This window comes from Hyperolius riggenbachi, chromosome 2 (assembly GCF_040937935.1).
Source record: "Hyperolius riggenbachi isolate aHypRig1 chromosome 2, aHypRig1.pri, whole genome shotgun sequence".
Classification (NCBI taxonomy): Eukaryota; Metazoa; Chordata; class Amphibia; order Anura; family Hyperoliidae; genus Hyperolius; species Hyperolius riggenbachi.
Genome location: NC_090647.1, coordinates 520,860,941 through 521,005,119, shown reverse-complemented (window position 1 = coordinate 521,005,119; position 144,179 = coordinate 520,860,941). Strand labels below are relative to the sequence as shown.

Genomic DNA, 144,179 nt, shown 5'->3' with positions numbered 1-144,179 from the left:
CCTCAGCAGGCATCGCAAGGGGCTTGTGCTGCTCAACCTTCCCGTGGTATTGTTCGCGGCTGGGGGGAGGAGGTTGACTTACCTGACGTCACTGAGGAAGAGCAAGAGGAGATGGAGGGTACTGGATCCGACTTTGTGCAGATGTCGTCTTTTATGCTGTCCTGCCTGTTGAGGGACCCCCGTATAAAAAACCTCAAGGGGAATGAGCTGTACTGGGTGGCCACACTACTAGACCCTCGGTACAGGCACAAAGTGGCGGACCTGTTACCAACTCACCGGAAGGTGGAAAGGATGCAGCACATGCAGAACCAGCTGTCAACTATGCTTTACAATGCCTTTAAAGGTGATGTGACGGCACAACGCCAGCAAGGTACCACTGCCACTAATCCTCCTCCCGTGTCCACGCAGTCAAAGACAGGACGCTCCAGCGATCTCATGGTGATGTCGGACATGCGGACGTTCTTTAGTCCAACGCCTCGCCGTAGCCCTTCTGGATCCACCCTCCACCAACGCCTGGAACGGCAGGTAGCCGACTACCTGGCCTTAAGTGTGGATGTAGACACTGCTGTGAACAGCGATGAGGAACCCTTGAACTACTGGGTGCGCAGGCTTGACCTGTGGCCAGAGCTGTCCCAATTTGCCATCCAACTTCTCTCCTGCCCTGCCGCAAGCGTCCTGTCAGAAAGGACCTTCAGCGCAGCTGGAGGCATTGTCACAGAGAAGAGAAGTCGCCTAAGTCACAAAAGTGTTAAGTACCTCACCTTTATCAAAATGAGGCATGGATCCCGGAGGGCTGCTGCCCACCCCAAGACTAAGTCAGTCCCCGCACACACAGCATCTCTGCCTGCACGCCGTGTGACTGGCTGCCTGGCCTGCCCCAAGAAGACTAAGTCGCTCCCAGTCCCTCCACACAGCATGTCTGCCTGCAGGCCGCTTGACTACCTTCTCCGCCACCACCAACAGGGTCCGGGACTCCAGGCGGATTGCTGAATTTTTTAGGCCGCTGCTAGCAGCGGCCGCTGTAATAATTTTTCTGGTGCGTGAACATGACTGCCTAATTTTTCTGGCTGCACTGCGGGCAGCTGCAACAACAAAAGAAAAGGCATGTACATGCGCCCATTCCCCTTCGTGATCATTACCTTGCCGTGGTGAAGGGGCTTGCGTATCACAATGAAGCAATGACCGGCGCCTAGATGAGTGTCTCGGGGGGCACACCCACGATAATAAGGTCGTTGCCTCATTGTGGTCAGACCAAATTTGATCAGCTGGACAGTCACTGTTCTGTCATTCAGCTACATCAGCCAGGCGACCATATGGGCTGTAAAGCCACCAAAACCTGCACTCTCGCCATGGTGCGCACCAGTCCAGCACGGCCGTCACTACACAAACAGCTGTTTGCGGTGCGTTACACGGTGAGTTTGGTGTGTCAGTGTGAAGCAGTACCTTAATTACACTACCTGATTGATGTATACACATGCAAGATGTTTGAAAGCACTTTAGGCCTGTCATTTAGCATTCAATGTGATTTCTGCCCTTAAAACGCTGCTTTGCGTCAAATCCAGATTTTTCCCCGGGACTTTTGGCATGTATCCCACTCCGCCATGCCCCCCTCCAGGTGTTAGACCCCTTGAAACATCTTTTCCATCACTTTTGTGGCCAGCATAATTATTTTTTTTTTCAAAGTTCGCATCCCCATTGAAGTCTATTGCGGTTCGCGAACTTTAACGCGAACCGAACCTTCCGCGGAAGTTCGCGAACCAGGTTCGCGAACCTAAAATCGGAGGTTCGGCCCAACTCTAGTGCACATGATCAAAATAAATAGCCTGCTAATATTTGTAACTATTTTGATTCTATACTGTCCCCTCTACACCTGCCTAATACCAGTTTATGTTACTTTAGCCTTCATGTTTGAAAAGCTGGGGGGGAGGGGGGTTCCAATCCAAAGCTATTTACCGGTATCTAATGTCTTCATTTCTTTTGTACATAGTATCCTCTTATGAATCTCAGTTTGAATAGTTTGTTGACTTATTATATTATGCAGCCATCTTATATTTCGAATTTGAGAGACAACAATCCATCCAATGACTGAAATTGGGGGCTTGTATTCTTGTTATCCCGTCATCATACTGGATGCTGTTGAACAAATGCACTATTTGCTTTCTTTATTCTGGCTTCTGTCTTTTTCAGCTCCTGTCTTGGTTACCACACACAGGTAATGAAGTCCACACTCTCTAGCTCCTTTCCCACCACTTCCATATTAGTATCTAATTTTACATTTATTTTAATCTTTTGTTTGTCTTTTTGTCATTCATTTTTAATCCCACAAGACAACCTTAATTCTCTAATTTTAACAATTTAATTTTATATATAACAGGATCAAATAGCAGCAGAATAATGTTGGTAAGAAAAAAACAGTATCAAACCCCTGAGTTTACAGTGAATGGATTATTTAGCTTTCCCTTATGACACTTTGAAAGCCTTCACACATAATTTATCATCTTTATTGGAATCATATTCCTTAGAATTCTCTTTGTTCTTATTCACTTGGCAATCCTTACTGTCTGTTTTATATACAGTGGGATGCAAAAGTTTTAGCATTAATCGTCATGATTTCCCTGTATAAATCGTTGGTTGTTACGATAAAAAATGTCAGTTAAATATATCATATAGGAGACACACAGTGATATTTGAAAAGTGAAATGTATTGGATTTACAGAAAGTGTGCAATAATTGTTTAAATAAAATTAGGCTGGTGCATAAATTTGGCACTGTTGTCATTTTATTGATTCCAAAACCTTTAGAATAAATTTTTGGAATTCAGTTGCTTGGTAAACTCAGTGACCCCTCAGTGACCCCTGACCTACATACACAGGTGAATCCAATTATCAGGAAGAGTATTTAAGGGGATCAATTGTAAGTTTCCCTCCGCTTTTAATTTTTCTCTGAAGAGTAGCTACATGGGGATCTCAAAACAACTCTCAAATGACCTGATGACAAAGGATGTTCACCATCACGGTTTAGGGAAAGGATACAGAAAGCTGTCTCAGATTTCAGCTGTCTGTTTCCACAGTAAGGAACATATTGAGGAAATGGAAGACCACAGGCTCAGTTCAAGTTAAGACTCAAAGTGGCCGACAAAGAAAAATCTTGGATAAACAGAAGATACGATGTTGAGAACAGTCAGTCAACCCACGGACCAGCACCAAAGACTTACATCATCTTGCTGCAGATGGAGTCACTGTGCATCGTTCAACCATTCATGCAACTTTACACAAGGAGATGCTGTATGCAAGAGTGATGCAGAGGAAGCATTTCCTCCGCCCACAGCACAAACAGAGCCGCTTGAGTTATGCTAAAGCACATTTGGACAAGCCAGCTTCATTTTGGAATAAGGTGCTATGGACTGATGAAACTAAAATTTAGTTATTTGGGCATAACAAGGGGCGTTATGCATGGAGAAAAAGAACACAGCATTCCAAGAAAAACACCTGCTACCTACAGTAAAATATGGTGGTGGTTCCATCATGCTGTGGGGCTGCGTGGCCAGTGCAGGGACTGCGAATCTTATCAAAGTTGAGGGACACATGGATTACACTCAGTATCAGCAGATTCTGGAGACCAATGTCCAGGAATCAGTGATAAAGCTGAAGCTGCGCCGATGCTGGATCTTTCAACAAAACGACCCTAAACACTGCTCAAAATGCACTAAGGCATTCATGCAGAGGAACAAGTACAACGTTCTGGAATGGCCATCTCAGTCCCCAGACCTGAATATAAATGAAAATCTGTGGTGTGAGTTAAAGAGAGCTGTCCATGCTCGGAAGCCATCAAACCTGAATGAACTAGAGATGTTTTGTAAAGAGGAATGGTCCAAAATACCTTCAACCAGAATCCAGACTCTCATTAGAACCTACAGGAAGGGTTTAGAGGCTGTAATTTCTGCAAAAGGAGGATCTACTAATTATTGATTTCATTTCTTTTTTTATGCACCTGCCTAATTTTGTTTAAACCATTATTGCACACTTTCTGTAAATCCAATAAACTTCATTTCACTTCTCAAATATCACTGTGTGTGTCTCCTATCTATATATATAAAATCGGATGTATGTGTGTGTGTGTGTGTGTGTGTATGTGTGTGTGTGTGTGTGTATGTGCCGCGATCACTCGAAAACGGCTTGACCGATTTGAACGAAACTTGGTGCACAGATCCCTTATTACCTGGGATGATATGTTCTGGGGGTCTCGCGGCCCCCCTGCACACGTGGGCGGAGCTACGAACAGCAAATCAGATTTCATCCATTCATGTCAATGGAAAAAATTTAAAAGGCTGCAATTCTCACAGTAATCAAGCCAGAGTCCCCACACTTGGCACAGTTGGTCACTTGGTGACCGAGGTTACAAATCCAGGAAAAGTGGGCGGAGCGTAAAACAGCCAATCAAATTTCAGCCATTCATCTTAAATGGGAAAATGTAAACTGCAGCCATTCTTAGACTGTTAATCGCAGGGCTCTCAAACTTGGCATAGTTGGTCACTGGGTGACTGGGATTAAGATTCAAGAGGGTGGAGCCTACAACAGCCAATCAAAATTCATCTATTGATTTTTCAAGGGGAATATTGAAACTGCTGCCATTCTTACACTGTTAATGGAAGAGGCTTCAAACTTGCTACAGTCGGTCATTGGGTGACTGGGGTTCAAATTCACTAAAGGGGCGGGGCCACGAACAGCCAATCAGATTTCCTTGGTGGATAAACTGCTTCCATTCACACATTTTTGATGCCAGGAACCTGAAAGCTCACAAACTTGGTCATTGAGTGTCTGTGTGTCAAGGTTACAAAAAGTGGGTGGAGCCAAAAACAAATTTCCCTGGGAAAATATAAACTGAAGCCATTCTTACACCGTTAATGGCAGGGTTCTCAAACTTTGCACAGTTGGTCACTGGGTGAAAGAGATTAAGATTTTGGAAGGTGGGTGGAGCCTACAACAGCCAATCAAAATTCACCTTTTGATTTTCAAAGGGAATATTTAAGCTGCTACCATTCTCTAACACTGTTAATAGCAGATGCCTCAAACCTGGTACAATAGGTCACTGGGTGACTGGGGTTCAAATTCAGAAAGGGGGCGGAGCCACAAATAGCCAGATTTGATTATTTTTCAATGGGAAAATACAAAGTATTGATACCAAGGACCCCAAAGCTGATAAACTTGATAATTGAGTGACTGTATGTCAAGGTTAGAAAAAGTGGGCAGTGCCAACAACTAAATTTTTAACATGGCAGGGTTCCCAAACTTTACACAATTGGCCACTGGGTGACTGGGATGAATATTCAGAAATGTGGGTGGAGCCTACAACAGCCTATCAAAATGTACCTATTGATTTTCAAGGGGAATATTCACATTGCTACCATTCTTGCACTGTTAATGGCAGAGGCCTCAAACCTGATACACTCAGTCATTGGGTGACTGGGGTCCGAATTCACTAAAGGGGGTGGAGCCACAAACAGCCAATCAGATTTTTTAGATTGATTTCATCTATCCTGTTATTGGCAGGGTTCTCAAACTGGGTGGGTAGGTGACAACACAGTTGGTCACTGGATTCTGAAGGGAGCGGGCCAAAAACAGCCAATCAGATTTGTTTAATTTCAATGGTAAAATGCAACTTATTGATGCCAAAGACCCCAAAGCTCATAAAATTGGTCATTGAGTGACTATGTCAAGATTACAAATAGTGGGCGGAGCCAAAAACAACTAACTTTTTTCATGGGAAAATGTAAACTACAGCTATTCTTACACTGTTATTGGCAGGGTTCTCAAACTTAGCACAGTTGGTCACTGGGTGACTAGGATTAATATTCGGAAAAGTAGGTGGAGCCTACAAGAGCCAATCAAAATTCAATCAATTGATTTTCAAGGGGAATATTGAAACTGCAGTCATTCTTACACTGTTAATGGCAGAGGGCTCAAACCTGCTACAGTCGGTCGTTAAGTGTCTGGGGTTCAAATTCAGTAAAGGGGTGGAGCCACAAACAGCCAGATTTATTTGCTGGATAAACTGCTTCCAGTCACACAATTTTGATGCCAGGAACCCAAAAGCTCACAGACTTGGTCATTGAGTAACTGTGTGTCAAGGTTACAAAAAGTGGGTGGAGTTAAAAACAGATTTTTCTAGGAAATTGTAAACTGCTGCCTTTCTTCACTGTTAATGGCAGGGTTTTCAAACTTTGCACAGCTGGTTACTGGGTGACTGTGATTAATATTCAGAAAAGTGGGTGGAGCCTAAAAATGCCAATCAAAAATCACATGTCGCTTTTCAAGGAGAATATTAAAATTGCTGCCATTCTTGCACTGTTAATGGCACAAGCCTCAAACCTGGTACAGTTGGTCATTGGGTCACTGAGGTTTAAAATCAGAAAAGGGGACAGAGCCACAAACAGTGAATCAGATTTGTTTCATTTCATGGGAAAATACAAATTATTGATGCCAAGGACCCGAAAGCTCACAAACTTGGTCATTGAGTGACTGTATGTCCAGGTTACAAACAGTGGGTGGAGCCAAAAACACATTTCACTGGGAAAATGTAAACTGCAGCCATTCTTACGCTGTTTATGGCAGGGTTCCCAAACTTTGCCCAGATTAATATTCAGGGAAGTGGGTGGAGCTTATAATAGTCAATCAAAATTCACCTGTTGATTTTTAAGTGGAATATTTAAATTGCTGCCATTTTTACACTGTTAATAGCAGAGGCCTCAAACCTGCTACAGTTGGTCATTGGGTGACTGGGGTTCAAATGCTGGAGAGGGGGTGAAGCCACAAACAGCCAATCTGATTTGTTTAATTTCTATTGGAATATACAAATTATTGATGCCAAGGACCCCAAAGCTCACAAACTTGGTCATTCAGTGTTTGTGTGTTAGGGTTAGAAAGTGGGCGGAGCCAACACCAGTGAAATACATACCCGGGCAACGCTGGGTCATCAGTGGGTGGAGACAAATACAAATTTCACTGGGAAAATGTAAACTGCAGCCATTCTTACACTGTTAATGGCAGGGTTCTTAAACTTTGCACAGTAGCTCACTGGGTGACTGGGATTAATATTCAGAAAAGTGGGTGGAGCCTACAAAAGTGAATCAAGCTTCACCTATTGCTTTTCAAGGGGAATATTTAATTGCTGCCATTCTTGCACTGTTAATGGCACAGGCCTCAAACCTGGTACAGTTGGTTATTGGGTGACTGGGGTTCAAATTCAGAAAAGGGGATGGAGCTAAAAACAGCCAATCAGATTTTTTTCATTTCAATGCAAATTATTGATACCAAAGACCGCAAAGCTCACAAACTTGGTCATTGAGTAATTGTGTGTTAGGGTTAGAAAAAGTATGCGGAGCCAACACCAGCCAAATACATACCCGGGCAACGCCGGGCAATCAGCTAGTATGATATATTAAACTGACATTTTTTTATCGTAACAACCAACGATTTATACAGTAAAATCATGATGATTAACAAGGTTGCACAAACTTTTGCATCCCATTGTAGCTAACTCAGTGAGTAGAGCTATTCAATTAAAGGAAACCTGAAGCGAGTAAAATTATTTAAAATAAACACATGACATAGCTGCAAATGAATATTACATACTAACCTCACCGTCAGTTCCTTTCAGAAGCTCACCATTTTCTTCTTACAACGTAGGTTATATCTCTGTTGCCTGGATTAACCAGTCAGAGACCGCAGGTTGTTAAAACTACTGTACACTTGTGGCTGCCGAATCCTGGTGCAGAGTAGTTTTAACACTGCCCGATCCCAAGCATGGGACACAATAGCGCGTCCCCACTGGCTCAGAGACAGCTGAGCTCCGTAACTCGTTCAGGAGCCATTTTCATTTGATCCTGACCTCCTGGTCACTGTGAGCCAATCACAGTGATCAGAAAGTGTAAAAAGAAAATAAAGCTTCTGGTCCTTAAGGGGACCAGAGGCTCCAAAACGAAAGCAGTTAAATAACAATCCAAACATTTGTATAGCGCTTTTCCCCTGTCGGACTCAAAGCGCTCAAGAGCTGCAGCCACTGGGACACGCTCAAGAGGCCACCCTGCAGTGTTACTGAATAGGTACTTGACCTAGCCAGGATTCGAACCCTGGTCTCCCATGTCAAAGGCAGAGCCCTTAACCAGTACTCTATCCAGCCAGTTAAGTGAATTGAGGTTGTGACAATAGCTATATCGGCCATAGTGGAAGGACCGGTTTGTTCCTGTGCTGGTCTTTTTTGGGATGCACCTACCCTGTGACTCCTAGACACCTGTATCACATTGTCTGTTACCTGATTGATTAAAGGCCTATTTCCACTACACACGGATTCTGGATGCAGAAAACTGGCTCCAATGAATGCCTATGGTAAATCTGCATCAGAAAAATTGCGAATTAGCGGAAACAGGCACATAGGCATTCATTGGAGTCAGTTTTTCTGCATTCAGAATCCACGTGTAGTGGAGACAGGCCCTATTTAACCGATTTCTAAGCTGTTCTCAGTGATCCCAAAGGTGAAGCTAAGGATTGTTATACTAAACGTTTACTTATTTTCTCTGTGCAGTAAATTGTTCATGCAGCAATTTAAAAATGGTCTGTATATCGAAGGCAGCCTTTCTCAACCCCAGGGTTCCTTGAGGACTCTGCAGGGGTTCCCTGGCATTGTCCCCCATTGTGGGAAAAGTATAATAGAGCACATTATAATAGAGGGTAGTTGTAAAAAAATAAATAAACAAAAAAACACTAAATTGGGGGTCAAAATAAAAATGAGCTCATTAATAAAAAAAACTACCAGAATAAGGAGACAGTATAGTGAGACACACTGTAATAGGGGGTAGTAAAATAAACAGTCACACCTAATGTCCATCCATCCCTCCTGCAAAATAAATGCAGAGGTTTCTTGAGATCCCAAAAATATTGGCAGGGGTTCCTTGAGATCTAAAAATTATTTGCAGGGTTACCCCTGGTTAAAAAGGTTGATCTCAGGCAGGGGTCCGGAACCTTTTTGGCTGAGAGAGCCATAAACACCACATACCGGTATTTTAAAATGTAATTCTGTGAGAGCCATACAATATGTTTCAAATTGGCACAGCGCAGCAGAGGGCTCAAGCCCCTGTTGTCATGGTGATGTGTATACAGTTGATCCTCCGGGCAGTGGAAGTGTCAGACACATCTTCAGCTTCCCTTGGTTTTCAGCAACATCAGTGATTTCCCCGATAGCCAGACAGGAGAAATACCGACTACCAGCCTGTACAATTAGCTAGCTGTCTTGGGGGTTGATTCACTTTGTAGGACGAGATCCCCGCACTTTGTCCCAATAGGCTGCTTGTTAAGTGGCAGGCAGCCTATTGGGCCAGTCAATGTGCGGGGATCTCATCCTACAAAGTCACTGGACTTGACAGGATCCAGGGTGGGACAAATGGAGTGGTCGTTAGTTTTGGGGCAGTGCGAGTAAGACAGTAGTGCATGCTACAGCAGTAGTGTGCCTACTTTGAAAATTTTACTTGCGCTGCCACAGTAAGCTGCGCTGCCTGAGCAGTGTAGCTTAGTGAATCAACCCCTACTGATTTGCCAGTGAGCCAGATGTAGCCATTAAAAGAGCCACATCTGGCTCCCGAGCCCAGAGCCGTTTCTAGGGCAGTGCGGGCAGGGCGATCGCCCTGGGTGAGACCGGCAAGTACAAAAGGGGGCCCAAGCAGGACATTACTGCTAAGGAGCTGGTGACGCGTGGTGCAGACAAATGGAAGAAGAAAGAAGATTACCAGCTCGATCACCTTCCTTGACTTCTCCTGGGCTGCCTGTGTCAGATGTCAATTCATCATCACGTCACCACCCCATGATGACACCTTATGTCCTGTAGCGGTACTGCAGGCTGTCAGTGTGCGGCACCCATGGAGGAGTCGGCTTTCCGGGCTCTCTTGGCCTGTGTGTTCTCCTGGTCCTTGCTTCCTCCTGGATGAGCGGCTGGTCATTAGTAAGTAGGCAGATCTACTTGTAACCTGTGGCTGTGTGACTGTCCCTAAAGAGGGGGGGGGGGGGTAGGGGCACAATTTTTACACCCTTGCCCTGGGTGCAGTTTAGCCTAGAAACTGCCCTGCCCGAGCCATAGGTTCTCTACCCCGATCTAAGGAAATGGTCTGCACTCCAAACACTGTACTATTGTCATGGTTACCAAAAAAAGAGGAATTTGAGAACAATAACTGACTGCAAATTGAAGAAGAAAGTTCATTTTCTATAAAAGTATATTACAAGATGGGTTGTGCAACACGAACAAATGTTATATACCCTTTTTTAATGAAAGCAGACTTTCAAGTATTTCCCTGGATATAGCGTTCCACCGTTTGTTTTATAAGAGCATACGAATTTATGACGAATGGATATAAAAGCTGTGTCTTTATCACTATATGTAGATCATACAAGCGTTTGTATAGATCTCTTTCATAGCTTGGACACAGCTCATGACAAGTGCAGGAAGGGCAGGCCACTATGCTATTTCTGGGGAGTGCTGCAGAGACATTTTGGATCACATGCCTGAAATTACATTGCACTTCATTTTTAGTTTTACATTAAAAATAAACATTTGTATTTTTAGATGTCCTAGTCCTCGGAATGCTTTTGGTAACAGTATAATTATGAATAGTGTGATGTGCCCTTTTAAACCATGGTGTTATATTAAAAACTATTCTTACTGTACAGCCTATCCAGTTCAATACCCACCTGTCCTGCACTATGCTTGCCTGTCCTGCACTATGCTTGCCTGTTCTGCACTATGCTTGCCTGTCCTGCACTATGCTTGCCTGTCCTGCACTATGCCTGCCTGTTCGTCCTGCCCAATGCCTGCCTGCCCGCCCTGCACAATGCCTGCCTGCCCGCCCTGCACAATGCCTACCTGCCCAATGCCTGCCTGCCCGCCCTGCACAATGCCTACCTGCCCAATGCCTGCCTGCCCGCCCTGCACAATGCCTGCCTGCCCTGCACAATGCCTACCTGCCCGCCCTGCACAATGCCTGCCCGCCTGTCCTGCACAATGCCTGCCCGCCCTGCACAATGCCTGCCTTGTCACACGCCCCCTAGTGGATGGACCACACAATGGATTCCAATTGGTTTCAGCACACAGACCATGCAATTTGTGGTCGCAATCGATGCGCAGAAACCGCTGGAATCTTGGCAGTAGACAGGCTAGAAGGGAACTTGGGAGTTACAGTAACACAAATTACACACTCCATATCTCAGCTTGCGCTTCCCGCACACACATAACAGTCACAGATTCATATTCCTCAGAATATGACAGTTTATATCAAACTTGACTGCCATATTATGTTTAGTTTCTGAGAGGTTTAATACTTTGTCATGGCTTACCCTGGCCCTGGCCCCCCCAAAACTGGTATCAAAATGTCCATCAAAACACCACGAATCCAATGATGCAACTCCCATAATCGTCCTGGGCACGGTGTTCCTTAAACAAGCTAAAAATCATATACTCCATGTATTTCTAAGGCTGGCTACACGGCTCTGCTGTGTCTAAGCCCTGCTGTGTGGAAGGCTCAGTTCTGCTGGAATCCCCAAATGGTATCCTTCAAATGGCAGGTTCACACTTAACTGTGATCTGCCTGTGAGAAGAAACCCTTTGTTCTTTGCTAATTAAACAAAACTTAGGACAGTCAGAGACAAAAGGGGCTTCATGAAAAAAACTTCCTGTAGCAGCTATGAAAGTCAGAGACCCCAGGCTGACTGCCTGCTGTACCTAACATAAGATTTTGATCTAGGTTGGTAACGACAATTGGTGCAGGAAACCGATTGCAATTGCGTTTTCTTTTCTCATTGGTCTTCTGTGACATGCCTGTCCTGCACAATGCCGGCCTGTCCTGCACAATACTAGCCTATCCAGTACAATACCGGCCTGTCCTCCACAATACCTGCTTCTCCTGCAGGACCTGCCTGTCCTGCACAATACAAGCTGTCTTGCAGAGTAACTGCATCTCCTGCATAATACTAGCCTGTTCTGTGCAATACCTGCCTCTCATGCACAATACCAGCCTGTCCTGCGCAATACTACCCTTTCCTGCACAATACCTGCCTCTCCTGCGCAATACCTGCCTCTCCTGCATAATACTACCCAGTCCTGCACAATATCTGCCTCATACCTCCCAACTTTTTGAGATGAGAAAGAGGGACACTTAAGCAGTGTGCAGTATTTTTACCGCATCCCGCCGCCGTGCAATGAAAGTCTATGGAGACCTTCATACTGGGACGTTAAGACGCGACGCCACAGAAGTAGTGTTTTCAGCGCATCCTCGACGCAGGTTAAGAACTACGTTGGCGCTGCATTGAGTTGCGCCGATCTGCGTCGACCCAGAAGTCATTGCACTCCCTCCCTTGAAAATAAAGCTTGCTCCTACATTTCCCCAATTACCCTGAGCGGCAGAGAAGTCATACAGCATAGATGCGGCTCTGCATCACTCACCCGCTCTCTGGGTTCCAGTGATGGGCTCTCCAGCCACCAGTATCCATGGCTACAGTGGTGCTTCATGTGACCTGTTAGTAGGTGCTGCTGCAGTGGCATAACAGTAGGGGCTGCAGCCCCTGCACCCGCAGGGGGGGGGGGCAACCCTCTAGGGCCCACTCAGTGCCGATTTGGGGGGGCGGAGGGGTCGCAGCATGAGGAGAGAGCATGGGCACACATCGGAGGGGAAGGTGGACATTCCCCCCCCGCCCTTCCCTCACCTCAGACTCTCCCCTCAGCACTCTCCTCCAGTATCTATCATCGGCAGCAGGCGGCGGGCAGGAACACATATCTTCATGCGTTCCACCGCCGGATGTTCCTCTCTCGAAGTGTCTGATGCTACATCCCGTTTAAACAGAAAGTAGCGTGCGGCACTTAGAGATCAGACCTCCGCGGTGGATGGAGGTATGCAGGGCCGGTTCTAGTAACAGTGAGGCCTCAGGGCAAAATTAACCCGGAGGCCCTCCAACAGACACCCCCTGACCAAAAAGTGGCATTAGGGGCCCATTGTAGCAGCCAAATTTTGCTCCTGGGCCCTTTGGCAGTGCAGCATCTCACCTGCCCACCAGCACAGGTGAGACGCTACTCTTCGAAAGACACTGCAGAGGCCCCTGGGAGGAGACACCTTGGGGGTCCCCTACAAGCTCTGGGGCCATAGGCGATTGCCCCCTTTGCCTCTATGGTAGCGCCAGCCCTGGAGGTATGTGTTTCTACCCGCTCTGCAGCTGCTGATAGATGCTGGAGGGGAGCGCTGAGGGAAGAGCCCGAGGTGAAGGGGGGACCCCTCCCCGCTGAATTGTGGCCCAGCTCTCCCCTCATGCTGCGACCCCTCCGGCCCCCCAAAACGAGCCCGAGCAGGGGAGAGGTCCAAATTTTTGCAGGGGGGCCTGGTGATTTCTAGTTACGCCCCTGTACTGCCGGGTCACATGAGGTGCAGCTGTAGTCAGAGAGGAACATGAAACATGATGTGTGGTTGGTGATCCCATCGCTAAACCGGTGAGAGTGGGTGAGTGATGTGGTGCCGCATCTATGCTACTATTGCTTCTCTGCCACCTGGGGGAGGGGGGGTTGGCAAATGGCGAAATGAAGCCGCACATTTTATGTTTAAGGGAGGGAGATCGAGGAGGAGGGGGACATTCGAAGAGTGGATCTGCCGCATGTATGCAATAACACGTCTCTGCCCGGGGAAGGGGGGGGGGCGTGTTCTAGACTTTTTGTTTCAGGCAGCAAAAAGTCTAGAACCTGCCCTGGGTCACAAGGAGAGCAATACTGTCCTATTTCTCTGACTGGAAACAGTTCAATTGTTCTAGAGAAAGAAAAAGATATCCAACTTGGCAGCAGGAAAAAAAATGAACTTTTTGATTAAGATTTGTGAGAATCTCTCGATCAATTGTTCCTCCAACAAACGACAAGTGTACCTGTCCTTCCCTGTGACGCCATGGTAACCGCGAGATGGCACGCTGACTCACTGTCATTTCAGAAGAGCGCCTGGCACAGCAGGGCGCGTGGAAATCAATAAGCCGGATCAGCCAGCAGCGCTACAAAAAAAGCTGTAAAATACAATGGAAAGATTTAAAGGACAGAGCAAAATAACTGGACTGTTCTGAAGATATTTAAAAAGTAAAACGTTCAGCGTGATCTTTCTGGCCTGAGTTCTGGGTGCCAGGAAACCGCAAGAGCCGACAGGAGGAGAGGGGCAGGAGAGAGACTGATTGCCCAGGTGTACAATCACTCCTACCGCCCATCCTTCGGTGTCAAAAACCTGAGCGGTTCTTGCCTTTTTCGTGATTGCTAACTCCGTAAAGGACCAGCCCTTAAAGCGTTGCTATCATATAAATCCGGCATAGCGGGGTCTGAACCCTCCATAACTGTAATTATAAATTGACGGTGTACCTTGAAATGAATCAGAGCACTTAGTATTTGATGTTATATAAAAATTTGTATTTGCTCATCATACAGCATATATACAAAATATGAACAGTTCCAAGTAGTGTTTCCTTCTAACAGTATTCCATCTCATCAAGGCTTTATAGCCAAGCAATCATCAATCTTCTAAGTACATTCAAAAAAGAATATAACAGTTGTGTTATGTAGAATAAGATCAAAAGTAGTCTCATCTGTATCAGTAGCTGTGTATCTAGTAGCTGTGTAAAACTTGTAGTAATCTTCTTAAAGAAATAGCATAAAAAATAGCTTCTAAAAAAACTTCTTGCTAACATCTTAACAGAACATAATGCTGAAAAATGAATAAAGTAAATCACCAGAATATTAAGCATATTACCCCTTCTCTGTCATCTCTTCAGCATCTAGAACCAAGTGTGGGAAGGTAGCTTCTGCCTCGTGTGTCTTCTCAGGAGATTGGTAGGCTTGTGCAAACTATGAGCTTTCAGCTCCTACTTTTATAGTGATTGGATGTAATAGGGCTGCCTAATCTGGACTTTCCCTAATTCCCAGGTTCTGATTGGCTAAAGCTTCCATGCGTCAATGCTTTATCATGTTTTGAATACCTAAATCATAATATTATTATTTATAAATTCTGATTAGGTCATTTCTGACGCAGTTAATTAAAAATGGGCGTCACCAGCCATCTTGTCTGCTGCTAGACTTTTTTTTGCCCCAGACATTGAACTTCCAAACAGTAAACCATGTCATTCATGATGCATTTCTGATAATGTGTCCTTCTGCTAATTTATTTGGAATGTGTCTGTTCTTTCACAGAAATAAGATTGGTCAGGTTGACACTGTAACCAGACCTGTGAGAGTCTTCAGCAATTTAAGGCTTATTGAAACATACAGGGCTTCTAATATACCTATTTCAATTGTTAATTAATATACCTATTTCAATTGTTATATTATATAATTCTTCTTAAAACAATTAATCATATAAGATATAATTGCACATTACAATGTAATAATATAAAATCATGTTCTATATATTTGCCTTTCTCAAGAAGATATAAATATAATATTTTCAACTCCCAGATGTCACCATTTTAACATCTTTAACTAATTGGGAAAACCCCTTCTTTTGTTTTATTTTCTATGAGGCCTGTTCCCAAAACATAGCGTATGTTATCAGCTATCAATGTTCAAACCTATTGCAATGTTTATACTTTTCATATTTTGACTTTCTCTGGCTGAGAAATGTTATATTTTCTTGCTGGCCTTGTAACATGTAAACAATCTTCTAGCTTACAAGTTAAAATAATCTTATAAAAGTTTTACTTTCTGTAACTATCACTGACAGAATGCAGCATTGAATGTATTTCAAAGTATTAAATTCTTTTATATGCAATTATAGGTTTAACAATAATTATTTCTTTCTTTAGAAAGACTGTATTGATTATTAATATTTATATGTAATAACTGAGCAAATATACATATGATTGCTGTAGTAATTTGACTTTTAAAAGTGTTTCTTTCCAGTCTTCACACAGAAGCATCTTTCAAATGTCAAGGTTGTAGATAAGCGTACTAACATAAACCAGAATGTTTTGGCTTCTTGTAACTAGAATAATCGTATAAGCTTCACAGCCTGGAATATGCTGAGATGTCTCGGAGCAATATATTAAAGAAGTACTCTAACTTTACAGTTTACAATGACATTTTGCATAGAACATTAAAACTTAAAACATACACATATGACAGCTTTTCCTGCATAAATAAAACTGCTAGAATTCTGACAGCGGCTTGCTTCATTAGAAGTGGTTAGTGTTTCAATTATATATTTCATGTTTTCAGTTGTATATTTAGCTCATTCCCAAGAAAAGCTCAGAGCTAGGATTTTATGTTATGGACCAGATCAGAAAAGCTTTCTAGTTGCTTGGAGGGAATTTGTCATGTGAGACTTAAAGGACCACTATCGTGAAAAAAGTAGGCAGTTAAAATCTGACAGAACCGACTGGTTTTGGGCCAGTCCATTTACTAATGGGGGATTCTCAGGATTTTAATTGTTTGCAACTGCATTTCCTGAACAGCAGTTGTCTAACTGACAAAATAGTGTGCAAGTGAGTAGGGAAGTTGACTGGTATTTCACTATTTTGGCAGTTAAACTGCTGTTCAGGAAATGCTGTTGAAAACAAAGAAAACACTGAGAATCCCCCATGAGACTGTCGGTTCTGTCAGATTTTAATTGCCTACTTTTTTCGCAATAGTGTTCCTTTAAAGAGAACCCGAGGTGGGTTTGAAGAATATTATCTGCATACAGAAGCTGGATCTGCCTATACAGTCCAGCCTCTGTTGCTATCCCAAACCCCCCTAAGGTCCCCCTGCACTCTGCAATCTCTCATACATCACAGCCACGCTGCTGACAAACAGCTTGTCAGAGCTGGCTGTGTTTATCTCTAGAGTGTCAGTCTGCTGCTCTCCCCGCCTCCTGCAGAACTCCAGTCCCCGCCTGCATCCCTTCCCTCCCTGCTGATTGGAGGGAAGGGACGGGGGCAGGGACCGGAGCTATGCAGGAGGTGGGGGAGCAGCTGAGACTGACACTACAGATGTAATCACAGCCTCACAGCACGGCTGTGATTTATGAGGGATTGCAGAGTGCAGGGGGACCTTAGTGGGGTTTGGGATAGCAACAGAGGCTGGGCTGTATAGGCAGATCCAGCCTCTGTATGCAGATAACATTCTTTAAACACACCTCGGGTTCTCTTTAAAGTGAACCTGAGGTGAGAGGGATATGGAGGCTGCCATATTTATTTCCTTTTAAGCAATACCAGTTGCCTGGCTGCCCTGCTGATCCTCTGCCACTTTTAGTCACAGCCCTTAAACAAGCCTATACAGATCATGTGTTTCTGACATTATTGCCAGATCTGACAAGATTAGCTGCATGCTTGTTTCTAGTCTTATTCGGACTCTAATGTAGCTAAATAGACCAGTAGGGCTGCCAGGAAACTGGTATTGTTTAAAAGGAAATAAATATGGCAGCCTACACCACACTCTAGCCTCTGGTTCACTTTAAAGGACAACTGAAATGAGAAGAATATGGAGGTTGTCATATTTCATTTTAAACAATATCAGTTTCCTGGCAGCCCTGATGATCTATTTGGCTGCAGTGATGTCTGAATCACAGCAGAAACAAGCACACAGCTAATCTTGTCAGATATGACAATAATGTCAGGAACACCTGATCTGCTGCATGCTTGTTTAGGGTCTATGGCTAAAAGTATCAGGAAGAGGATCAGTATGATAGCCAGGCAACTGGTATTAAAAGTAAATAAATATGGCAGCCTCCATTTCCCTCTCGCTTTAGGTGTGCTTTAAAATATCAGCGAACTTATGCTTAAAGGAAACAGCTGTTATTTCCCACAATGCAACAAGGTTCACAGACTGCAAACTTTCAGGACCATGGCCCTGACATCACACTGTGGGAGGGGTTTCATCACACAATATAAGACATACAGACCCCCCTGATAATCTATTCCAGAAAATGTAAAGATTTCTCATGGAAAAGGGGGTATTGGCTGTTGATTAAAATGAAGTTCAATTGTGAGTTATCAGCTGTAATATATTGGGCTTGATTCACAAAAGGGTGCTAAGTGTTAGCACGCCAGTGAAAAGCCGCTTAGCACATGCAAACAAAGTTTTGCGAGCATAAAGTTTTGCGCGCACCGCTTTGCGTGCTAAGTAGCGTGATAGTGAAAGTCACGGCTTATCACGCGAACGGCGCATAACGCCGCTAAAATAGCACGCAAACAGCTACAGCTTTGCCCATGCAAACTACTTAGCACCCTAGTTAGCACGTGCAAAGCCTTAAAGGGGAACTGAAGAGAGAGGTATATGGAGGCTGCCATGTTTATTTCCTTTTAAGCAATACCAGTTTCCTGGCAGCCCTGCTGATCCTCTGCCTCTAATACTATTAGCCATAGCCCCTGAACAAGCATGCAACAGATCAGGTGTTTCAGACTTTAAAGTCAGATCTGACAAGACTAGCTGCATGCTTGTTTCTGGTGTTATTCAGATACTACTGCAGAGAAATAGACCAGCAGGGTTGCCAGGCAACTGATATTGATTAAAAAGAAATAAATATGGCAGCCTCCGTATACCTCTTACTTCCGTTCCCCTTTAACACGTGCTGAGTTAGCACTGGTTAGTGAATCAAGCCCATTGTACTGATGTCTAGTGACAGTCACTATAGTGACTCACTCATGACAGCTGAGTGGCCCGTGTGACATTACCCTTACTGTAAGTTTCTTTTAAAGAGTCCAAAGATTTCTGTGTTATCCCAATGTGTTCTATAACATCCGTATTCTACCTAATAGAGTTTTTTTAACTTGCGCTTATATAGAGTACCAGTTTATGTAGTGCCAGGTCTTCTAACTCCCTACCTGATTTTTTTTCCTCCCTGCAACTTCATTACAGCATAACGATCGCAGCTCTGTGCTTAATCTTTGGCCTCTCTTCCTTCGCAGCCAGCCAGCCGCGCACACGCAGGACACGCAGGACGCGGGGCTGCGTTATGTTTTCTGTGAATTAAAATCTGTCTCCTGACTGATCAGTAAATCAGCGAAAAAAGGTAATAGCAGAGATTGCATCCATTTGCATAATTTGGTGGCCTCTCAGTAGCAGGTTTGTAAGCAGCAGAGTTGCCATGGCAACCTGGACACGTTTTAGAATAAAATACATACTTCTGCCCCGGCTGTTAAACGAAATGCTTCATTTCCTGCTTTATTTATTTATTTTTGTCTTGCTGCATTGGTTGGCTCACAGAGCGCCTCCAAAATATGTTAATAAGAACGCCAGCATGCGTTTCACGCTTGGCCGGTTCAGAAGCTGCGTTCACCTGAATGGAATAACGGGATCACTGCTTGTCATTGTTATTTTAGAAATAGCAGAAAACAGCCCATTGACTTCCATGGGGGCCACTTACTATTGCTGTAGCCTTGTCTCGGATCAGTACATAGGAGGACTAAACAAGTGGCTTTTCAGTTTTGATTTAAATGCCTCCAGGGTTGCAGCTGTCTTGATTGGGTATGGCAAGGCGTTCCAAAGGGTAGGGGCAGCATGACAGAAGTCTCTGGCAAGGTTTTGAGTTGGACTCGAGGTGGTCTTGTTATTCGATTCTGCTGGTCTGAGGTTGTGGGAAGTCTGACACCGTTGCAACAAATCCTTCAGGTGTCTGGGACCTAGGAGGAGGATTCTCCATTGTATGGGAAGCAAGTGGAGTGAGCAATTAGCTGCATGCTTGTTTAAAGCAAATCTGAAGCGAAAATAAATTTATTCGATAATGAATTGCAGGTGTAGTACAGCATAGAAATACAACATTAGTAGCAAAGAAAAAGTCTCATCCTGTTTTCCAATACAGGAAGAGTTAAAAACAAAAAACAAAACTTAAATTGTTTTCTATGCAATCTAGCTTCTCTGAGCTATTCTGGGTCGAATACAGTCTTGTTTTCTAAAGCACCTAAACAGCCAAGAAACAGTGAGGGACAGCTTGTGATAAGATTTCACTGCAGGAAAATTCAGAGGGACATTATTTCTGCTTTGTTTTAAAACCACACTCTGTCTTAAGCTATAAAACTGCAACTGTGATAGTATGATGCAATGTGCAATGTTATAATAAAAACAAAACAAAACAGAACCTATATACCTGAAAATTGTTATTTATATAGCACCAACATCTTACGCAGCACTGTACAGAGTATATTGTCTTGTCACTAACTGTCCCTTTAGAGCGGCTCACAATCTAATCCCTACCATAGTCATATGTCTATATAGTGTGGTGTATGTATCATAGTCTAGGCCAGGCATGGGCAAACTTGGCCCTCCAGCTGTTACGGAACTACAAGTCCCACAATGCATTGCAGGAGTCTGAAAGCCACAGCCATGACTCATAAAGACAAATGCATTGTTGGACTTGTAGTTCCGTAACAGCTGGAGGGCCAAGTTTGCCCATACACGGTCTAGGCCAATTTAGGGGGAAGCCAATTAACTTATCTGTATGTTTTTTTGGATGTGGTAGGAAACCGGAGTGCCCAGAGGAAACCCACACAGACACGAGGAGAGCATACAAACTCCTTGCAGATGTTGACCTGGCTAGGATTCAAATCGGGGACCCAGCGCTGCAAGGCAAGAGCGCTAACCACTACGCCACTGTGCTGAATAAGAATATTCGACTCTTTTTCTTTGCTATTGATGTTCTATTCATTATCCATACTACACATACAATTCATTATATCATAAGTTTTTTTTTTTTCCGCTTCAGGTTTGCTTTTATAGTGAACCTTAACCCTGGGCAAAAAAAAAGTTTCACTTCCCCAAGCCCCCTGCAGCCATCCTGTGCCCTCGCCGATCCTCGAGCATCTTCCAGTCTCTGCCGTAGGTTTGTTTCGTTTTCGGCCGACTAAGAGTCACCCCTGGCAACGCGTACTCTTTTTCACCTTCCCGCCGTCATGCACGCACGCCCTGCGCAGGCGCAAGTGTACTGCGTCTTCACATGAGGCGCTTGATGACGGGAAGGCGAAGAAAAGTACACGGTGCCGGGTGCCGACTCTCAGTTGGCCGAAAATGAAAGTAACCCGTGGCGGGGACTAGAGCACACTCGAGGAGCGACGAGGGCACAGGACGGCTGCAGGGGGCTTGGGGAAGCCCTGGGTAAGTGAAACTTTTTTTTTTGCCCGGGGTTAAAGTACACTTTAAGGTGTGTGATCCAGACACTACAGAAGCTAGAGAAATCGGCAGGTCTGCCAGGCACCTGGTATTGATTAACAGGAAACAAATATGGCAGCCTCCATATCCCTTTCACATCAGGTGTCCTTTAGATGCCAGACTTTCTCACCTTTGAGCAGGGGTGTCAAACTCAAATACAAAGTGGGCTGAAATTGTACACTGGGACCTACTTGCGGGCCAACCTCAGTCTACTGGCCACCTTCCTCCCTTATCAAGTTCCCAGGTGGGCCACCTCCTTCCCTCCCCTTTACAGTTCCCTGGTGTTTAGTGCTTTCCCCCTACCTCCCCATATGGTTCCCTGGTGTTCTAGGTCTTCACCTTCAATATAGCTTCCCTGGTGGTCTAGAGTGGGCCAAACATAATGCAAAGTGGGGAAACCGCTTGAGGGCAAATTTAATGACTCTGAGGGAGAGATTTGGCCGGCGAGTTTGACATGTATAGCTTAGAGAGTTTCGGAGGTATGTGTTATGCCCAAAAAGCAAGATAAATAATCCAGCCAGGACACAGAGCTTCCCCTTTCTTCCTTCTTTCTACCAGTCGGCACCATCTGCCAGTGAAATAAAGGCCCTGATTAAGATTTGGCCACTCAGCAAGTTTCCCTCGTCCTCCTCTATCGGAGGTTACAAGTCTGGCTGGCTTCAGGCACAACTCATTCAGCATATTAAGTGATTAATTAGGACTTGGGAGCTGATTTGCATTTGTTTCTCTTAGAGGACAAATTTGAAAAATTGTCAGGAAATATGGATGAAAGGGAAACTGTTCCACTTTCCTGGGTTAATTTTATATGTATTCGGAACAAGCGAGGCCACCGCCTTCCCCGCCGCCGCCATGGCTGTCATATTAGTGCCAGTTACGCTGCGCAGGCAGTATATTCTCCCTGTACTGTGACATGTGATCACCCGCTAGACCTTGCTGTACTGCTGGAGACACTGAAGCTGTCATTCAGGGAGATCATTAGCTCCTCGTGAGTTCATGGCCAGGAAATATTTCTCTCTGCTCTAAAAGATACGCAACAGCATAATAACCTTTAAAGAGAACCAGAGATGAAGCACCCTCTTGTATTTTACCTTATAAATCAGTGGGAACATGACAGTAAACACCTAATCTGCTCTTTGTTTCATTGTTCTCTGTTTAATCTGACCGTTATCAACTCTGATAAGAATCCCTGACTGAGCATTCAGTCTAGCTTTGCTACAGAAAGATTAGCTGAGTCTGTCTTCTCTGGTGTCTTTTCAAGCCCAAGCCTGCCCTCTTGTGGCTCTGCTATAATAACTCAGCTATAATTATTCCCTGCAAAGCCAGACTGAATGCTCAGTCCGGGATTCTTATCACAGCTGCTAACAGACACTTTTAGCAGTGAGGATGAAACAGAGAGCATGGTAAGTGTTTTCTCTAATGTTCTTACTGATATACATGGTAAAATACACAAGGGTGCTTCGTCTCTGGTTCCCTTTAAGGCTTTGTTCACATCTAAAATCGAAATCACAAACGCCAGCGTGAGTGATTTCCCCCTCCTGGCGCTTACCTGCGCGCTATGATTTTGTGTGCAGCGCTTTTGCAGAGCGATTCTATTTTTTCACTTCCAGACGCAAGCCAGGAAGTGAACTCTTTGACCCGGAAAAGAATAAATACAATGCATTTATTCTTAAACTTTCCACTTTCCATTGTAGCAAAATCTCCCTAAAAATGGTAGAGGCAGCGCTTTGCTGAGCGGAAAGCAGACGAAACGCACTCATATGAACTATCTCATAAGGATTCATTGCACAAGTGATTTTAGGGCGTTTTTTAAAATCAGCGGCACTCAAAAAAAAACGCAAAACGCCCTAGCTGTGAATAAACCGTTAAAGAAAGATTTCTTTTGTTACAGCTGATACAAATCCTGCAATAAATCTGCACTGTTTCTACTTCCTGCTTTCATGGAAGCAGACAAATGAACATTCTGTGCTTTCAAATGAGCCTATCTGCCTTATTTGCCATGGCAGTCCGGTGATACAGGCGAGAGACTAAATTACAACTTGTGATAGTCTAGTCATCTAGTCACAGATGAGGGGGTATTAGACAAGCTAAACACGCTAAATACATACTGGGTGCATTTTTCTATGTTTTCCTTCTGTCCTGTGCAAGAGTTCAGCTCCCCTTTAAGGTCCAAGTTTAAGGTCCCATTTTCTTCCTACGCCATCTATCTTCTCTTACTAACACTCCCAACATTGTTACTTTAAATGCAAACTCTAGAAAAAAAAATTATAATTTTATTGTTGGAGAGTTTGAAACCTTTTTATTTTTGTAAAGCCATCCTCTGTCCCCATTTGTGACACTCTCTTTCACATCCTGCCCTGAAAATAGGAACTATCACCAAGAGAAGCAGAGAAGAAAACACAGCTGCTCACTTAAAGTGTACCTGTAGCAAAATAGTGTTCCAAATGGGTACCTAAGTATAGGTAACCCCGCCCCCTCCACCTCGTCATTCAGCTCGGCACTGAGCCCCTCTGAAGCCTACCGACAAGGGCTTGTCAGCAGAGCTCTGCCACACTAGCTTGGAGCAGAACATGCTTGGCTTTCTCCATCATGCACTAGGAAGGCACTAGGGGAGGGAGCCACCTTTCCATCATCAGGAGCCTGTAGGCTCGTGCCTATTGTGCCTTATGATAAATCGGGCCCTGATTTACTGAGATAAGTATGTGACTTTTGTTTTCTAGAATGTCACAGGTTTGCTTTATAGCTGAATTATCGCAAATAGGTTCTGTTTTAAGACGGTAAGAATTATATTAAAAAAAAGAAACAAAACATTTATTTAGTATTAGACTCTCCATCAAGTATTCAACATTGTCCTTTGTTTGCTGTCCCTAGGACCACCAGTTTTGTGGCATATTGTTTTCACTTTATTGGTAGTCAAATACAAAATGAAAATAGGAATATACGGGCCACTAGTGCTGAACATGTAACATTTGTAATTCAGCACTGGACAGCTCCTTACATTCTCATCTTAAAGGACAACTGAAGTGAGAAGAATATGGAGGCTGCCATATTTATTTCCTTTTAAACAATACTAATTGCCTAAAGCTGGCCATACACTAGGCCGATTCCCCGCCGATCGACAGCAGATTCGATCACTGGGATCGAATCTGCTGTCAAATCGTTAACGTTAAATTTCCCGTCGATCGCTCCGTGCGGGAAATTACCGTCGATCGCCCGCTGGTAGGGAGCGCGTCGCTAGCGCCATACGAGTGCCCAACGACCGACACAATACAGCTGCAATACATTACCTGCTCCGCTGGTGCGACTCCCCAGGTCTCCGCTGTCTTCTTCTCCGCGCTGGTCTCCGGGTCCGGCAGGCTTCACTTCTTCTTGTCCCGGCAGGAAGTTTAAACAGTAGAGGGCGCTCTACTGTTTAAACTTCCCCCAGACAGGAAGAAGTGAAGCCTGCCGGACCCGGAGACCAGACCAGAGCGGAGAAGAAGACAGCGGAGACCTGGGGAGTCGCACCAGCGGAGCAGGTAATGTGAGCTGTTCCAGCCCTTCTCCATATTTTTCTCTTGCCATTATTCTGGTAGAGGTTCTGGGGTGCTGCTAATGTTTTTGGTGGCCCCAAGCAGACTATCATTTGTGGCACCCCCCCATCCAGAGTCCACTTCTCATATACTATTAGCCAGGGTGTTCCCTCCCCCAAAAAATAGCCCTCAAGTATAGGTAGGTAGGTAGCCACAGGCATCCCTCTTTCTTCCTCAGTATAGGTAGCCAAGGTGTCCTACAGTTAAAGTAGCGTCCCCCTCCTGGTATAGATGGCCACACCCAGTTTAGGGCATTAATGACAGTGGGGTATGTAGCTTCCTGCTGCCTCCCTATTCCCAGCACTCACAGACCTGTAAATCAGCGGTGACCTGAAGAAAAGAGAGCAGCGCACAGTAGCAGTAGTGGTGTAATGTACACTGTGGTCACTGCACCACTCCTCCCTCTGTTCACGTTGCCATAGATGTATGTAGCTGTGTGAGTGACAGGGAGGCAGAGGCAGCCATACAAGTCACAGTAGACCGGGCACCATGGGAGGTTCCAGCTGTGGGTGAGGCCTCAAGTGACCGCATGGGTCGTTTGGGCCTAGCTGCATCCCTGTAGAGTTTATTATTGGTTTCATCTGACCAAATAATGTTTTCTCCAGAACTGTGCTGGCTTTCATAGGTGGTCTTTAGCAAAGACCAATCTAGCCTTTCTATCCTTGAGGCTCTTGAGTGGCATGCACTTTGCAGTGCACCATCTGTATTACCTTTCATGTAGTCTTTTCTTTATGGTAGACTTAATATCGATACGCCTCCCCCTGGAGAGTGTTGTTCACTTTGTAGGCTGTTGTGAAGGGGTTTCTTGTCTTCATCATGGAAATCATTCTACAATCCTCCACCGCTGTTGTCTTCTGTGGATGTCTAGGTCTTTTTTACATTGTTGAGTACACTAGTGCTTGCTTTCTCTCTCAAGATCAGATTTATTTCGCCAAATGTGTAGTAGTTGCTCAACCCAGAATTGTTTGTGGTACACACCAGCATTGGACATAGTGCACATTTACATACAGTGAAAAAAGCAAATCGAATCAAAACCTAGAATAAAAAACATACAGATATTGAGGCCTAGATAACAGTAATGGGGTTACTGGTTTACCATGCTAGGAGGTTGTACTGCATGAGGAGCTTGAGCTCAGAAGGAGCACTACTTGGGGGGGGGGGGGGGGGGGGAAGGAGTTCCTTTGCCTGGAGGTTTTGGTGGGAATGGTTCTGTGGCAGTAGCCTGAATGCAGGTGGCTGAAGAAGCGACTGCCAGGGTGGTGGGGATCCTGCGTGATCTTGTCTGCCCTGGTTCTTAGCCTGGATGCACGGAGGAGGTCCAGTGGTGGCAGGGTTGTACCAATTATTCTTTCCGCTGTATTGATTACCATTTGTAGTCTGTACTTGTCGCTTGTGGTGGCACCTGCATACCATACGATGATAGAAGAGCAAAGGATAGACTCGATGGTAGCAGTATAGAAACTTGTTATCAGCTCCTGTGGCATATTGAAGTTCTTCAGTTGCCTCAAGAATAACAACCATTGCTGGGCTTTCTTTTGGCATTTGATCATGTTGTCAGTCACCTCATCTCAGGTTATTGATGATGGTTGTGCCCAGGAAGCGAACACTTGGTACTATGGTGACTTTAGTGCCATCAATGAAGACTGGTTTGATGGGGGAGGTCGCTTTCTGAAATCCAGTGTCCTTGATCCAAGCACAGAGAGATTGATCAATCCCAAGTAGCTCTAAGTTTCCATAGAGGATGTTTGGGCAGATTGTGTTAAAGGCAGAGCTGAAGTCCAGGAAGAGGATCCTGGCATAGGTGTAGATGTTCTATGATGTGCGCCAGACTAATGTTGATGGCATCCTCTATGGACTTGCTGGCTCTGTATGCAAACTGATGTGGATCAAGGAGAGCGTCGGTGTTGCCTTTCAAAAGTGGTGAGGACCAGTTTTACAAAGACCTTCATGACGGTTGGAGTAAGGTCAACAGGTGTACCAAACTGTAGATTTTGCCACTCGTAATATTGTAGTAATTTCTCGGATGGATTTTTTTTTTCTGTTTTCACAGCTTAAAGTGATCCCGAGGTGAAGCTTGGGATCAAAATTACATACTTACTGTAATGGGACAGCCTGATCCGCGCAGCCGCGGGGAGCCGGGCACTTCCGGGTTGCTCTCCACGGCCGCATCTCTAGTAAAGATGGATGGACGCATGTGTTTCAAGGGTCGCATGGGGCGGACGCGTACGGACGTACGTCAGACGCGTACGTACACGCGTACTGTTTATGCGTCCAAGCGGCAGGCGACCCGGAAATGACGCGGACAGAGGGTATATAGGGACTTCCGGTCCGCGGCTGCACGTCGGTTATAGCGTGAGTTTCTGGCAAACAGGCTGTGTCTCGGCCTGCTCTGTATTGTTCCGCAGTAGTTTGTATCTTGAGTGCTCCTGGCTAGTCACTGTGCTGTTATCCATCTGCAGCTCCCTGAGTGCTAGTTAGCCACTGTCTGTACTTGTATCTTAGGTGCTCCTGGCTAGTCACTGTGCTGTTAGCCTTCTGCAGCCTCCAGAGTGCTAGTTAGCCACTGTGATAACCTGAACTTGACCTCCTGTGTATGACCCGGCTTACATTAGACCACCCATCTGCCTAATCCCTTAACCTGAACTTGACCTCCTGTGTATGACCCGGCTTGCATTAGACCACCCATCTGCCTAATCCCTTAACCTGAACTTGACCTCCTGTGTATGACCCGGCTTGCATTAGACTATCCGTCCAAACCTCACGCCCCCTAGGGGGAACTCTGGTCAGCGGTGACCGTTCCGTCACCCGACCGTTACATTATAACCGGCCCAAAATTACTTATCTATAACATGGAGGATATGCAACGGCAGATAGACCAGTTGGCCGAAGCAATCAAGGGCCTTGCCGACATGGTTACCCCGATAGTTCAGGCGCAGGCTGCCGCCCAGGCCCAGGCGCAAGCCCAAGCAGCCGCACAGGCCGCAATACAAGCGCAAGCTGCAGCCACTCCTCTTGATATGGCCATTGACATGGAAGGTACTGCACCTGTCGCCCCGCGGGGCGAGCCGCCTGCTCCCGCACCGGTTGGGCATCCACCAGTGGAGCAAGCCCAGGAGCCCAAGCTTCCTCTTCCCGAAAAGTTCTCTGGGGACCGGGGCTCCTTTAACAATTTCATGAACTCTTGCCGCATGTACTTCTATGTGAGGCCCAGGGCCACAGGGTCAGAGAGGCAAAGGGTGGCTTTAGTGATCTCCCTGCTCCAGGGGGATCCGCAGGCATGGGCCTTCAGTCTCCCACAGGGGCATCCTGCCCTCACCTCGGTAGAGGAGTTCTTCCAGGCCATGAGCATCCTCTATTCTGACCCAGATGTCACTACCACTGCGGCACACAAACTCCGAGGTCTCCGGCAGGGAAAAAACACTGCAGAGGTCTATGCCTCAGAATTTAGGAGATGGTCCGTGGTCTCCCAGTGGAATGACCCCGCTCTGTTAGATCAGTTCATTCATGGGTTGACGGAAACCGTGAAGGACCATCTGATTAATTACCCGCCTCCCGCAACACTGGATGAGGCCATTACCCTCACCATCAGGGTGGACCGGCGGCTACGCCAAAGACGGCTAGAACGCAGCGGAGCTGCTGCGGTTCCTGTACTGGTGGAAACAGCGACTCCGGCTGGAGACGTTGATGAACCCATGCAGATCGGGTCCTCCAAGCTCTCCTCTGCTGAAAGATCCCAGAGACGGACCCAGGGGCTTTGCCTTTACTGCGGAGGAGCAGGTCACATGGTCCGAACCTGTCCAGAGAGGAAGTCGGGAAACTTCAAAGCCTAGGTGGATCTGAGGAAGTTCATCTAGGCGGGCAGGTAATTCCTCCAAAGGAACCACGGTTTCTGCTACCGTTCTCTCTGGGTTGGCAGGGCAAAGAGGTCACGGGGCAAGCATTTGTGGATAGCGGGGCTGCAGGGAATTTCCTGGATGTAGACTTGGCCAGGAGGTTGAATATCCCGTCCTTGCCCTTGACTAGACCCATACAGGTTACCGCCATCGATGACTCCCCCCTGCAACTGGTGACGCCGGTAGCGGTAACCCCAGAGCTGCATTTGAACATAGGGGTTCTGCATGCGGAAAAGATCACCTTCTTCCTATTAAGGATGCCCTCTACCCCACTGGTACTAGGATTACCCTGGCTAAGACAGCACAATCCCACGTTGGATTGGCGATCGGGGCAACTAGTCAGATGGTCTGACTCCTGTCACAAGGACTGTCTAACGGCGCTGCCTCTGCTCAGTACACAACTGAACCTGCAGCAGGTGCCAGAAGCCTATAGACAGTTTGCGGACATGTTCTCTCCGCGGGCTGCAGACGAGTTACCCCCGCATCGGCCGTATGACTGCCCGATCGATCTACTCCCTGGAACTATGCCTCCGCGGGGGCATCTGTATAGCTTGACTGGTCCTGAAAGGGTAGCCATGAGGGAATATATCCAGGAGAATTTGGAAAAGGGGTTCCTCCGGCCATCTACTTCTCCGGCCGGGGCGGGCTTCTTTTTCGTAGAAAAGAAGGACGGGGGTCTCCGACCCTGCATTGATTACAGGGGACTGAACCGGATAACGGTGAAAAACCGGTACCCGCTGCCTCTAATAGACGATCTGTTCGCTCAAGTCTCGGGGGCACGGGTGTTCTCCAAGTTGGATCTGAGGGGGGCCTACAACCTCATCCGTATCCGCCAGGGCGACGAATGGAAGACTGCATTTAATATTCATGATGGGCATTACGAGTATTTGGTGATGCCCTTTGGCCTTTGTAATGCTCTTGCAGTCTTCCAGGAGTTTGTGAACGACGTCTTTCGAGATTTCCTGGGGAGGTTTGTCATAGTTTACCTGGATGACATCCTGGTCTACTCCCCAACCCTCGCGGAACACCGGGATCATGTTCGAGCCGTCCTGCAGAAACTGAGAGAGAACCGGTTGTACGCCAAGCTCGAGAAATGTGCCTTTGAGGTATCTCAAGTACCATTCCTGGGATATATTATCTCCAGCTCGGGCTTAACGATGGACCCGGCAAAGGTCTCAGCGGTCCTCAGTTGGCCACAACCGAGCACCTTGAAGGGCCTGCAGAGATTCCTGGGGTTCACCAACTTTTATAGGAGGTTTATTCGAGGGTTCTCCCTCAAGGTAGCACCCCTAACGGATTTGACCAAGAAAGGGGCCGATCCCTCCCAATGGACTCCTCAGGCCCAACTTGCCTTCAAGACCTTGAAGGAGGCGTTTTGCTCAGCTCCTGTCCTAGTACACCCGGATATTACTCGGGCCTTTATTGTTGAAGTGGACGCTTCCGAGATTGGTGTAGGTGCGGTCCTCTCTCAATTTGCAGGCGCGCCCGAGGAGTTGCATCCCTGTGCTTTCCTCTCGAGGAAATTCTCTTCCGCTGAGCGGAACTACGACATTGGGAATCGAGAGTTGTTAGGAGTAAAATGGGCTCTGGAGGAGTGGAGGCAGTGGTTAGAGGGGTCAGCATTCCCAGTTACGGTGTACACATATCACAAAAATCTGGAGTACATTGAGTCGGCGAAAAGATTGAGTCCAAGGCAGGCCCGGTGGGCGTTATTTTTTTCTAGATTCAGATTTACCATCACTTACAAACCAGGCTCGAAGAACGTGAAGGCGGATGCCTTGTCACGATGCTTCAGCCCGGAAGCCCCTGAGAATCAGGTCCCCGAATCTATAGTACCTGCACATTGTATTTCAGCTGCTGCTACTAACCCCCTGCTTGAGGAAGATCTCATGTGTCTTCTGTCTTCTCTTCAAGGTGATGCTCCTCCGGGGAAGCCTGCGGATTGCCTTTACGTGCCGCCACAGTGGAGATTCAAGGTGCTCCAGCAGTTCCACGACAATAAAACTGTGGGTCATCCAGGAAAAACAAAGACCCATGAACTCCTAACCCGCTGGGTGTGGTGGCCCTCCCTATCACGAGATGTGAAGGCCTATGTTGGTTCTTGTCCCGTTTGTGCCCGCAGTAAAGTGCCCCGCACGGCCCCAAGCGGTTATCTCCAACCCCTCCCAACCCCTTCCCGGCCCTGGACGGACATATCCATGGATTTTGTGGTGGATTTACCTGTCTCCAAAGGGTTCACGGTCATCTGGGTCGTGGTTGACCGCTTTAGTAAGATGTCCCACTTCATTCCCTTGAATAAATTACCCTCTGCTAAAGAACTGGCTGATCTGTTTATTACTAACATTTTTCATCTCCATGGGGCTCCAGAGAGAATTGTTTCAGATCGAGGTGTCCAGTTTGTCTCTCAGTTCTGGCGTTCGTTTTGCGCTCGCTTGGGTATCACACTGTCATTTTCCTCTGGATTCCACCCCGAGACGAATGGCCAGACTGAGAGAATAAACCAGAATTTGGAACAGTACCTACGGTGTTATGTGGCTGGGAATCAAGGGGAATGGGCGTCTTACTTACCATTTGCAGAATTCGCCATAAACAACGCGGTGAGTTCATCTACGGGCATGTCGCCATTCCAGGTGGTCATGGGTATGAATCCAAAATTCTCTCCCTTGTCGGGACCACCTTCCGACTCTCCTATAATAGAGGACTGGGTGACTCACATGGCGGAGGTATGGGACACAGTTCGGGAAAACTTGGGAAGGGCCACCAAGAAGCAGAAACACTTCTCGGACAGGTTTAGGTCTCAGGAACCAATGTTCGGTCCAGGGGATCTGGTGTGGGTGTCAACTAAGAACATCCCATTGAAACAACAGACACCTAAGTTGGGGCCACGGTACATTGGGCCGTTTCCTATTTTAAAGCGGATTAACCACTTCCCGACCGCCCACTACACAGGGGCGGCGGGGAAGTGGAGCCCTGCAGGACGGCCTCACCCACAGAGGCGGCGGTCCATTTAAGGGCATGGGCGGAGCGATCGCGTCATCCGTGACGCGATCCTCCGCCGGCGCCTGTCACCGCTCGCTCGCCGCAACATCCCGCCGGCTATACGGAAGCGCCGGCGGGATGTTAACCCCGCGATCGCCGCATACAAAGTGTATAATACACTTTGTAATGTTTACAAAGTGTATTATACATGCTGCCTCCTGCCCTGGTGGTCCCAGTGTCCGAGGGACCACCAGGGCAGGCTGCAGCCACCCTAGTCTGCACCCAAGCACACTGATTTCTCCCCCCCCTGCCCCAGATCGCCCACAGCACCCATCAGACCCCCCCCCCTGCCCACCCCCCAGACCCCTGTTTGCACCCAATCACCCCCCTAATCACCCATCAATCACTCCCTGTCACTATCTGTCAACGCTATTTTTTTTTTATCCCCCCCCCCCTGCTCCCTGCCCCCTCCTGATCACCCCCCACCCCTCAGATTCTCCCCAGACCCCCCCCCCCAGACCACCCCCCCCTGTTTACTGTATGCATCTATCCCCCTGATCACCTGTCAATCACCTGTCAATCACCTGTCAATCACCCGTCAATCACCCATCAATCACCCGTCAATCACCCCCTGTCACTGCCACCCATCAATCAGCCCCTAACCTGCCCCTTGCGGGCAATCTGATCACCCCCCCACACCAATAGATCGCCCACAGATCCGACATCAGATCACCTCCCAAATCCATTGTTTACATCTATTCTCTCCTCTAAACACCCACTAATTACCCATCAATCACCCATCAATCACCCCCTATCACCACTTGTCACTTTTACCTATCAGATCAGACCCTAATCTGCCCCTTGCGGGCACCCAATCACCCGCCCACACGCTCAGATTGCCCTCTGACCCCCCCTTATCAATTCACCAGTGCATTAATTACATCTGTTCTTCCCTGTAATAACCCACTGATCACCTGTCAATCACCTGCCAATCACCTATCACCCATCAATCACCCCCTGTCACTGCCACCCATCAATCAGCCCCTAACCTGCCCCTTGCGGGCAATCTGATCACCCACCCACACCATTAGATCGCCCGCAAACCCGCCGTCAGATTACCTCCCAAATGTATCGTTTACATCTGTTATCTTCTCTAAACACCCACTAATTACCCATCAATCACCCCCTATCACCACCTGTCACTGTTACCTATCAGATCAGACCCTAATCTGCCCCTTGCGGGCACCCAATCACCCGCCCACACGCTCAGATTGCCCTCTGACCCCCCCTTATCAATTCACCAGTGCATTAATTACATCTGTTCTTCCCTGTAATAACCCACTGATCACCTGTCAATCACCTGCCAATCACCTATCACCCATCAATCACCCCCTGTCACCCCCTGTCACTGCCACCCATCAATCAGCCCCTAACCTGCCCCTTGCGGGCAATCTGATCACCCACCCACACCATTAGATCGCCCGCAAACCCGCCGTCAGATTACCTCCCAAATGTATCGTTTACATCTGTTATCTTCTCTAAACACCCACTAATTACCCATCAATCACCCCCTATCACCACCTGTCACTGTTACCTATCAGATCAGACCCTAATCTGCCCCTTGCGGGCACCCAATCACCCGCCCACACGCTCAGATTGCCCTCAGACCCCCCCCCCCCCCCTTATCAATTCGCCAGTGCATTAATTACATCTGTCCTTCCCTGTAATAACCCACTGATCACCTGTCAATCACCTGCCAATCACCTATCACCCATCAATCACCCCCTGTCACTGCCACCCAACAATCAGCCCCTAACCTGCCCCTTGCGGGCAATCTGATCACCCACCCACACCAATAGATCGCCCGCAGATCCGACATCAGATCACCACCCAAGCGCAGTGTTTCCATCTATTCTCTCCTCTAAACACCCACTAATTACCCATCAATCACCCATCAATCACTCCCTATCACCACCTGTCACTGTTACCTATCAGATCAGACCCTAATCTGCCCCTTGCGGGCACCCAATCGCCCGCCTACACGCTCAGATTGCCCTCAGACCCCCCCTTATCAATTCGCCAGTGCAATATTTACATCTGTTCTCCCCTGTAATAACCCACTGATTACCTGTCAATCACCTATCAATCACCCATCAATCACCCCCTGTCACTGCCACCCATCAATCACCCCCTGTCACTGCCACCCATCAATCACCCCCTGTCACTGCCACCCATCAATCAGCCCCTAACCTGCCCCTTGCGGGCAAACTGATCACCCACCCACACCAATAGATCGCCCGCAGATCCGACATCAGATCACCACCCAAGCGCAGTGTTTCCATCTATTCTCTACCCTAAACACCCACTAATTACCCATCAATCACCCCCTGTCACTGCTACCTATCAGATTAGACCCCTATCTGCCCCTAGGGCACTCAATCACCCGCCCACACCCTCAGAATGCCCTCAGACCCCAGCCCTGATCACCTCGCCAGTGCATTGCTTGCATCCATTCCCCCCTCTAATCACACCTTGAGACACCCATCAATCACCTCCTGTCACCCCCTAGCACACCTACCCATCAGATCAGGCCCCAATTTGCCCCGTGTGGGCTCCTGATCACTCGGCCAAACCCTCAGACCCCCTTCCGATCACCTCCCCAGTGCATGGATTGCATCTATTTTCCCCTCTAACCACCCCCTGAGACACCCATCAATCACCTCCTGTCACCCCCCTAGCACTCCTATCCATCAGATCAGGCCCAATACAACCTGTCATCTAAAAGGCCACCCTGCTTATGACCGGTTCCACAAAATTCGCCCCCTCATAGACCACCTGTCATCAAAATTTGCAGATGCTTATACCCCTGAACAGTCATTTTGAGACATTTGGTTTCCAGACTACTCACGGTTTTGGGCCTGTAAAATGCCAGGGCGGTATAGGAACCCCACAAGTGACCCCATTTTAGAAAAAAAAGACACCCCAAGGTATTATGTTATGTGTATGACGAGTTCATAGAAGATTTAATTTTTTGTCAAAAGTTAGCGGAAATTAATTTTTATTGTTTTTTTTTCACAAAGTGTCATTTTTCACTAACTTGTGACAAAAAATAAAATCTTCTATGAACTCGCCATACACCTAACGGAATACCTTGGGGTGTCTTCTTTCTAAAATGGGGTCACTTGTGGGGTTCCTATACTGCCCTGGCATTTTAGGGGCCCTAAACCGCGAGGAGTAGTCTAGAAAACAAATGCTTCAAAATGACCTGTGAATAGGACGTTGGGCCCCTTAGCGCACCTAGGCTGCAAAAAAGTGTCACACGTGGTACCGCCGTACTCAGGAAAAGTAGTATAATGTGTTTTGGGGTGTATTTTTACACATACCCATGCTGGGTGGGAGAAATTTCTATGTAAATGGACAATTGTGTGTAAAAAAATCAAACAATTGTCATTTACAGAGATATTTCTCCCACTTAGCATGGGTATGTGTAAAAATACACCCCAAAACGCATTATACTACTTCTCCTGAGTACAGCGGTACCACATGTGTGGCACTTTTTTACACCCTAAGTACGCTAAGGGGCCCAAAGTCCAATGAGTACCTTTAGGATTTCACAGGTCATTTTGCGACATTTGGTTTCAAGACTACTCCTCACGGTTTAGGGCCCCTAAAATGCCAGGGCAGTATAGGAACCCCACAAATGACCCCATTCTAGAAAGAAGACACCCAAAGGTATTCCGTACGGAGTATGGTGAGTTCATAGAAGATTTTATTTTTTGTCACAAGTTAGCGGAAAATGACACTTTGTGAAAAAAAACTATTAAAATCAATTTCCGCTAACTTGTGACAAAAAAATAAAAACTTCTATGAACTCACCATACTCCTAACGGAATACCTTGGGGTGTCTTCTTTCTAAAATGGGGTCATTAGTGGGGTTCCTATACTGCCCTGGCATTTTAGGGGCCCTAAACCGTGAGGAGTAGTCTTGAAACAAAAATGACCTGTGAAATCCTAAAGGTACTCATTGGACTTTGGGCCCCTTAGTGCAGTTAGGGTGCAAAAAAGTGCCACACATGTGGTATCGCCGTACTCGGGAGAAGTAGTACAATGTGTTTTGGGGTGTATTTTTACACATACCCATGCTGGGTGGGAGAAATACCTCTGTAAATGACAATCTTTTGATTTTTTTACACACAATTGTCCATTTACAGAGGTATTTCTCCCACCCAGCATGGGTATGTGTAAAAATACACCCCAAAACACATTGTACTACTTCTCCCGAGTATGGCGATACCACATGTGTGGCACTTTTTTGCACCCTAACTGCGCTAAAGGGCCCAAAGTCCAATGAGTACCTTTAGGATTTCACAGGTCATTTTGCGACATTTGGTTTCAAGACTACTCCTCACGGTTTAGGGCCCCTAAAATGCCAGGGCAGTATAGGAACCCCACAAATGACCCCATTTTAGAAAGAAGACACCCCAAGGTATTCCGTTAGGAGTATGGTGAGTTCATAGAAGATTTTATTTTTTGTCAAAAGTTAGCGGAAATTGATTTTAATTGTGTTTTTTCACAAAGTGTCATTTTCCGCTAACTTGTGACAAAAAATAAAATCTTCTATGAACTCGCCATACTACTAACGGAATACCTTGGGGTGTCTTCTTTCTAAAATGGGGTCATTTGTGGGGTTCCTATACTGCCCTGGCATTTTAGGGGCCCTAAACCGTGAGGAGTAGTCTTGAAACGAAATTTCTCAAAATGACCTGTGAAATCCTAAAGGTACTCATTGGACTTTGGGCCCTTTAGCGCAGTTAGGGTGCAAAAAAGTGCCACACATGTGGTATCGCCGTACTCAGGAGAAGTAGTATAATGTGTTTTGTGGTGTATTTTTACACATACCCATGCTGAGTGGGAGAAATATCTCTGTAAATGGACAATTGTGTGTAAAAAAAATTAACAAATTGTCATTTACAGAGATATTTCTCCCACCCAGCATGGGTATGTGTAAAAATACACCCCAAAACACATTATACTACTTCTCCTGAGTACGGCAATACCACATGTGTGGCACTTTTTTGCAGCCTAACTGCGCTAAGGGGTCCAAAGTCCAATGAGCACCTTTAGGCTTTACAGGGGTGCTTACAATTTAGCACCCCCCAAAATGTCAGGACAGTAAACACACCCCACAAATGATCCCATTTTGGAAAGTAGACCCTTCAAGGTATTCAGAGAGGGGCATGGTGAGTCCGTGGCAGATTTCATTTTTTTTTGTCGCAAGTTAGAAGAAATGGAAACTTTTTTTTTTTTTTTTTTCCTCACAAAGTGTCATTTTCCGCTTACTTGTGACAAAAAATAATATCTTCTATGAACTCACTATGCCTCTCAGTGAATACTTTGGGATGTCTTCTTTCCAAAATGGGGTCATTTGGGGGGTATTTATACTATCCTGGAATTCTAGCCCCTCATGAAACATGACAGGGGGTCAGAAAAGTCAGAGATGCTTGAAAATGGGAAAATTCACTTTTGGCACCATAGTTTGTAAACGCTATAACTTTTACCCAAACCAATAAATATACACTGAATGGTTTTTTTTTTATCAAAAACATGTTTGTCCACATTTTTCGCGCTGCATGTATACAGAAATTTTACTTTATTTGAAAACTGTCAGCACAGAAAGTTAAAAAAATCATTTTTTTGCCAAAATTCATGTCTTTTTTGATGAATATAATAAAAAGTAAAAATCGCAGGAGCAATCAAATAGCATCAAAAGAAAGCTTTATTAGTGACAAGAAAAGGAGCCAAAATTCATTTAGGTGGTAGGTTGTATGAGCGAGCAATAAACCGTGAAAGCTGCAGTGGTCTGAATGGAAAAAAAGTGGCCGGTCCTTAAGGGGGGTAAAGCCCTAGGTCCTCAAGTGGTTAACAACGTCGCTTACAGAGTCAAGTTACCTGATTCATTGAAAGTGGGAAATTCGTTCCATGTGTCATTGCTTAAGTCTGCGAAAGATTTCCGAACCTCCGCCACCCCCCCCACCTCCTGTAACTGTACAGGGAGAGACTGAGTTTGAGGTGGAGAGAGTTTTGGATTCAAGAAAGGTTAGGAACTCATTGCAATATTTAATTGAATGGAAGGGATACGGGCCAGAGGAGCGACGGTGGATTCCGGCTCGGCAGGTACATGCTCGGGACTTGGTCCGGGAGTTTCACACCAGGTTCCCCCACAAACCGAAAATTGAGTGCCCAGGGGTCACTCCTCAGGGGGGGGGTAGTGTAGTGGGACAGCCTGATCCGCGCAGCCACGGGGAGCCGGGCACTTCCGGGTTGCGCTCCACGGCCGCATCTCTAGTAAAGATGGATGGACGCATGCGTTCCAAGGGTCGCATGGGGCGGACGCGTACGGACGTACGTCAGACGCGTACGTACACGCGTACTGTTTATGCGTCCAAGCGGCAGGCGACCCGGAAATGACGCGGACAGAGGGTATATAGGGACTTCCGGTCCGCGGCTGCACGCCGGTTATAGCGTGAGTTTCTGGCAAACAGGCTGTGTCTCGGCCTGCTCTGTATTGTTCCGCAGTAGTTTGTATCTTGAGTGCTCCTGGCTAGTCACTGTGCTGTTATCCATCTGCAGCTCCCTGAGTGCTAGTTAGCCACTGTCTGTACTTGTATCTTAGGTGCTCCTGGCTAGTCACTGTGCTGTTAGCCTTCTGCAGCCTCCAGAGTGCTAGTTAGCCACTGTGATAACCTGAACTTGACCTCTTGTGTATGACCCGGCTTGCATTAGACCACCCATCTGCCTAATCCCTTAACCTGAACTTGACCTCCTGTGTATGACCGGGCTTGCATTAGACTATCCGTCCAAACCTCACGCCCCCTAGGGGGAACTCTGGTCAGCGGTGACCGTTCCGTCACCCGACCGTTACACTTACCTTTAGAGAGGGAAGCCTCAGGATCCTGTTGAAGCTTCCCTCGCTACCCCCATGTCCCCCGTCGCTGAGCGCGGCTCCCTTCCAGTTCGGGGCCCTGCTCCTCCTCTGTTACGAGTGCGGCCGTGCATGTGCAGTAGCAGGGAGCCTGCCGCTGAGCGCGGTTCCCTTCCAGTTCGGGGCCCTGCTCCTCCTCTGTTACGAGTGCGGCCGTGCATGTGCAGTAGCAGGGAGCCCGCCGCTGAGCGCGGTTCCCTTCCAGTTCGGGCCCTGCTCCTCCTCTGTTACGAGTGCGGCCGTGCATGTGCAGTAGCAGGGAGCCCGCCGCTGAGCGCGGTTCCCTTCCAGTTCGGGCCCTGCTCCTCCTCTGTTACGAGTGCGGCCGTGCATGTGCAGTAGCAGGGAGCCCGCCGCCGAGTGCGGTTCCCTTCCAGTTCGGGGCCCTGCTCCTCCTCTGTTACGAGTGCGGCCGTGCATGTGCAGTAGCAGGGAGCCCGCCGCTGAGCGCGGTTTCCTTCCAATTCGGGCCCTGCTCCTCCTCTGGTACGAGTGCAGCCGTGCATGTGCAGTAGCAGGGAGCCCGCCGCTGAGCGCGGTTCCCTTCCAATTCGGGCCCTGCTCCTCCTCTGGTACGAGTGCAGCCGTGCATGTGCAGTAGCAGGGAGCCCGCCGCTGAGCGCGGCTCCCTTCCATATCGGGGCCCTGCTCCTCCTCTGGTACGAGTGCAGCCGTGCATGTGCAGTAGCAGGGAGCCCGCCGCTGAGTGCGGTTCCCTTCCAGTTCGGGGCCCTGCTCCTCCTCTGTTACGAGTGCGGCCGTGCATGTGCAGTAGCAGGGAGCCCAGCCGCACTGGCTTACATTTTTGTACCCGAGCTTCGGCTCAGGTACACTTTAAAGGAGTCATCAGCAAACTAGTGCTGCCCCCTTATATACTTATCCGAGGCTTCCTCCAGCTCTTTGCAGCTGACATGTCCAAATGCCAATGCAATGCTGCTCTGTGTGAAGAAAAGTCACTTGTTAGGTAGAACACCATAAAATAGCTATGGGTATCATTCTGCTAAGTCATATACCTTGCCTGGAATTATTCTTTCATTCTCTCCCCTCATGCATAACTCAGCAATGAGCTGACTCCCAGACTCCATTGCACTACATAGAAGGATCTCAATGTACCCAGCAAGTTCAGCCGCTACAGTGTCCTGGGTACGCTGCTGAATTCTAATACAGATCCCTCTCATGCATAGAGCTGTCTCCCCCCCCTCCACCAAAATACATTACTGCCTTATCTCTGTTATAGGGCTTTATGTGCTTCTTGCGTCATTCAGGAGAACAACAGTGCCACCTGGTGGACAAATATGGAACAGCTGTCATATATTGTGTAGTTATCTCTGTACCTCCAAAAGAATGAAAAATAAAAATCATTTATGCATTATTTGTGCTGATCGGTCACACTCTAGCTTATGCTTCCAAATAACCAATGAACAATGGATACTTATCTCTGTGGGCTCACATAATGTGGACAGCTGTAAATTTACAAGCAGTCTATGAAATTGAGCCATTTTCCTACCTTGTCTGAAAATGTTGGACTGTCTGCGAGTTTCAGACAGGTGGTGGAACCTTTGTAGAGTGATGGCGGTCACAGTCTGGGCCTCCTCATAGCTCTACATACCTGTATTACTGCTCGCAATCTGCCAGCGTGCTCATGTCATATGAATACGCAGGGCCGGACATAGGCCAAGGCCACTTAGGCCATGGCCTAGGGCACCACAGGAGCAAGGGCACCAAAGCAGCAGGCTAAACTGGCGAGGGCCTGACCACGGTACTCTGCTGCTAGCCGCCTGTGCCGTGGCCATCTTTCTCTCTGTATACGTTCACATTGTGGCCGGCAGCTATGGACTTGGGCAGCATTGTAGACAGAAAGGAAGAGGAAGCTTCTGCACTGGAGATGAGTGGAGAAATGAGTGACACTGATGGCTGCTGCGGTGTGAAGGCATGCTGGCTGCCTACACTGAAAGGGGTGGGAAAAGGAGGGATTAAGGGAGTCATTTGGCTACCTATACTGGAGGGAAAGGGGGAGGGATCATTTGGCTACCTATACTGGAGGGAAAGGGGGGGGGGGGTCATCAGGCTACCCATACTAGAGGGAAGGGGGGGGTGTCATCTGGCTACCTATACTGGAGGGAAGGGGAGGGGTTGTCTCGCTACCTATACTGAAAGGGGGCGGCTGCTGACAGTGGCCTTGGGTGGTAAAGAGTACAAATCCGGCCCTGTGAATACGCTAGAGACAGTGGTTACAGCACTTGGCACTGATAAAACAGGAGGACAAGTGAGATGACTAACAAATGACTATTGTTCATTGACATGGGGGCACATCTGGCTATTTAATAAGGGAGGGGGCTACTTAAAACTAGGGTCTAATATGGGGAGGGAGACAACCTAATATGGGGAGGGGGGCTACCTCCTACTAGGAGTACATCTGGCTAATATGTGGAGGGGGGCTACCTAATACTAGGGGCACATCTGACTATCTACTATGGGGAGGGGAGCTACATAATACTGGGTGCACATCTGACTATCTGATATGGGGAATATGCTAAGAACTGCTAGTCACATGACAATGCCAGTACCACCCATTTAGCCCTCACTAGCTTGGACTCTAAAAGTACCCATACATCTAGCGATTTTGGTATCTGATCAACCAGGATACAGCTTTCTATCTGATTAAATCTGATCGGAGAGGGTTTATCTGGCCTCCATAACCTGCAGGCCGATTCCCAATCGATTTCAGAAATTAGCCTTGGGGCGCTGCACCTGTCCGCGTCCCCCCAAATGTTGGATGGTAAAACTTAAATTCATTTTACCATCTCGTCACAGGTTCACAATTCCAGCCAGACAATCCTCAGAAAGCGATCATACAAGCCCCAGAGGACAGTGGACACTTACTGTACTGTGTGCATACTTCATTTTGTCACTTTCCACAGCTTTCTGCTCTCTATGTCGGGGGGTCCCGTTGTCTGAAATCCATGCATGATCAATAAGAAATTATTGATTTACTTCACCTATCACTGTCAAATTTAGAGGAAAGGTGACATGGATAAAAGAAAATAATATTTCTGCTGTTTTCTATCTTCACTGTTTCCAAGTGGCATCACTTCTGCCATTTATTTTCTACAACCCAGCTCAGTGTTTTCCCTCTCTACTACCACAGCTTCCTGTCCCTCCCACAGCAAATGTACAAACAGGCTTACATCACTTTCTAAACTCTCTTCAAAGGAACAGAGGATTCAATTACAGTCAAGTCCTAGTGTCCTTGTATTATCCAAAATAGGAAGCTTTCTGTTATTTGCATGCTGAGATAAGCTTGTTGAAAACAAAAAACAAACAAAAAAAAAACTACACAATCTGACAGGCACTGCACAGTTCCTGCAGTTACACACTCACCCAAGCCAGGTAAAAATAATGGGAGACATATATGACCTATTTTTAAGGGGTTTACATATATATTTGGGGCACTATTTGTTGGCAATTTTTTTATTTTTAGATGTTACGATCCCCACAGACCTATCCTCTAGTCTTTCAGACAGGCTGTGCTGCACCTATAGCAGTCATGTGACGGAATCATTTTAATCAGTTTAGGCTGCCAAGCCGCCGTACCGCATGTTTATAATTATACGGTGCTTTAAAACAAGTACGATGAATGATGGGAGACATTTAGCTTTAATTAGGGACTCTGAGCAATCACACACGACTAATGACTTTGAACGATTTCATATATTTGGAAAAATATTACTGCAGCAAATGGAATAATTATAGAAACATTTCACCTGGGGGAAAGCAGCTGTAATGTGTGGGGATCCCAGTCTGAATGTAGGAATGGATGAAATAGTACAGAATCGCATCTAATTGGGGGGAAATGACTGGTTAATGTTTGCAAATGGTTATTAATGCAGAGGGGTAATTATTCCATCATACGTGCATTATAGGAACATGTCACCGCTGCCATCGCCTAATGCTGCGATAATCTATGGATAAGCATTCATAAACATGTCATCTCGCTGCCGATGTGTCCCCGGGACCTGTTTAATTAGGCAGCTCCAGTCTGAAGCAGGTTGATGGGCACAGGATAGGCACCGCGCCGGCAGTGCTGCAGTTACTGAATATAGCAGGGCTGAAATTGTTTCAGCATCGAAAACCGATTATAAAAACGGAACACTCTAAACTTTTTTGACTAAAAGGGGAACTTCAGCCTAAACAAACATGCTGTCATTAAGTTACATTAGTTATGTTAATTAAAATAGATAGGTAAAATAATCTCGTACCCACCCTGTTTTAAAAGAACAGGTAAATGTTAGTGATTTCATGGGGGCAGCCATCTTTGTCATGGGGGCAGCCATCTTTGTCATGGGGGCAGCCATCTTTGTCATGGGGGCAGCCATCTTTTTGGTTGAAAAAAAGATGGCTGCGCGCGCTAGGCTTCAAATCTCAAATAAAAAAAAAAAATTGCACCAAAAGAGTAGAACAAAAACAATATCAGAAATCCCATTATGCTTTGCAGCGCATTAGGGGGAAAATGCCCTGGCAGTTTTCTTCCGTGCAGCTAAAAATGAGGCTTGGGTAGGAAAAATAAAGTGCTGTTGCTGTGAAACTTTTAAAGAAACACCGAGCCTTTTCAGTGCTGCTGAGTAGATTTTTAGTCTGGAGGTTCACTTTAAGGGAGAATATGGAGGCTGCTGCTTCTAAACAATACCAGTTGTCTGGCAGCACTGCTGATCTATTTGGCTGCAGTAGTGTTTGAATAACACCAGAAACATTAAGCATGCAGCTAATCTTGTCAGATCCGACAATGTCAGAAACACCTGATCTGTTTTCCCACATCAGAAAACGGACAGTGAATGGATCCTATTTTATAAATAGGAATTGTTCACATTTGTGAGTGCAACAGATCCATCGCAGTTCAGTGGACTACACTTTTGTGCGGTCTGCAATTTTTTTTTCTCCAGATAGAGTTTCCCTTATAGCAAAGGGCTGAAGAGCATCTGCTGCGACTGCGGGAGGTCCATGCTTATAGGGCTGGAGGAAGCGCCGGGTAAGTAAAAAATCTTTATGTTGGCTCATCTCTGAGTCTTTTTAAGATTAAACAAATATATAAACGGTGTATAATAAGACTGAATCATTATTTTTAGTTAGATTAGAATCACAATTTAAAATATGTGAAAAACATATATACACAAACTGGAATACTAACAAATATTTATGTGTCCAGAGGTTTTTGAGACGATGCTGTTCACTAGAGGGGAACCGTGGCACACGTATCAGAAGGTATATGCTGTAATAACTTTGAGACATTCAGGTGTACAGCATCTGCCTAACAATAGGGCAGCTCCAACTGAGGTTGATGTGCTGCTTCCACCAATCAGAGCTCCCCAGCAAGAAAACTAAAGTGGCATATACTGCCTAGCATCAAATGATGGCGAGGTCACAGATACCCTACACAGGGATTGTGACTGATAGGACAATGCAGGGTTAACACAACTTGACAGCCCTGCTATATTATGTAGTAGCTAAGAATCTCTACTTGTACCAGTCACCCATCGATTCTTTAACGGATACCACAAGTGAAAAAATGAAAGGTGCGATGGCTAGGGAGGGAAAATTAGATACTTACCGCATCTCGTCAGCCGCCGGTCTTCTCCAATAGATGCCGGTGTCCGGGCGACTCTCCTGACCTCTAACCTGGACATACTGCGCCACGAAGTAAGTCCATTCTTCACCGCTTCAGCCGGCGCATAATTTCGGCAGATGCAAGTTCACTCCCCTCGCTCCTCCTTCATAGCGTCTTGGGCTCCACGGAAGGAGGAGCCAGGGGAGTGAACTTGCTTCTGCCGAAATTATGCGCCAGCAGAAGCGGTGAAGAATGGACATATTGCGCATGCGCGGCACAGTATGCCTGGGTTAGAGGTCAGGAGAGTCACCCAACACCGGCATCTATTGGAGAAGACCGGCGGCAAGCAGTATCTAATTTTCCCTCCCTAGCCACCGCAGCTTTTAATTTTTTTCACCTGTGGAGCCAAAGCACATCACTACTAGCCAAGAAGTGCACCCCAGACCTCGAACTACTACTCATAAACTGCAGGCCTACATACTCGCCCAGAGAGTTCACCTCCTATATCCTCGCAGGTGTGTACATCCCCACTGATGCCGACGTTAAAGCTGCCCAACGTGGCCTTGGCGACACCATCACGCAGTGGGAGATGTCCCTCCCTGACTCCCTGTTCATTGTAATGGGCCACTTTAACAAAGCAAACCTACGTCGAGCTGCCACGATACCACCAGCACGTGACCTGCCCCACCAGGAATGCAAGCACTCTTAACCACTGTTACACACCCCTAAACGATGCCTACAAGGCCGTCTCCTGGGCATCATTGGGATCCTCCAATCACTGTCTCATCCACCTGGTTCCCACCTACAGGAGGCGCTTGGAATCTGCTAAACCAGTCCTGAGGTCCTCTAAGGTGTTGTCGAATGAGGCCAAGCTTCAGCTCCAGGCCTGTTTTGACTGCACAGACTGGCAGGCTCTGGAAGCATCCGACTTGGATGAGTGGGCTGATGTTGTCTCATCCTATATCAGCTTCTGTGAGGACTCCTGCTTCCCCACAAAGTCCTTTAAGATCAATCCCAATGACAAACCATGGTTCACCGGCAAGCTCCGTCAACTGCGAAAGCGCAAGGAAGCTGCACACAAGTCTGGCTCCCTGAAGGACTTCAGGATGGCAAGAAACTCCCTCAATCGAGAACTGCGCGCGGCAAAGCAGTCGTACGCTGAAAGGATGCAGCACAACCTCAGCTCAAACGACCCTTGGGCTGTATGGAAGGGTCTTAAGTCTGCCACCAACTATAAGCCTGCCCCCCAACATGCGACGCCAAGCCCTGAGCTAGCAGAGGAACTCAGTGACTTTTACTGCAGGTTTGAGGACCTAGCAGCCCTGGGAGGACACTCAAAATCTTCCGCCCCTGTGAGTGTTGAACTTAGCTCGAGCACATGCCCCCGGCAGTAAGCGAGGCCGAAGTTCTGCGCCTCCTGTCTACACTAAACGCAAGAAAAGCCTCTGGCCCTGATGGCATGTCACAAGCATGTTTGAAGACCTGCTCGCGTCAGCTAGCCCCCGTCCTCACCTCCATCTTCGCCAAGTCCCTTAGTGAAGGGAAGGTCTCCGCATGCTTCAAAAAATCCACCATCATTCTTGTACCAAAAAAGCAAGGGGTCCCTGACCTAAACAACTTAACCTCCTTGGCGGTAATCCCGAGCTGAGCTCGGGGTATGCCGCCGGAGGTCGCCGCTCAGGCCCTGCTGGGCCGATTTGCATTCTGTAAAAAGCAGCACACGCAGCCGGCACTTTGCCAGCCGCGTGTGCTGCCCGATCGCCGCCGCTCCGCGGCGATCCGCCGCGTGCGGCGGCGAAAGAGGGTCCCCCCAGCCGCCCGAGCCCAGCGCAGCCGGAACAAACAGTTCCGGCCGGCGCTAGGGGCTGGATCGGGCGGCTCTGACGTCAGGACGTCGACTGACGTCCATGACGTCACTCCGCTCGTCGCCATGGCGACGAGGAAAGCGAAACAAGATAGGCCGCTCATTGCGGCCTATCTTGTTACTTTCGATTGCCGGAGGCGATCGAAAGTACGCTTCCGGAGCGCCCTCTAGTGGGCTTTCATGCAGCCAACTTTCAGTTGGCTGCATGAAATATTTTTTTTTTAATTTAAAAAAAAACCCATTTCAGCCTCCCTGGCAAAATAAATAAACCGCCAGGGAGGTTAAGGACAGTGGCCCTAACATCTGTGGTAATGAAGACGCTTGAAAAAGTGGTCCTGTCCCACCTCAAGCACACCACACTGGACCAACTGCATCCACTCCAGTTTGCATACAGAGCAAACTGGTCCACTGACGATGCCATTAACATCTGCCTGGAGTTTATCACTGATCACCTGTACGGGCCAGACGCTTACACTAGAATCCTTCTCCTGGACTTCAGTTCGGCCTTTAATACCATCTGTCTGCCCCCGCATTCTACAGAACAATCTCACGGAGCTCAATGTCCACCCAACTCTCAGTCTCTGGATCTCGGACCTTCTCTCGAACAGGTCCCAGGTTGTCAAGCTGGGTGACATCTCCTCCAAACCCAGAGTGACCAACACTGGAGCCCCTAAGGGCTGCATCTTGTCACCATTACTGTTCGCTCTATACACGAACAAATGCACATCTGCAGCAGACTCTGTCAAAATTATCAAATTTGCAGATGATACCACAATTATTGGCCTTGTCAATAAGGGCGACGAGCGGGCATACTTCCAGGAGGTGGACAGAGTCTGCAATTGGTTCAGAGAGAACAAGCTAGTCCTAGACACAACCAAAACCATTGAGATGGTCATTGATTTCAGAAAGAATGCCATTAACCCATCCCCAATGTATATTGATGGCACCAAGGTCGCAAGGGTACCCAGTGTCCACCTCCTGGGAACAACCATCTCGGATGACCTGTCCTGGAGGGCAAACACCAGCTCAACTCAGAAGAAGACTTGTTGGTAAACAGAGGCGCCAGCAGGATAAATTTTTTTTTACTTAAAACGTTTAAAATATGCTGGGAGGCAGCGGTGGACTTACCTCCAACAAGCAGACTAGACAACTGGTATAGATAAATATTGTTATTAGTACCCCATTAGATGCATCTAATGGGGTACTAATAAAATATTTATTTATCTATACCAGACAGTTGTCTAGTCTGCTTGTTGGAGGCAAGTCCACCTCTGCCTCCCAGCATATTTTAAAAGTTTTAAGTAAATGTTTTTATCCTGCTGGCACCTCTGTTTACCTACAAGTCTATAAGCGTCCACCCTTGGTTAAAGGGGGACCCACCCCTATCTTTCTTCCTTTCTACAGAGAGCGACTTTTAACTCTGAGTGAGGACAGGCTCAATCTCCTCAACTGCATTTACAGTGGTTGCCTTAGTGGTGACCCGTGTTTGTGAGTATAATAGTCTCACCTTTTCTTTGTACCAACTTACCCGCCGCATACTACACTATATTGGGCTCTCAGTGTTTCTTTTATATCAACTCAGAAAAAGGCACTGCAAAGACTTCTTCCTTCGCCAAGATGCCAACTAAAGACGTTTGGCATGTCCCAGGAGCTTCTGAAGTCCTTCTACTCCGCCACCATTGAGTCTTGTCTTTGCTCATCCATCCTGGTCTGGTACGCGGGCTCATCCACCAGTGACAGATACAAAATACAGAGGGTCATCAGTTCAGTGGAGAGAATTATTGGAAGATCCCTCCCTCCTCTAGACCTCATCTACAATTCCAGACTGCACTTTAGAACAATGAAAATTGCTGGTGACCGCTCACACCCAGGCCATAGCTTCTTCAGATGGCTCATTTCGGGCCAAAGGTTTCGGGCCATCCCAGCCAGGACAAGGTTAAACATTAATTGAGGAGTGCAAGAAGATATAAAAAGTATCTGATACCCTTGTCAGGGGAGCCGCTTTCCATATACAGGACATAAGGATAGAAAAACAATGGAGAGCGTCTACTAGCAAATATCACAAAAGTTTATTGAATCAAAATGCGGTCACATAAAACTCCCTTATCCCCCCCTAAAATACACGGCCGTGTATAGCTAGATGTCAGCTGACCATACACACTGAACCACACATAGCAGCAAAGCAATCATACTCAAACTTAGTGACAGACTTAGCCATGGCTGAGGGGTGCATAATCTGCTTTTGGAACTGTACCTACACCTTGAACTGTGTTTTACTAAGATTGTCCTATCTGAAAAGCAATAATTTGCAATTGAACTGAGGAGGATGCCTGGTGAGCAGTGCAATCGCACCTACAACTATTATAGACTATAAACAGTCATCAAGCTGAAAGTGTCAGTATACTGAGTCAGCTTTACAGTGTGGCAGATTAAGAATCACAGAGGATGTATATTGCAGCATCTGGGCTGTGGATTTAAAGCATTCACCTAACCAAGTCAGATTTGCATTGTGGAGTATCCACTAAATCTGTCACTAAGTTTGAGTATGATTGCTTTGCTGCTATGTGTGGTTCAGTGTGTATGGTCAGCTGACATCTAGCTATACACGGCCGTGTATTTTAGGGGGGGATAAGGGAGTTTTATGTGACCGCATTTTGATTCAATAAACTTTTGTGATATTTGCTAGTAGACGCTCTCCATTGTTTTTCTATCCTTACATCCCAGCCAGGACCACAAGGCGCTTGAACACTTTTCCCTGCAGCCGTCAGACTCTTGAACTTTGATTCATCCTATTGTTGATCCATTCTCCCCCCCCACTACGGACAAGTCACCCCACCGTAGGCCAGAGCCATCTGCTGTCTGCCACCTGTTTTACACGGGCTGATGCTCGGTTCACTGTTACTGTCTTGCTATCGGTTGTACCACTATCGCTGTCTCATCTCCGCATTACTCTGTTGTTTCTGTATATCGGTGGTTTTTTTTATTTTGTTTCTGTATATCGGTTTAGCTTTATTTTTGTTTCAATGCTTATTACTTTCAGTGTCCAAGCAGTGTGCCGAACCCAATTCCGAGCATGGCCAGCTGTGCTTGGCGAAATAAAACCAATTCTGATTCTTTAAGTCAGTTGCCTGACTCTCCTGCTGATCCTGTGTCTCTAATACTTTTAGCCACAGCCCCTCAACAAGCATGCAGATCAGGTGCTCTGACTGAAGTCAGACTGGATTAGCTGCATGCTTGTTTCAGGTGTGTGATTCAGCCACCACTGCAGCCAAAGGGCTGGTTCACACTTGGCACTTTTTCAGCGCTTCTACTAATGTATCTCTATGGATACATTCACACTGCGGCATTTGCAATTTTGATGCATGCAGCATCCTTGGAGCGATTGCACTGTGATCCTCTTTCTATTGATGGGAATCACAAAGCGCACTGAAATTGTGAGATTTTACCAATAAAATTGCGATCACGGACCAAAACGTGATCGCCGGGAAGCAGTGGGCAAGCAAACCAGCTCAAAGAGATCAGCAGAACTGACAAGCAACTGGTATGGTTTAAAACTCAGGTGTCAAACTCCAGGCCTGGAGGGCCAGATCCACACCAGTGTTTAGGATGGACTGAGAACGAGAGGAATGTGTTCTACCTGATGGACCACGCCTTTCCTGATACAGACCCATCAATTAATTTGAGCTGTACCAAAAATGTGTGAGGACCTCGGCCCTTGAAGGACCGGTTTGACATGCCTGGTTTAAAAGGAAAAATCCATATCTCAGTTAAGGTTCCCTAAGTTTAACCTCCTTAACGGTACCCCTGAGCTGAGCTCGGGGTAAGCCGCCACGGAGGATATCTCAGCCCCTGGTGGGGCGATTTCTGTTCTGTAAATTGCTGTACACGCAGCCAGCACTTTGCTAGCTACGTGTCCAGCTCGATTGCCACCGCTCTGCGGCGATTGTCCGCATGCAGCGGCGGAAGAGAGGCCCCTCGCCAGAGCCCTGCGCAGCCTGGACCAATCAGTCCCGGGCAGCACAAAGGGCTGGATCGGATGGGGCTGACGTCATTCCGATCGTCGCCATGGCGACAGGAGAAGCCAAACAGGAGATCGCGTTCTATACGCGATGTTCTGTTTACTTTTGTGGCCGGCGGCGATCGGACTAGAGGGACACATGCGCCCTCTAGTGGTGTTTTATGTAGCTACCACTCAGGTAGCTACATGAAACAAAAAATTAAAAAAAAAAGTGCAATGCAGCCTCCTTGGCGGAAAAATTTAACCGCCAAGGAGGTTAAAGTGTAACTGTTAAAAATAAAAAATAGAGTTTTGATTTTATGCCTATCTGGTAAACAAGTAATAAGGATGCTAACCAGGCAATCCAAAAGTTAAAATCTCTATTACTTTTCTTGTTGATGAATGATCATTCTCCAGTTTACCTGACTCTTACTTGGTACACACAAAATTTGGTACGCAAAAAGGAAGTTGCAGGGCATGCTGGGCTGTCATCTTTTGCTTCTCTACTAGAGAAGCAAAAAAGGACAAACCAGCATGCCCTGCAACTTCCTTTTTTGCATACCAAATTTGTGTGTACCAAATAAGAGTCAGGTAAACTGGGGAATAATCAAATTTATCAAAAAAAAAAAAAAAAAATAGAGATTTTAACTTTTGGATTGCCTGGTTAGCATCCTTATTACTTGTTTACCAGATAAAAATAATTTTTTTTTGGATTTTATGCCCGACAGTTACACTTTAACCCCCTTGGCGGTAATCCCGAGCTGAGCTCGGGGTATGCCGCCGGAGGTCGCCGCTCAGGCCCTGCTGGGCCAATTTTCAATCTGAAAAAAGCAGCACACGCAGCCGGCACTTTGCCAGCCGCGTGTGCTGCCCGATCGCCGCCGCTCCGCGGCGATCCGCCGCGTGCAGCGGCGAAAGAGGGTCCCCCCAGCCGCCCGAGCCCAGTGCAGCCGGAACAAACAGTTCCGGCCGGCGCTAGGGGCTGGATCGGGCGGCTCTGACGTCAGGACGTCGACTGACGTCCATGACGTCACTCCGCTCGTCGCCATGGCGACGAGGAAAGCGAAACAAGATAGGCCGCTCATTGCGGCCTATCTTGTTACTTTCGATTGCCGGAGGCGATCGAAAGTACGCTTCCGGAGCGCCCTCTAGTGGGCTTTCATGCAGCCAACTTTCAGTTGGCTGCATGAAATAGTTTTTTTTTAATTTAAAAAAAACCCTCCCGCAGCCTCCCTGGCGATTTTAATAGAACGCCAGGGAGGTTAAAGCTCTCAAGGCCCACTGTAAATAGCAGGATAAACATACATATATCCAGGCACATCGCCTCTAGTTAGGACAGTAAATAAATTATTAGGGAAAGGGAGGTGCTGAAGGGGGTGTGGCTACATTTGCATGTGAGTGTGCGAAGGGTTAATTGATTTTTGTAAATAGCAGGAGGGACACATTTGGCCCGCGGGCCTTGAGTTTGACACCTGTGGGCCATAGAATGGTGCCCGTGTAAACAGGCCTTCTAGTGACAAGGACACTGGGGCACAGTACTTACCTGTTATCACCTCTTTCAAAACAAAAACTTTATTGAATCTCTCACATGGAGGAAATTGTGGTCTCACAACACTTTTGCAATATTTAACTTAATGGCAATTTATTGTGTTTGCACCACTCAAACTTTCCAGCAAACGCAAGAGAAAAGCCAGAACATGAACATTATAGGGATAAACTATATCCTTTAATATAAAAGATCACAGTAAGAAGCATAAAGGCCACACTGCCCGATATCTGCAGCATGTCTGCTTCAGAGGGGAAGGATGAAGCCCCTTGTACAAAGGGGATGCCGCTGTGACTAAATGGTGGCATAGCTGAGGCACAAAGTGTCTCCAGCCTCAGAGACAGTCTGACGTCTAGTGAAATAACCAGCCTACAAATACCGGTCATCGCAGTACAGGCAGGGAGGTACTCAAAGTGCACCTGTTACTTAGCAGTGGCATAATGTGCAGGAAGACAGAGGAAAAGACATGTTAAATGAGTCTTAAAGTGTACCTGAAGGGAAAAGAAGTGGCCAATTTAGATACTTGCCTCATGATAATCGAGGGTTCCCCTTTACCTCACCGTTCCGGAATGGTTACCCCCCACCCCTTAAAGGATATCCAAGGTGAAAAACTGATGAGAAAAACAATTGTATCTATCCTCCTCAAATGACTTTTTTTTTTTTTTTTAAATATCAGAGTTTTATATTTAAATCTAGTTTTTACTGTTTCATGGTCTCTACTCATTGACAGAAGTATACTAGAGCTCAAATCTATGAATTATTGACCCCTTTTCATATCGCTTTCCTGCTCACAGAAGCCATTTACTGACAGGAAAGGGTTTTATGGCTGTAATTACTTATCAGTGAGGGTTCTTCAATAGTCTGACCCAATTCAACCCAAACAGAAATTGTCACTTGCAGACCTGATATTTAACTTTCAGGCAGAGAAAGAAAAAAGAAACATGGCCTAGTTATTTGTGTGCTAGACCCTGTACATATACGTGTATCATCATGTTACCTCAGTTGTCCTTTAAAGAGGCACTGAAGCAAAAAAATAAAATAAAAAAAAGAGATATAATGTGTAGGTCTAGTACAGCTAAGAAATAAAACATTAGGAGCAGAGACATAAGTCTAATATTGTTTCCAGTACAGGAAGAGTTAAGAAACTCCAGGTGTTCTCTATGCAAAAGAGCCATTGAGATCCACAACTTTCAAAGTCGCAGACGGCTTTGTCTTCTGAAGCTTGTTATCTCAACTGTCAGTCACTGTATTTTCTTTTTCTCTCCAGAAGACAGTTCAAACGTTCACTGGCTTGCTCTGTAAAATCATTTACATTGCTGAGTAGTGTGTGAAATGCAAATAGAGAATGATGCAATGTTATAACAAAAACTATATAACTGAAAATAAAAATGAGAATATTTTCTTTGCTACTAATCTAGTAATTATCCGTACTACACAACCATTTCATTATATCATTTTTATTAATTTTTTTTGCTTCAGGGTCTCTTTAAAATAAGGTTGTTTTTGGTCTTTTTTTTTTTTACATAGCATGGCCGATCAGTGCAGAGCCGATAAGGTTCAACTTTTTTTTTTTTTTTTTGTTAGCAAGCCCAAGCGCCTCCAAGCTACTGTGCAGGCGCAATAAGTCCTGTGCCTGCGCAGTAACGTCATGCTCGTTCATGCACGGGAGTGCAGCCATAAGCTTCCAGGGGGTCCCAGCAACAAGCAAAGGACTTGGGAAACCTCTGCAAGATCCTTTACTGTGGGGGAAGCATCTTCCCTCCAGTCACCCTTTAGCAGACAAAGTAAAACCTTATGTGGCTGCAGGGCTGGATGTTTCCTACCTCTGGGGAAGTGCGACTTCCCCAGCGTGGCAGGAAATGTAGAGCAGGCAGCAAGAAACTTTTAGGTCTTGTTCACACGAAGGGCGTTTTCATTTTTTGTAAGCGCTGGCGATTTCTGAAATCACCCTAAAAGCGTGTGTGCATAGTTACCAGTCCAGACCGCTGGATTGGCTTCTTCTATCGCCACGACAGCAGCAATGTAATCCCGGTCAGTTCCGACCACATGATATACTGTATGTGACCAGGATCCAGGTGACTATGTCAGTGTTACAGCGCCACCTGTTGGTGGAAGAGGGGTGATAAAAGACTCTGCCACCACTAGGTCGTGATTTAACACCAACACGGTCTTCCTGGATCCTGATCACGTCAGATCATGTGATCAGGACCCAGAAGACCTGCTGGAAGATCAGAACCGCCAGTGGAGGAAAAGAAGCCGTCCGAAACAGGTAAATATAATAATTTAGAATGCATGTGTACACATACATATAAGTACATTTTTTCCCCAGCATAAAATGTACTATAAGTTACTCTTCTCCTATGTTGCTGTTGCTTACAGTAGGCCGATTTGCTTGCACACTATGTCGGCAGCTGGACTGAGCAACTACTATTCAGTAACTGCCTTTGAAAATAAAGATTCTGAGAATCCCTCATAAGGAGTTGGACTAGTCCAATACTTGTCAAGATTTTTACTACCTACTGTAAGAGGCAGCAATATAAGAAAATCTACTGCTCAAAAAAACAAAGGGAACACAAACAAAATAAAGTCAAGTGCCCCCCCCCTTTTTTTTTGAACAGTATACACATTTATAATGCATTTTACTCAAATGTACATTTCCTACATATACACACATTTTTAACAATGTTTTGTGATAGTGGTTCTTTAACCTCCTTTTTTCGCCAAGGAGGCTGCATTACACTTTTTTTGTAATTTTTTTTTTTTGTTTTGTTTCATGTAGCTACCCGAGTGGTAGCTACATGAAACACCACTAGAGGGTGCATGTGTCCCTCTAGCCCGATCGCCGCCGGCAACAACAGCAAACAGGAGATTGTGTATAGAACGTGATCTCCTGTTTGGCTTCTCCTGTCGCCATGGCGACAATCGGAATGACGTCATGGACGTCAGGCACACCCGATCCAGCCCTTTGCGCTGCCCGGGAGTGATTGGTCCGGGCTGCACAGGGCTCTGGCGGGGGCCCTCTTCGCTGCGGCGATCAAACTGTACGCGTGGCTAGCAAACTGCTAGCTGCGCATACAGCACTTTACAGAATGTAAATCACCCCACCAGGGGCTGAGATATCATCCGAGGCGGCTTACCCAGTGTCCAGCACGGGGTTACCGCTAAGGAGGTAAAGGTAGATCTAAATTCCACATCTGGGCCAATGGTGAGGCTGAATTTGTGCCTTAGGCACAGTGCACACCAAAACCGCTAGCAGATAGTCTAAATGCTAGCAGTTTTTGGAACAGAGAGCCGATATTTGGCCGGGTGCACACCGAGCGGATTTTGTATGCGATTCGCCGGCCGCATCAGCCAGTGAAAACGCTTGGCTATTGTATTTCAATGTATGGCGCACACCGGCAGCTTGAGGTTTTTAGCAAAACGTGCAGCAGGAGGCTAAAAGCCTCAAACCGCCGGTGTGCACTAGCCCATTGAAATACATTAGCCAAGCGGATTTGCAGGCGGATGTGGCCGGCGGATCGCATCCAAATCCGCTCAGTGCCCCACGCCTTACTGACAAAGCACTTGCTGAATATTTAGTAAAATAGGAGAGCAGTTAGCCTGAAAGGTCACCGTCTTGCAGCCTTTGCAGGAATTCCCAGGCAGCAGCAGGAGATCAGCAAGGCTGCAGCTAACACAGCACACGCATCACCACTACAGATGAGGCTCAGAAGGGATCCATAATGTTCTATTAAATGCTTCTAAACCTAGTGCATGTACTGAAACTCTCAAGGTTCCAGAAGATCACTGATAATTTCCTCTTCCAGCATTTATCTAATACTACTGTGCCAAGTATATGGAAATTCCTGGACAGGTCAGTGGAGGTGGCAAAGCTCACAAGAGCATTATGTAAACAAACTATGATCAGGTAGGGGAGTCTCCAGTGAACAGTTGAAAATAAGTGCATGTAATGCTGGGATTACACTGTTCGTTTCTGGCGCTCAATTCTCCTCTCAATTGTTTTTGCTGCTCAATTTTGCAGTCGATAATCTTATCTTCCGCTCATTTTTCTTATCTTTTTCCATTCACTTCTATCAGAAATCAAGCGGCAAAAGGGAGACCAGACATGTCAAAAATTTTCTATCAACCATCTCCAAAACAGATAATAGGTAACAGACTGCGCTAAATAAAATATCATTAAAAACTTTAATAGTAAAATTATAAAAACAATTTCAGTGTGAGGTAAATAAGGGATTTGATTACTCCTTATATTAAGAGATGTAAATCTCATATGGCTTAAAAGTGCGTGGTGCATAAAAGGATATTGCACAATATTGTGCAATATCCTTTTATGCACCACGCACTTTTAAGCCATATGAGATTCACATCTCCTCTTAATATAAGGAGTTATCAAATCCCTTATTTACCTCACACTGAAATGGTTTTTATAATTTTACTATTAAAGTTTTTAATGATATTTTATTTAGCGCAGTCTGTTACCCATTATCTGTTTGATGCACATCTGAGGAATTGGGACCCCTTAACAGTACTAGCTGCTTCCGATTAGGCGCAACACTATCTGCTTATTATTACATCTCCAAAACAAACAGTGTATTCTCAGGATTACAGGCTATTGCATTTCAGTCTGAATACACCACTAAAGGTGGCAATATACTGGCCGATTTGGCATCAGATTCAACCAACAGATAGATCTCTCTCTGATCGAAACTGATCAGAGAAGGATCGTATGGCCACCTTTACTGCAAACAGATTGTGAACCGATTTCAGCCTGAAATTGTTCACAATCTGTGGTGGTGGTGGTACTACCACCCCTCCCATACATACCTACCTACCTACATAACCTGTTCCGCCAGCCCAAATCCCCTCTGGCTCTGCTGTCTTCTCCACTCTGGCCTCCGGCATGCTTCACTTCTTCCTGCCCGGCAGGAAGTTTAAACAGTAGAGCGCTCTACTGTTTAAACTTCCTGCCGAGCAGGAAGAAGTGAAGCATGCCGGAGACCAGACCAGAGAAGACAGCAGTGAGCAGGGATTCGCACCGGCCGGAACAGGCAATGTATAGCCGCTACATTGCGTCAGTCGTCAGGCATTTGAATGCTGCTAACGACGCACTCCCGACCGACCAGCGATCAAGAAAAATCTTTTGCACGGATGGGTCGACGGGAACGATGGATTTCGGACGGAAATCAATTGTTCTGTCAGCAGTGTGCGCGGCGATTTTACACTATCACTATGATCGAAACAGCTGTATATCGGCGGAAAAATCGTTAAGTGTATGGGCCCCTTAACATTCATCCAACCTTCACTATCAGAAAGCATCCCACTGCGGGAGAGAGAGGCATCCCGCTATGTGAAAGAGGGTGGAGGGAGATGTATCCCGCTGCTGCAAAGGAGGCTGGAGGAAGAGGCATTCCACTGCAGCAAAGGAATGCAGCCAAAGCATACTGTCTGCCTTAGTCTATTGATATAAATACCATGACACAAATCAGGGGGCAGGGATTCTATCTCAGCCACAGAGAACAGCTATGACATCAGAAGTCCCCTGGCCTACATCACACGGTTTACAAATCAGTGCCAACAGAAAACCACTAATGAATGAAAAAAAAAAAGGTTCCAAGTGGATTGGCATCAGGCTGTGTCCCCACTACACTGGAAAATTGACATTTTTGTCTGTTTTACCGCATCAGAAAACAGACAGTGAATGGATCCTATTTTATAAACAGGAATCATTCACGTTTGTCAATCTGTAACAGATCTGTCCGCAGTACAGTAGACCACACTTTTTTGTGGTCTATGTTTTTTCCCAGAGAGCGTTTCCCTTATAGCATAATATGGCTGAAGAGCATCTGCCCCAGGAACCAGCCAAACACGGCACTGTTTACGCCCGCTGGCCATTCCATCTTCCGCTCAGGTGGAAGAACCTAGCCTAAATTACCTGGCGCCATCAACACCTAGACTACTAGCTGGGAGGTGGGGTAAGGATGAGAACCAACTGTTCAGAATATCCTCAAGTATCTTAACCTCCCTGGCGGTCTAATAGAAACCGCCAGGTGGCAACGCAGCACTATTTTTAATTTTTTTTTTCTTTTTAAATCATGTGATAGCCGCTTTGCAGCAGCATCCCCCCGCCCGCTTCGATCGCCTCTGGTGATCTTTAATCAGGAAATCCCACTCAAAGAACGCATGGCCTGGCGAACAGCGGCAATCGAGCTCGGAGCGGCGGCGATCGGAATGCACACGCAGCTAGCAAAGTGCTAGCTACGTGTTGCAAAAAAAAAAAAAAAAGTGAGCAAGTCAGCCCAGCAGGGCCTGAGAAATCCTCCTGCACAGCATAGCCCGAGCTCAGCTCAGGCTTACCGCCAGAAAGGTTAAAGCAAACCTGAACTCAGAACTTCCTCATTGCTGTAAAAAGATAAGAAACAGCAGAACCTTTAACCTCCCTAGCAGTAAGCCGCCGCAGATGATTTTTCAGGCCCTGGCGGGCCAATTTGCATAATATTTTTTTTTTTTTTGCTAGCAGTGTGTACAAACCGATCGCCTGCCACTCCACACCGATTCGCCTCACCACACCCCCCCAGACCCCTTGCACAGCCTGGCCAATCACTGCCAGGCAGCGCTAATGGGTGGATCAGGACTCCCTCCAACACCATGACGTGGATGACATCATCCCAATCGTCGCCATGGCAACAGGGGAAGCCAAAAAGGAAATACCATTCTGAACAGGATTTCCTGTTTGCTCTGATCGCAGGAGGCGATCGGAAGGGGTGAGGGGATGCCGCTGCACAGCAGCTATCATGTAGCTAGCACTAGGCTAGCTATATGATTTGACATTTTCTTTTTTTAAAGTGCTGCACTACCCCTGGCAGTTTACCCTCCCTGGCAGTCTATTAATAGAAAAAAAACCTGCAACTTTTCTGTTACAGCTGATACAAACCCTGTAATAAATCTGCAGTATGTTTACTTCCTGCTTTAACAGTAGCAGACATATTAACATACTGTGTTTACCAATTAGCTGCTCTGCCATGGCAGTCAGCTGAAACAGCCAAGTGATCAAATTACACTTGTAATTCATCACAAATAAGGTATTATTAGACAGGCTAAACTTTCTAAATACACACAGGGTATATTTGTGTATTTTCCTTCTGTCCTGTGCAAGAGTTCAGGCCCACTTTAAAGGACAACCAGTGAAAAGTGAAAAGAAACAAATGAAACAAACAATTATATATACCCTCCTCTTAAAAATGACTTTTAAAGATATTACAGTTTTATTTTATATTTACATCTATTTTAAGTTTTTACTGTTTTATTGTTTTTGCTCAATGACACATTCATTGAAGTATGTCAGAGCTGTAATCTATGAACTAATGACCCTTTTTATCTCTTTCCTGCTCTCTGAAGCCATTTTCTGCTAGGAAAGTGTTTTATAGTTGTAATTTCTTATCACTAATCTGACCCAGTCCTGACTCCAACAGGAACTGCCACTTACATACCTGATGTTTAACTCTTTCAGGCAGAGAAAGAAAAAAAGGAACACTGCTATTTGTGTGCTTGGCACTGTACATACCCATGTCTATCTCATCATGTCACCTCAGGTATCCTTTAAGAGGATTCCACAAAGCAAACAGAATCGTGAGGTAGATTCTGCCTTATTCTGAGTCCTGAATTACATGCTATTTCAAGAGCAATTATTTCCCAATGCAATGGAAACAAAGAGGATCAGTTGCCTGGATTCTCAGACACACGAAAGGGCAGAGTCAGTATTCCCTACATTATACCATCTGCCAGAAGGTAACAGGTGCACTTTACGTTTTCACATTTCCAAATGTTTGAAAGGCATCTTGAACTATACAGAAAATAATAAAAGCTTTGAACATAGTAGGAAAACTTTAACATATAGTGTTAAAGCAGGGGGAAAAAATGCTATTTCATATCCTCAAAATAACAAAAAAAAAAAGGTTTAAAGTCTCAGGAAGTCACTGTGTGAAATGATGGGTGGCGACATCAAGGTCGCAAGGTGGGGCAGGGAGCGTCGACCCGACTAAAAAGTGGAAACCATTGAGAAGTTCATATTCAAAATATATAAAATATATCATGCTCCCTTCAAATTAAGGGCTTTTGCAAAGAAACTTGTAATATGAAACGTAACAAGTTCCAAATTTATTAAAGTCCTCTGTAGAAAACCAAGCCGAACACTGTACAGTCTGAAAATAAAAGCGCTTCGGGCTCCGAGTGAAGAAGGAAGGCTGCTGGGAGGTCAGCCTCAATGGTCCTTCTCCAGTGAGGCGGTTGCCAAGGCTAGAGCTGTGACAGGCTGTCCTATGCCGTGTAGCTGCAGTTTGGCCATTTTCTTCTGTTCACACTCCGCCACTAAGCGGCTCAGCTCTGCTGCGCTGTAGCCAATCAAAGTCTTCAGGTCACACACAAACTTGTACACAAACCTCTTGCCTTGAACTTTACAAATCATGTCACCATCATAGTAATACCTGGTGGGGGAGACAAATAAATGGAATAAGTACTTTTCCACAAAAGACAATAACAAAGGTAAACAGCAGAATCCCACTTATCTCCCAACCAATCAGCATGCCTGAGGGATAATGCAAGCCTCCATTATCTCGTGGGCTCCTAGCAGCTTCCAGCGTAAGTGCACACGTCAGTGTGTCACATGTCCAGATGCTGGTCAGATGACACTCCAGCTGCCGTGTACGGGGGAGCCGGAAAGCCAATAGGAGCCCGCGACCCAACAGTCATGTGATCAGCTCATCTAGTCATTTGCCAAGCGTACACACACCTGATTGCGTACAGAGCTTTATTCAAAGCTACCCAAACAAACAACAATTTTTTGCAATTCACTGATCAGCTGAACCCAGCCAACATCCACACGTGTATTCTCACTATAGGGCTCCTCTTTCCAGTAGCAAACAAATACTGAGGTCAGGCAGCTGTCACGTGAGAAGATGCTGGCACTTGATTCTGATCTCACTATGAGAAGTCACAAGACAGGGCTGTAGAGGTTAGAAGGCTACCTAATGTGCAGCTCTACTGCCAGCCAGTTACACAGTGACCCACCTCACAACTAAACCAATATGGTGCTGTAAAGGAGGCCATACATCAGGCAACTTGGCAAGTCAATCAATAGATTTGTCTTTTGGTCAATAATCAAGGTAGCCATAATCATTGCTAGATATATAGCTACCTTTAATAGACCGTTTAGAAGAAACCGTTAATTATTAATGGCAAATGTAAATGCAGAAAGCCAGACCAGCATTGCTGGAAAGCCAGCACCTGCACAGAAAGGAAGTACTCACCGAAGTGCACGGCTGAGCTTCTCATAGTTCATTGTAGGCTTATTTTTGCGCTGACCCCATTTCTGAGCCACGAGCTCCGGCTGGTTTAGTTTGAACTCCCCTTCATCCCCCACCCATGAGATACAGTCTCTGGCATCCTTGTCAGTGAGGAGCTCCAGGAGGAACTGCCACAGCTGGATCTGTCCATTGTTACCTGCAGGGGAGAAGCAAATATGGTCGGAAGGTGACATAAGGAGAATCGTGACCACTATGAAATAGAATGTTCTACACCAGTGTAAAACCCTAAAACAACATTTAACCATAATTTGCTTTGATAAAAAGAACCATGCTCTATTAATTACATTCACAGTGTTGTCCAGTAAGTGAGACATGCATTTGATTGCTAACCTTTTGTGGTTCCGTCTTTTTCACAGTATAATAAAGGCAGACAGGAAAACATTACAGGTGGCACAAGACTAATATTCAGAGATGTGACAAATTTGGTCAGCATTATTATTTTGGTTCTTTGTCCAGAACCAGAAGCAACTAATTATAACCAACTGATCATGCACATATGCTTTAGGTCACTTGAAGACCCTGCAGAAGTTACTGCAGTTATGCATTTTTCCTCTAAGAAACTTGGTGCTTAGAATAAGGCACCTGACACACAGGAGAGTGTTTTGCCAGCAGTTTTTGTTTTTAAAAGAAACTCTTCCATTGACAGGCATTAAAATCGCAGCAAAATGGTAACTGCGATTTTTCCCAAAAAATTGTGATCGAGGCTATTTTGCTGCAATTTTAATGTAAGTCGATGGAAATATTTTCTTAAAAAACAAACGACCTGCAAACCGCTCTCCAGTGTGTCAGGGCCCTAAAAGCAAGAGTGGTTGTCTCTCCCCCTCCTACCTTGTTGCCGCAGATATGTGGCCTAAAACATGGGCTGAGGAGGATAACAAAAAATTTAATATTCTACACAGAACTTTAAAGAGCAGCATCACCCAAGTTTTACTAGAAATCACTATGCTCTTTATTAATGGCGTTCACAAAAAACTGCTTACTTTGATAGTGGTCCTTTAAATGGATCCGTAACCGAAAAACAAGTAGAATTTTCCTTAAATAACAAAAAAGGATAAGGATGAGGCTTTTTTTTTTTTTTTTTTTTTTTAAATGGAACTATTCTTATCTGGTAAATTCCGGTCACACTTGTATTTTAGCTTTATAATATTATTTAGCTTGATCATGGCTGTGGCAGTTGGTCAAAAGTGGAAGTTGTGGTGGGCAGAGATCAGAACAGGAAGGAAAAGCCAGCTAGGGATTTAGCTTGCTAATCAAACATGAGTATTCAGTGTACCTTATGCAAAGGGTTCCCGAATCTCACTAACCAGCACAGAAATGAAATCAGAAGTCTAACCACATGACCTGGCTCTGGGAACTCTACTGACAGAACTGCTCTTGCCATATGTCACCTGCTCATTCATACTACCTATGCTCACCATCGTCTAATTGGAGGAAATAATGTTACCTGTCCTGTTTCCCGGAGAACTCCGGTCTTCCCCAGAGATACGCGGCGCGCGCTGCACTTTGGCCACTTTGGTTTGAGTGTTGATAACTTTGATGGTAGTTGTTGGAGTTGCATTTGAGAGATTTCCTGGGATTATCTGTACAGCTGTAAGAGAAATGAAATACTATAAACCATGGATTAAACATCTTGTATTTTTATTTACAAAGCTCTGCCGCATACTGTGAATGCACAAGAACAGTTCACACCTGCTCAGTAGCAGAAAGTTGCATGTGCACAGCTTTTCCCTCTGTGCACGAACGGCTTCGTACTACTGAGCATGCGTGGATCGTTCTCGCACATGTGCAGTAGAGCCACGCCCGTACAGGAACAGAAGCACGGCTGTGAAGAAGACATGGCTCCCAGTCACTTAGGTAAGTATCTGTGTTTAAACACTTCTCCCCTCACAGGTATGCTACAACTAAACGAGGGTGGGAGTCCCAGGGAGTGGGAGCAGCACTAAAAAAGTCCAAAAGTTAGTGAGAGGTATACGTTAGTGTATTGGTGGAGTGGAGGGGGCAGTTGGGGGTATGATTTGTATGTAGGTGGAACAAGAGATGTGTAGCGATTCAAACAGGTCTTGCATTGGATTCAGATCTAAACTAAAAGCAGATGCAGAGATTTGCAGGGAGCAGCAGCTGCAGAGTAGTGAGGTCTCTTTTATACGGAAGGCTGAATAGCGCGCACTTGTCCAGCAGTCCCGCCTCCCGGCCACGAGTGCCATTCGGGTGCAATTTTAACGCAGCCAAATTCCAACTACTTTTCACTACCCGTACCTAGCGCTGGCAAATGAATCACCACCTTCAGCCTCCCTGTGAAAAAAGCCTAAAAAGTCTAGTTGCAGCATTCACAATGGATTGCATAGGTAATAGTCTAATCTAGTTCATTAACTACCAAATAAAAGGTTGATGCAAGAGCAAACAGAGGATTATGAACCGGTATCCATGTCTAGTGCGACAGTCACATCACCATCTTGTCCCTTGGAAGCCGGACCAACCTACAAATCCCCTCAATTCTTGTCAAGTAAAAATATCAAAACACATCTAACGAACAAGTATTTCCAACAGAAATTCCACACTGCGTATGGGTTAAATGTTGCTCAAGACAATCTTTTGTGACCACAATGGGTGACTGTTTACTTTGTACTTAGATGAGCTGCTTGACTCCTTAAAGAGGAACTCCAGTGAAAATAATGTAATAAAAAAAAAAAAAAAGTGCTTTGTTTTTACAATAATTATGTATAAATGATTTAGTCAGTGTTTGCCCATTGTAAAATCTTTTAAAGAGACTCTGAAGTATCTTAAAAATCATCTTATTATAAAATCCTGTGTAATATGATAGCCGTACCTAAACCACCGCATCTCCGCCGCTGTAATCTAAATCCCCCCAAACTCCCCGGGGGCAATCCGGGCAGCGCTTCCGTGAGAGGCAGAGCTATGAGCCGCAGCTCTGCCTCTCAGCGCGTCTGTCAGCCCGGATCGCTGCCTCTCCCCCGCGCCCCTTCACTGAGAGGCCCGGGGGAGAGGCGGAGATCCGCTGCTGACAGGCGTGTACAGGCAAGAGCTGCAGCTCATTGCTCCGCCTCACACGGAAGCGTACAGGGCAGCAAAGGGAGAGAGTTAGGGGGGGGGGGGGGGGGGGGGATTTAGATAGATTTCAGCAACGGAGATGCGGTGGTTTAGGTACGGCTATCATATTACACAGGATTTTATAATAAAAAGATGATTTTTAAAGAGACTTCAGTGTTTCTTTAAATCCCTGATTTACATTCTGACATTACATGGTGACATTTTTTACTGTTGGCAGGTGATATAGCTGCTGCATGCCTTTTTAGCAGTTGGAAACAGCTGTAAACAGCTATTTCCCACAATGCAGCAAGGTTCACAGACAGGAAACTGCCAGGAGTACGTACTAAGTTTCTTGTGGGAGGGGTTTCACCACAATATCAGCCATACAGAGCCCCCTGATCTGTTTGTGAAAAGGAATAGATTTCTCATGTAAAAGGGGGTATCAGCTACTGATTGGGATAAAGTTCAATTCTTGGTCGGAGTTTCTCTTGAACCCTCCTGGCGATTGATTTTTTTCTGCCAAATAGGCAGAAATCCGTTTAAAAAAAAAAAAAAAAGGTTTTTTGTTTCATGTAAAGCTACCAGAATCACCACTAGAGGGCGCATGTGTCCCTCTAGTGCAGTGGTTCCCAACCGTTTGGGTTCTAAGGGGGGCGGTAAATTTGTGGGGGGCGACCAGTATGAAAAGGCAGAAAAAATAAAGTGTCGCAGTGTCACTCGTTTTTAAGAAAATTATGGGCAAAAAATATGATCTGTATAAAATATGCAAGTGTGCATGATAGAGTTGCGTAATTCCTCAGGGCTCGTTGGTCACGTGCCGGTGTAATGTCAGATATTGCAGCCCGGAAGCAGCCTTCCTCACTGAGTATCGCGCATGCTCAGTGGGAAGTTAAATCTTATTTATCTGAAATATCTCCGCTTCCGCACCACGTACACTCCCGAAACTTTCAGGGGAGGGAGGGGACCCCCAGATCTAGCTCTGTGTCGAATTGTAGCCCTCGAGCCCCGCTAGTTCCCGAGATAGGTTTACTGCAATCAGTCTCGGGAACCAGCGGGGCTCGGGGGCTGCAATTCGGCACAGAGCTAGATCTGGGGGTCCCCTCCCTCCCCTGAAAATTTCGGGAGTGTACGTGGTGCGGAAGCGGAGATATTTAGGACGTTTTACGTGGCTGCACAATTTAATGGGACGCAGGCTCCTACTGCGCATGCGGGGCTGCACAACGTGCGGGGCTACAATAGCTGACATTACACCGGTAAGGGAATTGGCACAAAGTAGTTGAATCACCGGCTATTTTTAGCTGGCAAGGTCACAGCGCTACCCCCTCCACTGGCACCACCACCTGGCGTAAGGGTATACCGTACTAAGAGAAGGGGGGCGACAGGGGTGAGTCGTCTTCCCCTAAGGGGCGATACCTCAAAAGGTTGGGAACCACTGCTCTAGCGCGATCGTCACCAGCATCAATAGCAAACAGGGGAACGCATATATAACACGTTCCCCTGTTTGGGTTCTCCTGTCGCCATGGCGACGATCGGAATGACGTCATGGACGTCAGACGCCTCCAATCCAGCCCATAGCGCTGCCTGGGACTCATTGGTCCGGGCAGCGCAGGGCTCTGGCGGGGGCCTTCTTCCGCTGCTGCGTGCGATCTGCACAGAGCGGCGGCGATCAAGCTGTGCGCGCGGCTAGCAAAGTGCTAGCTGCGCGCACAGCACTTTAAATGGGGCGAATCGCCCCACCAGGGGCTGAGATATCCTCCTGCGCGGCATAGCTTTTACCACCAGGAAGGTTAAAGGGAACCTAAACTGACAGGGATATGGATGTTTCCTTTTAGACAATAACAGTTGCCTGGCAGTCCTGCTGATCTCTGACTGCAGTAGTGGCTGAATCACACACCTGAAACAAGCATGCAGCTAATCCAGTCTGACTTCAGTCAGAGCACCTGATCTGCATGCTTGTTGAGGGGCTGTGACTAAAAGTATTAGAGACACAGGATCAGCAGGAGAGTCGGGCAACTGGTATTTTAAAAGGAACAATCCATCTCCTCAGTTTAGCTTCCCTTTAAAGAGAACCTGTACTGAGTAAAAATATTTAAAATAAACACATGAGGTAACTTCAAATGAACATTACATAGGTACCTTGCCATCAGTTCCTCTCAGAAGCTCACCATTTTCTTCTGACAATAATCCCTTCCAGTTCTGACAATATTTTGTCAGATCTGAAATATATCAGTTGCTGTTAGTAAAATATCAGTTGCTGTCAGTTATAGCTGAGAGGAAAACGGATGCACCAGGTAATGTCCATGTTTCCCTATGGCTCAAGTGGGCGATGTTACAGTTGAACTGTGTGCTGACCAGAAAGCTGTTATGGGTAATGGCCATTTTCAAAATGGAGGACGGAAAATTCCCTTGATCACAGTGAACAAACAGGACGCGGGACAGGAGAAAGACACTAAGGAGTAGACTACTTGGAAGGTAAGTATGACTTGTGTATGCTTATTTTGACTTTTAATTTTCAGTTCAGGTTTTCTTTAACAATGCATATCTCTAATAGCCAACACACAAGCAGCAACTTACGCTGATCAATAGTAACTGTAGCGATTTCTCCCCCATGTTCCTGGCTGGCCAACACATCTGGAAAACACAACATTAACCTGAGTAACTAAACACGTGAAATATTTACACACCTACTTCTAAAAGATAAAAGTGCAAAGTAGGAAAGTGAGGAGGCGACAGTTTCATAATATTTATAAAGTACATTTAACTCACTGAAAAAAAAATATCCTTACCTCAGGTGCAGCAGTTAACCACTTAAGGACCGTAGGCTTACACCCCCTAGTGACCAGGCTATTTTTTTTTTTTTTACAAAATTAGGCCACTGCAGCTTTAAGGGCTCGCTGCAGGACTGTACAACTCAGAACAAAAGTGATCCCCCACCACCTTTCTGCCAACCAACAGAGCTTTCTGCTGGTGGGCTCTGATTGCTGCTGGCATGTTTATTTATACATATTTTTAAATAATTTTCCTATTTTTTCCCCCACCCACCTTCCCTCCCCCAGCCAATAACATCGATCGGCTGTTATAGGCTTCAGCCTATGACAGTGATCGCTCCTGTGGGTCTCAGAGGGACAGCCGTGTCACATGCAGGGGATTGCACATCGGCGGCACGCGCAATCCCCTGCAATCTCCACCCCCAGGACTTCACGCCAATTGGAGTGGAGCGGTCCCGGGGCTGCCGCTGCGTTGGTTGGAAAGAAGTTAAATGAAATCTGAAACTAAACAAGTCTCAGGATTTATACTTACCTGGGGCTTCCTCCAGCCCCCTTAACATGTACCCAAGGCGGTTATTTAAACGTAAAAAAGGGAAAAAAGAGGCCTGCTCCCATCTGCAGGACATACCTCTATGTTCCCTCCTTGCGTCTCTCGGTCCCCCCCGCTAGCCCCTCCGAATTTGCTGACATTCAGATTGTTGACAAAATTAATGGGGAAGGAGCAGCCTTTGCAGGAGAGGAAAGCCCCTTCCCTGCCTATCAGAGCCTTGTCACTGGCTCAGCTTTGTGCTCCTCACCTTTCAGCACCCCCTCTATGCCAATCAGTGCTCTCCTCCACACAGAGCTAATTCTTCAGCATTGTGACCCCAGAGTAGGCCTGAACGATTTTAGGAAAAGATTGAATCGCACGATTTCTGTCAGAAATTGCGATTTCGATTCGATTCACGATTTTCTTCAAATCAAGCTTAAGCATGTGCCTCATACAGACTTCCTCTGTGCCAAGGAGCTGGGTCAGAGCCGTGATAAATCCTAAGCCTAAAGGCTTCATAAACTGGCCAAACTCTTGACCAACAGTGACAGTATAAACAAATGGAGAAAACTTTGCACTTGATCAATGAGTAGTTTTAGTTTGAACTTCATAGTCACACAATCACGGTTTATGATTATAATGTCAAAAACTCTTGACTGTCATATGCTAGAAGTATTGCGTAATAAGGTATTGAACAGTATTACCACAACTTCTATAATATCTTCTGCCCGCCCAGCTGATGATGATGTACTAGACAAGGAGATGTCAAACTCAGACAGGGGGGCAAAATGTAAAAAGTAGACGAAGTCGAGAGCCAATGAGGGCTGGCGGGGAGATTATCATATCTTCTATCCCTTGTTTCCCCATGTGGCACTTATTATTATAGGGGGGATATGAGTGATGACATGTCACAGAGGCGGTGGGGACAGTTAATGTTAGGCTTGGGGTAGGTAGGGTAAAGATAAGTCGTGTGGGGGGTTGCGCTGATACACTCGCACACACTTAATTCTCCATCTCCACTCCATCAGAGCACTTATTGATACACACATCCTGCAGCGCACGCGCACACGCTCACTCGCTCTCTCTCTTGCAGAACTCACTGATACACACACATCCTGCAGCACACAACACACTGATATACATATACACACTTTTCCAGCACTCACTGAAACACACATATCCAGCACTCACTGATATGCACTCATACACATACTTATCCACACACACCATCACGCACTTCAGTCTTGCCTACTGAATCTCCCCCATGGTGTGCAGATCCATGTGCTCTCTCCTGTACTTCGGCAGTGATGGCTTTGGAAGGGGGGAGGAGGGAGGGAATTCCTTTTCTGCTTCCAGCCACCTACGGAGCTGCTTTGTTATGCGGAGGAAATGTCAGACAGACAATAGCCTGGTTTACTTATATAGCCTTTTTAACACCTATTATGAGCTAAAACAGAAGTAAAGCCAGCGAGAGCCTGTGGGCGGAGTCTGCCGCCCGCCCAGCTGATGATGCGGGCGGGTAGGAAGAGGGAAAGAGAGAAGAGCCTGCCGCTGGGTCAGCTGATGACAGGAGGAGAAGGAGGAGGCACTGGGCGGAAGAAGAGAGATAATGAGCCGTCGCTATTTGTACACGGAGCTGCTGCTGCGCACAGCGGGAGTAAGACACAGCTGAACTGCTACTACTGCGCAGGTCAGCAGAATATCGTAAAAACCGCCGCTTTGGCGATCACGGAATCGCCGTTTCCGTGATCGCGATTTCGATACAAAAACGATAAATCGTTCAGCCAGAGGTCACAGAAGTGAAAGGTGAAAGCGGAGGAGAACTGCACACGGGAGCGGTTGGGAGCTGAGTTAATAGATGCTGCCTGACCAATATTCTCCCCCACCCCTCCCAAAAAACACCTTGGGTTCTATTTAAAGAGACTCTGAAGAAAGTCTAAATCCACGTTTTTAACTTTTATTAACCACCCTGGCGTTCTGATTAAATCGCCAGGGTGGCTGCGGGAGGGTTTTTTTTAAATAAAAAAAAAACTATTTCATGCAGCCAACTGAAAGTTGGCTGCATGAAAGCCCACTAGAGGGCGCTCCGGAGGCGATCTTCCGATCGCCTCCGACGCCCAGAATAAACAAGGAAGGCCGCAATGAGCGGCCTTCCTTGTTTTGCTTATATCGTCGCCATAGCGACGAGCGGAGTGACGTCATCGACGTCAGCCGACGTCCTGATGTCAGCCGCCTCCGATCCAGCCCTTAGCGCTGGCCGGAACTTTTTGTTCCGGCTACGCTGGGCTCAGGCGGCTGGGGGGACCCTCTTTCGCCGCTGCTCGCGGCGAATCGCTGCAGAGCGGCGGCGATCAGGCAGCACACGCGGCTGGCAAAGTGCCGGCTGCGTGTGCTGCTTTTTATTTCATTAAAATCGGCCCAGCAGGGCCTGAGCGGCAGCCGCTGGCGGTGTTGGACGAGCTGAGCTCGTCCAGACCGCTCAGCTGGTTAATGTTAAGCACTATAGCTAGTGCTAAACCGCCACATCCCGCTGCAAAATGAGGGGTTTATACCCCCAAATCCCCTCTGCAAAGTCCGGGGAGCACCTCCTGCTTGAGGCAGAGCTTAGGGCTGTAGCTCTGCCTCTTCGCGCCTCAATCACCCCCGATCCCCACCACTCTCAATCTTCCTTCACTGAGAGGGGCGGGGGAGTTAAAAACATGGATTTAGACTCGCTTCAGAGTCTCTTTAAAGAAAACCTGTAACATCAAAAAGTTCCCCTGGGGGGTGCTCACCCCGGGAGGGGGAAGCCTCAGGGTCCCAATGAGGCTTCCCACGCCGTCCTCAGTCCCTGGGTGGTCTCGCTGCAGCCCTCCGAACAACGGCGATGTAAATATTTACCTTCCCAGCTTCTGCGCAGGTGCTGTGGCGGCTCTCGGCTACGAAATAGGCGGAAACACCCGATCGCCGTCGAGTCTGCTCTACTGCGCAGGCGCAAGTCTCCGGCGCCTGTACAGTAGAGCGGACCCGACTGAGATCGGGTATTTACATAAAACATCGGAGCCGAAAGCCGCAACAGCGCCCCCCGCTGGAGCCTGGAAAGGTAAATATTAAACAAGCTTTCGGATCTGTCGGGTCGCTGTTCGGAGGGCTGCAGCAAGACCCCTGTGGGATAGAGGACGGCGTGAAAAGCCTCATTGGGACCCTGAGGCTTCCCCCTCCCGAGGTGAGTCCCCCCCAGGGGAACTTTCTGATGTTACAGTGTCTCTTTAAAGTGAAACAGAGACGAAGCACCTGCATGTATTTTACAATATATATCAGTGGGAACATTAGAGAGAACACCTACCCTGCTCTCTGTTTCATTCTTCACCGCGCAGCCTGCTTCTCATCAACCCTGATAAAATCCCCAACTGAGCATTCAGTCTGGCTTTGCTCAGGAATCATAGCTGAATCTGTGTTCACTGGTGTCTTTTCAAGCCAAAGCCTGCCCCCTTGTGGCTCTGCTCAGGAATCATTAAAGCTGAGTCATTATAGCAAAGCCAGACTGAATGCTCAGTCGGGGATTTTATCAGGGCTGCTAAGAAGCAAGCTGAACAGTGAAGAGTGAAAGAGCAGGGTATGCATTTTCTCTCATGTTCCCACTGATATATATGGTAAAATATATGATGGTGCTTCATCTCTGGTTCACTTTAAAGAGACTCACAACATTTTGAGCCTTATTTTTTCTATTCTATAAGTTCCTATACCTGTTCTGATGTGGTCTGTCTTACTGCAACCTTTTCTAGTTGCACTGTCTCTGTAATAAATCTTATCTTCTTTCCTCTGTCGTGTCTGTCGGCAAGAGGCTGGAATGTGTGGAATGTGCAGCACTGCTTGTCATTGGCAGAAGCTTTACACACCCCCTCCAAGCTCTGCATGAATCACACAGTAAGCTGTTCTCAGCCTATGATACTCTGGTTAGAAGCCAGTCATTTGTTTGTAAACACTGCCTAAAACTTAATTACAAGCCAGGATTGCAGCAGGGAGTGACAGAAACAGCACAGAGGGGCACAGGGGAATAAGGAATAGAATGGTATGCTTTTAATTGTAAGAATATTAGAGTACAGATTCTCTTTAAGGCCGCTCTGTCCCTCACTTTTTCCCCAGGCCACTCTGGGCGCATGCGCATACGCACCCTGGCCACTCACGCTCGCGTGGCCGGGAGCTCCACTGCTCCTCCAGCACCTAGGCATTCTGAGTCCCATGTAGCAAGTGCTCATGGGAGCTCAGTCTGGGGAGGAGGAGGTGTTTTTTTTTCCCTGAAGGAGGAGGCATTACCAGCCAGAGATTTCAAAAGCAAGGGAGTGGAGACAGGAGTGGAGTTTTCACAGGCTGAGGTGTGGAGATGCAGAGCAGCTTGCCTGTGTGTAACAACAAGTAGAACATGGCTGCTCTCATCACAGGAAATAATCATATACTGTTATATAGCGGTTTGCAGCTAGATTTGATGTGCAAACAATCAAAATTTTAGATAAGAAATATAGACAAGTTACTTGTTATATAGTTTTTCATCTCGGATCCACTTTAAAAGAAAGAAATATGGCAGCCTCCACACACCTCTCACTTCAGGTTCTCTTTAAATAGGAGGGTGTTGATTTTCACAAAAATATTAGGTAGAATAACTAGACAATGCTTTTGCAACACACAAAAAATAAAAAAGTAGTATTCTTACATTTCCTGAGCAGCTCCAGATGACTCCACAGGATCTCTCCTCTGGGGACTCTCTGGAAGAAATCCTCCTGGCCGATCTGACATAACTCCCTCCCTGGAATACTGAGAGCGTTCACATTAATGTCCGATATACCAAACTCCTTCATTACCCAGAGCACCCAGTGCAGGACCTGGTCTGTAGACCACTGAACAGGATCTGCAGGAAAACAACAAAGGTCAACAAAGCATGGAACTCACTCAAAAAACTAAACAAAAAAGCCAAACACTTCGATACAAAATCATCATCATAACAGTAACGTAAATATCAACTTCTGTTTCTAATTTCACTCAAAGCCAGGACTCTCCAAGCCATTTTGATAGCTGACAGCACCAGTTAATGTAATGAATATAATACAGTTATATCTGTTTTCCTTTGTTAGTGAACTTTTCCTTTACAAAGTGCAACCATCAGGAAATTATGTAGTGGACTAAAAGTAAGTTTAACTCCCTCTGCTAAAACCAGAGATGGATTAAGATAAAGTGAGACCTAGGCAAGGTAGTAGCTTTGGCTCTCACCTTATGGTCCTTTTGGCAAGCAGAGGTGTAGAGGTGGGAGAATGTGGAAGGTGGGCCTCTAGACAGACTAGCTTGAAGATGGGGGAGAAACCAAGAGCCCAATATGGTGCAGTATGTTAATATGGAGAGATCTGTTGTGAATAAATGAGAGGATTATACTCACAAGGGTGGGTCGCCACAAAGGCAACCACTGGAAAGGCCGGCGGGGAGAATTGTAACCTGACCCCGCTCAGGTTAAAAAGTCGCTCTCTGTAGATAGGAGAAAATGGGGATACACCCCTCCACCAAGGGTGGACTAGATGATATTGAAATATGATAACAGAGGCGCCAAGCAGAATAAAATTAGTTAAAATTGTTAAAAAGGGGGAAGTGGGTGGACTCCCCTGCCTTCTGAAAAAAATGGCCGGACAATGGACAGGTTACTTACAGTCTAAAGTAACATTTATTAGTAACTCCAAAAGTGCAACGCGTTTCACGGGTAACAGTCCCGCTTCTTCAGGCAAACTATTATTTGGAGGGTGCTGGGGAAGGGAAACAAAAGGAAAAAAAAAGGGGATTGCCAGAGGAACGCAAATACCAGGCACCCAAAGGTGCACCACAAGTCTACAGCAATAAAATGTGCAATATGCATTTAACAGCAAGATATGCATACAAAATAGACTGAGAACGTGTGCAAATAGCATGTATAAAGTGACAGTGCACATATCCATAATATAAAGGCAGAGTATGAGTCACTCTTAGTAAAATGATAAGACAGTGAAAAAATGAATTTAAAACAGGGAGAAACAGAGAAAGGTTTAGTTTTTAAAGGAGTGAGTGCAGCAGTATATTATGATAAAACAAAAAGGCATACTAAGAAACAGCAGTGTTTAAAGGTGAGCAAATGCTCAACTTACCAAAATCAGGTCATGAACCAGGTAGAGGCGCTCTACCTGGTTCATGACCTGATTTTGGTAAGTTGAGCATTTGCTCACCTTTAAACACTGCTGTTTCTTAGTATGCCTTTTTGTTTTATCATAATATACTGCTGCACTCACTCCTTTAAAAACTAAACCTTTCTCTGTTTCTCCCTGTTTTAAATTCATTTTTTCACTGTCTTATCATTTTACTAAGAGTGACTCATACTCTGCCTTTATATTATGGATATGTGCACTGTCACTTTATACATGCTATTTGCACACGTTCTCAGTCTATTTTGTATGCATATCTTGCTGTTAAATGCATATTGCACATTTTATTGCTGTAGACTTGTGGTGCACCTTTGGGTGCCTGGTATTTGCGTTCCTCTGGCAATCCCCTTTTTTTTCCTTTTGTTTCCCTTCCCCAGCACCCTCCAAATAATAGTTTGCCTGAAGAAGCGGGACTGTTACCCGTGAAACGCGTTGCACTTTTGGAGTTACTAATAAATGTTACTTTAGACTAAGTAACCTGTCCATTGTCCGGCCATTTTTTTCAGAAGGGAGGTGAGTCCACCCACTTCCCCCTTTTTAACAATTTTAACTAATTTTATTCTGCTTGGCGCCTCTGTTATCATATTTCAATATCCTCTAGACAGACTAGGCCACAGGACTGACTCGCTAAATAAAAGTATAGGGATCGACTTATACATCAGTCACAGGCAACACTGAGCACACAGACTAGTAATGTGTGTACCATTATGGACATTCCCATTTGCAGCAATTTACCCTGTGGTAAGTGATACTTTGAGGACCTGTGGCCAGGTCTGAAAGTCCTGGCCACAACAATTAACAAGGAAAGGGGCAGGGGGGAAATATTGTGCTGCATAAAAGGGAGTTAATAATTGCTGCACTTAGGTGCCTGAAAGAGTTATTGGCTGCACTTAACCACCCTGGCGTTCTGATTAAATCGCCAGGGTGGCTGCGGGAGGGTTTTTTTTAAATAAAAAAAAAACTATTTCATGCAGCCAACTGAAAGTTGGCTGCATGAAAGCCCACTAGAGGGCGCTCCGGAGGCGATCTTCCGATCGCCTCCGGCGGCAAGGAATAACACGGAAGGCCGCAATGAGCGGCCCTCCGTGTTTCGCTTCCCTCGTCGCCATGGCGACGAGCGGAGTGACGTCATGGACGTCAGCCGACGTCCTGACGTCTGCCGCCTCCGATCCAGCCCTTAGCGCTGGCCGGAACTGTTTGTTCCGGCTACGCTGGGCTCGGGCGGCTGGGGGGACCCTCTTTCGCCGCTGCACGCGGCGGATCGCCGCGCTGCAGCGGCGATCAGGCAGCACACGCGGCTGGCAAAGTGCCGGCTGCGTGTGCTGCTTTTTATTTCATTGAAATCGGCCCAGCAGGGCCTGAGCGGCAGCCTCTGGCGGTGTTGGACGAGCTGAGCTCGTCCAGACCGCTCAGCAGGTTAAGGGACAGGAAGGGATAATGGCTGCAATACTGTATATAGTGCAGTAATTATCCCCTCCTGAGCCCCAAGTGCAGCTGTTAATTATTTCTGGTCCCCAAGAACAACCATTAACTTTGCTGGGTAGACTTATACTCGAGTCAATAAAAAATTCCAGCTCAAGAGGGTCGAATATTGAAGCCAACTTATACATGAAGGTTGACTTGTGTTCGAGTATATACACATTTTGTGTATACCCTAAATAAGTATCAAGATAAACAGTGTCTGAACTTGAAAGACAACTGAAGCGAGAAGAATATGGAGGCTGCCATATTTATTTCCTTCTAAGCAATACCGTTGCCTGGCAGTCCTGCTGATCTATTTGGCTGCAGCAGTGTCAATCAACACCAGAAACAAGCATGCAGCTAATCTGGTCCGCTCTGACAGTAATGTCGGAAACATCTGATCTGCGGCATGCTTGTTCAGGGCCTATGGCTAAAAGTATTAGAGGCAGAGGATAAGCAGGATAGCCAGGCAAATAGTACTGCTTAAATATGTCAGCTTCCATCTACCTCTCACTTCAGTTGTCCTTTGAATATATGAACACTAATACTTATTCACTAAACATCAGGTGTGACATAGGAGGGGGGGGGGGGAATAAATAAATAAATCGCAAGAGTAGATAAAGACAGCAGAAGTTGTACCGGTACATAAAGAGATCTATCCCTTACCGTATGGTATGCCGAGGCGTTCCTGCTCCTTCCTGTAACCCTCTAGTGCTGCTGCCCATCGTGTCACCTGCTCAGAGGTCTCGTCAGAGATTGTGACGTGTTTTGTGTCATCCAGAGTGATGACCTGAGCCTCCTCTACAAGCTGGGCTTCTACTGCTCCATGATGGGCATCAGGATCTATTACCACTTCCACCGTCTCCACTGGCTTCACAATCTCAAGGATGTTCAGCTTTGGTTCCAGTCCTGAAACAGACAACACATTGCTAAACCATGTAACAATAATATCCATGCTAAACAGAGCTTCGGAAAGGCCTGAAGAGACTTGATGAGATCAGACATGCAAGTTAACAAGGAATCCCGCGTAGAGGTAGGTTTGCATCCCTTTTTTCTTAATTAGAGTGGTCCAAAAAAATAAGAAATCCACTTACCTCAGGCTTCCTCCAGCCCCCGGCAACCGAACAGTGTCCTCGCCGCAGCTCCGTTGACTCCCGGTTCTCTCTGGTGAAGAGGCCAACCTCGCCAGGTCAGCATCTTCCTCCATCTTGCTGCGTTCCACGGACGTCACGCGGGCTGTTCTGCGCAGAACTACTGCCCAGTACAGTCCAGATGATGTCAGCGCGACTCTGAGAGCTGCTTGCGCAGTAGGAATCCAGGACCACCAGCGGTGATCGGAGCTGCGGCGAGGGCACGGAACGGCTGGCAGGGGCTGGTGAAAGCCCCAGGTAACTGGACTTTATTTTTAAACAGCTTGGATGTGTCCTTTAAAGGATTACTTAAGTGAAAAAAAAAATATATGTTTACTCACCCGGGGCATCCCTCAGCCCCCTGAAGCTGTATGGTGCCCTCGCAGCCCCGCTCCAATCGTCCTGTCCCCGCCGGCGGCTACTTTCGGGTTCGGCGACAGGCTGGGAACACGAGTGATTCTCCGCGTTCCCAGCCGCTATATCATCCTCCATGCTGCTATTTTGACACAGCTCAAATTAATTGATCGGTCTTAATCAGAATAGGTGGTCTATCAGGTAGAACACATTCCTCTCTCAGTCCATCCTAAACACTGGCCTGGATCTGGCTCTCCAGGCCTGAAGTTCAACACCTGTGCTTTAAAGGAAGTCCAAGGCGGGAAAAAAAAAAAAAAAAAAAAAAACAGTGAAACTGAGCCCACATATAGGTATGGGCAGGTTTACAGTCACTCTGCCCATGTGTCTGTTCTATTCCGAGAAGCTGTTTCCTTTTAATTTGTGCTGTTATCAGCCGCCACCAGAGGTCGGCAACCTCTGAACTGGATGTACAGTATTTGGGCGATGCACGCAGTCTCAATTCCACCACCATGTGCGCTCCTTGCTCTCTTGGTACATAGACAGGCTCGTGCATTGCATAGTTTCTCCCTGTGCCAGAGTGGCCTCATGCTGGGCAGGCACAGAACTTACGCATCCCCAGCCCAGATGTGTACTTCCACCAGTGGGAGATCAGCCAGAAGAAACCTTTTTGACACACTTGTCAAATAAGCATAGAGGGATCCTACGCTGGAGCGGCAGGCTGTAGGTGGTTCTGAGAAGCCCCTAGACCATACAGAGGCTTTCATTATCTATTTGGCTGCAGTAGTGTCTTAACTGCACCAGAAACAAGCATGCAGCTAATCTTCTCAGATCTGATAATAATGGCAAACACCTGATCTGCTGTATGCTTATTCATGGTCGGTGGCTAAAAGTATTAGAGGCAGGGGGTCAGCAGGACAGCCAGGCAACTGGTATTGCTTAAAGTGTACTTCAAACGACCCCCTTAGGTCCGCTCAGCTCTTGCCATCTCCCCGGGTGGCGCCAATACCCCACAACTCAATCCAAAAACCTGCCTGAGTCTCAATTCGTTGCGTATGCCTGGCTAGGCACGTTCCTCCACCGCGCTCCTGCAGCTGGAAGCGTACTGTGCTTGCCTCGGCCAGGCTTTCGGGCTGAATTCAAGGGGGGCCGGAGCCACCAGGAAAGATGGCGAGAGACAAGTAGCCTTAAGTCGCCCCAGGTAAGTATGGAATTAGATGCTTCTCGTCTCAGGTTCCCTTTAAAGGAAACAAATATGGCAGCCTCCATATACCTCTCACTTCAGGTTCCCTTTAAAACTCACAGTGTCTGAAAGCAGCCCGATTAACCACTTAAAGTGGACCCAAATTAAAAATACAAGGTTTCAGAAATGAAATCTATTTTCTAAATTATTTTCTTAATTATAATAATAATAATAAATAGCAGCCTTTTTTCAGCTGCATGATGACAAATATAAAATATTTTACAATTATTGTAACCCCTCCTTTCCTTTCAAATTGCCGGGATTTTTCCGGCAGACTGGTGGAGTAGATGGTGTCCAGCATAGGAGGCATTGCTAATGGCTCCTGTATAACCCTAGTTATCAAAAGAGAAGGGTGAAAAGCAGTCACTGAAATGCTCATAGGCTTGAAGGAGTGTTTATTTATCTTTGTATGTGTCAGAGCGGTGCAACTAAATATTTTGAATTAAAAAAATGTTAGGTTTGGGTCCGCTTTAAGTCTATCTGGATGGATATATCTGGCCTGCTCCCGCTGCCTTTCGATAGACCCAAGATTAATGAAAGGAAACATAGTTCCTATTCATTGATCTAAGTCCCCGGCAGAAAAACCGACGGCCTCTTATTAGAGGGCGCAGTCTTTCTGCACAAAAAAGTTTCTTGTCCTAATCCTTCCTGGAAGCGAGAGCTTTCGCTTCCAGGACTTTTTGACTGTGGCCATCTTGTGGCCAAATAGTAAAACTACACCCACATGCATTTTTTATTAACCAGCTGAGCGGTCTGGACGAGCTCAGCTCGTCCAACACCGCCAGCGGCTGCCGCTCAGGCCCTGCTGGGCCGATTTTAACGAAATAAAAAGCAGCACACGCAGCCGGCACTTTGCCAGCCGCGTGTGCTGCCTGATCGCCGCCGCTCTGCGGCGATTCGCCGCGAGCAGCGGCGAAAGAGGGCCCCCCTAGCCGCCTGAGCCCAGCGTAGCCGGAACAAAAAGTTCCGGCCAGCGCTAAGGGCTGGATCGGAGGCGGCTGACGTCAGGACGTCGGCTGACGTCGATGACGTCACTCCGCTCGTCGCTATGGCGACGATATAAGCGAAACAAGGAAGGCCGCTCATTGCGGCCTTCCTTGTTTATTCTGGGCGCCGGAGGCGATCGGAAGATCGCCTCCGGAGCGCCCTCTAGTGGGCTTTCATGCAGCCAACTTTCAGTTGGCTGCATGAAATAGTTTTTTTTTTATTTAAAAAAAACCCTCCCGCAGCCACCCTGGCGATTTAATCAGAACGCCAGGGTGGTTAAACACATATTACATTTAAAATTAACCATTTACCTCCCACATCAAAAATTACCCGAACAAAATTTTAAATAAAAAAAAAAATTACAAGTAAAAACAAACAGGGTCTGAACTTTTTGAATATGCATGTGAAGAGGGTATATTACTATATATTTTTTTTAAAATTATAAGCATGTAAATAGCGATGGAGGCAAATTGAAAAAAAAATGCACCTTTATTTCCAAATAAAATATTGGCACTATACATTGTGATAGGGATATGTAAACGGTTTAATAACCCAGGACAAATGGGCAAATAAAATACATGGATTTTAATTATGGTAGCATGGATTAATTTCAAACTATAATGGCCAAAAACTGAGAAATAAAGAATTTTTTCCATTTCTTTTTTTAATCTTCCTGTTAAAATGGATTTAGAATAAAATAATTCTTAGCAAAATGTACCACCCAAAGAAAGCCTAAATGGTGGCAGAAAAAACAAGATATAGATCATTTCATTGTGATAAGTAGTGATAAAGTTATTGGCGAATGAATGGGAGGTGAAAGCTGCTTGGATGCATAATGTGAAACACTGTAGGCTGAAGTGGCTAAAGCATGGTTTTCAAGCATGACTGCACACAATAGCTTATCTTAAACTATGTTCCTTTATTAAAAAAAAAAAAAAAAAAAAAAAAAAAAAAAAAAAAAAAGAGGATTTGTTGAAGTTTTTCACGGCAGCACTTACAGAGAATACTAACCTTGCTGGGATATAACCTGCACGCTGAGCTGTACAGATCCATCTGTTTTAACACCTTGATCAAACAAACTTCTATCAGGATCAAGCTGCAAGATAAATATTTAATGTGAGCAGCTCAAAATGGAAAACAGACTTATCAGAAAACACGCTCAGTGTCAGAGACTGCAGTCACAGCGGGGATCCAATTACCATCACAACTTCAGAGCTGGTGATACGGTCTGGTTTTTAAAGGTGTATGCTTAATGCTAGGTCTACACACAATGCGCTTTTTCGGTCAATTTTCCGCCCGATTGCCGATTCGATTATCTTTTATCCATTTCCATTTACTTCTATGAGAAACCGATCAGAAAAACGATCGAAAATAAGATCAGACATGCCGGAAATGATCTATCGAACCATCTAACACAAAATTGTATGGTGTATACCTAGCATTACGGCTGTCAATGCTTGCTACCCTGCTTAGAGAGTCATTCACCTGGAACAGCTGCGCAGGTCACATGGGCTATTCCAGGACAATGAATCTGTAAGTAAAGAGTCAGGGAAGTAGCAGAGCCAACTCCACCTTCGTGCGTCATATTCGGAATGTATGGTGCAGAGTGCGCAGGGAAGCACTCAGAGCCCTTTTCCACTAGCGGGCACGTAAGCGCAAATCACCTGCGTTTGTGATCGTGCAAGCTGCCTTTTCCACTAGCAATGTTTGGGCCCTTTGCTGTCAGGAACGTAGAGTGATCGCATAGAGAATCGGTCCGGCCATTCAACAAAAAACAAATTGCGGCAGTGGAAAAGAGCACCACGATTCACGTTATCACAGTGCTGTAGTGATCGCTTAAAGGGCTGCAACCCGCTTTTTAAAGCGGATCACAGCCAGTGTATCCTTTTGCCACACTCCTCTCTCTGTCTCTGGTCATCTTGCCACTGTATGCTCCGGTCCATCAAGGGCGCAATGCTTCACACAACCACAGCCGCCACACTTCCCTCCCCCTCTGTCTCAGTCTGCAGCCGCTGCACAACCTGTCACTGCACACGCACCATCCTTCCTAGTTACTATTGCCCTGTTACTGTGCAACCCCATGGGGCACATGCGCCGGTGTCAAATATGACGTGTGGCGCACGTGCGTCATCAGATCACACAGTAACCAGGAAGGACTGCGTTTGTACCGCAGAAGAATGTGCAGCAGCTGCAGATGGAGACTAAGGGGGGAGAGGAGCATGGCGGCTGGGGTCGTGCAATGCAAAGGACGGCACCCTCAGACGACCAGAGCGTACAGCAGCAAGATAACCGAAGACAGAGGAGGATAGGAGCACGGCAGCAGGATCAGGTGAGATCTTCCACTAACGGTGTAGTGTAGCTAGTGAGACTCAGGAGTTAGTGCAGTGAAGTTGGTAGGGGCAAGCTGGGATTAGTGCAGTGTAGCATAGATACAGTTTGTGGGGGAAAGTGTCCATAAGATGTACCAGGTTTAGTATTTATTCCCCAGTTATTTATAAAACCTTAAAGGGGCACTATGGTGAAAAATTTTACAATTTAAAATATGTGCAAACAGACAAATAAGAAGTACTTTTTTCCAGAGTAAAATGAGTTGTAAATTAATTTTCTCCAATGTTGCTGTCACTTAAAGTAGGTAGTAGAAAAATGACAAAAGCGACAGGTTTTGGACTAGTTCATCTCTTCATAGGGGATTCTCAGCGATTTTTTTCAAAAGCACTTAGTGAATGGCAGTTGCTCTGTCCAACTGCCAAGCATCATTGTTTAAATCCTTTTGAGGGAATATCTTTATAAATAAAAGCCTTGCTGAGAATCCCCCATGAAGAGATGGACTAGTCAAAAACTTGTCGCTTCTGTCAGATTTCTACTACCTACTGTAAGTGACAGCAAGATAGGAGAAAAGTAATTTATGGCTCGTTTTACTCTGGGGGAAAAAAATTTACTTATTTATGTTTGCACATATTTTAAATTTTACAATTTTTCGCCATAGCGGCCCTTTAAGGCTGAGGGGAAATAGAGGAACAAAAAAAGGACAACCCAGCATGCAACTTCCTTTTTGTGTACCAAATTTTGGCGTACCAAATAAGAGTCAGGTAAACTGGGCAATGATCATTTATCAAAAGTAATAAGGATTTTAACTTTTGTATTGCCTGGTTAGCATCCTTATTACTGGTTTAGCAGATAAAAATAAAGAATTTATTTTTGATATTATGCCCGACAGTTACACTTTAAATAGGACACCAGCTAAGAACCCTGCAGGATATAAGCTTATCAGACGCGGGGACCCACCAATTACAATAAACATTCACTGTCTCTAAAAAAAGATAATGCTTCTTCCTACTCACAGGCAGAAGGGACATACTGATCTATGGCCACATAAAAATACAAGGTTATACCTGGATGTCTTGCAAGCAGATATCATGGGCTTCAAGGGAACACTGGAGTCTGGGTTCTAAAAGCTTCTTCAGATTTCCGATGGGTTCATTTATGTCGATGGACTGGCTGACAAACTCTGCTGTAGTATACGTCTGCTCTATGATGCTGGAAAAAAGCAATTATTCATTTCAAATATAATCAAAATAAAATCTGCAAGAGAAAAATAAGTAGGAGAAGAGTCAGACGCCTGTGGATAGTTGCCTAACTATACACATAGACGAGCCACGAGAACATGTTAAAATTCTAGTTCAGGTGGTTTTTTTCAATGTATGCTATATGGAACATATCAATTTTCAGTGCACAAAATGTTGTACATTGCTCAATCTTATTTGCATTATTAATTGTCTAGCATTACAAACATAACTTTCAACAGCAAAGTCAGATGCATCATCAGATGGTTTGCAATAGACCAATGGGAATCGTCCCTCCCCAGGAAGGATCCTCATTGGTTCACTAAGCAATAGACCAATGCAAATCCTTCCCGATGCTCAGGGAGGATTCCCATTGGTCTTTTGCAAACCAACGGGAGCCTTGTGCTTATGAAAGAGCTCTGGGATCAGTATACCGCCATTGCAACAAGCAGAAAGTATCAGCAGTACACATTTTATGCAGATCGGTCAAAACAAAGCGGATGGCGATAGATTCAAGGTGTAATTTCAACACTTACCTTTCCTCTGTGCACTCTGTCTTCTCTGAGCCGTCAATTTCTATCTCTATCAACTCCTCAGCCTCCCTCTTCGTCATGGCTGACAATGTGACAGGAACAAGCCTGCAATTAAAACGTTTAAGTTATTAACAGAGACCAACTCTTTAAAACAAAGGAGAAATTCAGATAAGAAAAACCTCTTAAATAAGACCACATGCCATAAAACCCCAGTGAACACAAAACACAGTGAAATCAGACGTCAGAATGTGTTTCCGGAAAGAGCCGACACAGGAAGGGTATAGAGGAAGCAGATTTATACAGGGTTAAGAACAACAAGGAAACTGGCCTGGAAAGAGTTCCTGCATGCAGCCCATTTAGACTGGTTATCTGACTAATGAAATTAAAGTGGACCTGAACTCTTGCACAAGACAGAAATGCACCCTGTATGTATTCAGAGTCCCCCCCCTCAACTGTGATTAATCACAAGTGTAATTTGCTCTATCTGCTGTCAGCTGGCTGCCGTGGCAGAGCAGCTAATTTGTAAACACGGGATGTTAACCCTATGTCTGCTTTCATGAAAGCAGGAAGTAGACACTGCAGATTTATTGCAGGATTTGCAATCGATGTAACAATGAAATGTTTTTCTTTGAATGTTAGGCTGTTGCTTATCCTTTAGAGCAGAAAGGAAGTCCTTCCTCCTATTCAGTAAGGAGTCCTTAGGCAAGACTCCCTAACACTGCAGGGAGGCCTCTTCAGCACGCTCCTTAGTGGCTGCAGCTCAAGTGCTTTTAGTATGACGGGAGAAAAGCGCTATTCAAATGTTCAGATTATTATTCTTCAGAACACAAAACGCCTCTGATAATTTCCATAGTAATTAGAACATGTACCTCTGCTCATGGTAAATGATACAGATCTGAAGATAAATAAATAGTAGGAGAAACAATAAAAAATCTAAGGAAGCTGTTGCTATGGTGACAGCTGATCGCAACTCCACCAAATAATGATTGCTGTTAAAAGCATGTGTGTATGTCAGCATAAAAGGAAATATTACATTTCTTATTAAATTGCCAGAGACAGACACTTTTTGCAATCTAATGTGATTAAAAAAATGTATTTCCATTCTAGTCTTAAAGTGTACCCGAAGGTGGCGCAGGGGGGACAGAGGCCTGTTCCCTGCTGCATGACATGGATCTTTGTTGTCGTCCCCCCTCCCCACCCAAGCGCTACGCTACCACACCCAGAAATTGCCGACATGCAGCCTGTTGCCAATCTCGAGAGAAAGGGGCAAATCATGCAGAAGAGTCACTCACTGCTAAACACCCACTGGTGGCGTTCCTGACGACCCTTCCCTAGCTACCAATGTGCAGCTCTGCCTCTCCAAGGCCACTCCCCTGTCTCCCTGTGCTCTGCGATGAGACACACAGCGAAGATCTTGCAGTAAAGCATAGTAGACCACAGATGCGGCGGGAATTTCGGCTATCTGATCCGGCCAGCCCCCCGGATCAGGTAGCTTTTTTTTTTTAAACTAAAACCATCAACTCTGATTCACTTTAATGTGGCCATACACTCGGCTCTGATTCGACCATGAGATCTCTAGCACATCAAATTCTCACGGTTCTATCCAGGGCTGTGGAGTCGGAGTCGAGGCAATTTTGGGTACCTGAAGTTGGAGGTTTCATAAACTGAGGAGTTGGATGATTTTTGTACCAACTCCACAGCCCTGGTTCTCTCTCATCTGTACCTCACTGAACAAACAGATTTTTAATAGGTTTTAATAGGTTTCAGTATGAAATCTACTGGTGTTAAATATCTATCAAACCGCAGGGTTTCACTGGATACATAATGATACAGACAATGATATACATCAAGTATGGTCACTGGTACAAAATACAGAACTGCTGATTACAATGCCAGGTGAATAAAATGTATAACAAAGAGCAAGCTATTAAATAAAGTTAGCTATTAAATAAAATTCCAAGACACAAAAGGGTGTAAGAGCCCTGCCCTTGCGAGCTTACAATTTAAAGGACCTGCTTCACTGATTACTGGCTCCAATCAATGTGATAGAAAAGTTCAAAACGCTCTACCCCCCTCAGTTCCAACCGGTAGGTGCAGGATCAGGAAAGCACAAGTTGAACCTTGTGGTTTTATTGCTATTGCCATGTGGAATCTTTGAATAAATAACATCAGCGTTTTCTACCAGTACTTGGTCTGCGGATCTTTCTGTCCAATCAATGTGACCTTCAAAGAGAACCAGAGGTGGGTTTTAAGAATGCCATTAGGACACAGAGGCTGGTTCTGCATACAATGACCAGTCTCTGTTACTATACTGTGCCCCCCCTGCGCTCTGCTGTCCCCCATAAATAAAACTCACCTCGGGTTCTCTTTAAATTGTTTCAATGTCAAATATTACTCCCATGTGTGTTTTTATAGTAACCTCCAAGGGACCAAGAAAAGTAGTTTACTATATCAGAATTCAGGGCTGTGGAGTCGGTCCAAAAATCCACCGACTCCGACTCCTCAGTTTAGGATTCCACCGACTCCGACTCCTCGACTCCGACTCCTCTAATTTGCATATTACAATTTTGTTGATTAAAAGTATGTAACCTGAAATTCGTCTCTTAACTGCCAACGCTTAGGAATTTTAAAAGACAACTGAAGTGAGAAGGATATGTAGACTACTATATTTATTCCCTTTAGACTAAAACTAGTCCTTGGTAAGAGTACTTGTAAAAGGTACAACCGGAACAAAGAACATCTATCAAGTGTGGGTACATGTAAGAATGATGTGCAGGTACTCTGCAGGGGAATGAGGAGATTGTAAACAGACAACACCTCTGTGTTCAATGTGCACAGCATTCTCAGTGGATTCCCTGCAGCTCTGTGGGGAGTGCATATGTAGAGTATAGTACTACTGTGCAACAAAGTAAACCTGAGACAGATGAAATTAAAGTTTTATACATACCTGGGGCTTCCTCCAGCCGCCTTCAGGATAATCAGTCCCTCGTTGTCCTCCTCCACCACCTGGATCTTCTGCTATGAGTCCAGGTACTTGAGTCAGTCAAGCGTAGTGCGCATGCACACACTCCGCCGCCAGGAGCATACTACACCTGTGCAGCACTATTGCGCAGGTGCAGAATGTTCCTGGCTGTGGGAGCGGGGTGCGGCCGGACAGCGCTGACTGGCTGAATTACCAGGACTCATAGCAGAAGATCCGGGTGGTGGAGGACAGTGAGGGACTGATTAGCCTGAAGGGGGCTGGAGGAAGCCCCAGGTATGTATAAAACTTTACTTTTCATCCGTCTCAGTTACCCTTTAATTTGTAGTCACCAAACCAAATTTTAATAACATATCAAATTATTTTATTTCATCAGCAAAGGGAGTGCATACATTTGCATAAATCAGCATCAATGCAGAATTATTTCCATCTCGTTGACCATCTCTATTAGTGACATAGCTACACATCAGGCTTTATTCTTACAGCATAGATGTTATTTAGTATATATATATAAGAGATTCCTGTGTACACATCATATATACAGTCACAATCAGATATGTATATCTGACCTTAAAAATACGGGGACTGCTTTATTGAAGCAGCACAAGTAACTAATTTTGATTGGTTTATTTCATTTTTGTGGACTAAGCACAGCTATTACTGTATATATACATTATTTTTAATGACTATTATCTGAGAAATAGAACATTTTATCATATTTTCTATTTTAATTACAGTTACAAATTCATTAGGAGTCGGAGTCGGTGCATTTTTTCCCGACTCCGACTCCAGGCACCCAAAATTGCCCGACTCCACGACTCCGACTCCACAGCCCTGTCAGAATTGGTCATACAATGTTTGCAAACATTTCCTGGGACCTGAGTTTACTGTATCCAGAGGTTTTCTATGAGATTCTACTGTAATACTTGGTGTATTCTTTCTGCTGCTCCCCCCATCTAACAGGCATCTATGCCAACAAGCCAGTCTCAGGGCATGCTTGATAATGAGTTTTCCCAAGAGCCTTGTGCTGCCTGATCTATTGCATAAAAGGCCAGTTATTGAGAAGCAAGGCCAGAGATTCATTCAGGGCTGTGGAGTCGGAGTCGTGGAGTCGGAGTCGTGGAGTCGGGCAATTTTGGGTGCCTGGAGTCGGAGTCGGGAAAAAATGCACCGACTCCTAATTAATTTGTAACTAATTAAAATAGAAAATATGATAAAATGTTCTATTTCTCAGATAATGGTCATTAAAAATAATGTATATATACAGTAATAGCTGTGCTTAGTCCACAAAAATGAAATAAACCAATCAAAATTAGTTACTTGTGCTGCTTCAATAAAGCAGTCCCCGTATTTTTAAGGTCAGATATACATATCTGATTGTGACTGTATATATGTGTACACCGGAATCTCTTATATATACTAAATAACATCTATGCTGTAAGAATAAAGCCTGATGTGTAGCTGTGTCACTAATAGAGATGGTCAACGAGATGGAAATAATTCTGCATTGATGCTGATTTATGCAAATGTATGCACTCCCTTTGCTGATGAAATAAAATAATTTGATATGTTATTAAAATTTGGTTTGGTGACTACAAATTAAAGGGTACCTGAGACGGATGAAAAGTAAAGTTTTATACATACCTGGGGCTTCCTCCAGCCCCCTTCAGGCTAATCAGTCCCTCGCTGTCCTCCACCACCCGGATCTTCTGCTATGAGTCCTGGTAATTCAGCCAGTCAGCGCTGTCCGGCCGCATGCCGCTCCCACAGCCAGGAACATTCTGCACCTGCGCAATAGTGCTGCACAGGTGTAGTATGCTCCTGGCGGCGGAGTGTGTGCATGCGCACTACGCCTGACTGGCTCAAGTACCTGGACTCATAGCAGAAGATCCAGGTGGCGGAGGAGGACAACGAGGGACTGATTATCCTGAAGGCGGCTGGAGGAAGCCCCAGGTATGTATAAAACTTTAATTTCATCTGTCTCAGGTTTACTTTGTTACACAGTAGTACTATACTCTACATATGCACTCCCCACAGAGCTGCAGGGAATTCACTGAGAATGCTGTGCACATTGAACACAGAGGTGTTGTCTGTTTACAATCTCCTCATTCCCCTGCAGAGTACCTGCACATCATTCTTACATGTACCCACACTTACATTGCCTATGGCCTGATAGATGTTCTTTGTTCCGGTTTGTACCTTTTACAAGTACTCTTACCAAGGACTAGTTTTAGTCTAAAGGGAATAAATATAGTAGTCTACATATCCTTCTCACTTCAGTTGTCTTGTAAAATTCCTAAGCGTTGGCAGTTAAGAGACAAATTTCATGTTACATACTTTTAATCAACAAAATTGTAATATGCAAATTAGAGGAGTCGGAGTCGTGGAGTCGGTGGAAGCCTAAACTGAGGAGTCGGAGTCGGTGGATTTTTGGACCGACTCCACAGCCCTGGATTCATTCAGGGCTGTGGAGTCGGAGTAGAGGAGTCAGAGTCGGGGCAATTTTGGGCACCCGGAGTCGTGGTTTCAGAAGTTGAGGAGTCGGGAGTCGCATGACTTTTGTACAAAATCCACAGCCCTGTTAAGTATTAGACTAAGGAGTCAGAGAGTCGGAGTCTGAGCAATTTTGGGTACCCGAAGTTTCAGAAACTTAGGAGTCTGAGTCTTCTGTAGTTAAATCTTCCCACTTTCATCTGAAGAACATTGCAAAGATTAAACATCTGATTCCCCCAGAGGATCTTCCAACCCTAGTTCACGCCTTCATCACATCAGGGCTGGACTACTGCAATGTCTTTTATGCTGGCCTCCCCAAAAAGGACCTGCGTCACCTGCAATTAGTGCAGAATGCTGCTGCCAGATTGCTAACAAACCAGCCCCGCCACTGTCACATTACACCGATCCTTCTCTCACTGCACTGGCTACCAGTAGAATGGAGAATACTCTTCAAGATTGGACTGCTGACATTCAAATCCCTGCACAATCTGGGCCCTGGATACATGAAGGACTTGCTGAAGCTGCACCACACCTCTCAACCTAAGATCAGCAAGTTCTATAAACTTGGTCACTGCCAGAGTGCACCTCAAAAAATCTGGAGACAGAGCCTTCTGTCATGCTGCCCTTACTCTTTGGAACTCCCTGCCACACCCAGTAAAGACAGCTCCATCCCTGGAGCTATTCAAATCCAGACTGAAAAGCCAGCTGTTTAGACTGGCATTTCCAGACTTATAAACTTCTTCCTCTGTACCACGATGGTCTGAGCCATGCTTATGCGCTTTGAGTCCGACGGGAGAAAAGCGCTTTACAAATGTTGTTTGTTGTTATTTCCGCAGGCGGAGAAAGCCGCTAGTATGCTTGTGTAAAGCGGCACTGTTATTGTCCAAAGGGAGAGCTGCTACTGCACATGCGGGCAGCGACAACAAGCCCTTGTCACACGACTTTTGGTGGTCCTACCACTGGAATGGGGCTGAAGGCAGGGCCATTGAGTTGGTACAAAAATTATCAGACTTATCAGTTTATAAGTCCTCCGCCTCCAGGTACCAAAATTAGCAATGCTCATTATGAATACCTATATCCTCATAGCTACTAGTGATCAAAATTGAAATGAGTTTGGGCTTCCCCCAACCAAGGAGGGATTAACTTACCTGATGCGCTCAATTTGCATCCTACGTCACTACTATACTTTCTTCTTCAAAACGAAATGGCGCATGACATGAATGGAACACATCAGCGCATTGGTAAATTACCCCCCCCCCCCCCCCCCCCCAGGCTTGAGCCAGCCCAGAGTCATTTAAATTGGAGCTACGATGGACGTAGCTACTAGTAATAAGCATCACTACCCAAAAATTGCTCCGACTCCTTAGTCATCTGTACAACAATCATCCAACTCCTCAGTTTATAAAACCACCGACTTTGAATCCAGGTACCCCAAATTGCATACCTCCCAACTTTTTAAAATGAGAAAGAGGGATGCATCTGATCACACCCCTAGTCACGAGTACCATAAAGATTTCATAAGAAAAATATGATTTATAATTCAAACCACACTGGTCCTTTCTGTCCTGGTTTATTTCCCTTCATATTAACATTTTAAAATTAGTAATATATCAATTTAAAGCACTGAATTTAAGTTTAGAGTCAAACACATATTTCAGTAGAGAAATACATAGATTTGCAGAGAAAGAGGGCCAAAGTCCTGAAAGAGGGACAAAACGAGGAGGAAAGAGCGACAGGGCTCCTAAAGAGGGATTGTCCCTCCAGTTGGCAGCTATGAAATTGCTCCAACTCTCCAGAGCTCTGCCTGAATGGAAAAGGTTAGAAAACAAGCCTCCTTAGGACCCAGAGGCTTCCTCCTCCCGAGGTAAGTAGCCCTAGGGACACTTTCAACTTCCAAGACTGCTTGGCCCGAGCAAAGCTCTGATCCAGCCCCAATAATGCAGTGTTTAACCCTTCCATCGCCTCCTCCCCATCTGTTTCTGCACAAGTCCCAGTACTGAGCATCCTCTTCCCCACTACAGAAGCCGGGCAGCCCGAGGAACAATGCATACACACATAACACAAGGCTGCGGCCCTCCCCCGCTCTCACCCCTCCGCCTCGCCTCCTCTTCTCCGGCTCCTCGCAGGGAAACCAGCCGCGGCGCGGCAAACGGAAACAAAACACAGCCTGGGCGGAAAACACGAGAGACGCTGGCCAGCCTGCACCGGAAACCGCCTGACGCACTTCCGCTCGTCCACGTACGCTCACGGTTGGCGGGAAGACGCGCAAGAGGAAAGGAGCGGAGCAGACGGGAAACGCTCTCGCGAACGCGCCTGGAGGGATCCAGAAGCGCCGATTGGACGGACGGACGGGCGCCCCGCCCCCTCGCGTGAACGCTGGTTGTTTTCTTTTCCATCTCTTCAGTGACGTAAGCGGCTGCAGATTCTAGCAATGCCTCGCTGTCCAGTCTATGGGGCTGCCTAGCGCCACCTAGCGGGGATTTATCAGAACTGCTGCAAAGAAAACTGGTTGGTGTAGATTCCGTTGTGTCGCTCGGAATAACGACCCCAGTTTGCAGCAGTTTTGCAACTTTTTTTTGTTGCAGTTAAAACAGGCCTTAGGCTTTCCTCACCGAGTTCGTTATCTAGCGTTAAACCGCATTAAATGCAATGCAGTAACGCTGTGCGATATTCTGTTAATGGGATACACGACCCAATGCACTGCATGCGGCATCCGAGCGGAGCTGAGATGAAAAACTAACTATAACAAGTAACGTCTATATAGCTTATCTAAAGTTTAGATGGTTTATACAACAATTCTAGCTGCAAACAGCTCCAATAGAATATGATTATTTCTTCCTGTGATACAATGAGAGCAGCCATGTTCTGTTTGTCACATTGCACACAGGCAAGCTGATCTGCACCTCCTCCCCTCAGCCTGTGAAAACTTCACTCCCCTGTCCTCCTCCCCTCTGCCTCTGAAATCTCTGGCTAGTAACCTCCTCCTGCCCAGACTGAGCTCCCATAAGCCCTTGCTACTAAGGCTCATAGTGCCAAGGCTCTCTGGAGAAGCTGTGGGCGAGGCTTGTTTAGTTTATAGGGAATTAGAGTATTAAAACAAAAAAAAAGTATTTGGCTTGAGGAATGCCCTATAAACTATAGGAAAGGAACACAATTATGCAATGAGTAAAAGTTTATCTCGGATCCACTTTAACGTGCACGGTGCTGCACTAATGTTAACCAATAACAATGCAATTTTGCTGGAAAAAAGCAACTTTTTTTCCTGGCGTGCCTGTGCATTTTGTAAAAGGGGTACATCTGTACTTTCAGCATGCATTTTTAGGGTTTGCGCATATAGGATCCTGTGCATGGTGCTGCATGCAACCTATTGTGGTTTTGGTGTCCTGCGACCTTTTTTTTTTTAAATGCTGCTGTAACACGACGCATTTTGTGTGTAAGGACCCTAGAGAATATCCGAGGTGACACGAAGGTATTATTACTTTACTTACCTGGGGCTTCCTCCAGCCCCTAGAAGTCTGTGTGGCCCATGCCGCAACTCTGCCGGGTCCTGCTGTCAGCCCTGTAGGGATGGTTTGGCGACTTCTGCGCATTCGCACTCACTTCTCACAATCCAACTGCTAAATTCACATTGAGTCGCAAATAAAACAACCTGTTCAGAGGATGTGGTTCAGTGTCTGCTCCAATTGGTTTTAGCCTCCGTTTCATGTCAAGAGCAGATACTTTAAGGCCCTAGTATAGTTGAGGGGGCCCACAGCCACTTTCTGCTCAAGGCCAGATTTATCCTTTTTGTGTGTGTAGGCTAGTGATGGGTCGTTCGCAAGCCAGCCGGCTCTTTGCTGCAAACGACAAGAGCCAGTTCTCAGTTTTGAAAGAGCCGATGCCTCAGCCGCCCCACACAGCTCTGATTTGCTGTGTAATAAAGGGTGCTGAGTCATGCTGGGAGATGTAGTCCTCCTCTTGCAGCTTGTAGGAGTGTATGGGGCGGAGCAGAGCAGTAGCAAGAGGGATTGCCCCAGTCAGAGAAGCAGTCTGGAGTTGTCATGGAGACGGGGGTGGGGCTTTTACTCCGATTCTGAGTGGTGTCAAGTGATATTTAATGAGGTGCCGATTCAGAGCCATAAGAGCCGGATCTTTAATGGGAGCCGATTCAGAAGAGCCGATTCTCAGAGAAGAGCCGGAATTCCCATAACTAGTGTAGGCTAATGTTGTGGCTTCTCTTATGTGCAGCAGCGATCCTCCCAATTAATGTGCAGTGCAGCCCCTACATGTACAGCAGCCTCTTTCTTTCATGAGCAGCTCCCTTGGGCATCAGTTTCCCCTTTTCATGTCTTCCTTCCCATTTTTAGCCTCCTCTTTCATTTGTAGCAACCCGTCTTTCATGTCCAGGTGCCCCATTGGTTTGCAGCTGCCCAAGGCCTGTGCCTTTGTGGCCTTTCCAGAAATCCGGCTCAGCACACAGCAATTTTTTCATGACTGCTAACTTGTAAGTAAAAGGGGACCAAGCAAACCAAATAGGTCTGTGGTGGTGCGAGGCAGTAACTGAAGAAAGTGCTGAGCTCAAAGCTCACCTGTGAGGGTCCTGGGATTCAGTTCTAGTGTTTGTGTTTCCCACTGGTTCCCCGATTTCTTACAAATTAGTGGTCGCATCCAAATTGCAACGAGCATGAAGCAGCCATTGGTCTACAAGGTTTCCCGCTGGTTCCCTTCAACTAGAGTAGCGCTTGCGTTTCCACCCGAGGTTTCTATGGGAAATGCGTTCACTATCCGTGCAAATCGGGACTTTGCATTACAGTCTGATCATGCTCCGATTCACAGTGTGAACAGATCCTGCTAACATAGGATCTATTCACAGTCCATTTTTGCATTCCTCTCCTTTAAAGGACCACTGAAGTGAGAGAGATATAGAGGCTGTCATTATTTATTTCCTTTTAAACAATACCACAGTTGCCTGACTTCCCTGCTGATCTATTTGGCTGCAGTAGTGTCCAAATAACACCAGAAACAAGCTGCCAGGATCTCTCCTGTAGCATGTTTTGTCAGTTGCGGTGGGACTGCAACCGGGCAGTTCTGACTTATCTGCTTGTTGTTGCATAGGTTGTGCATTTGCAATAAGTTTCATTGTCATTTGCAATCACTCTGCAGTTCAGAGCAGTTCAGGATGGTGTCAGGATTCCTCCTATTGCTTGCTGCAGTTGAACTGCAGCCAGATAGCCCTGGATTTCCTACATGCATGTTGTTGCATAGTACTGCATGTATTTGTTATGAGAGTCCTTCAGCTAGCAACTTGTAATAAAGCTAGCTCAGGATTGAGTGATTACTATTCAGCTGTGTGGGAATTTGCATGTCTGCATCCATTGGCTGATGTCCACATAAAAGTCTGCCTCCCATTTTAGACCCCGCCTGACATAGCGGTCAGCTCTCTGAGTTGTTGCTGGGTCTTTTATGTGAATTTTATTGTTTAATCTTGCAACAGGATCTGGATAGGATGGCTATATGGGCACATACATGGCAGATGAAATTCAATGTTGACAAATGTAAGGTCATGCATTTTGGACATACTAATGGTCTAGCACCATACAAAATAAATGGGATACAGTTGGGGACATCAAACTTGGAGAAGGACTTAGGAGTACTCATTGACAACAAGTTAAATAATCGTACTCAATGCCAAGCAGCTGCAGCTAAAGCTAACAAAATTTTGGGATGCATTAAAAGGGAAATAAAAACTCGAGATGCTAGCATAATATTTCCCCTGTTTAACTCTCTAGTAAGGCCACATCTGGAATATGGAATTCAGCTCTGGGCACCACATTACAAAAAAGATATTGCAGTTTTAGAGCAGGTGCAGAGACGAGCAACAAAATTGATACGTGGGATGGAAGGTCTCACTTATCGAGAAAGGTTAGATAAACTGGGTTTATTTAGTCTAGAGAAAAGACGCCTTAGAGGGGATCTAATTAACATGTATAAATACATCAGAGGGCAATATAATACCTTGGCGGATGAGCTTTTTGTCCCTAGGCCTTCTCAAAGGACTAGAGGACATGATCTGCGCATGGAGGAAAAACGTTTTAACCATTTATTTAGGAAAGGGTTCTTTACAGTAAGAGTGATTAAGATGTGGAATGCATTGCCACAGGAAGTCGTTATGGCAAATTCTATACCTGCATTTAAAGGGGGCTTAGATGCTTTCCTTGCGTTGAAAGACATCCATGGCTACAATTACTAGGTAATGCCTAATGATGTTGATCCAGGGATTTTATCTGATTGCCATCTGGAGTCGGGAAGGAATTTTTCCCTTTAGGGGCTAATTGGACCATGCCTTGTGGGGTTTTTTCGCCTTCCTCTGGATCAACAGGGATATGTGAGGGAGCAGGCTGGTGTTGTACTTTGTACTGGTTGAACTCGATGGACGTATGTCTTTTTTCAACCAAAATAACTATGTAACTATGTAACTATGTAATCTTGTTCCTTGCTTGGACGTTTGCTGTATCTGCGGGGGATACAGTAAAGTCCTTCTGATCCTGGTAGCTTGGATTCTGTCAGCACCACCTTGGTGACTGGTAGTATTCCTTCTTGCCTTGTTCTTGAGGACGTAACTAAAGCAGTGGTTTCCATTAGTTACGCTGCTCCCTGTTAGTCTTGTCTATGTTAGTGTGAATGTTCCAGCGACTAGATTGGCAAAACATTCCGACTGTCTGTTGTTTGTCTTGTTAATTGTTATTACTTGTGCTTTAGCTAGTTTTCAGAGCTATACATATATACGCAGACGCTGCCGATATATATGTACTCTAGTTAGATCAGTATTATATATTCTCTGGTTTTCTGCCTTGCTCTCCTGCTATCTATGCTGTGTATGACCCGGCTTGTCCCTCACTTTGATTCTGTCTCATCCTTCCCTTACTGCAGTCATCTGATATTAGTTTATGATCCCTAGCCTGTTACCGATTGCGTCTGTTGTGTATTGTATCACATAGCATCTAGCCTGATAGGTGGCCCAGAGCTGCAGTTGCTCTGTGCAATCTTGCTCCTTTGTTCATTACTCCTGTGTCCATCTGTGTAGCCTCTTCCATTACCCAGCTATAGTCTGGAGCACACACGCTGACTCAGAAAGTATGCCCCCCCCCCAGCATTACACAAGCACGCAGATAATTGTATCAGATTTGGCAATAATGTCAGAAACACCTAATTTACATATGCTTGTTCAGGGTCTATGGCTAAAAGTATTAGAGGAAGAGGATCAGCAGGGAAGCCAGGCAAATGCAATTGCTTAAAAGGAAATACAGGTAAATATGGCAGCCTCCATATACCTCTCGCTTCAGTTGTCCTTTAACCATTTCACCCTGCCGGCTATTTTACTTGTAGTAAAAGGCATTTTCACCTTTCCTCCCATTCATTTGGCCATAACTTTATCACTGCTTATCACATCTAAATCCTTTTCGCCACAAATTAGGCTTTTGAAGGCGATACTTGTTTTCAGTAATTTCCTCATTTTCTATGCATTTTATAGGGGGAAAAAAGGAAAAATAAAATTATAATTTTTTCAAATTTAATCCCCTATATTTTTAAAATAAACAATGTCAAAATCCACACAATGTAACTGCCCATTTGTCCAGGCTATCACAATATTTACATGATGTTCCTACGGTAGTACAATGTATGGGGACAATATACTATAGAAATAAAGATGTATTTTCAATTTACATTTACATTTTTAAGCCCCCACAGAGCAAACAAAATTAATGTAATAAAGTAAGAAAAGTAATATTGAAATGAAGTTAATCAGAAACAACTTACTTTGGGTGATTATTTTGCTTGTAAATGTGCTGAAAGGCTATTTTTAAAGGATACCCAAGGTGACATGTGACATGATGAGCTAGACATGTGTATGTACAGTGCCTAGCACACAAATAACTATGCTATGTTCCTTTTTTTTCTTTCTCTGCCTGAAAGAGTTAAATATCAGGTATGTAAGAGGCTGACTCAGTCCTGACTCAGACAGGAAGTGACTACAGTGTGACCCTCACTGATAAGAAATTCCCCCTTTTATCTCTTTCTTGCTCTAAGAAGCCATTTTCTGCTAGGAAAGTGTTTTATAGTTAGAATTTCTTATTAGTGAGGGTCAAACTGTAGTCACTTCCTGTCTGAGTCAGGACTGAGTCAGCCTCGTTCATACCTGATTTTCAACTCTTTCAGGAAGAGAAAGAAAAAAAGGAACACAGCATATTTATTTGTGTGCTAGGCACTGTACATACACATGTCTATCTGATCATGTCACATGTCAGTTCGGGTATCCTTTAACCACTTAAGGACTGCAGTCATAAAACCCCTTAAGGACCAGAGCCTTTTTTTCCATTCGGACCACTGCAGCTTTCACGGTTTATTGCTCAGTCATACAACCTACCACCTAAATGAATTTTACCTCCTTTTCTTGTCACTAATACAGCTTTCTTTTGGTGCTATTTGATTGCTGCTGCGAGTTTTACTTTTTATTATATTCATCAAAAAAGACATGAATTTTGTCAAAAAAATGACTTTTTTAACTTTCTGTGCTGACATTTTTCAAATAAAGTAAAATTTCCTATACATTTGAGCGCGAAAGTTATTCTGCTACATGTCTTTGTTAAAAAAAAAAACCATTCAGTGTATATTTATTGGATTGGGTAAAAGTTATAGCGTTTACAAACTATGGTGCAAAAAGTGAATTTTCCCATTTTCAAGCATCTCTGACTTTTCTGCGCACCTGTCAGGTTTCATGAGGGGCTAAAATTCCAGGATAGTACAAATACCCCCCAAATGACCCCATTTTGGAAAGAAGACATCCCAAAGTATTCAGTGAGAGGCATGGTGAGTTCATTGAAGATTTTATTTTTTGTCACAAGTTAGCGGAAAATGACACTTTGTGACAGAAAAAAAAAAAAAGTTTCCATTTCTTCTAACTTGCGACAAAAAAAAAATGAAATCTGCCACGGACTCACTATGCTCCTCTCTGAATACCTTGAAGTGTCTACTTTCCAAAATGGGGTCATTTGTGGGGTGTGTTCACTGTCCTGGCATTTTGGGGGGTGCCTAATTGTAAGCACCCCTGTAAAGCCTAAAGATGCTCATTGGACTTTGGGCCCCTTAGCGCAGTTAGGCTGCAAAAAAGTGCCACACATGTGGTATTGCCGTACTCAGGAGAAGTAGTATAATGTGTTTTGGGGTGTATTTTTACACATACCCATGCTGGGAGAAATATCTCCGTAAATGACAATTTTTTTATTTTTTTTACACACAATTGTCAATTTATAGAGATATTTCTCCCACTCAGCATGGGTATGTGGAAAAATACACCCCAAAACACATTATACTACTTCTCCTGAGTACGGCGATACCACATGTGTGGCACTTTTTTGCACCCTAACTGCGCTAAGGGGCCCAAAGTCCAATGAGTACCTTTAGGATTTCACAGGTCATTTTGAGAAATTTCGTTTCAAGACTGCTCCTCACGGTTTAGGGCCCCTAAAATGCCAGGACAGTATAGGAATCCCACAAATTACCCCATTTTAGAAAGAAGACACCCCAAGGTATTCCATTAGGAGTATGGTGAGTTCATAGAAGATTTTTTTTTTTTGTCACAAGTTAGCGGAAATTGATTTTAATTGTTTTTTTTCACAAAGTGTCATTTTCCGCTAACTTGTGACAAAAATAAAATCTTCTATGAACTCACCATACTCCTTACGGAATACCTTGGGGTGTCTTCTTTCTAAAATGGGGTCATTTGTGGGGTTCCTATACTGCCCTGGCATTTTAGGGGCCCTAAACCGTGAGGAGTAGTCTTGAAACCAAATGTCGCAAAATGACCTGTGAAATCCTAAAGGTGCTCATTGGACTTTGGGCCCCTTAGCGCACTTAGGGTGCAAAAAAGTGCCACACATGTGGTACCGCCGTACTCAGGAGAAGTAGTATAATGTGTTTTGGGGTGTATTTTTACACATACAGATGCTAGGTGGGAGAAATATCTGTGTAAATGACAATTATTTGATTTTTTTTACACACAATTGTCCATTTACAGAGAGATTTCTCCCACCCAGCATGGGTATGTATAAAAATACACCCCAAAACACATTATACTACTTCTTCTGAGTACAGCGATACCACATGTGTGACACTTTTTTGCAACCTAGGTGCGCTAAGGGGCCTAACGTCCTATTCACAGGTCATTTTGAGGCATTTGGATTCTAGACTACTACTCACGGTTTAGGGCCCCTAAAATGCCAGGGCAGTATAGGAACCCCACAAGTGACCCCATTTTAGAAAGAAGACACCCCAAGGTATTCCGTTAGGGGTATGGTGAGTTCATAGAAGATTTTATTTTTTTGTCACAAGTTAGTGAAAAATGACACTTTGTGAAAAAAACTATAAAAATCCAATTTCCGCTAACTTTTGACAAAAAATAAAATCTTCTATGAACTCATCATACACCTAACAGAATACCTTGGGGTGTCATCTTTCTAGAATGGGGTCATTTGTGGGGTTCCAATACTGCCCTGGCATTTTAGGGGCCCTAAACCGTGAGGAGTAATCTTGAACCCAAATGTCTCAAAATGACCTGTGAAATCCTAAAGGTACTCATTGGACTTTGGGCCCCTTAGCACAGTTAGGCTGCAAAAAAGTGTCACACATGTGGTATCGCCGTACTCAGAAGAAGTAGTATAATGTGTTTTGTGGTGTATTTTTACATATAACCATGCTGGGTGGGAGAAATATCTCTGTAAATGACACATTTTTGATTTTTTTTTACACACAATTGTCCATTTACAGAGAGATTTCTCCCAACCAGCATGGGTATGTGTAAAAATACACCACAAAACACATTATACTGCTTCTCCTGAGTATGGCGATACTACATGTGTGACACTTTTTTGCAGCCTAGGTGCGCTAAGGGGCCCAACGTCCTATTCACAGGTCATTTTGAGGCATTTGTTTTCTAGACTACTCCCCACGGTTTAGGGCCCCTAAAATGCCAGGGCAGTATAGGAACCCCACAAGTGACCCCATTTTAGAAAGAAGACACCCCAAGGTATTCCGTTAGGGGTATGGTGAGTTCATAGAAGATTTTATTTTTTGTCACAAGTTAGTGAAAAATGACACTTTGTGAAAAAAACAATAAAAATCCAATTTCCGCTAACTTTTGACAAAAAATAAAATCTTCTATGAACTCATCATACACCTAACAGAATACCTTGGGGTGTCTTCTTTCTAAAATGGGGTCACTTGTGGGGTTCCTATACTGCCCTGGCATTTTACGGGCCCAAAACTGTAAGTAGTCTGGAAACCAAATTTCTCAAAATGACTGTTCAGGGGTATAAGCATCTGCAAATTTTGATGACAGGTGGTCTATGAGGGGGCAAATTTTGTGGAAACGGTCATAAGCAGGGTGGCCTCTTAGATGACAGGATGTATTGGGCCTGATCTGATGGATAGGAGTGCTAGGGGGGGTGACAGGAGGTGATTGATGGGTGTCTCAGGGGGCGGTTAGAGGGGAAAATAGATGCAATCAATGCACTGGGGAGGTGATCGGAAGGGGGTCTGAGGGGGATCTGAGGGTTTGGCCGAGTGATCAGGAGCCCACACGGGGCAAATTAGGGCCTGATCTGATGGGTAGGTGTGCTAGGGGGTGACAGGAGGTGATTTATGGGTGTCTCAAGGTGTGATTAGAGGGGGGAAATAGATGCAAGCAATGCACTAGCGAGGTGATCAGGGCTGGGGTCTGAGGGCGTTCTGAGGTGTGGGCGGGTGATTGGGTGCCTGCAAGGGGCAGATTAGGGTCTAATCTGATGGGTAACAGTGACAGGTGGTGATAGGGGGTGATTGATGGGTAATTAGTGGGTGTTTAGAGGAGAGAAGAGATGTAAACACTGCACTTGGGAGGTGATCTGATGTCGGATCTGCGGGCGATCTATTGGTGTGGGTGGGTGATCAGATTGCCCGCAAGGTTTCAGGTTAGGGGCTGATTGATGGGTGGCAGTGACAGGGGGTGATTGATGGGTGGCAATGACAGGGGGTGATTGATGGGTGATTGACAGGTGATCAGTGGGTTATTACAGGGAATAACAGATGTAAATATTGCACTGGCGAATTGATAAGGCGGGGGTCTGAGGGCAATCTGAGCGTGTGGGCGGGTGATTGGGTGCCCGCAAGGGTCTAATCTGATGGGTAACAGTGACAGGTGGTGATAGGGGGTGATTGATGGGTGATTGATGGGTAATTAGTGGGTGTTTAGAGGAGAGAATAGATGTAAACAATGGATTTGGGAGGTGATCTGATGTCGGATCTGCGGGCGATCTATTGGTGTGGGTGGGTGATCAGATTGCCCGCAAGGGGCAGGTTAGGGGCTGATTGATGGGTGGCAGTGACAGGGGGTGATTGATGGGTGGCAGTGACATGGGGTGATTGACAGGTGATCAGTGGGTTATTACAGGGAAGAACGGATGTAAATAATGCACTGGCGAATCGATAAGGGGGGGTTTGAGGGCAATCTGAGCGTGTGGGCGGGTGATTGGGTGCCCGCAAGGGTCTAATCTGATGGGTAAAAGTGACAGGTGGTGATAGGGGGTGATTGATGGGTGATTGATGGGTAATTAGTGGGTGTTTAGAGGAGAGAATAGATGTAAACAATGGATTTGGGAGGTGATCTGATGTCGGATCTGCGGGCGATCTATTGGTGTGGGTGGGTGATCAGATTGCCCGCAAGGGGCAGGTTAGGGGCTGATTGATGGGTGGCAGTGACAGGGGGTGATTGACGGGTGATTGACAGGTGATTGACAGGTGATTGACAGGTGATCAGGGGGGATAGATGCATACAGTACACAGGGGGGGGGAGGGTCTGGGGGGGTCTGGGGAGAATCTGAGGGGTGGGGGGGGTGATCAGGAGGGAGCAGGGGGCAGTTTAGGGACTAAAAAAAAAAATAGCGTTGACAGATAGTGACAGGGAGTGATTGATGGGTGATTAGGGGGGGTGATTGTGTGCAAACGGTGGTCTGGGGGGTGGGCAGGGGGGGGGTCTGAGGGGTACTGTGGGAGATCAGGGGGCAGGGGGGGGCAGATCAGTGTGTTTGGGTGCAGACTAGGGTGGCTGCAGCCTGCCCTGGTGGTCCCTCGGACACTGGGACCACCAGGGCAGGAGGCAGCCTGTATAATACACTTTGTAAACATTACAAAGCGTATTATACGCTTCCTATCCGGCGATCGTCGGGTTAACAACCCGCCGGCGCTTCCGATTGGCCGGCGGGTTGACGTCGCGGGTGGGCGGAGCCTATTGCCGGCGGATGCGCGCGCATCCCAGCGCGCGATCCCCGGCCAGAGAACCCCAGGACCTGGCGCCAATCTGCGTTACGTGGTCCTGGGGCTGCCACTTTGCCGCCGCCAATATGAAGTAGGCGGTTGATAAGTGGTTAATGATTAGGTGAAATAGAAGTCCTTTATGAGTTTAGTGAATTGACACTGTTTTTTGACTCTGTGTTTTATGTACCTTTTCAATAATTCCAAGCCCTTATTTGCTAAAGTAACAGTAATATACCCTTGTGAAATACATATTAAAAAGTCCCTAAGGGAAATATTTTTTTTTTTTTTTTAAAGGCTGTCACTTTTTTTTTTTTTTTACAAGTGTTTTATTTTGGTTTTAGAAAGGATTAATAACTATATTAAATTTATTTTTTAAAGTATTTAAATTTAACTTTTTAGGCCAGAATCACAGTGCTCAGTTGCGTTGCAGAAAAATTCTACATGTCAACTTACTGCCCATACTATTCTATGGACTTGTTCACAGTAAGGCCCCATTCACACCTAAAACGCCGGCGATTACCGCTAACGTTTTGCAGGAGTGATTTTTCCACGATTAACGCGGAAAAATCACTGGACACTGCAGCACTTTGGGATCGATCGCGGTTAGCAGTGCTATGCATGCTAGTCGCAATCGCTAATCGCGAATCGCCGGCAAAACGCATGTTACGCTTTGCGGTTACCTCTAACCGCAAGCGCGGCAGTGAGAACCGCTAACATTTTGTGCTGAGCGGGAATCGCGCGATTCTCGCTCAAGTGTGAATAGGGCCTAATGGATCAGGTTATTATAACTTGCTGCATGCAGGCTTTACATTAAAGTCTATGCCCAGTCTCCATTGCAGTTCACACTCATTTTAACTTGTGCGTTATGCATCTGACCACTGTGAATTCAGCCTTAGGTCTCATTCACAGTGGGACATTGTCCTGCGTTATAAAGTCATTACAACACAGGTTAACGCACTGTAATGTTAAGCCTATACGACATTCACAGTGCGACATTAACATTGTGTTGTATATGTTGCGTTACCTCTAAATGCAACCACTTCACCACTGAGGGGTTTTACCCCCTGAGCACCAGAGCAATTTTCATCTTTCAGCGCTCCTTCCATTCATTCGTCTATAACTTTATTATTACTTATCGTAATGAAATGAACTATATCTTGTTTTTTTCGCCACCAATTAGGCTTTCTTTAGGTGGGACATTATGCCAAGAATTATTTTTTTCTAAATGTGTTTTAATGGGAAAATAGGAAAAATGTGGGGAAAAAAATAATTATTTTTCAGTTTTCGGCCATTATAGTTTTTAAATAATGCATGCTACTGTAATTAAAACCCATGAAACGTATTTGCCCTTTTGTCCCGGTTATAAAACCATTTAAATTATGTCCCTATCACAATGTTTGGCGCCAATATTTTATTTGGAAATAAAGGTGCATTTTTTTCAGTTTTGCGTCCATCCCTAATTACAAGCCCATAGTTTATAAAGTAACAGTGTTATACCCTCTTGACATAAATATTTAAAAAGTTCAGTCCCTAAGGTAACTATTTATGTATTTTTTTTAATTGTAAATGTTTTAATTTTTTTTTAATTACAAAAAAAAAATAAAATGGGGAGTGTGGGAGGTAATGAGTTAATTTTATGTGTAAAAGTCATTTATTTGTATGTGAAAAATGTGTAGGGTGTAGTTTACTATTTGGCCACAAGATGGCCACAGTAACTTTTTGTTTTAATGCGACCTCCAAGCTTCCTTCCGGAAGCTTGGAGGAAGAATAAGGAGGCTGGACACGTGAGTTTTTTCTCACAATGATCGCGCTGCCCATAGGAGAGCAGCTGATCATTGCGGGGCTTAGATCAACGAACGGGAATGGATTTTCCCGTTCATTGATCTCTGGGCGAGCGGGCGGCGGCGTGTTTACTAGCGGGAGCGCGGGCAGCGTCGGGAACGCGGAAAGTACGTGTTTCTCCGTCCCTGGTTTTTAAAGGATGGAAAAAGGGGCGGAGAAATACGTACGCGCGGGGGTAAAGTGGTTAACAGATACAGAGAGGCATACTTTTCATTGCCTGTATGCTCCACTGTACTCCTCCTGTATGCGACTTTAGCTTTGCATTACAATGCAACATCCCACTGTGAATATGCCCTTAGCCTTTCCATTGACTTACATTATATGCAAATTGCATATCCATTGTGGGAAAAAAAAAGCATATATGCTGCCCGTTTTTTTTTTTTTATCGTACAACACAAGTAAAGTGTGAAACGCTGCAAAAAATGCTAGGCATGTTTAGAAAACCTCTCCAAACATGCTTAGAATCGCTCTGAAATCTCTTTCAAAAACCTCTAGCGTTTTGAGGATCTGCTAACGGTTTTGGTGTGCACTGGGCCATACATTATTGCAGTTCAATGAGCATTTCACAGTCCACGTTTTACAGTGGCTGTTTAACCGGTTTGGGACCGTCAATAGTTAAAATTGCACCGCACTTGTGGCTGCCCAAACCTCATGTGGCTTAGTTTTAAAGAGAATCCGAGGTGGGTTCTGACAATGCAATCCACATACAGAGGCTGGGTCTGCCTATACAGCCCAGCCTCTGTTGCTATTTCAATCCCCCCTAAGCCCCCCTGCGCTCTGCTATCCCCCATAAATCACAGCCGTGCTGTCGACACACAGCGTGCCATGTTTATCTCTGTACTGTCAGTCTGCTGCTCCCCCTGGCTCCTGTAGAGCTCCAGTCCCCGCCCGTGTCCCTTCCCTCCCCGCTGATTGGAGGGAAGGGACGTGGGCGGGGATCGGAGTGATGCAGGAGGCGAGGGGAGCACGCAGTACAGATGTAAACACAGCCCGCACAGCGCCGCTGTGATTTATGGGGGATAGCAGAGCGCAGGGGGAACTTAGGGGGGGGATTGTAATAGCATCAGAGGCTGGGCTGTATAGGCAGACCCAGCCTTTGTATGTGGATTGCGTTGTCAGAACCCACCTCGGATTCTCTTTAATGCCCGGTGGCTCATGAGCACGGGACGCAATAGCGTATCCACGCCGACACAGATCTCCGCTGTCCAAAGACAGCGGAATTACATGCATCCTTCAGGTGCTGTTTTCATTGGCTCCTGACAGCTTGATCACTGTGAGCCAATCACAATAATCAGGAAGTGAAAAACTGAAAAATAGCCTTAGTTCCTTAGAGGTCTGAAATAGGTTAAAAACTGACAGCTTGCCTAATTTTTCATGCAGCACGTGTTTTGTACACCGTATACAGTATGTTTATTAGCAGGCTGCAATGTGAGCAATAAACTGCAGACAATATGAACCACCTACTATCTTGTCACACCCATTCAAGACAGCTCCAACCCTGAAGGCGTTTAATCTCCTTTGCGTCAATCACAAGTTCAGCTCGGGGTGGAAAAAACATGCCAGGAGCGGTAACCCAGAGCTGAACTCGTGGTAGCCACCGGGAGGTCTATGCAAAGCAATGCACACAGTGGGCATTTTAACTCACCTCCCGGGGGATCCTGAGGTCAGCTGCCATTCTTCTTCCTCTCCTCCGAGGCTCTGCTTCCCCCTGGTGAGATCGCAGTCTGTAGTTATGATGACAGCCGTCAATCTCTTTATAGGGTTACAGCGCCACCTGGAGGACAGAGGGAAAACTGCAGCACTGGATGCCAGGGAGGTGAGTGAGTGCTGGACTGCTGCAGAACTTCCTAGCAACATGATTTTTTTTTTCCAGGTTTTAGGATCTAAAAGCATGCAAAAAAAATTTCACTGCTTTTAGACCCTAAAATTCAGAAATAATCATAACACCAAGGGGGTTAAAGCAAAACTGAAACGCCACCTGTTTACTCTGGCATTTTGCACTTTGGGTCCTACGGGAGAATATGCTTTACAAATGTTGTTGTTGAACTGTCTGTGTGGATGCGTGCATTCTGGATTGCGCAGAAAGAAGGAAAGTGTAATCCCTGCCCTAGCCTAATTTTCACTACACCAACTGATACAAAATCACACGCCACTTTGGCAGCTTGATCTGCCGATATTGGCTGCCTTAGATAGCAATGATCAAACGTGTGCACAAGCATCCAGCCTCTATAACCTCACCTTCACAAGCTTGATAATCTTCAGACCAGACAATTGTTCAGTGCCATCTCAGCCATTAGTCTAGCACAGGGGCAGGGAACCTATGGCTCGGGAGCCAGATGTTGCTCTTTTGATGGCTATATCTGGTTCACATACAAATCAGTCGGGGTTGATTCACTAAGTTACACTGCTCAAGCAGCGCAAACACAATTTTAGAAGTAGGCACTCTACTGCTGTAACATGCACTAATATAGAGTGACCATTTTTTTGTTGGTTCAACCTGGGACGGGGGGAGGAAGGGCGCACGCTGAAAAACAGGGGGATGCGGCGCACGCCGCGCCGAAAAATGGGTGTGACCATGACATTGTATGGGCGGAGCTAACATAATGATGTAACAGTGAGGCATAAGAAAGCAGTGTTCACGCCATGATGTGGTCAGACGAGGTTTCGCATCATGGGTGTGCAGAAACTGTGTGATGCTAATAGTATACCGTAACCCCAAAGTAGCAAACAGCCAACTATGACCATTAAATAATAAATGCAGCAACAGTTACCCCAGACACCAGAAAATAAACGCAATGTGGGCAAAATTTCAGCACAAAATAAACGCAATAGGCAACATGTCAGCACAAAATAAACGCAATGGGCAACATGTCAGCACAAAATAAACGCATTGTGGGCAACATGTCAGCACAAAATAAACGCAATGGGCAATATGTCAGCACAAAATAAACGCAATGGGCAACGTCAGCACAAAATAAACGCAATGGGCAACATGTCAGCACAAAATAAACGCATTGTGGGCAACATGTCAGCACAAAATAAACGCAATGGGCAATATGTCAGCACAAAATAAACGCAATGGGCAACGTCAGCACAAAATAAACGCAATGGGCAACATGTCAGCACAAAATAAACGCATTGTGGGCAACATGTCAGCACAAAATAAACTCATTGCGGGCACAAAATAAACGCACTGTGGGCAACGTCAGTACAAAATAAATGCAATGTGGGCAACATGTCAGTACAAAATAAACAAATGTGGGCAAATATGTCAGTACAAAATAAACGCACTGAGGGCAAACATGTCAGCACAAAATAAACGCACTGCGGGCAAACATTTCACCAGAAAATAAACGCACTGCGGGCAAACATGTCACCAGAAAATAAACGCACTGCGGGCAAACATGTCACCAGAAAATAAACGCACTGCGGGCAAACATGTCACCAGAAAATAAACGCACTGCGGGCAAACATTTCACCAGAAAATAAACGCACTGCGGGCAAACATTTCACCAGAAAATAAACGCACTGCGGGCAAACATGTCACCAGAAAATAAACTCACTGCGGGCAAAGTTCACCTGGAAAAAAAGCATTTACTCACCTGGCAGAAGACTCCTCTGGCGCGCATCTCCCCCGGACGATCCTCCTGAAGTCTCCCGCGCTGACAGGCAGAGCAGGGCTACGGCAAGATGGCGCCCGAAGCCCTGTACTGGAGACATGAATAGTCTCCAGTACAGGGCTTCGGCAGCCATCTTGCCGTAGCACTGCTCGCCTGCCGGTGTCGGAACAGACACCGGAAGACTAAGGAGGGTGGAGCGGGGCTGCGGGCAATGAACTGGCACGGCGTCTATAGACGCTGCAGCCAGTTAATGCAATACAGTGACCAGAGTCCCGAGGCCGGGACGTCCCGCTGCTGAAAGCGGGACGTTTCCCGGGACCTCATGGAGCCTGGGACAGCGGACCCCGAATCTTGCTTACTTGCACTACCCAAAACGAACGGCTGCTCCAATTGTTCCACTCTGGACCCTCTCAGGTCCAGTGACTTTGTAAGACGAGATCCCCGCACTTTCGTTGGCCCAATAGGCTGTCTTTAACTTAGGCAGCCTATTGGGCCAAAGTGCATGGATCTCGTCCTACAAAGTGAATCAACCCCCAAGTCAGCTAGCTAATTGTACAAGCTGTTAGTCGGGGTTTCTCCTGTCTGGCTCTCTGGGACATTGCTGATGTTGCTGAAACCCAAGTGAAGCTGAAGACGTGTCGGACACCTTCACTGCCCGGCGGATCAACTTTATACACATCACCATGGCAACAGGGTCCTCTGCTGCGCATGCTCACTGTCCCAGTTTGAAACATATTGTACGGCTGTCACAGAATTACATTTTAAAGTATGTGGCATTTATGGGTCTCTCAGTCAAAAAGGTTCCTGACCCCTGGTCTAGCATGTAATGAGCTCCCCCTATACCATTTAGTGATTGGGATTGCTTAAATGCAAATATTGTACAAACCTTTTGTGTTCATGCATCCCTCCTTCCCCGTCCATTGACAGTACATCTTGCTTGGCTATTTCTCAGTAGGGTGTCTGTACAGTACTCATTACCCTTACTGTCACCCTAATTATTAACAGATCATTAAATCTAGCATATGTACAGGGCTTATGACCTACATTCTAAAGGCCTCAGGCAGCTCTCTCAATCAAGGCACAGCAATAACACACATTTCTACAAGCTAACAATGCAAACTAAAGGTCTCAGGTTCAGTAAGACCTGCTCCTCAGAGTTCCTGTCTAACCAGGTTCTGTTCATTTGTACAGACCAGTTTTAGGTGCCTGAAGTGGTGGTAAATATAAGGGGTGGGGTGTGTTTATTTCAGTGATGGCTAACCTTGGCACTCCAGCTGTGGTGGAACTACAAGTCCCATGAGGCATTGCATGACAGCTCTAAGCATAACTCGGGGAAGCAGAGGCATGATGGGATTTGTAGTTTTGTCACAGCATGGTTAGCCATCACTGGTTTATTCCATACCTGCACATTGCCTCATCATTTTGCTACTTCCCTCCCACAGTAAGAGTCATATGACTACAGTGAAATCCCTTAATAGCGAAACTCTGAGGGACCAGAAGTAGTTTTCTATATTTGACTTGGTCATTGTATATTTATAGACGCAGTTGCTGGGACTGAGTTTAATATATCGTGGTTTACAATGAGATTCTACTGTATTACCCATGGTTGGAGGAAGCTTTATGTATACAACACTTGTATTGTAAAGCACCATGTATGGGCTGATTTATACTAGAAGCGATTTGCTGCATTTTGCAAATTGTAGAATGCAAGGACTTCTTCTCAAAGGCAGCACATCTGAACGCTTTGAAAAGCGCTTAGCTAATGTATTTGAATGGGATGAATCACACCAGAGTGTGCAACATAACATCCAGTGCTGGCTTGGCAATAACTCTCCTCCTGCGTGGGTGTGGTGGGGAAGGAGGAGGAGCTGTCCTCAGACTGAATAGGTGTGAATAGGAAATTGTCGGTTACTGTGGATCTTTGAACTGCTGTCAGTGAGAGAATTGTTCCAGAGGTTCGGTGACTAATGATTGCAGAATTCTTCTTTTGCCCCTGAGGAGTCAGCACAGACGAAACGTGTAGGGCGAAGCCAGGTGCGTCTGACGTCACTGGAAGCGGAACCTTGCCGATCGGAGGAGTTTGTATGAAACCGCGGGTAGAAGGAAACGGGATTCCGTGACCCAACTGAGTGACCGCTACCACTGTGCTTGCAAACCCGATAGGCCTGAAAACTTCTGAGAGACATGAGCGCGCTGATTTAGCGCAAGGCAGAGTGATGATATTTTAAACCGTTTTACGCTATGAGATTTTGTGTTTTTTACAAGTTCACTCTGGAATAAATCGGGTATTATTAGAACATGGAACATTGATCTCTCATTGAACATATGCGCTAGATCAGGCTTTCTCAATCAGGGTTCCTTGAGGACTCTGCAGGGGTTCCTTGGCATTTTACCCCATCGTGGGTGAAGTATAATAGAGCACACTATAATAGGTGGTACTGTAACAAGAAGCACTAAATTGGGGGGTCAGGAGACAATATAATGAGTGGCAGTGTAATAGGAGATAGTGAAATTAGCAGCCTAACCTACTTAAAGAAACTCTGTAACAACAAAAACCTCCCCTGGGGGGTACTCACCTCGGGTGGGGGAAGCCTCCGGATCCTAATGAGGCTTCCTACGCCGTCCTCTGTCCCACGGGGGTCTCGCCGCAGCCCTCCGAACAGCCGGCGACTGTGCCGACTGTCAGTTCAATATTTACCTTTGCTGGCTCCAGCGGGGGCGCTGTGGCGACTTTCGGCACGGAAATAGACGGAAATACCCGATCTCCGTCGGGTCCGCTCTACTGCGCAGGCGCCGGAAACTTGCGCCTGCGCAGTAGAGCAGACCCGACGGCGATCGGGTATTTCCGCCTACTTCGGCGCCGAGAGGCATCAGAGCGCCTGCGCAGGAGCCAGGAAGGTAAATATTGCGTCACCGCTGTACGCGGTGCTACAGCGAGACCCCCGAGGGACGCAGGACGGCGTGGGAAGCCTCATTAGGATCCTGAGGCTTCCCCCACCCGAGGTGAGTACCCCCCAGGGGCCGTTTTGTCGTTACAGTTCCTCTTTAAAGACCATGCCTCCTGAAAAATATATGCAGGGGTTCCTCGAGACCAAAAAATTGTTTGCAGGGGTTCCTTGAGATCCAAAAGTTATTTACAGGGTTCCTCCAAGGTAAAAAGGTTGAGAAAGGCTGCGCTAGATCCACCTGGATGTGAGGTAGCTACTATTTGGTGAGCTGCTATTGTACAGAAGAGGGTGTGGATATATACGGAGTGTGGAGCACTTTTTCATCACTGGACACGTAGGGTGCATGCATAATAATTGCTTAACAGTAATGCAGTTTGTTCAGTTTATTTGAATTTACAGGTGAAGGAATGATCATTATATGAAGAGGAGCGCTGTCTTACATTATTTGGAAGTATCCAGTAGATTACCGTTCATCACACTCAACATAATCCAGTTGCAGCATTATTCAAAGTTCTTTCTATTCAATGGGAATAGTCAGAAAACTGTTCACACAAGTTAACTTTCAAAATAACCCAATTCAGATGTCAATTCCCATCCCTTAACTTATGGTTCTTTCATACAAATAACTAGAAGGCGTGTTAAGAGTGTCATTTAGCCGCCGAATCTGGTTAAGCGCCTTCCAGTTGCAAAATAATACAACCGAATGGGAGAGTTTTTAACTACTAGCATGTCAGCAATTCACACGGAGAGGTTACTTCCAGTAAAAAACAGCTGCATGTGGCAGGTAGACCCCACAAGCCGAACATGTCGAATCCAGCGCAGATTTGGGCGCAGCCGGCGCCACCATTGACAGTAATAGGAATTACGGTTATAGCGACACACAGTGAGTAACTTCAGCGCCGTCAGAAGATAGAGCTGAAGTTACTTTTAAAACACTAATTTAGCTGCCAGCAATAGCTGGAAGCCAAATTACATCATTCCCCACCATCCATGGTGACCTGGAGGGGGAATAGTAATTAACGCCGCAGTAGCAGGGTAAGCTGTATAGCAGCTGTATCCTGCGCCCAAGTCTCCCGGTGGCGATTTCATAAGTACGCCCCACTCGCATGTAAGATGCAACAAGCGGTGCTACCAAATGCTTCCTTTCAGCTGTATGCAATTGTGGCTGGCAGCTGAACTGCTTGACAAACAAGCTATTCAGCTCTCCGTGGCTAGGATGGTCAGTGAGATGCAAATAATTTCACGTTAACGCAGCTTGAAAACAGACCAATCGAATTTTACCTCAGCAGGAACTGATTGGTTCGTTTTCAAGCTGCATACATGTGCATAAAAAAGTTTGCATATTACTGCATCACTTTGAAATTATTTGCATGTCATTGATCATCCCTATCCATGGCAGAGGCCTAACCAGCAGATATTGGACCAGTCCTCATGGTGCAGTCATAGTAGACAAATACTTGTACTACTTACATAGCAAATGTGTTGTACTGTCCACAGTGAATGTTACATAGTAAAACAGAAAACTGTTCCTGACATTTTCCATTTTGACTGACTGAAGCCAATCCTGATGTCATTTCCTCCCTTACTTTATTTTTTCCTCTTAGAAACTGCACTGTCATATCTAGCTTGCTTTGTAAACATGTGAGCACAACTTAGATCAGATTTCAGCAGCTCACTGAGCTGCTCTCAGCCAATCAGTAAGGAGCAGGAATGTGGGAGGGGATATGAGCCTACTTCTCGCTGGCAATGTACCAGAATACAGCCAGGCTGATTGAGATAAGATTAATTACAGCAGAAACATTTCTGATTTGATTGGAGTGCTTGCAATGCATGGTCAGGTTGTAGACTGCATAATAAACACAGAGCAGTGGGTAAATGGAATTTAATTTTGTGGCTGACAATCCTAAAGCATTCCCTAGCAAGGATTTCTACAACTATGCCGGATGGTCAGGCGACTTACTCACACACACTAGTCTGGCAGTTGGTCTTAGCAGCTGCCGTTCAGGAAGAGCTTCAAGTACAAGAGGGTAATTATGCAAAAACCTGGAGCAAACATGCTTACAAGCCATAGCCTGTTGCCAAGGCAGCAAGGAAGCACAATTCAGCATGTGGCAAGTATAGTTGGCTGCAGAACTGAATATGACATTATTTATAAAATTAAAAGACAACTGAATTTAGAGGGATATGGAGGCTGCCATATGCATTTCCTTTTAAGCAATACCAGTTGCCTGGCTGTCTTGCTGATCCTCTGCCTCTAATACTTTTAGCCATAGAACCTGAACAAGCATGCAGCGGATCAGGTGTTTCTGACATTGTCAGGTCTGACAGGATTAGCTGCATGCTTGTTTCTGGTTTGAGTCACACTACTGCAGCCAAATAGATCAGCAGGGCTGCCAGGCAACTGGTATTGTTTAAAAGGAAATACATATGGTAGCCTCCATATTCTTCTAACTTCAGTGCCCTTTAAGGCAGAAATACTTTATAAAATCTGTTGGTGTGTGGCCAGCATAAAAGACCTATCAACTCTAGCAGTGAAGCAATAACACACACTCCAGTCACAGTCAGTGATATATACATATTTATTCACAAATAATTCTCTTGCTCACTAAAGAGGAATAAAAGTTTTGCGCTTTGATATCAAGTTTTATAAACACGGAAACACTGGAGGCTATTGGAAGACCTAAACATATTTTCCTGTTTACAGCTATAGGACATCCAGTGCAAACACAAACAAACACACTTCACCATACAAGTACTGGATACAAGTGTCATCGGTACACACCTGCAGGAGGCAAGCTGCTGGAACTGAGGCACAGGGGAAAATATTTGTTTATAGTACAATACATATATGCATACAAAATGTACAATTCTCCCAGAATCTGACAGGTTTTGGACTAGTCCATCTTCTCATGGAGGGTTTGCAAATGAAAATTGCTTAGTTCAACTGTCAAAATAGTGTGCAAACAAGCAAGGAGCCAGATGGAAAACATTTAGTACAAAAGGATGCCAGCTAGGGAGACAGTTGGGGGTGGAGACACATAAGGAGACATGACTGCTGGGGTGACCATCATATGCCTTAGTACAACCTTGTAATGTTGGTTGTTGGGAGCTGGTAAGCCTTTCATGTTTAGGCTTGATTGCTCTGCCGCCTATAAGCAATATACAAGTTTGAATTAACTGAGAAGCCAGTTTGTGTATATAGTTTTCCAGGGAGGGCTTTTGAAAGGAATAAAAGGTAATACTGAGCACCCCCCCCCCCAAGAGGAGATGGACTAGTCTAAAATCTGTCAGCTTTTTACTACCTACAAGTGACAGCAACAGAGAGTAAAATGCACTATGAATTACTTATTTTCTGAGAAACGTACATTTTATAACTGTGCATCTTAAAGGGTAATAGTACTTTCAACGGATTTAAAGGCTAGTAAGTCCTTTAATTAAAATGTCAAAATATGCAACGAAAATCCGGCAGCCTACAAGTAAAAGGCAGTTATCTTTACCGGAGAAGTCTTGTCCTGCGATGCCGTCCCTGCATCACTCGACTTCCGGCGCCTGGCCCCGCCTCCTCTCCCCGCAGAGAAAAACGCTTTTCTCCGGGGAGAAAGAGGGGAGGCGGGGCCAGGCGCCGGAAGTCGGGTGATGTAGGGACTTTGGGACGGCATCCCGGGACTTGGTTAATATAAATTTTACTTGGAGGCAGCCAGATTTTCGTTTCGACTCCGGAGGTCCTCTTTAAAGGGACTCCAAACGCCTCTCATGGGCATGCCTTTAAGCCAGACGACTTCCAACGAAGTCATGCTATGACCCCTCTGGAGGAGTCTCTTGCAATGGCCATGCGTGTCACTTCCTCTTTCTGCTTTATTCCGTGATGCACTTCTCTAACAGAGAAGACAGGGGTGACCCGGAAGTTATAACATAGCTAAGAGTGTACGAGAGATATCGGCGCGGGAGACTTGGGCGCAGGATACAGCCGGTAAATGGCTGATCCTGCTGTTGGACAAGTTCCCGGCCTTCTTAAATACTTTTCCCCCTCCAGGCCGCCATGGATAGTGGGGGAATGAAATAATTCCGCTTCCAGCAATTGCTGGAGGCCGAATTATTGTGTTTTAATAGTAATTCAGCTCCGTCTTCTGATGGCGCCAAAGTTACTCCCTGTGGGCCTACATAGCCGTAATCCCTATTACCGTCTATGGTGGCGCCGGCTACGCCCAAGTCTCCAGTGCTGGAATCATCGTGTTCGTAGCCAAGATGGCAGCCGCGATTTTTAAACTGAAATCGAACGAAAACTATTTAGTGTAGAACGGCGATTCAGGCATCAAATGAAAGTGGAGAGCACAAGCTACGTTGCAGTAATGGTTGCAATATTAAAGGCATGCCCATGAGAGGTGCTCGGAGTCCCTTTAAGGTCTAATTCACAGTGCATCAGTTGGGTTGCAGAATAATTCTGCATGTCAACTCACTGCCCCTTCATCTTTACGTTATAACGGATCACGTAATTCTAACTCACTGCATGCAGGCTCTGAATTAAAGAAACTCTAAACAAAAAAAGTGCCCCTGGGGGGTACTTACCTCGGGAGGGGGAAGCCTCTGGATCCTATCGAGGCTTCCCTCGTCCAACACTGTCCCACGGTGGTCTCGCTGGGCCCCTCCGAAGTCACAGCAAACAGTTTGTCAAGCTGTGGTACATGCGCAGTAACGCCCGCAATATTTACTTTCCCCGGCTCCAACGCAGGTGTATTAGCGGCTCTTGGCTTGGGATCAGGCGGAAATAACCAATCCCAGTCGAGTCTGCTCTACTGTGCAGGCGACTTGCGTCTGCACAGTAGAGCGGACTCAACTGGGATCGTCTATTTCTGCCTGATCCCAAGCCGAGAGCCGCTACTGTGCCTGCGCTGGAGCGGGAGAGGTAAATATTTACATGGCCACTATTCGGAGGGGCCCAGTGAGACCACTGTGGGGCTGGAGGACGGGCAAAGCCTCAATAGGATCCAGAGGCTTCCCCATCCTGAGGTAAGTTCCCCCAGTGGCACTTTGTTATCCACGTCCCCATTGTATGTGTCCATTGCAGTGCATTTATAAATGTATTATTGTAGCAATTCAAGTGGTATATTCCCAAAACTAAATGTTTTACAGTCAACTCTTAGTTACGTAGAAGAACACCTGAAATAAGTCCGTGTGTACAATCATTTATTTTCACTGCATAGAGCAATAAAAGCTCGCTTACCTCTGGTCATCGGCAAAGGCAAGAATCTCTCTGTGTCTTCCAACTGCCCTCCTCCTTCTACTGAAGTGACTTGCCAGGCAATGTGTCGATTGAGCAGAGGGAGGGGGTAGAGTGAAAACAGACAGAGATTCTTGCCTTTGCCGATGACAAGAGATAAGCAAGCTTCTACTGCTCTCTGCAGTGAAAATAAATAATTTTACACACAGTGAATACTTGGAATGCCTTCAAATGTTATTTTATGTAACTAAGAGTGGTTACTGAAATTTTAGTTTTAAGAGTATAATCCCACTTTACACTGTATAAAAGTTCCTCTTCAACATTTCCACACTGCTGTGCAAAATGGAACTATATAAATGCATAATTTATCGACTGACGTGTTGGCCTCTGGCTGGCCAAGATCATGTGGTCAAGTCTCACCTCTGTTTCCTGTGTCAGCCAACACAGGAAGCAGAACTGAGACATGATCATGACCAGCCATGGGCTTACAAGCCAATCACCTTATCATATACTTCTTGTGAAGAATAGTTATTGAACAGTAGTTCTTAACATGGTTTTCTAACAAGGCCATTTCCAGTGACCCGGAATCGGAAGCAATTTATCAAACCAACAGTTTACGTAACAAAGCTGCTGGCTAAAACATTGGCAGCTAGTGGCTTTCATTTGACAGTGCAGCTTCTACTTCCTGGATAAGTAAAAATTGGTATATTATCCGAGTTCTCAGTTCAACTGTGTAGCATGGATTGCCCAGGGGCACAGAAATTTGAGAATTTAAGGTGCTAAACCTATGGCAGTAACTTTAGCTGGTCAGGCCATACAAGGTTACAGGTATCAAATTAAGAGCATCTATCAGAACAGCCATTATCTGTCACTGACGATACTTGGGATGGGGGGGGGGGGGGGGGGGTAGCACCTCTCCCAGAGAGTTTATTTACAAACATAACTGACCCAAAGGCAAAGCTACCCAAGATAAGCAAAGAGGTGTTCATGCTGGAGCCACATACCTCTCTTGTGCGTTGTCCGTTCCTCTTCTCATTCTCCCCAGTCCCTGTAATCACTATATGAAAAATTAGACTTGTTTGGCTAAAGTAAAACATTTTAGGCAGGAAGAGGCAAGCTTGCTGTGATGTTGGTACAAGTTGGTTCATACCAGCACAAATGGTACAAGCAGCCAGGGATAGAGTCAGTCCCAAGACTCAATGAAAAGGTAATCTACAAGGAACGGTTATCCCGGCGTTTAAAACCACAGAATGACCGTCCGGTATCTTTCCGCCTCTTGGCATCTCTGCAGGTAATCTCTTGTGTCCGCTTAGCAAGCTGCAATGATGTCGGAAATGTCTCACAACGTGTAGCGCTGTTATCCGTGTCCGCTCTGTTTGCAATGCGGTGGTAGATGAATACGGCGTCTTCTGCATGCTCAGTGTTCCAGCCTCTGCACACTTCCTCATACGCTTACCAAGGAGTATGGAGTGATATGGAGCGATTAAGGAGGGACGTATGAGTTAGTGTGCAGAGCATGCGGAAGACACTGGCCCATATGCAATTCCCTTTTTCTCTTGAGTTTCCTCCTAGGTGATATTTTCACACATTGTCAATAAAATGCCTTTAAACCCATTAAAAAAAAGAAAAAAAATACTCAATTTTTATAGTACTTTTTCCATCTACTTTTTGGCACTTTTTTTTTTTTTAATTGCAAATTTCTGTGAAGCTAGTTTAAACAAAAAAAGAAAAAGTTATCTCCTAGGTCCTAGGAGAAAACTGAGGAGTAAAAGTGAATTGCATATGGGACCACTGTAGCCATCCCCCTCCGCATTGCAACACGGACAACTGCGCTACACATTGTGAGACGTTGCAGACATCGCTGTGGTTTGCTGAACAGACACTACAAGAGATTACCTACAAAGAGGTGGTAAGATGCTGGACTGCAATGCTTTACAGTCCAGAGTTTTAAAGCATCAGGATAACTCTTCCTTCTACCTTTCCGTGATGTTCTTTCCCATTGTATCCTCTTCCCCATTCTTCTGAGAAGGAATGGGAGGGTGATAGGAGAGAACATCTCCATAAGATCCAGCAATGTTTTTACTGTTCGAAAAGTTGACTTTAACCAAAAGTAACATTTTTTTCAAGGAGTGATTATGAGAACAGATTATGAGAACGATAAACAGGCAATGCACAGAGGTATGTGGTTCCAGCATGATCACTCTATGCTAATCTTCAGGTAGATTTCCCTCGGAGCAGGTATCCTTTAGGCAAAGCACAGCTGTCCTGTATGGCATACAGAAATAGGTTTAAGTCACAGCAAGAAATTTTGCCGCTATACTGGACAGAAGGCTTTGGCTGTGTCGAATAATAGCCATCCCCACAGGTCCCCTTGTGCTACTAGACATTCTTTTATAGACATGACAGTCTTCAGCCTCACAGTAATACTACTTAATCAGTCCAACCATCACTTCACTTATATCCCAGAGTTTTCTGGCAACTAAATCGTCCATCGCTTTTGGCAAGAGTTCCTCCTCTTTGCAGTTCCCAAAATATTTTCCAGACACCCCTTCAACCTCTGGAGATGAGGCCAAATACACGGATGTCAGAGCTCCTTCCTCTGGGGTTTTAAATAATGCCCAAGATATGGCATTAAATAAGGGTTTAATCAGGGTGGGGATGCTGATATGTCTTCCTAGGTTGGTTCGGACTACTCCAGGATGAAGGACGTTGACAGTGACGCCAGTGCCCTCCAGACGCCTTGCCAGCTCTCTGGTGAACAGGATGTTGGCCAGCTTGCTGCGGTTGTAACCAAAACTTCGGCTGTAGCTCTTCTCACTATTGAGGTCATCAAAGTTGATTTCACCATATTTATAAAGTTTGGAGGAGACCACCACAATCCTACTTGGGGAAGAGCTTTTCAGGAGGCCAAGAAGCAGATGAGTGAGGAGGAAGTGGCCCAAGTGATTGACCCCAAACTGCATTTCAAAGCCATCTTCAGTCTTTATGTAGGGGGTATGGAAGACCCCAGCGTTGTTAATGAGGACATCAAGATGTGGCTCTTCCTGAAATAAATATTTAAAAGAAATTCATGATGAAACATTGAATGGTTTTATGGCCGATAATGTTTTGTATCTAAATCAGCATCCAACTAACGAGCCAGAGACAACCGCAAAAACACTGATTGACAGATAAGGTCACCAAAAGGAACAGAATGGCTGGCTCTGGCAACTAGTTCATCTTTGTATTTGTCAGGGCTGTGGAGTTGGAGCAATTTTGGGTGCCTGGAGTCGGGTTCGGGAAAAAAAATGCACTGACTGACTCCTAATGAATTTGTAACTGTAATTAAAATAGAAAATATGATAAAATGTTCTATTTCTCAGATAATGGTCATTAAAAATAATGTATGTATACAGTAATAGCTGTGCTCAGTCCACAAAAATGAAATAAACCAATCAAAATTAGTTACTTGTGCTGCTTCAATAAAGCACTCCCCGTATTTTTAAAGTCAGATATACATATCTGATTGTGACTGTACAGTATATATGATGTGTACACAGGAATCTCTTATATATACTAAATAACGTCTATGCTGTAAGAATAAAGCCTGATGTGTAGCCGTGTCACTAATAGAGATGGTCAATAAGATGGAAATAATTCTGCATCGATGCTGGTTTACGGAAATGTATGCACTCTCTTTGATCATGAAATCAAATAATTTGATATGTTGTTTAAGGGAAGGTTCAGGGAGGGGATTAAAAAAATAAAAATAAATTTCCACTTACCTGGGGCTTCCTCCAGCCCGTGGCAGGCAGGAGGTGCCCTCGCCGCCACTCCGCAGGCTCCCGGTGGTCTCCGGTGCCCGACCCGACCTGGCCAGGCCGGCTGCCAGGTCGGGCTCTTCTGCGCTCCATTTCCTGGGACTTCTGCGTCCCACGCCGGCGCGCTGACGTCATCGGACGTCCGCCGGGCTGTACTGCGCATGCCAGGTCGGGTCGGGCACCGGAGACCATCGGGAGCCTGCGGAGCGGCGGCGAGGGCACCTCCTGCCTGCCACGGGCTGGAGGAAGCCCCAGGTAAGTGGAAATTTATTTTTATTTTTTTAATCCCCTCCCTGAACCTTCCCTTTAAAATTTGGTTTGGTGACTACAAATTAAAGGGTACCTGAGACGGATGAAAAGAAGAGTGTTATACATACCTGGGGCTTCTTCCAGCCCCCTTCAGGCCAATTAGTCCCTCGCTGTCCTCCTCCACAACCTGGATCTTCTGCTATGAGTCCAGGTAATTCAGCCAGTCAGAGCAGTCTGGCTACATGCCGCTTCCACAGCCAGGCGCGTTCTGCACCTTCACAATAGTGCTGCGCAGGAGTAGTACGCCCCCGGCGGCGGAGTGTGTGCATGCACACTACACCAGACTGGCTCAAGTACCTGGACTCATAGCAGAATATCCAGGTGGCGAAGGAGGACAGCGAGGGACTGATTAGCCTGAAGGGGGCTGGAGGAAGCCCCAGGTATGTATAAAACTTTAATTTCATCTGTCTCAGGTTTACTTTGTTACACAGTAGTACTATACTCTACATATGCACTCCCCACAGAGCTGCAGGGAATCCACTGAGAATGCTGTGCACATTGAACACAGAGGTGTTGTCTGTCACCCATAAACCCGGTTCAGATTGTGCATGAAGAATGTGTATTCAGGAACTGAATCACATGAGTAGCTCTGAAGAGGAACCAGCGGTCTGAACTTAGTCACATAAGGTAGTGCTTCACTGATGGCCATAGATCATCTTGCATACATCTTGAAAAGATTGGTAATTATACTGGCTGCCAATTAGAAGTGGAAACGCAAACTAAACAATGAATGTGACACGACAGCTCACACTGACAACCAGCAAGGTGGCATACAACTCCTGCCCATGTACTTCACAAGACAGCATCCTGGGTTTCCAATGTTTTGTGCTGTAAGAGAAGGCTGTGATTGGAGAACTGATACCAACCAACCCAGTCACTGCCACATAACGCCAGTCCTGCACTCCCTACACTGGCTACCTATAGAATGGAGGGTCCTATTCAAGATCGGCATACTAACATTTAAATCCCTGAATAATCTGGGCCCTGGATACATGAAAGATAAGTTGCAGCTGCGTAGCAATCCCCGCATTCTCAGATCCACAGGTTCTAATAATCTAGTCATACCCAGAGTCCACTTGGAAACTTTTGGTCCCAGAGCCTTTGTCATGTTACCCCTATGTTTTGGAATTCCTTACCTCAACAGATCAGGACAGCTCCATCCCTGGACGTGTTTAAATCCAGACTGAAAACCCACCTGTTCTGTTTGGCATTTGCAGAAATATAACTTTTGTTGTGTGAATACTTCATCCTACTACCAATTACTGAATCTGAGAGAGCCTAAGCGCTTTGAGTCCTATGGGAGAAAAGCGCTATAGAAATGTTATTGTATTGTATTGATACCTATGAGGATTCCTGCTAGGTCCCCTAAAGTAGACTAGGGCCGTATAATCTCTTTAACGTGATCCTTAAGTCCCTGGCCGCAATAGCAGCATAGGGGGTGATATTATGGCAGGGAACGCTGAGAATCACTCGCGTTCCTATGCCTGTCGGCCGGTGACGGCCAAACCGGAAGTGTTCGCCGGCGGGTGCAGGAGCATCTGAGCGGGGCTGCGAGGGCACCGATCGGCTGCAGGGGGCTGAGGGAAGCCCCAGGTGAGTAAATCTCATTTTTTTAGAGACTTAAGGATCACTTTAAGCATTACAGAATCGGGGTAAACAGTAATAGGTATCCGCAGTATAGATAGCAAGGCTTATGTGTCCCCAGTATAGGTAGCCAGCAATTACTCACCTCCCCTAGTTCCAGCGAGGAGAAGCTCCCTCCGCCATCCAGCCTTGCACTGTCGCTAAGTTACGGGTCCCAGCTTGATGATGTCAGGACCCGACACTAGAGGTAGTGCAAGGCTGAATACTGGGCAGAGCGTACAGGGAGCGACGATCGCTGGAGAGGTGAGTAGATACTCTTCTTTCACCGCCTAGTGATCACTACGATCATCGGCAAGCTTAGTGATCACATGACCAGGCACCAATCGCCATGGCTCCTGATCAGTGAGGGGAGATGTCAGCTGTCATATGACAGCAGAATCTCCCCATTCAGCTGTGCGCAGTGGGACCAAAGGAAATTACAGTTACATCCATTCAGCAGCACAGAGCGTAACTGTAACGCAACATCCATGCTGCACATGTGCAGTACAGTGGGGCTGAGGAAAGGGACCGGTATTCCGCCGTAATAACCTACACGTCGAATCAGCCTACATTCACTATCAAACGTATACCAGGAGGGTTAGGGTTGGGGATAGTAAAATTCTATGGGATGTAGGCTACTTCGACAGTGTAGGTTAGATTGTTGGAGCACCGGACAGGCCAGTTGATTGGAGCGACCTTAAGGGAGCTGAAGGAAGCCCCAGGTAAGTATAGATTACTTTGATCCTTTTTATCTCAGACAGCAGCTTTGGCACCACTGATGAGAATAAGAGATGGGAGAGGATTCAGAGAAAGTGACAGATCCTTCCACCCACTAGGAGGCCCCAGGCACCTGCCTTGATTGCCTTGTGGCTGATCCTGCTCTAAATCACATTACTCATAGGAGTATATACATAACACATCCTACATACAGACCTCGAGGATCTCCCTGCAGAAGGCCCGCACGGAGCGCAGGGAGCTCAGGTCCAGCTGCTTCAGCACGATGTCTCCGGTGTCCGGGGCCTCCAGGCGCAGCTCTCGGGCCGCCTCCTCCGCCCTGTCCCGGTCTCTGCAGGCCAGGATGACCCGGGCCTCCTGGCGGAGCAGAGCGGCCGCTGTAGCCCGCCCGATGCCGCTGTTGGCCCCGGTGATGATGACGGTCTTGCCCCGCATGAGAGCGGAGGCCGCAGCCCGCACGCTGCCGCTCATCATCCGGCGGATCACCAACACCAGTCCGCCGCCAAGAGCTACAGCCGCAGCTACCTGCAGCACCGACCAGCCAGCCGCCATGCCGAGGGGGCGGAGTCTGAGAGCGTCACTCTGCCTGACAGCAAGCTGTGCCCCGCCCACTGTTATACAGCCTTTGCTCCACCGACCAGCCAGCCGCAATGCCGAGGGGGCGGAGCCGGAGCGTGTCACTCTGCCTGACTGCAGCTACTGCCCCGCCCCCTGTTATACAGCCTCTGCCCCACCGACCAGCCAGCCGCCATGCCGAGAGGGAGGAGCCGGAGCGTGTCACTCTACCTGACAGCAAGCTGTGCCCCGCCTACTATAATACAGCCCCAATCTGGATAGACGGAGCTAGACACTGGTCCATCATCCTGTCAGTCACAAGTTGCTCCGCCCCTTATCACTTCTGCGACGCATAAATCTGCCTACAGCCAAGTAAATGGGCGGGGCCAGTCTCTGTTCATGCCCCTGTCTATGCCCCTGTCCGTCACCTGCCTTTTAGCCCTTATCTACATGGGGCGGTGCTTGACTCATGTCGATCTTCTGATTGGCCTGATACCGCGCCTTTCAACACATGGGCGGAGCTGATCACGTCCCTTCCGCCCCCTGTTGGATGGGCGGAGCTCTCCTTGGTTTGTCTCTAGTCTGACGTCATCAGCGTGCTGCGGGCGGTGACTGCAAGGTGACTCCGCCGCGTCCCGGTAGAAGTAAGCTGGGGATCGGGATATTACTGGCTAGGGTCCTTTATACTGCAGACTGTGTGTGGCCTTCCTCTCTCAGCAGCCACATCGGGGCACCGCGCTGCAGCTGGAGGCACATGTGCTTCATGGGGGGAAAAGCTGAGCATGGGTCACCCGGTGCTGATAACACAGAACCGGTGTAGTGATCATTTTTGCAACTTTATCAGGGTTTGCAACCAGTTGCAATTATTCATAGCGACTATTATCATAAGGGACAACCTAACCAATTATTTAAAGCTATTACTATCAGAAAATGCAACCTAATCCTAATCTCACACAGAACCCTTCTGCTACTGGTGCCTAACCTGTTCACATTTACCTGGAAAATTGAATGTTTAGCATTTTTTCATCTGTGCCAGTGTGAACTGGGCCTAATTAATCCCCCCCCCCCTTTAAAAGGTGTGGACACCCTTATTCAACAACTTTAAAGCGAACCCGAGGTGGAATATTGAAATTTTAATAGGAACCAGAGGCAGGTCATGGAGTACATTTGAAACCGGCGCAGGATATAACTGGTATATGGCTGATCCTGCTTCTGCACAAGTCCGGGCCGTGTTAGTTACTATTCCCCCTCCAGGCCGCCACGGATGGTAGGGAATTAAATAATTCGGCTTCCAGCTATTGCTGGAGGCCGAATTGTTGTGATTTTTAAGCATCCTCAGCTCCGTCTTCTGACAGTGCCGACGTTACTGAGTGCCGCTATAGACTGATTCCCATTATAGTCTATGGTGGCGCTGGCTGTGCCCAAATCAGCACCGAAAAACACTGCTTCGATGTCACATGCACAATGACATGCCTCTGTCGTTTTATTGCCGCTGCCAGCCCCCCCCCCCCCCCCCCGCACTTTGCTGTCCCCCTAAATATATCACCAGGCTAGCAACAATCTGCTTGTCGCTAGCCGGCTTTGTTTATCTGAGGCTTGTCAATCAGCCTCCTCCACATTGCCGCCTCAGTTACAGGCTCTCCTAATCTCTGCTAGCTTCCTCCAATAGTACTTCCTGGGTCAGGACTTGGGTTCCGATTGGAGGAAGCTAGCAGAGGCTGGGAGCAGAGGGGGGAGCCTGTAATCGAGGTGGCAATGCGGAGGAGGCTGATTGACAAGCCTCAGGTAAAGCAGGCTAGCGACAAGCAGATTGTCGCTAGCCTGGCAATATTTTTTTGGGGGACAGCAGAGCACGGGTGGGGGGTTGGCAGCGGCGGTAGAACGTCACAGCGGCATGTCATTGTGCACATGACATGCCTCTGGGTCCTATTAAGATTTCAATATTCTGCCTCGGGTTCTCTTTAAAGAGGAGCTGTTAGGTATAAGGTCTCAGAGAAAATAAACACATATATCAGTAGCTAAATAGAGGCTGTACTTACATTACATATGCATTTCACTGTCCACGTTTGTACTTCACAGAATTTTTATATAGTATATGCAGAGATCGATGCTCCTGACAGCTCATGGCAGGTTCCATGTTTTTCTGTCTTCTATGAAGCCAATTGTGTCGTCATGTCCTGCCTGCTTCCTGATCACAGAAAAGCTTGTACTGAATAACACAGTGTGCAGTGAATATTAATTAGCCATGTGGCTAGGAACAATAGCTGACTCCTGCAGTGTACTCTGCCCGGAGATTTATCAGTGCTACGCGCTGGACTGATTACAAGCTGCTGTAACGTCTCATTAGCACCCGAGGGGAGGGCCCCAGAATGCTTTGCAGTATAGTATGCGGCTTGCGTCCTGCTTGGGTCTAACAGCTTTGCTGATAAGCACACATCAAAGGTAAGAGAGATTTTTATCTTCACTAATGCCTTTTTGGCTTCCTTCTAAACTGTTTAACACAGGAGAATAGAGGTTTAAATTAGCTTCTGCAGCCTGACAGTTACTCTTTAAAGTCCGGAACGATGTATCACCCTGAAGCTGAACATAGTGCAAATAAAAGCTAAGGCTTGACAGGGGGCAGTCAAATTTGGTAAATGGCATAATATGTAAGTACCCTCCTTTTTTCTGTATTGTGGAAGATCAGATGTTTAGCACAAATTAGGAAAATTGTTTAGACTAAATATAACACTCTGAGGTGTAGATGCGCATGGATCCCTCTTGTGTTGCTTATTTTATTTTTTCCTTAAAGGAGATCTGAAGTGAGTGGGATTTGGAGGTTGCCATATTAATTTCCTTTTAAAGAGACACTGAAGCGAAAAAAAATACATGATATAATGAATTGGTTGTATACTATGAATAATTACTAGAAGATTAGCAGCAAAGAAAATATTCTCATATTTTTATTTTCAGGTATATAGTGTTTTTTCTAACATTGCATCATTCTCTAATATCTGCAGATTACACAACACTCAGCATTCAAAATGATTCTTTCAGAGCAGTCTGTGAACTAATGACCTCTCCTCTGGCAGAGAAAAAGTAAATAGTTAACTAACAGTTGAGATAATAAAAGTCAGAAAACAGCCCTCTCCAGGACTTTGAAAGTCGTAGAGCTTAATGGATTTTTTTGTATAGAGATAACTGGAGCTTCTTAACTCTTCCTGTACTGGAAACAATTAGACTGATGTATCTGATCTTAATGTTTTATTTCTCGGCTGTACTATACATACAAATCATAATATCATAATTTTTTTTTTCTCTTCAGTGTCTCTTTAAGCAATGCAGATTGCCTGGCTGCTGGGCTAAACCTCAGCATCCACTAGTTTTACCCATAGATCCAGGCAACTGGTATTGTTTAAAAGCACATATCCCTCTCACTTAAAGAGAGTCTGAAGCGAGAATAGATCTCGCTTCAGACCTCATATATAGCAGGGGCACGTGTGCCCCTGCTAAAACGCAGCTATACCGCGGCTTAACGGGGGTCCCTGTCCCCCCAAATCCCCTCCGTAATGCGGGGGAGCGCTTCCGCATTGGGGCAGGGATAACCGCCGCAGCCCTGCCCCACGCGCGTCTGTCAGCGCGTATCTCCGCCTCTCCCCCGCCCCTCTGTCTTCCTTCACTGAGAGGGGCGGGGGAGAGGCGGCGATGCGCGTCTGATAGACGCGCTGGGAGGCAGGGCTGCAGCCGTTAGCCCTTGCCTCCAGGAAGCAGAATCTGCGACCAAGAAGACGACCAAGGTTTGCGGGGGGTGGGTTGGGGGGTCAGGGACCCTCGTGCAGCCGCGGGATAGCGGCGTTTTAGCAGGGGCACACATGCCCCTGCTATATACGAGAGCTGAAGCGAGATTTAGTCTCGCTTCAGTGTCTCTTTAAGTGGCGCTGGTTTACAGGGATGTCGGCTTTTTTCCAGCTGGGAAGTGCTAGCTTCTAATTGAGATTCAATTTGTCTTCCTTCACATCATGACATTAGGTAGTTTTTAACAAATGTATTCAAGTATCAGTTTTTTTATTTCCCCTTAACTAGTACTTATACCCTTCTAGGTGAGACAAACGTGAAACCATGGTTCTTCAGCATCTCTTCCGCTTCTCCTCTGTCCTCCGATCAAATGTTTCCCTCATTCTACGGAGAAATATTGGACTTACAGCAATAGCTTTCAACAAGACCAAGGAGTTGGATCCCGTTCAGAAGCTCTTTGTAGACAAGATCAGGGAATACAAAACAAAGAGCCAGTAAGTCTTGTCCTCGGAATTCAGTCTGTTTTTTTTTTTTTCTTTAATTTGCAGGGCTTTGGGGTTGGTACAAAAGTCATGTAACTCCAACTCCTCAGGTTATGAAACATCTGACTCCACAGCCCTTGCAGAGCTATGAAGTGGGTATAAAAATCAGGGCTGTGGAGTCGGAACAATTTTGGGTGCCTGGAGTCGGGGAAAAAATGGACCGACTCCGACTCCTAATGAATTTGTAACTGTAATTAAAATAGAAAATATGATAAAATGTTCTATTTCTCAGATAATAGTCATTAAAAATAATGTATATATACAGTAATAGCTGTGTTCAGTCCACAAAAATGAAATAAACCAATCAAAATTAGTTACTTGTGCTGCTTCAATAAAGCAGTCCCCATATTTTTAAAGTCAGATATACATATCTGATTGTGACTGTATATATGATGTGTACACAGGAATCTCTTATATACGAAATAACATCTATGCTGTAAGTATAAAGCCTGATGTGTAGCCGTGTCACTAATAGAGATGGTCAATGAGATGGAAATAATTTTGTATTGATGCTGGTTTATGGAAATGTATGCACTCTCTTTGCTCATGAAATCAAATAATTTGATATGTTGTTAAAATTTGGTTTGGTGACTATGAATTAAAGGGTACCTGAGACGGATGAAAAGAAAAGCTTTATACATACCTGGGGCTTCCTCCAGCCCCCTTCAGGCCATTCAGTCCCTCGCTGTCCTCCTCCGCCACCTGGATCTTCTGCTAGGAGTCCAGGTAATTCAGCCAGTCAGAGCAGTCTGGCTACGTGCCGCTTCCACAGCCAGGAGCATTCTGCACCTGCACAATAGTGCTGCGCAGGTGTAGTGCGCTCCCGGCAGCGGAGTGTGTGCATGCGCACTACACCAGACTAGCTCAAGTACCTGGACTCATAGCAGAAGATCCAGGTGGCGGAGGAGGACAGCGAGGGACTGATTAGCCTGAAGGGGGCTGGAGGAAGCCCCAGGTATGTATAAAACTTTAATTTCATCTGTCCCAGGTTTACTGTGTTACACAGTAGTACTATACTCTACATATGCACTCCTCACAGAGCTGCAGGGAACAAACTGAGAATGTTGTGTACATTGAACACAGAGGTGTAGTCTATCGCCCATACACCTGGTTCAGATTGTGCATGAAGAATGTGTAATAGAGGAAGAATCTCCTTATTCCCCTGCAGAGTACCTGCACATCATTCTTACATGTACCCATAGTTACATTGCCTAGGGCCTGATCCATGTTCAGATGTGCAATAGAGGAAGAATCTCCTCATTCCCCTGCAGAGTACCTGCATTGGATGGATTTTTGGACCGACTCCACAGCCCTGATAAAATTCATTTGACTCCAACTCTGACTCCCCCCGTTTATGTAACCACTGACTCAGACTCCAGGTACCCAAATATTGCTCTGACTCCAACCTTATAGCCCTGGAAGTATGGAGTACATACCAAAAAGTAAACCCAATTGGACTAAATTTGAACAAGAACACTCAAATAAATCATGTTGATTTGGTATCGATTACCGTAAGGTTTAACTTTGCCGCTGATGTTTTTTTTTTTTTTGGGTTCAAAACCCATCTTAGTCAAAGCAACAAGTTTGACATGAGGGTCAGTTCTGTAAATACAACTGACTCTCTTAAGGCCCATACACACGTCTGATTTTTGCGAACGACGGGTCGTTTGAACGTCCTATCAGTCAGTCGTCCGCATGCCGACTCAGGCGTGTGTACAGACTGTCGTTCGCGTGATAAGACTGAGTTTGAACGATCCGCCGGGCAGCTGCAGCAGTGAGAGCAGAGCAGACAAGGCATTCCTAATACCAAGGCTGTGTTTTTTTAACCCCTTGGGTACCTGGTTTCAGATAAATTGTACATCAGACAGCCTGCATTTGTTACATTTATTAAAGTTCTTCTAAGCAGCAGCAATTAAATAGATTGTTTAGGAATACTAATAGACAGATTCAGGAGGAGAGGCAGAAAAATGCACATGTAAAGGGATGCTGGGGCTGCCTCCTTTATACTGATTCTGTCTCTGCAGGAGAAAATGTATCAACTCAGCCAGCAAATGTAACAACTCAGCAGCACCTTTAGTGCGGGAATTCCCTGACCTATTATCGCAAGTGTAAACATTTTTATGAATTAGCACACAAAAGTGTAAAATACCGATGCAGTGTTTTCCCTCCAAGATTTTTTTTTTTTACCGCAAATGTTTTATGAATAGAGCCCTTAGTAGCCTTACTTGCTAGTACACTTTTTCTGCAGTGTAGTAAATGGAACTTTTTTTCCTCCGAGCATTCCTCTCTGAGCTAGAACCATATTGTTTCTGACTAGACCCTAGCTACCATAGATTAATTTTAGGCAGCACATACATGCACACCCAGCCTTAAAGAGAACCTGAGGTGGGATTTAATTATGTTACTGGGGCACAGAGGCTGGTTGTGCACACTAAGACCAGCCTCTGTTGCCCCATGGTGTGCCTCCATGTCCCCCCTGCGCGCTGCTATGCCCCCCGCAGTGCTGGCGACACGCAGCATGTCGCCAGCACAAGGTTTACCTAAGCGCTGTCTGTCAGCGCCGCTCCCCCGCCTCCTACGCATCGGCGCTACCCGCCAGTGTCCCTTCCCTCCCGCTGATAGGAGGGAAGTGACGTGGGCGGGTAGCGCCGATGCTGGGGAGCGGCGCTGACTGACGGCGCATAGGTAAACATTGTGCTGGCGACGCGCTGCGTGTCGCCAGCACTGCGGGGGGCATAGCAGCGCGCAGGGGGGACATGGAGGCACACCATGGGGCAACAGAGGCTGGTCTTAGTGTGCACAACCAGCCTCTGTGCCCCAGTAACATAATTAAATCCCACCTCGGGTTCTCTTTAAAGAGGCTCAGAGACAAAGAATACTAAAGCTCTGATACTTCCTCCTGCCCCATAAACACGTCAAAGTCCCAAGCTGTCCTCCCGCGGTCTCCCGTTCAGCCGCAGTGAGCCCCTGTAACAGGCTCAGTGACGTCAGTCCGGGTCTACTGTGCATGTGCGGGAGGTCTGCGCAGTAGACCCTGACTGGCAGCGACTGAGCCTGGTAACGGAACTCACCACAGCTTAATAGCAGACCGCGGGAGGACGGCGTGGGACTTAGACGTGTTTATGGGGTGAGAGAAAGCCGCGGGTAAGTATCAGAGCTTTAGTATTCTTTGTCTCTGATTCTCTTTAAGCCCTGTACATGCACACAGTTAAAGGACAACTGTAAGCAGGGGGGTATGGAGCCTTCCATATTTATTTCCTTTTAAGCAATACCAGTTGCCTGGCTGTCCTGCTGATCCTCTGCCTTGAATACTTTTAGCCATAGATCCTGAACAAGCGTGTAGCAGATCAGGTGTTTACTTAAGCCAAATTTGTTACAGCTGATTGAAATCCTGCAATAAATCTGCAGTACCTCTACTTCCTGCTTTCTTGGCAGCATACCCAGTTAACATCCTGTATTTACAAATTGGCTGCTCTGCTGAGGCTGTCAATATTCCTGAGCTGACACAACTGAGAGATCAAATTACGCTTGTGATTAGCCACAGATGAGGGTGAATTAGGCTAAACTCTCTAAATACATACAGGTTGCATTTCTCTGTTTTCCTTCCGCCCTGTGCAAGGGTTCAGGTCCACTTTAAGCAGATCTGTTATTTGTTTTGTTAAAGGTCATCTGGGGGTCCAGTTGATGCTGGCGCTGAATATAAGAAAGACCTTAATGAGGACATCAGCAAGCTACAGAGGTTATTTGGAGGAGGAGACTTGGAGAAGTTTCCAACATTTACGTTTGAAGGTCAGTATCTTTGTCTGTGACTATAGAGCTATTCTAGAGACCCCACCCCCCCCCCCCCCCCCGTACATAGGGAGAACATTATCCAGATCTTCATGTAAAATATATAAATTGTACATTACATTTGTTCTAGAGTGACTTGCACAGTACATTTCTTTTTACCAACATCACTGTCACAATAGATTGTAAAAATCTCACAGAACTGACAGGTTTTGGGCTAGTCCATCTCCTTAGGGGGGATAATGGACTTTATTTGAAAGCACTTCTAGGATGTCAGTCGCTCAGTCAAACTGCTAAAACAGTGCGCTAGTGAATAGGGAGGTCGGCAGGCATTTTTGTATCAATTTTTTTTTCTCCATGGAGTGCCTTTGTAAAGAATAAAGGGAACGCTGAGAATCCCCTATGAGGCTATGGACTAGTCCAAAACCTGTCGGATTTTAAATGTTTACTGTAAGTGACTGCAACATAGGAGAAAATTAATTTGTAGTGCATTTTATTCTGGGAGAAATGTACTTGTGTATGTAAATGTGCATAGTTGTGTATGTTGAATTTTACATTTTTTTTGCGATAGTGGCCCTTTAAGGTTTTCTTATTTATAAACTGCACTGAATAAGCATTTTTTTCCATGTGTACATTGAACACTTGGAACAAGTCGTGGGCCAACCTCAATGTCTGGAAGCCACCTCCCTCCCTTACAAGGTTCCCTGCTGTCTCATAGGTCCCCCTTCCTCCCCTACACAGTTCCCAGAAGTCTGTTGGCCCTCAGCCCTCCCCTACACTGTTCCCTGGTGTCTAGTGGCCTCTCTCCCTCTTCTATAGTTCCCTGGTGTCTAATGACTTCCCCTCACTCGCCTATACAGTTCCAATCCTGGGAGTGTTGTGGAATCCCAACTGGCTTTTATCTTGTTCAGGAAAACTTGGGGCTGGTGCACCGCCTCGCCTATACGGTTCCCTGCTTTTTAATCCTGCCCCCATACAGTTCCTTTGTTCCTAGGGACCCCTTCTTTCCCCTATACAGTTCCCTGGTGACTAGTGCTTTCCCCTCCCTCCACCATGTGGCTTCCATGGTGATCTAGGGCTTCACCTCCCAGTATAGCTTCCCTAGTTGTGTAGAGTGGACCAAACATAATGAAAAGTGGGGAAACCACTGGGGGGGGCAAATTTGATGGCTCTGAGGGCCGGATGTGGCCTGCGGGCCGGAGGCTGACATGTATGCTCAATATTAACTGGGTACCGCCCAGCTGTGGGTAGCATTATCTCGCTTACCCCTTGAAGCAGATGTATTTGTTAGGAGTACTCTATCATTGTGTATAACTGTTTTTAAAAACAACCTGTGAGCAAAAAAGAAGTTAGATACTTGCCTAAGTAGTGGGAAGCCTGTGGCTGATTCAGATGCTTCGCATGTCCTTCTCGACCCACCGATGCTGGCCAGGACGCTTCTTTTTCGTGCAGCTGTTCTACGCAGGTGCCAGTACGGTCTGCTTGCACACATGCGGCAGCACGGCCTCAAACATATTCAGCTGTTTGGTGCATGCGCGAGTACAGTCCGTGCCTGCGCAGTTGCATGAAGACGTTCGTGTGTGGCTTTTTTCTTTGTGAATGAGTGTCATTGTACTACTGCGCAAGCATGGATTGTACTCCTGTGTATGTATGAGTGCAGCCACGAGAACCTATTCAACCTTGTCAAATATTTACAAAGAGGGTGGGGGAGTGGCTTCCCTCTACTGAGGTAAGTATTTTACTTTATTTGCTCACAGGTACACTTTTTTAATTAAACTATAAATATTTATTGAGTTATGCTTCCTATAATGAACTGACTATGACAGGTTAAAGAGGAACTCCAGTGAAAATATCGTAATAAAAAGTGCTTCATTTTTACAATAAATATGTATAAATGATTGTCAGTGTTTGTCCATTCTAAAAGCTTTCCTCTCCCTGATTTACATTCTGGCATTTATCGCATGGTGACATTTTTACTGTTGGCAGGTGATGTCAGTGGAAGGAGATGCTGCTTTCTTTTTTTTGGCAGTTGGAAACAGCTGTAAATGGCTATTTCCCACAATGCAACGAGGTTCACAGACAGGAAACTGCCAGGACCATGGTCCTCACAGTTTCCCGTGGGAGGGGTTTCACCACAATATCAACTGTACAGAGACCCCTGATGATCCGTTTGTGAAAAGGAAATGATTTCTCATGTAATAGGGGGTATCAGCTACTGATTGGGATGAAGTTCAATTATTGGTTATGGTTTCTCTTAAAAGAACTAGTTTGGTGCACATATTGCATGTCATGATAGCAGTATAAAGGTAGCAAGTATAAACAGCCAATGTAAGGTCGTAACAATATAAAATACATAGGGCAGGGGGTCTCAAACTCAATTTACCTGGGGGCCGCAGGAGGCAAAGTCAGGATGAGGCTGGGCCGCATAAGGAATTTCACAATCGTGGCGAATCGCCGCCTCTGCCCGACCCTCTCACTCTTCCTTCACAGAGAGAGGCGGGGAGAGGCGGCGATCCGTGCGGCGATTGACGTCAGGAGGGGCAGAGCTGAAGCTGAAAGCTCTGCCCCTTCCAGGAAATGCCGGCGGATTGACCCCCAGCCGATTTTGGGGCTCTGCAGCCCTCGTTTAGCGGCAGATTACTTGGGAGCACTGAAGCGAACTATAAGGAAGCTTTTGCCGGCAAGGGCCACAAAATATTGTATCGAGGGCCGCAAATGGCCTGCGTGCCGCGAGTTTAAGACCCCTTACATAGGGAATGTCATAATCTGTAATCAGCGTTATGTAGTGCGCACTGGAACAATGTTTACATTTAAAAAAAAAAAAAAACCCCTACACTGTCATAAATCTTGAGTGGAGGGCAGCAGGCGGCTGGTGACTGTAAATAAGGTAAGGATTGGGTCTCAATCCCTGCAGGCGTGTGTGTGTGCGGAGGAAACACAGGCAGATCTTTTTACAGGATTACTACAATACATACACGTTTATCGCATCATTCTGCTAGTCATGTAAACTGAACCCCATGTGTCAGTTATATGGAGGCTGCCATATTTATTTCCTTTTTAAGCAATACCAGTTGCTTGGCTACCCAGCTGATCCTCTGCCTCTAATACATTTAGCCATAGACCCTAAACAAGCATGCAGCAGGTCAGGTGTTTCTGACATTACTGCAGCCAAATAGATGAGCATGGCTGCCTGGCAACTGGTTTTGTTTAAAAGGAAACAAATATGGCAGCCTTCCTATCACGCTCACTTCACTGTAAAATGTAAAGCTGTTGTAAAAGGGGTAATTGTTGAGAAATTGCAGCTACAGGAGTGAGACTCTGATGTAATCTGGAACAGGGAGGCTGATATATGCTGGAGTTCCAGAGACGGATAAGCAGTCAGGACTGATTGCTGGAAAACACACTGCTGTCTGACATTCCTGTGACTCCTCCTCTGATAAGTTATAGGAGGGTCAGTCCAGCTTGATGTGATGCCTGTAAAGGTTCATGGGGCCAGATTTATCAAGAGTGTCTGAGACAAAATATTAGTAGGTTTTTAGAAATCCATGCAGAACTGTCTCAGGCATCTTAGGAAATCATTAGATAGTGCAGATTCCTTCTAAAACTGTTGTATAATAGGAGGAGCTAGGAAGGTCTCTCAGACAGTGCAGTGTGTGAGGGGAATTGCTGTTGCTGAGGTAACCAACACACCTGCTGTATTGATAGCAGCAGGCTCTGAGGAGGAATTCAGCGGGGGGGGGGGGGGGGGGGGGGAGGGGAGGGTGGCACATCACAAATCATGTCTAGCCAGCAGTTCTACATCTGTAGAACTGCAATCAAGCACTTCTTAATCTGTGCCAGTTTAGGGATGGATTTGCACTTTTCTTAACTGTAGTGCAGCTCTAGAAATTCATGCTAAATTGCCACTGTTGCCTAGGATTTAAAGAGAACCCGAGGCGGGGTTCTAACAATGCAATCCACATACAAAGGCTGGGTCTGCCTATACAGCCCAGCCTCTGTTGCTATTTCAATCCCCCCCCCTAACTTCCCCCTGCACTCTGCAATCAGCCATAAATCACACCTGCGCTGTGCGGGCTGTGTTTACATCTGTCCTGTCACTCTGCATGCTCTTCCCCACCTCCTGCAGAGCTCCGTCCCCGCCCGTGTCCTTTCCCTCCAATCAGCGGCGAGCGGAGGGACGCGGGCGGGGACTGGAGCTCTGCAGGAGGTGGGGTGAGCGGCAGACTGACAGGACAGATGTAAACACAGCCCGCTCTGACACGCTGTGTGTCAGCAGCGCAGCTGTTATTTATGGCTGATTACAGAGCGCAGGGAGGAGTTAGGGGGGATTGAAAGAAGATTCTTATTATCATGCAGACCTGTTCTCCCTGCTGGTTAGAACAGATTAAGAAGAAAAAACTGTTGCTAATGCGTTGATAAGTCTCATATCATTCATTTCATTCTTCTTTCTTTTTCAGAACCAAATTTTGAGGAGTCTCAGAAGTAAATGTAAATACGGCACCAAGTCCTGATGTCACCTGTTTTGTGTTATTAGTAAATTAATAAACCCCTTTGGTGATAACTTTAAATAGGTCTTGTCCTCTATCTCCAGTGCACTGATGGATCAAAAAATGACCTCTATTACACATTACATACCGCTGTGAATTTCCTAAATGGACCCATGTGGTAGTAATTTTTTAGTCTGGCATTTTAAAGTCTGTTGTACTAGTATAAAGTGCAGTCAGCCCAAGCATGTTCCTCTTCCTGCATAATCACCGCTACACAGATTGTGGCTTATTTTCCACAGCTGCACAAACTGAGTGACTGGCAGCCAGCTCTAATGTACCCATGTATTCTGATCAGCTTTTCAGACAGGAAGAGTAATGGTGTGTACACACTTGAAAGATAAATGAAAGATCTTAGACCAATTTTACCCCCTTCCATGTAGTATGAGAGCCATACTCTACACCAGGGGTCCCCAAACGTTTTGGGTCGAGGGCCGGGTCAACATACTTCCGACTACTGGGGGGCCGGAGTATACATAAAAAGATGTAGAAGTCTTTGCGGGCCAGACAGTGAAGCATACCCAGATCACAACCTGAAGTCCAATTGGACAGCAGTGTCACCTGATGTGGAATTTGACTGAAAACCAGCAAATTACTGCTTTCTGGCTTCCATGTGGATGGGTGGTGCCAGCACTGCTATTCTATATGCGGAACACCAACATTTAAAGATGTAGCTGACCGCATCTATAAGTTACACATTTTGAGTGGTGGGGGCCGGTAAAAAAGGCTCAGGGAGCCACATTCGGCCCACGGGCCTTAGTTTGAGGACCACTGCTCTACACAGTCTATTCTATTGAGCTGAACTCCCCATCAGATAAAAATATTTGCAAGATGCTGCACACATTCAAAAGATCAGTATCTGCAAAAGATCTGTTCCTGCAAAATGCATTCATAGTCTATGAGATCTGCAGATCATCATACACACCTTATTTAAAAGACATTCATCTGCAGATCAGACAATCATCTGAAGATCCATCCTGGTGGACCTGATCTGCAGATGATTGTCTGTTATACAAGGTGTGTATGAGATCTGCAGATCTAGACTATGAATGCATTTTGCAGGAACGGATCTTTTGCAGATACTGATCTGTTGAATGTGTACAGCATCTTTGTGTGCAGCATCTTGCAAAGATTTCTATCTGATGGGGAGTTCAGCTCCATAGAATAGACTGTGTATGTGTGGCTCTCATACTACATGGAAGGGGGTAAAATTGGTCTAAGATCTTTCATTTATCTTTCAACTGTGTACACACCATTAGGCTTGCCGCAATGTTCCGTCCTATCACTCTCCCACTTCTTCCTTTTTAGGGAAGTGAATGGGGTGAGGAAGAAGAGTAGTTCAAGCTGCATAATATTTACATGAAATTTGATTTCAAGGACGAATGATTTGCATCTGATTGATCAGCCTGTGGATCCTAAATAGGCTTCCCCCTTCCTCCTCAGTAGACAGGATCCAGCATTGGGACCCCTGAAGATGCTCGGTGTGCGCATGTGCACTAGCTGCTCTATGCTCGGGCTCCAGAAATAGCTGAGCCCAATCGGGTCTGCTCTACTACGCAGGATCAGATGCCTTTGGTCCAACTGGAAGCCCCAGCACAGGATCGGGCTGGACGGGGAAAGCCTCATTAGGATCCCGGACATCTATCAATTAAAGCTAATTGTTAAATGCTGTGTGTTAGGGCACACATCGCCACAAGTACTAGGAGCAATTTCTTTCCCCACACCGCTCTGCCTCTCTGCTGTTAAATCATCCCGATGCCGCCTCCAGATACAAAAGGTGTTGGCTCTGCAGGGCTGGACCATGTTCCTGCAAAGGGGGGTTGCTATCAACTCCTTGGCGTATAGTCTAGTAAAAGGGTTACCTTTACAGAAATGCGTATTTTTCTTCACTTATCTGAAGTATATATCAAGGTTTCCCTCCCTCCTAGCATGGACAGCACTAAGTAGCCAGAGCTTTGTTACATGCTGCAAATCCGGAAGTGTAACATCACAAGCAGTCAGGAGTGGTGTATACATATCTCCCTGACTGCTAGTAATATTACAGCAATATTCCAGCACATCAGCTTTCCTCCTCAGCCTCTGTGCATGCTGTGAGGAGAACACAATTCATTATTTGTGAGCTGTGTTAGGAGTGAAGGATGATTTTAAAGCAGAGAGAACTGTGGGGATAAATAGTGCCCCTAGCACTAGTGGTAATGTGAGCCCTAACCTAATACAGAGTATTTAAAAAAACAAAAAACTTGTTTATTGATAGTTGTCCTTTTAAATCGAAACCGAAAACAAAAAAAAGTTTCACTTACTTGGGGCTTCTTCCAGTCCCTTGCAGCCTTCCTGTCCCGCGCCAGTCCTCCATGATCCTACGTTTTTTTCCCGCCACCAGTTTCATTACCATCGACGCAGCAACTGAGCATGTGAACCCCAAGCCACATGTATCTTTCTTCATGTTCCTTCCTGCAATAGCGTCCTGCTATTAGCGCAGGACGCTATTGTGGGAGGAAACGAAAAGAAAGATACTAGTGGCTCGAGCACGCAGGCGCCGTTGCCGCGTCAATGGTAACAAAACTAGCGGGAGAACGGAGGATCGTGGGGGACTGGCCCTGGACAGGAAGGCTGCAAGGGACTGGAAGAAGCCCCAAGTAAGTGAAACTTACCTGCTGAATATACACTAGTGTTTCTGGTGGTGAGCCTGGTTTCAGGGGCATAGAAAGACTTTTCCTTGTGACCTTATATTGTACTTTATCTCTTTGGTACCTTATGCATCTAGAAGTAAGGATCTCCTAGATGTTGTTTTAAAGGGACGGTCCGAGCAACATTAAAATTAAAAAAAATCTACTTACCTGGGGCTTCCTCCAGCCCCCTGCATCCGTCCTGTGCCCTCCCTGCAGCTCTGGTGGCTCCCGGTCCCCTCCGGTGTTTCAGGTCTGTTTTCTACTGCGCTCCAGCATGCGGCTGATGTCATCCGGACTGTACTGCGCAGAACTACTGCCCCAGCGCAGTACAGTCCGGATGATGTCAGTGCCACTGAGAGCTGCTAAAGCAGGCGCAGTGGGCACTTTGTGCCGCAGGGGACCCCAGCCACCGGCGGTAAGCAGAGCTGCGGCGAGGGCACAGGACGGCTGGCAGGGGCTGGAGGAAGCCCCAGATAAGTGGATTTTTTTTTAAATTTTCAGCATGCTCTGTGTCCTTTAAAAAACGCTGCGATCTTATGAACAGCCTGTACACGCTATACTGCAGTGCTGTGGCTGTTCCCTGCTGTGGCAGCCCCTCCCTCTGCTCCCCAAACCTCTTCACTATTGCTTCAAGACAAGCCTACTCACCCCTGTCCCTGATGCAAGATTACTGCACTACTGTATTTACCATGTGCATATATCTCGGTACTGCTGGCTGCACTTACTGTTTGTAATAGTGTTGGTGTTCTGGTGAATTAGGAATAGGGTCAGGTGGAGTTCACTTACTTGCGCTTTACAGTGAGTTTTACTGGACTCTGATATTTCCTCCTTTTGGCTTTGGAAGGAGAAAGGGTCGAGTCACGTGAAAAGCGTCGTGAAGTGCCAACACTGTTTGTTATTTCTACAGAAGTAAGAAAATCATGTTGACAAGATAATAGGAAAAAGAAATTGAAAGTTGAATTCTCAATTACATCCAGCAGATGGCACCATAATCCCAGCTGAATCCATTTTACAGCTTTCAACAATTTACTGTATGTACTACAGAATAACAATTTGTTCTTGTTTTCTATACTGTATTGTCCTCCACACAGGGTAGGGTACCAGTATATAAGTTGAAAGCTCCTCCTAGGGACAGCGCACAGGAGCGTTTAAAACACAGCAAGGCAAAACTAACGCCAACAAGTGCGTTCCTGTCCCTTTTTAGGAGACCAAGCATAGTAGAGTCCTGTTATTTTTCTTTTACACTTTTTTTGGGGAACTTTTGGTGAGTTCACCACTCAAAGTGTACCTGAGATGAAACTGAAAAGAAATGTATACATACCTGGGGCTTCCTCCAGCCCCCTTCAGGCTGGTCGGTCCCTCGCAGTCTTCCCAGGCCGCTTCCATCCTCTGCTAGGCAGACCAGTAAGTCCACCTGTCCGGTGTTAAGCACAGTGTGGCTATGTGCACTCCCCTGTCGCACTCACGGCCAGAAGAATTTTGTGCCTGGCAGTGGGAGCGCAGTGGAGTGCTCGTGGCCGGGCTGTGCATTTGTGGCTGGATAGTGTACTGGCTAAGGACTTTGCCTTTGACATGGGAGACCAGGGTTTGAATCCTGGCTTAGGGTCAGTTTCTATTTACTAAGTAGTCCTTGGGCAAGACTCCCTAACACTGCAGGGTGGCATCTTGAGCGCATTCCAGTGGCTGCAGCTCTTGAGCGCTTTGAGTCCAACAGCAGAAAAGCGCTGTGCAAATGTTAGGATTATTATGCGCAGTATGCCCGACTTGTGGAATTACCGTGGTGGCTAGCGGAAGATCCAAGCGCCCCAGGAGGACGACAAGGGACCAATCAGCCTGAAGGGGGCTGGAGGAAGCCCCAGTGATGTATATATTTTTTTCCCCTAATCATCTTAGGTTTCCCATAAAAGGTCTCTTTTCTTCTCCAAGGTGCAGTGATACTTTGAGCTGGTAGATGCTTACCTGTCTGTGGGAACACTTCAATGTGTAAACTGTCCAATATAGGAAGTGAGGAGCAGGCTATGAGTCCGATACCCATGACTAAAAGGGCTTCGGCTGGCTTGTGGTCTTACCTCTGGTCCTCGTGGAGGAAATATGGCAAGAACTCTACACTCATTGGTCTTCGCTTCACATGCGGCAGAAGTGACGGGGCCATACTTATGATGCCAAGTTTGAACAAAGGGTGTTATCTACAGGCTGGTTTGTAAAATTAAGCATTAACATTGTGGAAGTTGCGGTAAAGCTTCGTCCTCCATATTTAAAACTCCATATGCTAATAAAATAGTAATGAAACAAAGTACTGCCTCATCTAGAACCAAGAAGTAGCACAGCACAAATTATAAACTTCTTATTTGCCTCAGTCGAATCTGTTACCCCCACTATCCTGCGACATGTATCGTGTCATCGGGGCAACTTAAGGTGGTCAAATTCCTGTGTGTCAGGGAAGTGGGACTGCCAAGAGGCATCAGGTTATTTGGAGGTGAACAGTTGGGTACTTCTGATAATCTGCTTCTACCCATCTGCACAACGAGGTCCAGGGTCTTCTGGGAAGCCCTTGATTGGTCCCTTGGATACTGTAGCTTGCCATCTGTGGTTGGGCTACATGAGACCGCACACCTCCTTGGACATTGTTTCGGAAACTCTAGCCTGTACATATCCTCTTTAACCAAGATTTTCAACGTATTAAAGGGAACCTACATTGAAAGGAAAAAAGTGAGTTTAACTTACCTGGGGCTTCTACTAGCCCCCTGCAGCTGTCCTGTGCTCCTGCCGTCACTGAGGGTTCCTCCAGTCCCTGCAGCGTCCCACTTTCAGCCAGGCGAGTCGATAGCCACTGCACATGTGCAGTGGCGTGCATGTCCTTGATCACGCTCTCGATGCCAGGAATGTTCTGCACATGTGCAGTAGAGATCCCACCTACGGGAGTGCGATCAGGAGGTGTGCGGATCGGGGCCGTGCATCCAGAAGAAAGAGGGGCGCTGCGGGTGATTGGAGGATCCCTCAGTGATGGCACAAGGCAATTGCAGGGGCTGGTAGAAGCACCAGGTAAGTTAAACTCCTTTTTTTTTTTTTTCTTTCGATTTAGGTTCACTTTAAATGACATTCTTGGCCCGCTGTCCCCTCCCGAAATACACAGCGAACTAGATCAGGACAGTTTCCTGGCATTAATATGTCACCTTACGGATTTCTGGGAAGAGCGAAGTGCAGGCGTTGGTGTTGAGGGCAGCGATAAGTATAGTCCGCTATGTGTAACATCAGCATTGTATACACCACATCATGCGCAGGCTTGGAATATCTGTTCTGTGGAATTCTAGTGCCAAATTTAATTTGCTCACATTCCAAGTCGCACTTGCAGCTCTGTCAATGCCGAAATGAATTTATTATGGAGTTATTTATAGGCTGTATCGAGCTATACAGCTTTGGTGTTCAGCTGGACAGCATTAAAATATACAGACTGGGCTAAATATGGCTGGAGGTTTAATTTTGTTGGATTATTTTTTTTATATATGTCAGCTATGTTTACCTGTCATCACTGGGTGAGCCTTGCCCTGACATGCCAAGATGTGAGAATAGCTCTATATTTCACAGCTGACCAGACCAGATGCCAATTTAAAGTGACACTAAAGCAAAAAAAGAAAAATTATAATATAATGAATTGTATGTGTAGTACAGATAATTAATAGAACATTAGTATCAAAGAAAAGAGTTTCATATTTGTTGTTTTCCGTTATATAGCTTTTTTTCTTTATAACATTGCATAATTTTGTCACATAAGCAATTACAAACGACACACTGTATTTTAAACTATTAAAAACAAAACCCACACTATCTGCACAGGCAGCAGAAGTTATGATAGAGTAGTAGGAAAAAAAACTGATCACTTGTGTCATAAAATCCAGGGTTTGATAGCTACCCTTCTGGAAATACTGCCATGACCGTTTTCTGCCTTTATAAAGACTGCTAAGAGATTGTGTGATCTGTGGGTGGGAGGGGCCTATTAATGTGGCCTCAGAGGTCCTCTGCTCCTACCTGTGCCACTGAGCCAGCCTTTCACATGGAGGTACTCTGTTTCTACCTGAGCCAGCCTCTCACTGAGAGGTCCTCTGCTTCTATCTGTGCCACTGAGCCAGCCTATCACATGGAGGTACTCTGATTCTACCTGACCCAGCCTCTCACTGAGAGGTCCTCTGCTTCTCCTGTGCCACTGAGCCGGCCTATCACAGAGAGGTACTCTGCTTCTACCCGTGCCACTGAGCGAGCCTATTACAGAGAGGTGTACTCGGCTTCTACGTGTGCCACTGAGCCGGCCTATGACAGAGGGGTAGTCTGCTTCTACCTGTGCCACTGAGCCAGCCTATCACAGAGGGGTACTCTGCTTCTACCTGTGCCACTGAGCCAGCCTATCACATGGAGGTACTCTGCTTCTACCTGTACTACTAAGCCAGCCTATCACAGAGGGGTACTCTGCTTCTACCTGTGCCACTGAGCCGGCCTATCACAGAGGGGTACTCTGCTTCTACCTGTGCCACTGAGCCAGCCTATCACATGGAGGTACTCTGCTTCAACCTGTGCCACTGAGCCAGCCTATCACATGGAGGTACTCTGCTTCTACCTGTGCCACTGAGCCGGCCTATCACAGAGGGGTACTCTGCTTCTACCCGTGCCACTGAGCCAGCCTATCACATGGAGGTACACTGCTTCTACCTTTTCCACTAAGCCAGCCTATCACAGAGAGATCGTACAAGAATTTTACAGAGGCGCCAATTAGAATAAAATACACTAAAATTTCATAAATTGGGGGGTCTTGGATGATTCACCACCCCAAAAAAGACACTAATATTAATAATCATTAATAATTTATTAATTTTACTCCAACAATCTTTGCAACGCGTTTCGCGGGTCTATCGCCCGCTTCCTCAGGCAGTATAAAACAGGAGCAACTGAAGTGTCACCAAAGCGAGTGTAGCGCCTCTAAAGATAGAGGCGTTACACTCGCTTTGGTGACACTTCAGTTGCTCCTGTCTTATACTGCCTGAGGAAGCGGGCGATAGACCCGTGAAATGCGTTGCAAAGATTGTTGGAGTAAAATTAATAAATTATTAATGATTATTAATATTAGTGTCTTTTTTGGAGTGGTGAATCGTCCAAGACCCCCCATTTTATGAAATTTTAGTGTATTTTATTCTAATTGGCGCCTCTGTAAAATTCTTATACGACTTTGTATCCACTGGTTGGATGGGTGTGATCGCCCAATTCTGGCTACAGAGAGCGACTTCTTAGCCTGAGAGGGGACAGGCCTAATTTCCCCGCAAGCTCTATAAGTGGTTGCCTATGCTCGGCAACCCATTTTTGTGAGTATTATTTTTCTATCTAAACTTGATTATCAACCGAATTACTGTAACGCACTATTGGGGCTTTCGATTTTCTCTTTGTGTTTTATCACAGAGAGATACTCTGCTTCTACCTCTGCCACTGAGCCAGCCTATCACAGAGGGGTACTCTGCTTCTACCTGTGCCACTGAGCCGGCCTATCACAGAGAGGTACTCTGCTTCTACCTGTGCCACTGAGCCGGCCTATCACAGAGAGGTACTCTGCTTCTACCTGTGCCACTGAGCCAGCCTATCACAGAAGGGTACTCTGCTTCTACCTGTGCCACTGAGCCGGCCTATCACAGAGAGGTACTCTGCTTCTACCTGTGCCACTGAGCCGGCCTATCACAGAGAGATACTCTGCTTCTACCTGTGCCACTGAGCCAGCCTATCACAGAGGGGTACTCTGCTTCTACCTGTGCCACTGAGCCAGCCTATCACATGGAGGTGCTCTCCTTCTACCTGTGCCACTGAGTCAGCCTATCACAGAGAGGTACTCTGCGTCTACCCGTGCCACTGAGCCAGCCTATCACAGAGGGGTACTCTGCTTCTACCTGTGCCACTGAGCCAGCCTATCACATGGAGGTGCTCTCCTTCTACCTGTGCCACTGAGCCAGCCTATCACAGAGAGGTACTCTGCGTCTACCCGTGCCACTGAGCCAGCCTATCACAGAGGGGTACTCTGCTTCTACCTGTGCCACTGAGCCAGCCTATCACAGAGGGGTACTCTGCTTCTACCTGTGCCACTGAGCCAGCCTATCACATGGAGGTGCACTGCTTCTACCTGTGCCACTGAGCCAGCCTATCACATGGAGGTGCTCTCCTTCTACCTGTGCTACTGAGCCAGCCTATCACATGGAGGTACTCTGCTTTTACCTGTGCCACTGAGTCAACCTATCCCAGAGAGGAGAGGTGAAGAGAGAAGTAGTGCAGAGCCAGCCACAGAATGTTACATTCCAGAGCTGACACAATGCTTCCCTGCTGCTTAAAAGACAACAGTAGTGAGAGGGATATGGAGGCTGCCATATGTTTCCTTTTAAAGGGAACTAAGCACCCTTTCTTTCACTGGACTCTCTCCTGGCATAGAAGCTGCCATGTTCCCCCTTCTCAAGGCTCGTACACACACTGTACTACAGGGAATGACGGGTCCGTCAGACCCTCCGGCTGGGCGGGCATTCCAGCGACAGTACAGCGTGTGTACAGTCTGTCAGGCAGACTGATAAGGCTGTTTTTGAACGATCCGCTGAGTGGATCGTTCAGAAACAGCTTTATCAGGCTGCAGACA

The 144,179-nt window shown here is 46.0% G+C and overlaps 3 protein-coding genes and 1 long non-coding RNA gene across 5 annotated transcripts; 2 read left to right on the top strand and 2 right to left on the bottom strand.

Annotated features, from left to right (window-relative positions):
* Positions 1-59,699: 59,699 nt before the first annotated feature.
* Positions 59,700-90,550, bottom strand: GABPA (GA binding protein transcription factor subunit alpha). Its single transcript, XM_068270587.1, has 10 exons — positions 90,326-90,550; positions 82,767-82,868; positions 82,060-82,204; positions 79,679-79,763; positions 75,623-75,865; positions 71,992-72,186; positions 66,579-66,635; positions 62,401-62,544; positions 60,900-61,092; positions 59,700-60,077 (listed from the first exon to the last, which is right to left on the bottom strand). Exons 2-10 carry the CDS (start codon positions 82,841-82,843, stop codon positions 59,855-59,857), a joined length of 1,362 nt encoding a protein of 453 aa, XP_068126688.1. The 5' UTR covers positions 82,844-82,868; positions 90,326-90,550; the 3' UTR covers positions 59,700-59,854.
* A 336-nt stretch (positions 90,551-90,886) lies between these two features.
* LOC137547237 (uncharacterized) lies at positions 90,887-109,328 on the top strand. The gene is made up of 2 exons (XR_011026534.1): positions 90,887-90,985; positions 109,026-109,328. It is a non-coding gene; the product is annotated as an uncharacterized lncRNA (long non-coding RNA).
* Positions 109,329-114,830: 5,502 nt separating this feature from the next.
* Positions 114,831-122,310, bottom strand: RDH14 (retinol dehydrogenase 14). The gene is made up of 2 exons (XM_068270584.1): positions 121,856-122,310; positions 114,831-118,234 (listed from the first exon to the last, which is right to left on the bottom strand). The coding sequence occupies exons 1-2, from the start codon at positions 122,207-122,209 to the stop codon at positions 117,617-117,619; spliced, it is 972 nt and encodes a 323-aa protein (XP_068126685.1). The 5' UTR covers positions 122,210-122,310; the 3' UTR covers positions 114,831-117,616.
* A 426-nt stretch (positions 122,311-122,736) lies between these two features.
* Positions 122,737-134,882, top strand: ATP5PF (ATP synthase peripheral stalk subunit F6). 2 transcript variants are annotated; one of them, XM_068270586.1, is made up of 4 exons: positions 122,737-122,831; positions 126,292-126,480; positions 130,193-130,317; positions 134,772-134,882. In XM_068270586.1, exons 2-4 carry the CDS (start codon positions 126,311-126,313, stop codon positions 134,798-134,800), a joined length of 324 nt encoding a protein of 107 aa, XP_068126687.1. In that variant the 5' UTR covers positions 122,737-122,831; positions 126,292-126,310; the 3' UTR covers positions 134,801-134,882. The 2 variants fall into 2 exon arrangements, with proteins under 2 accessions (XP_068126687.1, XP_068126686.1); XM_068270585.1 differs by having other exon boundaries at positions 122,750-122,856.
* The last annotated feature ends 9,297 nt before the right edge of the window (positions 134,883-144,179 follow it).

What these genes read in the sequence shown, in the direction of transcription:
- GABPA (XM_068270587.1), bottom strand. Translation starts at nt 82,843, where the DNA reads ATGACGAAGAGGGAGGCTGAGGAGTTGATAGAGATAGAAATTGACGGC. An exon ending in ACAGAGTGCACAGAGGAAAG is followed by an intron (nt 82,205 to 82,766) that starts GTAAGTGTTGAA and finishes GCTTTTTTCCAG; the next exon opens with CATCATAGAGCAGACGTATA. An exon ending in TACAGTTACTATTGATCAGC is followed by an intron (nt 62,545 to 66,578) that starts GTAAGTTGCTGC and finishes TTTCTCTTACAG; the next exon opens with CTGTACAGATAATCCCAGGA.
- ATP5PF (XM_068270586.1), top strand. Translation starts at nt 126,311, where the DNA reads ATGGTTCTTCAGCATCTCTTCCGCTTCTCCTCTGTCCTCCGATCAAAT. An exon ending in GAATACAAAACAAAGAGCCA is followed by an intron (nt 126,481 to 130,192) that starts GTAAGTCTTGTC and finishes GTTTTGTTAAAG; the next exon opens with GTCATCTGGGGGTCCAGTTG. An exon ending in TCCAACATTTACGTTTGAAG is followed by an intron (nt 130,318 to 134,771) that starts GTCAGTATCTTT and finishes TTTCTTTTTCAG; the next exon opens with AACCAAATTTTGAGGAGTCT.
- RDH14 (XM_068270584.1), bottom strand. Translation starts at nt 122,209, where the DNA reads ATGGCGGCTGGCTGGTCGGTGCTGCAGGTAGCTGCGGCTGTAGCTCTT. An exon ending in TCTGCAGGGAGATCCTCGAG is followed by an intron (nt 118,235 to 121,855) that starts GTCTGTATGTAG and finishes TATTTATTTCAG; the next exon opens with GAAGAGCCACATCTTGATGT.